Genomic DNA, 144,179 nt, shown 5'->3' on the forward strand with positions numbered 1-144,179 from the left:
TCTTCAGTTGCAAGCCATGGAAGAGGCCCTGGAAGAACTAAAGCACAACAACCATAATATTCAAACACAGAACGTTGAATTTAAGATGCTTCTACATGAAGAGAAAGTGGAGAACAAAGTTTGCTACAACAGCTGCAAGCTAAGAATGAGGCCTTGGAAAAGCTGCAGCGTGACCCATGTGAGGTAAAAAGTAGTTCTCCATCTTCATGTATGTTTCCTGATGATGATTTTGGTGTTTTTGAAAAGCATACCACAAGAATTGGCTCCAAACTATTGAAGAAAATGGGGTATGAAGGAAAAGGCTTGGGCATTAATGGCCAAGGCATTGTCAACCCCATCAAAGTGGAGGAATAACCCCATCAAACAAGACTTGGGTATGTCAGAAAGGAATTTGGGGAATGTGTTGAGACTGCTAGTGAACCACCAACGACAGATGATGAGAAGATCTCATCAGTTCTTTCCAAATTGAGAGAGGAGGTAAAAGATGTTGATTTCCTTTCGATTTCATCTTCACATAGTATGAATTCTGTTGGATATGTGGAGATACCAATTGCAGGGAAAAACATGAGGCTCCTTACCAGGACAAGGCACGAGGAGGACAAAGAACTTGGTGTTAATAACCAAGGCATAACTCAACCATTAGAGGTTAAGCAGAGACCTTGATTTGGAGGCTTGGAATACACCAAAGGAGAATGCACAAAGGTGTCAGATTCTTCCAAGACATCGTTGAAATTGTCGAGGAAAGAGAATGATGGTAACGCATCTCCATCATCCCATGGCAGTGCCCATTGCAGGGAGAGAGCAGAGGCAAGCTCTTATCACCATAATAACACCAGAGACAGAAAGGAAAGGTATAATAAATCTCAATATGAGAATGTTCATTTTGATTACAATCATGTTATTAATAATGGACATAAATCAAAGCATCAAAAAACATGTACCTTTTGTGGATTACATAACCATGTAGGTTTTAACCCCGTACAGAAATTACCTACATACGAATTCTAAAACACCGAAAATAAACAATGCGAGAGCGTAACACATAGAACATATATACATAGAGATTTTCCCGTGGATCCCAAAACCGGGACTACCAGCTTGATTTTTCATTATGTTCCTTTCAATGTTACAATACATATATATACATGCTGAAGCATCCAACACCATGGATTGAAAACCATTGCGTCCAAAATCATGGACCGAAAACCATCGTGTCCAAAACCATGTGCGAAAAGCATGCACAAAGCCATAGCTAGGTCCGCCCAACCTAACATAGGGTCCAAAACCAAAATTTTCTGGGGCGTTGCCCCGGACCCCATAAACTGGGGTTACCTACACTCCTCAAACCCCCTGTGACTCCCTTCGCTATGTAATCGGCGCAACAAAGGGGGGGCTCCGCCGCCCTTCTAATCTCCCGGTTAACTACATGGGCTAGTTGTGGAAAGAATATAACACAACCCAACATTCTCCCACGTGTTGTTTTCTTTCCATAGGGGTCCACAAGAGAGCTTAGTCATTTATCTAGCCCTGCAATGCCCATTGTTTCTCTACACCAAGAGAACTTCTCAGACCTCACAGATTTTGTTAATGCATCTGCAATATTCTTCAAAGTGTCCACCTTTACCAGCAACACCTTTTTGTCTTCTATCATATCCCTCAAAAAGTGATACTGAACATCAATGTGCTTTGTCTTTGAATGATATGCAGGGTTCTTTGCCAAGAAAATTGCACTTTGGCTGTCACAGTCTATCCTTATAGCTCCCTATACTAACCCTATACTTGAACACAATCTCTGCAACCAAATTGCTTCCTTGCTTGCATGAGTGGCTGCCATGTATTCTGCCTCTGTAGTTGATAGTGCCACTACAGATTGTTTCTTACTCATTCAACTTACTGTACCTCCAAATAGGTTAAACACATACCCATTTGTAGATATTCTCTGATCCATATCTCCAGCCCAGTCTACATCAACAAAGCCACGGATATCCAAAACTCTGTCCAATCCTAGTCTTCCTTGGTAGCACAAACCATAATCACTAGTGCCGCGCAAATACCTGAAAACCCGCTCACTGCTATCCAATGCTCCTTCCCTGGTTTTGACATAAACCTACTCAATACTCCCATTGCATGTGCAATGTCTAGTCTAGTATAGACCATCACATACATTAGGCTATCGACTGCACTTGCATATGGAACACGGGACATATCCTCTTCCTCTTCTTATGTCTTGGGATAGTGTTCAACAGATAAATTTACACCTACAGGGATAAGAACCTTCATCGATTTACTATCGTGCATATTAAACCTCTACAATATTGTCTCGACATACTTCCTCTGGTTTAACCAGAGCTTCTTACTTGCCTGATCTCTTTTAATATCCATGCCCAAAATATAGTTTGAGCACCAAGATCTTTCTTTGTCATTTCCAACCAGCAACAGATCATCCACATACAAGACCAGATAAATAACACGGTCACCAATTAATTTGAAATATACACAGTGATCTGCTTTGCTTTTGGTGAAGCCAAGTCCCCTTATAAATGTATCAAATTTCTGATACCACATCCTTGGTGACTGTTTTAATCCATACAGAGACTTCTTTAACTTGCATACCAGTTCTTTCTTACCCTTCACTGCAAAGCCTTCAGGTTGCTTCATGTAGATCTCCACTTCCAAATCCCTATGAAGAAATGTTATCTTCACATCCATCTGTTCTACCTCAAAATCAAAAGTAGCAGCAACAGATAAAAGTAATCTAATAGAAGCTACCTTGGAAACAGGAGAAAAAATATTACCAAAATCAATTCCTGACACCTGGGATATCCTTTTGCTACCAACCGAGATTTGTATTTCTCCACCTTTCCTTCTACATTTGTCTTCTTCTTGAACAACCATTTCCTCCCAATGGGTTTCCTTCCAGTCGGCAACTCCACCAGATCCCAAGGCTCATTTTTGTGCAAAGATGCCATTTCATCAACCATGGCCTCTTTCCATAGTTTTCCATCCTTTGAATCTACTACTTCCTTCACAATTCTGGGAGCATCATCAGTAATAAATAGAGTAAAATTTGAATAGAAAGCAAATGGACTATACCTTTCTAGCTTCCTTCTTTCTCGAACTGATCTTCTCACACCTAGAGTTTGTGGCTCTTCATCTTCTAATTCCTCCTTTGCTGGAGAGTCTGATTCTTCCTCCTTTAGCTCAAACTCCATCTTCTCATGTTTCTTTGGTTGGACTTCATGTTTAATAACATCTTTCACCTCTCTGAACACCACATCTCAGCTATACACAACCTTCCTTGTTACTGGGTTCCAAAGCTTATAACCCTTTAAACCATCCTTATACCCAATAAGATGCACTATTCAGATTTACTATCCAACTTGGTTCATTTCTCCTTTGGAACATGTACATATGCATCACATCCAAATACCCTCAGATGTGAAAGAGATGGTTTCTTACTAGTCCATACCTATTGTGGAGTCTTATCCTCCAACGCTGATGAACATGATATGTTGACCAGGTGACATGTTGTCTCCACCGCCTCTGCCCAGAATTCCTATCCTAACCTCGCACCACTGAGCATTCTTCTTGCCCTTTCCATCAACGTCTTGTTCATTCTTTTTGCAACTCCATTTTGCTGAGGTGTATATGGAGTAGTCTTCTGCCATGCTATACCACACTTCTTATGGAATTCTTCAAATTCCTTACTAAAAAACTCTCCACTGTTATCTGTTCTCAGCACCTTTATCTTCTTCTCTGTCTGGTTTTCCACCAGAGCCTTAAATTCTTTAAACCTATCAAAGACTTCATATTTCTTCTTAAGGAAATATATCCATGTATTCCTTGAGAAGTCATCTATAAATGATACATAATACAAAGACTTACCTAGTGATGGAACCTTCACGGGTCCAAACACATCACTGTGCACAAGCTCTAATATCTGTTTCACCCTCTTACCACCAAAGGAGAAACCCACTCGATTTTACTTCCCATATACACGATTTTCACAAAAATCAAAATCCAGAGAGCTATTACTCATAACTTCTACCATACCTTTACCATGAAGTATTCAAAGGCCCTTCTCTCCAATATGTCCAAGCCTTTGATGCCACAACATGGTCTTCTCTCTAGAGACCACTAGATTTTCTGCTCCACTTTCAGGAACCACAGAATTGTTGCACCCATCAACAACAGTGCTACCTTGCAACTTGTACAGAGTTCCAATCTAAACTCCCTGCATCAATACTAGTGCTCCCCAGACCATCTTGTAGGTATCCTTCTCGAACACTGTTTTTACACCTGCATCATCCAACTTGCTTACAGAAATCATATTTCTGGCCAATGCAGGAATATGAGAACACCCGGAAGTGTTCTAACCCTTCCACCTTGCAACTTCAACTTTACTTTTCCGCGACCAACAATTCTAGCCTTCCTATCATCCCCTAAGAAGACATCACCACCATCATGTTTCTCATACTCATAGAACCACTCTCTATGGGGAGTGGAGTGGAAGGATGCACCTGAGTCAATCAACCATGCCTCATGATCTACACTGTTATCTCAAAATCAAGCCCTGGAAGGCTGCAACCCAGGAAGACTTCAAGTAACTATTTCACACCAATCTTTTGACTAAGGCTTAGCCTCCTTAGCCTGAGAGGGCTCTCTCAAAGGATTATTGATTTTGACTATCAGTAAGATGGCTAACTCTTGTGAATAACATTGACAAATAATGAAGGCTGGACAAACATTACATAAGATTCCATTGGGCCTATGGAGTCAAACATACTACAGCAAACAATGATGATGCCTTACATAGAAGTCAGGGCACTTAGCATTTGGATGTTCAGAAAACCACTTATATAAAACCACAGTTTACAAAGGCATACAGGAAGTCAGAGCATGATCAATGAATTCTGAGTGATTATGCATTTGTACAACTGTAAAAGAACACTAAAGAAAATATACCATCACACATTCTGAACAAGTAAATCCCTTATGAATCCTGAGAAGTAAAACAGTCATTTATATTACTGAACTCTGTTTTTTACATAAGCCAAAACAGTCCTCTGTTTGTAAAATCTCCAACCCTTATTACATAGATGTTCCAGCTATATATAGAAAATCCTTATTCTAACTACTTAGAGCTTCCTCCTCCAACATGAGGGGAACTCGAATTTTGCCTATGATGACCCCTATCTGCTTTACAACAAACTATTAAATACATTTAGTGCTAACTGGAGTTCTAAAGAGTTCTAATTTGACTATGACTCTAACTCTATCTTCTTCGTAGAATGATTCCTTCTTGTTCTTTGACACTTGGTCTTCTTTAGATTTGGCTGAGCTGGATGTTAAATACGCCATATTGACCTTGAACGCTGAATCCTTTACTGCCCCGTAGTATTAGGAGATGTCCCCTGCTTCTCGGCTTCTGTTTTCATTAATTTGCTCAAATATATAACAGCATGTTTCTTAGTCTTTAATAATCCAAGGTATGGAACGCTGCCATGTTTCTGATGTGCTGCAGGCTGTATTGATGGACAGGTGTCTCTCTTTCAAAATTCCCGCTCATAATACCAAACTCCCTGTCTGCGTTAAAATCATCATCTACAGCAGTTTCATAGCGCGCTACGAAACTGCTGTGTAATTTCAAAAACGCAGTCTTCCTTACATGGCTAAATGATCGCCAATGTTCATGGCTTAAGCAACTTACTCCCTTGATTGTTTTGAAAAGATTTGCTTGCAACTTTTCAAGAAATATATATTTCTCCTGAGGAAAAGATGCAATGACATTAATAACACCATTGACTGTTCCCAATATAACTGTATGAAGCTGGCTGGTACCTCACTGGCTGATTAATGGATGCATTGCATGTTTCCCTTTTATCAGTTGCAATAGCATTTCCAGAATGACCAGCTGAATTAGGTGCTCCACAAAGAAATAGCCCATTCCTCCATGTAACACTTTCTTCAATGACATTCTGCCATCTATATCATTCTCTCTAGGTCTAATTACATCAAACTCAAATCCTAACTTCTTCCCTGCCTTTATAAAATTCACTTCACACAGCTGGTGCTTTGGCCAAAGGTATGAGACACTGGTCGAAGAGGAGAAGTTAGCAATAAGCCAGGATGGGCTCTTGATGCATGCTTCCAATAAAGCCTTTTAAGATTTGCCAAAGCAACTGCAATTATGTCTCTGTTTGATCCAAGCTCAATATCTGGAAGTGATCTGCTGTTCAAATCGAAAGTTTTTTAATCCAGGATGTTTAACACAACCACCATTTACTTTAGCAAACCAGCTTTCTCCTTCAGATAGTTGAAAAAGCTCTTCAGTAACAAAACCTTCCAGTGTATCAATATTTACGATTTCACTGGAGTTGGAAGCCTGACTGCACGAAAGTGAACCATCTTCAACACTGATAAATGAGCCTATATCTAGCTCCACATTCAGGGTATTGTCATTTTTGAACCCACCCGAGCCAACAGAATCATGAGTTATCAAAATAAGAGGAAGACTGTCCATACTTTCTTTATAGAAGGACTCAGCTGTATTAAGAGATTTGATTAGTCCCTCGACAACTGAAAAGTTCAGTTGGGACTCACTTGTCCTTACCAGTACTTCTTCAGTGCATTGATTTGCTTCTTCATAACTGCTAACATTTGTGGCATCAGTACAAGGAGGTTGTTCTATTGGAGTATCTGAAACAAATGTACTACTAGCTACAAAGTTTTATTACCACTAATTTAACCTCAGTACTTTTTGAATCGCTGCCACATTTGTCAACCTTGACATCTTCAAGGATGTTCCCATCCTCAAACTGTATTAAAGATTTTTCATTGCAAGACAGCTGGTCACCTTTAATTTCACCCATATCATCCAAATGAGGACTGAATCCTTTGTTTTCAATTCTAGTTTGAGATTGACTAGAGTTGAACTGACTTGATGAACCAGAGGTTTGGTTGGTGTTTTCGTCACAGGACTGATTAGGTAGATGTGAAAACATTGACGCAAGAAAAGCACTCTTTTCCATGCTATCAATAGTTTCCTGGTCAGTCAAAGAATTAACTGACAATAAAGAGCTCGCATGTTCTTCATTAATTTTAGTTTGCATTAGATGAGCAACAATGCGTTCACTATCTGATCTTCTATCGGTCAATATGATTTCATCAGACACCTCAGATGCATCATCATCAGATATAGAGGCGCAAACAGATAAATGAGACGAAATTGGTGCCAATTGCTCAGAACCTGAACGATAGTCATGTTCAGTAATTGGACCATCCACAATTCCACGCTCACTATCAAGTTCCGCATCAGCTATTTGGTCATTTTGGTTAGGAACCACCTCATTAAGTATAAATTCCATAGCTGAATCAACATCATTGCGGTGCTCCAGGGCAACTGCCTTGATAATACGTTCATCAAACTGTGGGACTTAGCAGAAAGCCCTTTTCAAGGAATTGCATGAGGGCTTCTAGTGTGTTTGCAGAACAATATACTTGCAATTATGTACAGCCAATGAATGCAGGAAAGCGTAACTCGTAGAGGACAGCAAATCTCCAAAGAAGAGCTTTGAGGAATGATAAACCTCGATCTTGGTAATAACCTGATCCACAGCACTCGGACTCCATATCTTCCATAACAATTTGGTTTCTCTATCTGCATTTATACATCACAGGACCCTTTATTTGTAAGAATATTTGAAGCCGCATCTGAATGGGTCACATTTGGTATTAGATGCTCTGCACGTGCCTCTCTGGCCTGCGCAACACATTTACAATCTCTGGATGCAATCTTAGAACAGGACAGATGTGCTGCTATGCCACCGACAATACAGCATTGAATTGAAGAATTCGAAATTGCCACGGGACCAAGGGACTGCGGTGGCAGAAATGACTTCAAACACACACAACAGGTGGAAGGTTCACAAACAACATGCAATCATCAAATATGCTATGAAACGAATGGGAGTTGTTACTCACGAACAAAACAACACGTGAAAGCTTTTCATATACCCACAGGATGAAGCTAGAGACCCACCAGACTCTCAAAAGAAAATGATGTGAAGATGGCGCAGACCTCTTTTCAAGACTTCTGCAACTTGGTTATGACGCCGGATATGGGTGCCTGTAACTGCATGTGTTTCAAACCCCAGGAAAGCAGCTGAAAAAGTAATCTGTATAGCTGAAGAAACCAACTTTTCAATGTCTTGTTAGAGTAGAACCAGATGCAACCATTGCAAGAAGGCCATAAACCATGCTTTTATCTCCAGATTGCTCAAAGCCAACCACGATAACCTTGTAGTTGTGATTGAATCCTTCAACAGACTCAAAAATTCATCTATTCTTGTTTTATAGTCAAATTTACACTGCTTCCTTGAAATCACTGTAGTCGCTCTCATCCTTTTCCCAATTCAAAGATATTGCAATAGAAGGAACCCCTGACATGAGAGCTTCCCTTGTTGATTCCACTGATTACCACTGAAGGCTTCTTCCAAGGAAAGAGTGCTCCAGATAAACTTATTAAAACACCATCTGCTGGGGTACTAAAAACCTTATAAGCTGACAACTGTTGATGCAAACCAAATGGATTTTGATAAACATGACAGCTGGGTAAGGTCTGCTATGGATTAGGATAAATCCCCAATTTCGTAGCGTAGCCAGTGCAAAATATGAATTATGCGCTACGAAATCACTTAAAACATGCTGCGCTGCGAAACTGATAGAAAGGATTTATGTGCCTTTGACAAACAATCGAACTGTTGTGAAAAATTTAAAATTTTTTCCTTGAGTGATAACAGTGGCTCCACTTGGGATAGTGTGCTCCTGTAGTACACTAAGAACTTGTAGCTCCAGTGCTTTATCCATTTATGACAAACAGAACTTTGCTTGACAAACATCCCTCTCCAGCGTTTTGGGCCTTCACCTCGGGCTTAAACTTGATGATCATTGTAGAAGAAAGAAATCTACCTCTATTGAAAAAATAAATGCTCAGTCAACCTTGAGCTTATTTGCATTTTCCTACCTACCTACCCTATCAATTCAAACTTCTTTCAGCGCAATCAATGTGAAATTTCCAATGCAGCCAATCATTTGTTTTATCTGATATTTGAGTTTTTTGACTGCATCGGAGTTCAAAGCCACTATGATATGGCGATGACCACAGCCACTGAAATTGCCTCTGACCTTCATAGAAGAACTGAAACACTGGAGAGTAAAACTCTTCCATGTAGTTAGCTATAGGATCCCAAAATACATGATTAGCTTGATGTTTCTTGTAACTTTCTGGTTGTGCAAACTGATCTTCAACAACAGTGTACAGTTCCTCAATTGTGAAAGAGAAAGGAAGCAACACTCTCTTCTTGTGTTCTGCCATAGAAAGCTTCTGAAAATAATGATCATGATTATGAAAACTATATGCCTGAATTTGACCTTGTAAACCTTCAATGTCTTTCTCAATGTCTTTGGCAAATTCATCCAAAAATTTCATCTTATCCTCTGCCTTGCAGTCAAATGATTTTAGATAAGAAGACAAGGACAAAGAAAAACTTTCATCTATTTCTTCATTAATATGATCATCATTCCATTGTTTGAAACCTTGAATTGAAGGAGAGTTTGCCACCACATCTGATCTATCTATCCATTCCTCCAAAAACATAAGCCAAAAGTCTTCAAATGACTTAATGGATTTGGTAGGGAAGCTTTCAACCCACTGTTTACATTTCCCTTGAAATGAATCATAGAACAACATAATGCAAACATCCTCATGTTTAACTCTAAGAAGCTCTGTAAAATCACAAAAATCTGATATATGCTTCAAAGTTAAACTCAAATCTTCTCCATTGAATTTTGGACCATTCCTTAGAAAATACGCATCCTTGGGAAAATGATTTGGGAAACCATGAATTCCTGAAAAATCTATGCATGCATACCTTGAACTAAGAATGGTAGCATCTGGGTCCTTCATAACTCCAGTGGAATCACCATGAATCAATGAATTTCGAATTCTTCAACAATGGAGTCGCCAAGGTAGATTTGCAGCCTCAAAAACCTTCTGAGCTCCTGCTACCTTCAGAAGTTCAGCTTCATGATTTCGGGAATGATTAATCTTCACACTCCCGGCAGACGCACCAAAATGTTATCTCAAAATCAAGCCCTGGAAGGCTGCAACCCAGGAAGACTTCAAGTAACTATTTCACACCAATCTTTTGACTAAGGCTTAGCCTCCTTAGCCGGAGAGGGCTCTCTCAAAGGATTATTGATTTTGACTATCAGTAAGATGGCTAACTCTTGTGAATAACATTAACAAATAATGAAGGCTGGACAAACATTACATAAGTTTCCATTGGGCCTATGGAGTCAAACATACTACAACAAACAATGATGATGCCTTACATAGAAGTCAGGGCACTTAGCATTTGGATGTTCAGAAAACCACTTATATAAAACCACAGTTTACAAAGGCATACAGGAAGTCAGAGCATGATCAATGAATTCTGAGTGATTATGCATTTGTACAACTGTAAAAGAACACTAAAGAAAATATACCATCACACATTCTGAACAAGTAAATCCCTTATGAATCCTGAGAAGTAAAACAGTCATTTATATTACTGAACTCTGTTTTTTACATAAGCCAAAACAGTCCTCTGTTTGTAAAATCTCCAACCCTTATTACATAGATGTTCCAGCTATATATAGAAAATCCTTATTCTAACTACTTCGAGCTTCCTCCTCCAACATGAGGGGAACTCGAATTCTGCCTATGATGACCCCTATCTTCTTTACAACAAACTATTAAATACAATTAGTGCTAACTGGAGTTCTAAAGAGTTCTAATTTGACTATGACTCTAACTCTATCTTCTTCGTAGAATGATTCCTTCTTGTTCTTTGACACTTGGTCTTCTTTAGATTTGGCTGAGCTGGATGTTAAATACGCCATATTGACCTTGAACGCTGAATCCTTTACTGCCCCGTAGTATTAGGAGATGTCCCCTGCTTCTCGGCTTCTGTTTTCATTAATTTGCTCAAATATATAACAGCATGTTTCTTAGTCTTTAATAATCCAAGGTATGGAACGCTGCCATGTTTCTGATGTGCTGCAGGCTGTATTGATGGACAGGTGTCTCTCTTTCAAAATTCCCGCTCATAATACCAAACTCCCTGTCTGCGTTAAAATCATCATCGCTACGAAACTGCTGTGTAATTTCAAAAACGCAGTCTTCCTTACATGGCTAAATGATCGCCAATGTTCATGGCTTAAGCAACTTACTCCCTTGATTGTTTTGAAAAGATTTGCTTGCAACTTTTCAAGAAATCTATATTTCTCCTGAGGAAAAGATGCAATGACATTAATAACACCATTCACTGTTCCCAATATAACTGAATGAAGATGGCTGGTACCTCACTGGCTGATTAATGGATGCATTGCCTGTTTCCCTTTTATCAGTTGCAATAGCATTTCCAGAATGACCAGCTGAATCAGGTGCTCCACAAAGAAATAGCCCATTCCTCCATGTAACACTTTCTTCAATGACATTCTGCCATCTATATCATTCTCTCCAGGTCTAATTACATCAAACTCAAATCCTAACTTCTTCCCTGCCTTTATAAAATTCACTTCACACAGCTGGTGCTTTGGCCAAAGGTATGAGACACTGGTCGAAGAGGAGAAGTTAGCAATAAGCCAGGATGGGCTCTTCATGCATGCTTCCAATAAAGCCTTTTAAGATTTGCCAAAGCAACTGCAATTATGTCTCTGTTTGATCCAAGCTCAATATCTGGAAGTGATCTGCTGTTCAAATCGAAAGTTTTTTAATCCAGGATGTTTAACACAACCACCATTTACTTTAGCAAACCAGCTTTCTCCTTCAGATAGTTGAAAAAGCTCTTCAGTAACAAAACCTTCCAGTGTATCAATATTTACGATTTCACTGGAGCTGGAAGCCTGATTGCACGAAAGTGAACCATCTTCAACACTGATAAATGAGCCTATATCTAGCTCCACATTCAGGGTATTGTCATTTTTGAACCCACCCGAGCCAACAGAATCATGAGTTATCAAAATAAGAGGAAGATTGTCCATACTTTCTTTATAGAAGGACTCAGCTGTATTAAGAGATTTGATTAGTCCCTCGACAACTGAAAAGTTCAGTTGGGACTCACTTGTCCTTACCAGCACTTCTTCAGTGCATTGATTTGCTTCTTCATAACTGCTAACATTTGTGGCATCAGTACAAGGAGGTTGTTCTATTGGAGTATCTGAAACAAATGTACTACTAGCTGCAGAGTTTTATTACCACTAAGTTGACCTCAGTACTTTTTGAATCGCTGCCACATTTGTCAACCTTGACATCTTCAAGGATGTTCCCATCCTCAAACTGTATTAAAGATTTTTCATTGCAAGACAGCTGGTCACCTTTAATTTCACCCATATCATCCAAATGAGGACTGAATCCTTTGTTTTCAATTCTAGTTTGAGATTGACTAGAGTTGAACTGACTTGATGAACCAGAGGTTTGGTTGGTGTTTTCGTCACAGGACTGATTAGGTAGATGTGAAAACATTGACGCAAGAAAAGCACTCTTTTCCATGCTATCAATAGTTTCCTGGTCAGTCAAAGAATTAACTGACAATAAAGAGCTCGCATGTTCTTCATTAATTTTAGTTTGCATTAGATGAGCAACAATGCGTTCACTATCTGATCTTCTATCGGTCAATATGATTTCATCAGACACCTCAGACGCATCATCATCAGATATAGAGCCGCAAACAGATAAATGAGACGAAATTGGTGCCAATTGCTCAGAACCTGAACGATAGTCATGTTCAGTAATTGGACCATCCACAATTCCACGCTCACTATCAAGTTCCGCATCAGCTATTTGGTCATTTTGGTTAGGAACCACCTCGTTAAGTATAAATTCCACAGCTGAATCAACATCATTGTGGTGCTCCAGGGCAACTGCCTTGATAATACGTTCATCAACCTGTGGGACTTAGCAGAAAGCCCTTTTCAAGGAATTGCATGAGGGCTTCTGGTGTGTTTGCAGAACAATATACTTGCAATTATGTACAGCCAATGAATGCAGGAAAGCGTAACTCGCAGAGGACAGCAAATCTCCAAAGAAGAGCTTTGAGGAATGATAAACCTCGATCTTGGTAATAACCTGATCCACAGCACTCGGACTCCATATCTTCCATAACAATTTGGTTTCTCTATCTGCATTTATACATCACAGGACCCTTTATTTGTAAGAATATTTGAAGCCGCATCTGAATGGGTCACATTTGGTATTAGATGCTCTGCACGTGCCTCTCTGGCCTGCACAACACATTTACAATCTCTGGATGCAATCTTAGAACAGGACAGATGTGCTGCTATGCCACCGACAATACAGCATTGAATTGAAGAATTCGAAATTGCCACGGGACCAAGGGACTGCGGTGACAGAAATGACTTCAAACACACACAACAGGTGGAAGGTTCACAAACAACATGCAATCATCAAATATGCTATGAAACGAATGGGAGTTGTTACTCACGAACAAAACAGCACGTGAAAGCTTTTCATATACCCACAGGATGAAGCTAGAGACCCACCAGACTCTCAAAAGAAAATGATGTGAAGATGGCGCAGACCTCTTTTCAAGACTTCTGCAACTTGGTTATGACGCCGGATATGGGTGCCTGTAACTGCATGTGTTTCAAACCCCAGGAAAGCAGCTGAAAAAGTAATCTGTATAGCTGAAGAAACCAACTTTTCAATGTCTTGTTAGAGTAGAACCAGATGCAACCATTGCAAGAAGGCCATAAACCATGCTTTTATCTCCAGATTGCTCAAAGCCAACCACGATAACCTTGTAGTTGTGATTGAATCCTTCAACAGACTCAAAAATTCATCTATTCTTGTTTTATAGTCAAATTTACACTGCTTCCTTGAAATCACTGTAGCCGCTCTCATCCTTTTCCCAATTCAAAGATATTGCAATAGAAGGAACCCCTGACATGAGAGCTTCCCTTGCACTTGCAACAGTGCCAGAATAAATGATGTAATATCCACAGTCTGATCCCTTGTTGATTCCACTGATTACCACTGAAGGCTTCTTCCAAGGAAAGAGTGCTCCAGATAAACTTATTAAAACACCATCTGCTGGGGTACTAAAAACCTTATAAGCTGACAACTGTTGATGCAAACCAAATGGATTTTGATAAACATGACAGCTGGGTAAGGTCTGCTATGGATTAGGATAAATCCCCGATTTCGTAGCGTAGCCAGTGCAAAATATGAATTATGCGCTACGAAATCACTTAAAACATGCTGTGCTACGAAACTGATAGAAAGGATTTATGTGCCTTTGACAAACAATCGAACTGTTGTGAAAAATTTAAAATTTTTTCCTTGAGTGATAACATACACTTGTACTTGAAGAAGCCAAGTACACATCCCCACCTTCATCTGAGGTGGTTTTCACCTCTATAGAAGGAGCATCATCACATCCTTTTCCTTTATCAAGAGGTTTAGATTTACAGTCCCTTTTGTAGTGCCCTTCCTTTCCATATTTCCAATAAACCACCTTTATAGGTTTTCTTGGAGATTTAGATCTACCTCTAGATTTAGATCTCCCACTCGATGACTTATTTTTGTTTCTGTTCTGAGACCATCCTCATACAAACAAGGCATCACCACTATGGCTCTCCATATTTTTCCATCTCATCTCCTCCATCAGCAAGGATTAGACTATTTCATCAAACTACAAGGAAGTTGCATTGCTACCTATTGCAATAACCAGACTATCCCACGAATCTGGTAGAGAACACAACAAACTGATGCACTTATCTTCATCTAAAATTTTTATATCAATAGACGATAACTGACTTACCATAGTATTAAATGCATTCAAATGCTCTGTCACCGAGTCTCCATCTTTCATCCTCAGGTTATACATCATTTTCTGCAGGAACAGTTTATTCACCAGAGACTTAGATTGGTACAAAGTCCCTAACTTGTCCCACAAAGCCTTTACTGTAGCTTCCCCTGATACATTCAACAATACTGAATCTGAGACACATAATCATATTGTGCTCTTTGCATTCCAATCCAACTTCTTCCATTCTTCATCAGACATTCCTGTTGGTTTAGTACTTGGATCTACCACGATCCACTGATCTTTATCCACCAACATATCCTCCATCTTGAGTTTCCACAACTCAAAACTCTGACCATTAAATTTCTCGATCCCTATCTTTCCACTGCTCACCATCTTCTTTCACCACTAGAATTGATCTCACAAATCTCCCACTAAACAAGGTCTACCACAGGCCCGAGCAAAACCCCTCCGCAACAAAGGCGTCCCCTTGAAGCCAAAACAGCTCTAATACCAAAAGTAGGTTTTAACCCCTCACATAAATTACCTACATACAAATTGTAAAACATAGAAAATAAACAATGCAAGAGCGTAACACATAAAACACATATACACAGAGATTTTCCCTTGGATCCCAAAGCCAGGACTACCAGCTTGATTTTTCATTATGTTCCGTTCAATGTTAAATACATATTTATACATGCCAAAGCATCCATTACCATGGACCGAAAACCATCGCGTCCAAAATCATGGACCGAAAACCATCGCATCCAAAACCATGTGCGAAAAACATGCACAAAACCATAGGTAGGTCCGCCCAACCTAACATAGGGTCCAAAACCAAAATTTTCCAGGGCACTGCCCCAGATCCCATAGACTGGGGTTACCTGCACTCCTCAAACCCCCTGTGACTCCCTCCACTACGCAATCAGTGCAATGGAGGGAGGGCTCCACCACCCTTCTAACCCCTCGGTTAACTACGTGGGATAGTCGTAGAAAGAATATAACAAAACCCAACAAACCATACATTTTCTAACTATTGGAAAAGAATAGAAGCACACAAAAGAAGAAGGCATGAAAGACCCTCTCAACAGTAGGTAAAGAAACATGTTAAGAAAATTTGGAGGAAGAAGATGTATTGCAATCATTGCAACAAAGGTGGCCATCAAAGAGCCACTTGTTGGAGGCTCCATCCAGAGCAGTGCCTTAAAGACAAAGTGTCGGTGCATGAACCAGGTGAAACAATTGTTCGACAAGAAAAACCACCATAGGGGGATGACCCATTCACAACGATAAGTGAAAAATGGTTTCTAGATATGTTAGCTTGTCATGGTTGTGCTTTTGTAAATCATTTGTTGCATTTTAAAATGTAAAAGTGATGATGTGTTTTCCATCACTTGTTAAGAAACAATGATGTGTGGTCTTATTTTGAGTTACATGATAAACTATGAAAGTGATGTCGTGTTGCCATCACTTGTCAAAGAAACAATGGTGTTTGGCCTTATCTTTGTAAATCATGTGTTGTAGTGATGATGTGTTTTCCATCACTTGTTGAAGCAACAATGATATGTTGGCCTTGTTTCATAGTTGGGGTATTGTTTCCATTTTGATATAAAATTGACCATCGAGTATGTGTTATAAACTCGTGGCAAGTATGGGATGCTTGGGTCATTAGTTGGTCATGTCAGTCAAGCATGTAATTTGCAAAACAATGTACCACAGGTTTGCAGAGGTTGCAGGTGTCGTCTCATCGCTTAAGGCTCCGAAGAACAAAGGTGAAGGAGATGGAAGTGAGACTTTTTCAGGACGCTTGTGATGCAGACAAGGTACATAGAAGTTGCAAATTATTTTTCATGCTTTTTGAGAACCAAAAGCTCCTTAGTGGGGAGGATTGATCCAGGTGGCTCCAGACACAGGTAGAAGTCCCAGAAGACTCAGAAAGGGGAAAAATTCAAAGTGGTCAGATTGTTCCCAAACCAACACCAGATCAAAGTGCTCGTCACCTTGATTCGAACAATGCAAACGACACTCAAATATAAGCTTGTATGAGGGAGAATGAGCCAGTCAAATTTTTGGTCAAAGTTGGGTTGTGGGCCAGGTTTAAGTGTCCTACAATTTGATCGACCCCGGGGCATAAAACCTAGTTCCCCAAAGTGGTTGAATTTGTTGGATTGTTAATTTGTCTAATATCCCCTATATTAGACAAATTCGAAAATATGTTTATTATTGTATAAAAATAAAAACTATATATATAAAAAAATGGTGGCGGGCCATGACCCCCGCCACCTCCATCGAGACCCAACATTATATTAAATCAAAATTTGTTAAAATTAAATATGGCTGACAGGCCATGACCCCCGTCGCCCCCAACCCCCAACTGCATCATATATAAAAAAACGAATTTGGGGTGGGTGGGCCACCTCTTGTGGACCTGGCCCACACCCCCTGCCCAACCAAAATACTCAACGCAAACAATGTGAAGCCGGTGGAAGTTGAAACCATGGTCAGTGGGAAGGCCGGCCTCGCCCACACGGTGTTCCCATATGACACAACATCAATGCGCCAACCAAACACCAACAAAAACTTTAATACATACAATAGTTCCAACTAACCTTTAATATGATGCGTTGTTATAACCATTGCAACGATGGTTATGATTATCAAAACAAACCTGCACCCATTTTTGTATAACTATTGTGTATTTCTGGAGAGGTTGGGATTTGATCCCCCGACCTCCATGCCTCAAACTGTCTGCCTTAACCAACAGGCGATCGGCCTTTTATTGACATATCCGCCTAAGAAAGTTTATAAAAGCCTTCATTTGCTCAGTGCAGGGTGAGAGGAAGCAACATGGAAATCAAGACATGAATTTTTAATTAATTTTTGTAGGTGGAACCATGAGCTTGGAAAAAGAGCAGGCGGAACCATGATTGAGCCAAATTTCTAGGAGGGCGAAATTTTGCCAGTGTCCAAATTGGACAAATTTTATGTCAATATTACACCTCTCACCGACACAAACTTAATGGCATAGTCAGAATTTTGACCTGGAGGAGAGAATCTTTGAGGAATCTAGGGGAATCTAAAAGATTCCTTAAGCCCTAGATTCTCACTTTGTCATAATTTAGAAATGTGACAGTCAATTTTACCATATTCGATGCCACAAATCTTATGGTGCATTCAAATTTTCCATTTGATAATTTAATTTTTCAGCCACTTTTTAAAGTGGAGTGCAAGTGTCAGCATTCAACGTGCAAACAATCATTCCATGAGATTCGATGCCGCGATATTGATGGTATGGCCAGCATCATCAGTTTGACATCCTTTCTTTCAGATGGCCCCAGGATGTGAGGTATATGCAGTGTGTTCATGTACTTCTTTTTGCTCTAAGATGCATGGTGCTTTATAGATCCATGTTTGATGTTTGGTGTGGGATCTTGTTTTCTACTTGTTTCATGATTCCTGCTTGACATGATGCAAAATCATCCGTGGGTTGTACTTGTTGTCATGATTCATCATGTTTTGTTTGAGATCACTTTGTCGTCATGTTGAAGGGATACTCATGTGTCGTCATGTATGTTTGCATTGAGATCCCTTTGATGCCATGTTGGCAGGATGCTCATTATCGTCATGCATGAGTTTAGGTCATACTAATAGGAGTCCTTTTTGAATGAGAGTTCCTGTAGCAGAACATATCTTGGAGCCACTCTTGCGTGAGGACATTTTCCTTGTATGATAGCGATGTCACCACCTATGTACATCATCACTCTTTCCAACACTTAATGCAGCAGCCTACACCATCTTGACATCGGGGCTCGGAGACGTAGTCCCTCCTAGATGAACTTCGTTATCAATGTTTTGTTATTTTATGTTGTTGATGATTGTAATGTTCCTTCTTCTTTATAGTATGCAAATCGGTTCCTTTATGCTACTTCAAATGCAATTATAATCACATCATGAAAGCAAAAGATCTTGGTTAAATCCAGGAGTTGAGTTAACTCGAATCAAGATATGACCAAGATAATAAGATGCATCATGGCATCATGGAATCATTAGAAACAAAAGTTCGTGACATCACCATGGGAATCATGAAGGAAAAAATCCATGGTAGTCAAACATGAAGGATATAGCTCTTGGGAACCTCATTGAATATTGAAGGAAAGCAAGAAGTCATCCAGGACAAGGTTCATCATACATCAAGTCAAAAAGGAAACATCTACCAAATGGGGATATATAAGATCCTCAATATTCTCTAATGAAATCCTCATCAGAGGGTTCACTAATCTAGAAAGGAAGCAAGTGTTTCATCAAAAAATCCAACTTGTGGAATTTATGGATGATGATGACATAAGAAAAGAAGTAGATCAAGGGATTGAAGAAAATTCAATCAAGGAAGCTGCTAAAAGAAGCCTAGATGGCCTAAAGGTAAAATAAGGTATGTATACTTTTTTTAAATACTATAATGTCATGTCATATGGTTACAGGTAACAAGGATCATTACTTCTATTCTAAGAAGAATGATAAAGAGAAACAAGATATCCTCCTCTGAAAGGATGTAGGAAGGCATAAGTCACACTAGATGAAATTAAATTAATATTTCCTCATATGAAATATGAGGTGGTTGACTACAATTATGAAACTTTGGTTGAAAACCCTTGAGAATGGAATGTGTGAGGAAGGAAGAGATCGTAACCCCGATAAAGGAAATCAACATCCAAAATGCCAAGAAGACTTAACTAGGAAATCTCTTGAGAAAAAGATGAAGACCCTTGACAATGGACATCTTTGGGAGATGTGTCAACATGTATGCAGGATGTTGATACCTACAAAAATATGTCATGATGAAGAACCACCTCATAAGGTATCATTTGATTTAATATTATGTTTTGATTTCTTGAATAATATATGGATAAGTTCATGAAGGGATACTTACAAGTACAACTAGAATTCATGTGGTGGATGGAAGAAGCATGATGAGAAAGAAGTGGTCATATGATGAAGGTTCTAGATATGAAGAAGGCCAATTTCCATGAAGAAAGGAATGACATAAAGAACTAAGGAGGAAAGTGTTCGATGGCTAGTTCCCTACAAGGAAGAAGCTCAACTGAATTTCATGACATCAAGGAGAGAAGTTCATCAAGCAGCTAAAGGACCCACAAATAAGAAGTTGTTGATGTGCAGAAGAGTCCCTAGCTAAGAGGGAGCTCTAACAAGTTCTTGATTAAAAGGGAGCTTGGGCAAGTTCCTAATCAGAGGGATCTTGGTTACATTCCTTCAAGGAATGGGTATCTCTTCCCTAGTTGAGAAGGAGATATAGACACAACAATCTTGTCTTCACTTTGGAAGAAAGAATGGAGGATTGGGTAATATGTAGAAATTTTGAATAATAAACACTTATTCATAGAGATTATCCCGATTATACACTATTGTGGAATACATGCATAATACATAACCTCCTCTACGTTGATCATCAATTTAGCAACATTAAAAACAATGAAACATCAATCGCATGCACACATTAACACATTATGTAACCCGGGGAAAGCATATAACTAAAAACCCCACACTATCTGTATATTATAATGATTGATAACATGTAACAATACATAGTACAATACTCCTCACAAGTACTCAGTACTATCTCCACCTGTTACACACAAAACTAGCTCAGATCCGAACAAGTCACAGGTTCAAATCTCCTCCGTTGCTTTGCCTGCCTCCACTGCACAATCCAAAGTGAAAATCACGTGAGCACAAGCTACAATTTCCTTGGTATTGGACCACATTGCACAATCCTCATTGGCATTACTCAATCCATGCATGTGCAAATCTCATGCACAATTGATAGTCAAAACTCAACCTTTCACTTACCTCTAACACCTGTCTCTGTTGAACTGTCCATGCACTGAGTTAACTGATGTATTCTTTAGTTTCTTTATGAGTTAATAATTAGTGAATTAATTAACAATCAATTCACACAACTCATCACTAGTGTATTCTTTAGTTAGACTAAATACAACTAGTTCAACTAAGTCAAACTGAACACAACTCCATCAACTCCACAAAACTCACATGCATGAGTTCTAACTGAAGTCCTCCATGCAATAGCTAAATTAACACATAAGAAACCACGTGATTCCTTCTGTCAGCTACATGTGCCACATCCATAGCTCGAACTGAAGTGCTCCAAGAGAATAAGATAATGTTTAGAGTCCAAATATTACTAAGGGCTAATAATATTTGACTATTTCTATTTTTAGCCTGGCAATCTAAAAATAGACTCTGATCACTCCGCTGTGAACCAAAAATAGAAGTCCATCTATTTTTCCCAACATGACCAATCATCCATAAACAACATCCTGCAACTCATATACGATGATCCATATGTCTAAAAATAGACTTTGCGCCAAAAATAGCCTGCGGGCCCACTTAGTGAAGGCGACTCCTTTCCACTAAGCTCCATCATCTTGTTGCATTTTCAACATAATCATCTGGCATTCCATGCTCTTTGAGGATGTGTAGGGAATTGAATTCAAGAGTTGGGAACCCAAGATAAGAATAGTCCTAGAAGGTTATACTTAGTGAACGCCTGGGTGCATATGTACCTTGAGAGACAATGATGAAGGTGTCTATAGTTATTGGTATCGCCAACATTGTGTTATGATATGATGAGAGATAGAGCTATCAGTCAAGGCCTTGGTGTGGAAAAAATGTTGGTTACTATGATGCTATATAGATGGGTTACCAATCAGATTCTTCTTATGAGAAATTCTTAAGATTGAGAATTACAAAGTACCATTACGAATACCTCTCTAGTTAAGAGGGAGTGTTGAAGAAAGTGTAATTAGGTTCAGTCTTCATAATGACATGTAATTATAACTGATCTAAACAATGTAATAAAGAGAAAAAAAATATTTATTGTATTCCTTGCATCACAGGTTTCATGAGAAAGAAGTGTTATTCATAGGTCAAATACTTCTTCTTGATGTCTTTAGGATTTTTCATAATGAATAAGAGTCATTGTAATATTTATAAAGTCATGTTATACTTGGAAGAAGCCCTCCAAATGACAAGCACAATCCTCTTCATCACGTCAGCCTGCAAATGAATTAAAACACATTCATGCTGACTTGCATAAATGACACATCTCTTCTCTTGTTCAAGTCAGCTTATTATGGAGACATAACTACTATAAATACCTAGCTAGGGTATCACAAAACAGAAGTGAAGAACTCAGGTTTGTCTGAGATTTTTGGTGGTTTGTCAAAGGGTGATTTTCATATGGGTACAAGTCTGCAATTTTCATTACAGGAGGACACATTTCATATGTCTCTAAAACTTCGTGGATAGTTACAGTGGTAGATCTCAGTGCAAGGAGAAAATGATCACAGTTTTGGTGAAGATCACAGTGCAGGAGAAGACACAGTCATAGTCTCATGTTAGAAGAAGGATCTCACTAACACTTTGTCTCAACCACTGTCTCACAATGTTGATGTATTCATGATGAAGAGAATCTTTGTGATCATACAGTCTCAGCATACCTTCTAGACACATCCATGATCCTAGTTGCAACCATGGTCTCGGTGGTGTTTTAATGAAGATATCGGTGCAACAATGATGTAACAATAATGATGGTGCAGTAGAGATGATCTCAGTGAGAATACAACAATGATCTAAGTGAAGATGGAACACTAATGAATAAATAGCGATGATGATCTCAGCAGCGATGAAGAAGAGGATTGGTGTCTTGGCCTTGGAATGGCATCATAGGTGAAGGGTCATGGTCTTGGTATTCGTCAATTGGAATCTCTATAAGAATAATTATGTGTGGGTTTTCCTCTCCAAGAGGGAGAGGTTTTGACCCTAGTAGAAAGCCAAACATCTTGTGTTCTTGTCTCTTTGTTTTTATAACTATTTGATGAATATAAGAAGACACACTCTAATAAGAACAAGTGAATATTGTGCTAAGAAGAAAAATTAAGATACCTTACAAGTAGTTATCATGCTAGAAGAATCTCATTAACTCTAATTGCCCTAGATTCTTCAACATACTAATGGTCAACCTTATGGAATTACATTATCATATATGAAGTTTTCATCGGGAGGTTATGTTATAATTGGCCAAAGGAAGTGTGCATCCTTCCAATTTCTAGATTAAGCACATAAATAGAAGCTACAAGTGTGTGAATGAGAACCAAACTTTCGAAAGTTCTTGTTTTAAATATAAAATAAAATCCATAATGTCATTACACTTGAATGTGCATATTCAAATGACTTGAAAGAAGAAGAAAAGAAAAAATGATTAGGTTTATTTCTCTTATATGTGTTAGGTTTGAAACTATTTAATTCCACTTCTCACACTCATAGCTTTTCATATCTAATGTATCATATGTTAGCATAGAAATTTCATGTTTGGTTAAACATATTTTCGTGTGTTAAAGATTAACTATTGTTAACTTAAAGTGACTATGATTAAGTAAGATGCTTGAATTTGGTTGAGTAGAGATCATAATGGTTGACCATCGTTAGTTGTAGGTTGTTTTTGGTTAAATTTGGTTACCAATGGTTAACTATAGTTGACAATGGTTGACTATTATTGAGAATAATTGACGTTGGTCCATTAAAATTCTTAGTGGTTAAGTATGGTTGATTATGGATTGAGTATGGCTATCTTTGGTTGAATTTGGTTGATTATAATTGATGTGGTTGATGGTGTTTGACTATGATTAAGCATTATGAATGTGTAAAAGGTTAATTGAACTAAAAAGTGGCTATGGTTGAGTATAATGGTCGAATTTGGTTGAGTAGAGATCATAATGATTAACTAAGGTTGATTATAGGTTGAATTTGGTTAACTTTGGTGAAGAATGGTTGACTATAGTAGACCATATTGATAGCACTGATTATTTTTTACTATGGTTGACTATTATTGATTTTATTTGACTATGCCTAGTTATTGTTGACAATCTTTGATTTTTGTTCATTATGGTTCTTGATGATTAACTATGCTTGAATGTATATTGAGTACAATTGTCTTTGGTGGATTGCGGTTGATTAAATTTGATCATAGTTGATAGTGTTTAACTATGGTTAAATGTGCAAAAGATTGATTATTGTTAAGTAAAAGCGACTATGTGCTCCCCTTAATACCTTGGGATGATGTGAACCAAAAATATCTTGTTAGGAGTGTAGCACAATCAGAAATGATATTGTACCTTTGTCTGATATGTTGTTTTAAAAGTATTTTTACTTCTTATATTACATTTAAATAAACTTTGGTGTGATGCAATAAAAGTGTTGTCATTTTGAAGAAGTGTGATGTATCACACAAAAGAAACTTTTATGTGATGCAATTTGTCACAATAAAAAATAGATTTGACTGTGACATGGTGTGTCATGACAATTTTTTTAGTATGATAAGAAATGTTGTGGGTAAATAAAACTTTAAATGTGATACATTTTTTCAAGAGCAAAGGCATTTTGAGTGTGAAATAACGCGAGAGAGAAACAATCCAATGATGCGATGAACAAAAGTTTTCCTTCGAAAAAGAAGAAAAGGGTTCAGATGTAAATTTCACTTTATTACAATATTGTAATTGTTAACTTGTACCTCAATGTGATTTTTTTTTCAATTTTAATAGATGATAATGTCAATTACAATTTTAGATGTAGTGATAATAAGCACAAATGTATATTTGCAAGTTATTTTTTCAAGTTGCATTGCAATGTTTTAAAAAGGTTAGTAAATACATTATTATATCATCATACTAATACATGTTGTCGAATTAATTTTCATTTTAAAAATTACTATGCAACTTGATTTATTAGTAGTTATAATAAACAATTGATATAAGGAAATCTTCATTGCAATCTCGGAAAATATTGAACATTATACTAACAAATCTATGCACTAGAGTGTTGTAACAAAAGAATGGTAGGATTATAATGTGATGTGGAGGATTAGAGATGAAATATGATATTTTTGTGATTTGTAAGTGGTAAAACACACCTATTATAATCAATTTATACATACAAAATCAAACTATAGATTATATATCAAATATCATAAATCTATTAAAATCATTTCAATTTATTATGCCAAAAGAGTTCTTTTAAAGACATTGCCTTACTTGATTTTTTTCGTTATATGTTAAGGTCCTACATAATGCCACAATTTTTCATTTTTCTTGTCCAATGATAAGGCTAAAAATATTTATTTTATAGCTTTCTAAAACTTTGCCCATATATCCTTTGATTTGTTAGATCATCACATCTTTTCCCTCTTCCCTCTTAATCTTTGTTATACAAACATAGGAATAATCAAATTCTTGCTTTTATTTTACATAAAATTCAAATGTGAACATCCCAAACCCATATAAATTTAAGTTAGTATGATATACATCACAAGCATAGTGTTCAAACCTAATTTAAAAACCTAATTTAAATGAATTAGAATACAATCTACATTTAATTCACCCATCACCCTACCATACAAACCTATAAAGAAATAAATCATATCCAAATGAATAAAATTGAATATTGATAAGTTTTAAAAAACTCTTTTTTAATTATAATAATAAATTAATACCCTATTCATTATTATTAATGTTATTTCTCTATTCACAGTTATTGCAGGGGGTTTAGTAACCTCAAACAAGGGCAAATAAAAGTTGTGATTTGCACATAGATCAACAATACCATAATTGTGAACCTCTTTTCCAAAATTCCATTAAAAAATAGTAATAAGATGAAATAACATACCATGCAAAAATCAAAACTTTAACATCATCATTTATCAGCTGCATCCTAAAAGACAAATACAACACATATAATAGAGAGGTTGGGGATCTAAAATATATGTGAAGAGTCATTAGAGATAGACTCCACTACTCAACTATAATAGAGAGGTTGGGGATTTAGAATATGTCAACATAGATTGGGATAGACTCCACTACTCTATCAAAATAGTCAAGCTGATCATTATGTGTTTCCCATATGAACTTGGTATATAAGTGCATTGTTATATACGATTTTGAGCAGTTCATTTCAATTATCACTTTCATTATCATTATTAAAAAATTGTAATACTAATGGAATTGGTTTACATCTAATTCATTCAAAGTTATCTTGGTTATACTTAGACAACGAGCAATCCACATTGTGACCCTTATATGTTGACACGTAGCATACATATATTGTTCAATCAGACATGTAATATCAGCAAACAACCACGTAGATGAAGTACTCAATTCCCTCGAGAGCGTGAGTGACTCGCACTAAAAAGCACCCTTGCTGTCATGTCTATACGATGACACTGACTCGCACTAAAAAGCACCCTGAGAAAACATTGCGTGAAGATCCATGAGTCCAGACAGCTGTTGCAGATTGGACACGTGGACGGTCAAACTTTACCCAATGGTCGTACAATGGATATCAAAGATCGTTGGTGGTTTAACTAGCTATCTTCATCTGTCATGAGGTGCACTAGGTTATCTGTCGTTGTCTGTCATAAGGTACACTTGGGAACCATCCAATTTTTTATCTATAGTATAGTTTATTCAGATAATAATTTGGTCTGGAAAATCAGAGACATTTCTACAAATTTTTTATAAAATAAAACTAATGGAAATTTTTGAAAATCTTAGTTAGAGTGGTCAAGCATCACCCAAGAAATTTTAATGGTGTTAGAATCTCTTTTTTCATCCAAACAAAATTATAATCTCAATAAACAAAACCTTTATCTATGAATTCAAACCGCCTAAACTACATATCATGTACCTTTATCCAAAACCAACAGTGAATATTTTTATAGATTTCAAACATTTACATCATTTTCAGCTTGATAGCCTCTCTGGCTGGGAAACTATTTTATCTCATCAAGACTGAAATTTAGCAAATATTTGTTGGAATTATAATTTAAATTGTATAGTCCACTCAAGTTCAAAAAGAAACTTTCAAGGTATTTTATCCATTTATAGATTTGTGTGGATGTTTAATATAACTACTATAGATTCATTTTAACCATGGATTTATCAACCAATTAAATTTGTTGAGATTAAAATCCTTTTTCAAGTTTTGCACTCTAAAAGAGATTTGCATATCCAAAAATTTGATCATCCGTGATTAAGATAGATTTATAATAGTATCTATTGTACTAGCTATTACTCTAAGCTCCTTACAAATATCACAGACTTCTGCCATGTTTGACATGGTTGAGATATTGGAATCTACAATAAAGATTAAGTTGTTGAGAAATTTTTGATCAAAAGTTATTTGTTAAAAATTAAAAGTCATACAAGAGATTGGACATATACTTCTATGGGTATTGATATTTTGATAAAATCTATTTGTGAAGGATTAAAGATCATATAAGAATTGAACATAACTTTTAGCAGGTCTTAGCCTATTGGGAGGAGCTTAATTGGTAATATCTTGTTATAAAATATTGTGTAAATTATGAAATTCAAAGTTAAAATCTTAAAATACCTTTTTGCAGGTATCGATAATATGTCTAGTTTTAATGTGACTATTACATATATGAAATCTACAATAAATATAAATAGATTCCTTAAAGATATTGACAAAAACATGTTGTTGCAGTTGTTAACGTTGGTCATCTTTACCAATTTTGTGGTTGATTTCCATGAACCAAATCTACAATCAAGTTAGATACTTCTAATTGTGATAATTTTAATCAAAATCTATTTATTGAGGTTTTAAAATCTTGTTAGAGATGAAATATTGAATTATGTGGATATTGATATTAATATTATGTTGGATAAAGTCCTATGAGAAATGTTGAGATGTATCATTAAATACTTATTAAACTTTCAAGTAAACAAAAAAATTCAAAATTGCAAAATGTAAAAGAAAAAAATCCCCTTTACAAAAGAGATCCCCTCTGATATTTAATAAAGATATTCATAGTAATATATTTATAATTAAAATAATTATGGTCTATCTAAATAAATGGATTAATGATTTGTAACTACAAATATTATATAGATTTTGTATTCTTAATTATGTATAAAGTCATGGAAGAAATTACATAAATTTGGTTACATTAATAAAAAAGAGTTTTTATTATTAGTTAACATAAATGTCATATTTTCAATTTGTGTGTATATATATATATATATATATATATATATATATATATATATATATATATATATATATAATTAGGAGAAAAATTTTATCTTAATTATTATGTTGATAGGTGTGTTTATTTTGGAATAAGATTTTTACAATATAAAGTGTAAACCAATTAGTTTGAGTGGGATGAAATTGAGAATGGAAGTCACTTTGCCAGAATTAAAACTCTCAAATGATGTCCATGATCTATGAAATCATATTGATATAAGTACAAATTTTTATTGATTGAATAAAATTTTATAATCTAGGGTATATTATTTTTTTTTTTTGTAAGCTTAGGTGAGACCTTCTCATTTTCGAGTTTTTACATGTCCGTTATTCACCCCATTTCCAGGGAGGGTAACACAAGAATCGAACCCAAGATCTCCGGTTCGGTGAGACTTCATTTCCACGGCCATTGCCACTTGAGCTACCCCATGCGGACATCTAGGGTATATTATTTATACTTGCATTGTGTTAACACATTAATAAAGCTATGTGCATTATTTATTTTTCATGTAAATCTCCAAACACTGATAACATCTAATAACACAACTTACATTTATTTTTAACATAAATAAAATAAACATAAATCTCCTTGTGATATGTGAACTCTATTTCCTAATAAAAAATCTTAAGCCAATATTAATTAGAATTTTTATTTATTAGAGAAAAAACTATAATTTCAACTATATTATTCATAGTTACATTGTGGTAACATATTAATAAAAACGTGTGTATTATTTAATTTTCATGTAAATCTCCAAGCATTGATAATACCTAATAACACTATTTATATTTACTTTTAATATAAATCTCATTGTGGCACGTGGAATCTATTTCTTAATAAAAAATCTCATAATTTTGGTCATTCTGATTTTTATTTAATTTGAATATATTATCCTTTTTAGAGGGCACTTTTTACAACTCAATATGAGGCTTCTATAAACAACATTGACACACATGGAATTTAAAAATTATATTTCAACATTAATAAAAAATAAATATGTCAATATTCACTTTAATTAAAATAATTTTCTATCAACTTTATATATAGAATACATTAATTTAAAGTAAAATATTTTCTATTTCTTTCATGGATGCATTCTACTTCAATATTTAATATAGACTTGGTTCATAGAATCGAAAAAAAATAATAACAAAAATTTATTTCAATGTTTGCAATAAATAAAATATTTTAATTATGATGATAATGATTAACATCCACTAAGAATAGAATCGGTTTATCAAAATCACAAGAAAGATAATATATTAGTTAGATTTCTTTAAAAAATTATTTCTATGCTTGAAAATTATTAAAAAATACAATAGAAGATCAACATAGTTTTGATCTCCTAGGAGGTTAGGACAGTTGATATCGTGGTAGATATTTTGAAACTATTGTCTAATTTGGATATACACATGACACTCTACTAGAAAATGTTTTTCAAATAGGATGGGAAACTATGGTAGGAATAGATTTTGGCACAAACATCAAAGATGGCTCGCATGCCAAAAATGGAAACAACTGTTGAATAAGGGTTATAGGCCAAGATATTTTCCTTAAATTTAACATCTCTTCCAATGATTATTTCATTGGAATGAGGTTTAAGAAGTCTCTAGCCTTTTAAATCTTCAAAGAATCCATAAAAAAATATACTTCTCACATTTAAGCTATAAGGATTTCCTTTTCTCATCGGGAATGTGAGTGCATCCTACATTATCAAATACACGAAAGTGGCTTACATTTGGCTTAATATTAGTCCACTTCTTTTGGTGTTATATATGTTAATGTCTTTGTGGGAGTGAAATTAACCGTGAAATTTTCACAATTGATTAATTCTTCACAATAATAAATATTTAATCCCTTAGAGTGAATCATATAATTAGTCATTTCCTTTAATGTACAATTCTTTCTTTTAGCAACCTTATCTTATTGTGTTGTATATGGAAGAGTATGTTGCATTTGAATGCCATGTGAAATGTAATAAGTTATGAATTGTTTGTTGACATATTAACCTCCATTATTCATTCTTAACCTTTGTAGTTGATTTCCATATTGTTTTTCTAGAAGGGCCTTGAAGTCCAAGATTAATTCAAAAACATAACTCTTAAGGTTTTAGAAGTAAACCAAAGTTAATTTGGAGAAGTAGTAAAAAAAAATTCAGTATTTTGAACCTAGAGAAAAATGGAGAAGAAAGTGGACCACACAAATAACTGTGAACAAGCTGCAAGGTGGCTAAGACATGGAGTGAGGAATGCTTGTCAAAATAGTTCCAGTGATGTTTGTAGAGAACAAAACAAACACCATCTATACAAAAAACAAGATGAAGTTCATTCACCATATTTTGATTACACAATTTCTATATTAAGTAGTTTAGATGACCAAATCTCTCATGCTAAAGTTTGCTAAAATCATTGCTCTAAGAAATAAAAATTAAGGGAAAAGGAGATGACCAAAAGTTGTCAAATATGTACAACCTAGTAATATCATCAACTATTCCAATGGAAAGGACATGCTAAGGATATTTTAAATCCTTAATTACAACTTCGTGAGGTGGAGACTCTACTATTTTACCTTCACTTGGATGTGTGATATCATATAATAATATAAGGTTGCAGGAAAGATGGAACACATAATAAATCATTGAAATGAAATTGTCTACTTGAATTGTTCTAGACCCTACAAATCTAAGAGACCTACCATTACCAACAAATATTTGTTTGGTGCTACAATCATTAAGAGCAGAAGAAATGATTTTATCATTAGACATATGATAAGATGTTATAGAATCAATAAGTCACTCACTATAATAATAAGTAGTGGTTGCATTAAAAAAGAAAACCATAAGTAAAAAGTGCATGCCTGTGAGAAGAATTGTTAGAAGAAGAATCAATATTGATTTTTTTCTTCTTCGTTGCTTCTTCTGATGCCTCCATATTTTCAAGACATTTAAACTCCAAATGACCATATTTCTCACAATAATTGCAATGTATGTCAACATTCTTACTCTTTGATTTCGGTCATTTGTTACCATTAGGAGTAGAATCAATCTAAGAGGGTTTGGGACCATTGTTTAACTTGTTTTATTGAGGATGATGTTTCTTTGGATGCTTGGTTTTATCTTATATTAGGCCACTAGGGCCTTGTTAAAATGTGTCTGCAATGCTGATCACTTCAATATGCAAAATCTTGTTTATAGTCACAAAATGATTCAAGAGAAGCATTTTGATATGCAATGTCTAAATCTTGTCTAGTGGCATAAAATATAGATACAAAAATAGAATATGCAGAATCAAGCTTGGAAAAAAGAATTTATATGCAACAGTTATTCTTTAGATTGATTTGATAGTATTTAAGTAAATGTATAAGTGTCTTGAACTTAGATAAATAATATTCAACGTGAAAGAAATCAGTGGGACTTAAGTTCATAATCTAATTTTTAGTAGGTTTTGAACTAATCACATTAGGTTCACCAAATTTGTCTTTTTCATCTTTTTCCAGGCTTCATTCGAGTCATCAATTATTTGAATATGAAATCACAAATAAGAAGAAATGGACATTTTGATTAATCCATGTGTTTCATCATTATTTTTATCCCATTTATCTTTCGTGTTAGCATTAATAGGGTTTTTTCCTTTCCAAATTTAATCAGTTCCTTCTCAGTACATCCTTTATGTGTAATTTCCATGTGAAGTAGTCAGTATTGGAAAGAAAAAATTTATTTGCATTCGCTATATTAAAATATGTAGATAATATGATTGAAAAGCTGAAATCGACTATCTAGATGGAAAGATCTTGAAAAAATAGGTTGTTTCAAAGAAATGAAGATGAAAATTAACTTGAAATGTGAAAGTTATGTTGTTTAAAATAAAGGTATTAATGGCAACAAAGGGACATGTGGTAGGTAAAAGCTAGCTCATGTGGCAATAAATGTTTATGAAAAAAAAAATTATTTTCCCTCGCTAGGCTTTCCATTAAGATCACTTTTACAAATAAATTACTCTATAAATTGACCCACTTTTATAAAACATGTGAGATTCACTTTTCCAACCAAGTTACTTCATAAATGAGAGTTTCATGCAAAAAAAACTAAAAAAAAATATTAAAATTATTTTATAGTGATTCACTTTATAATACAAATGAAATATACTTTACAATGAAATTATAAAATAACTTAATTTAGCATGCACTTTTTCAAAAAGTAACTTAACAAAAAAAATAAAAATAAAAATTGAAGAATCCCTACTAAATAAATAAATTTTAACCTAGTGAACAACTGAAAAACACATAACAATAGTAGGGAAGGAGAAATTGTTGTTGTTGGTGTAACTATTTCTCAAAGTGTGTGCTTACTAAAACAATGTCTTAACTAAAAACAAAAACCAACTTCAAAAAATTATATTCAAAACTCAACAAATGTAGAAATTCCCGTTGTAGATCAATTTGATAAAGCAATGTACTAAAGCAAAATACCTAATCTACTTCTACAATCAAACTTGTAGAAGCTTAATCGATTTTGAGCAAGATCAAATAGAACACACATAACAGAGAAGACGATTCAGTCACACATGAAACATAAAAGAATACTCTGGGGAAAGCCTCAACTAAAAAGCCCACTATCTCTGTATTATCATACAAGTGGAAATATCTCATGATTACACAAAGCTTTAGCTCACAAGCTATCCATCTCTTAGTACAATCCCTCAATGTTGCTCATAGACAGTCAAAGGCATCTCACAAACCTTCTCCCCTGCCCTCCAAGCCTCCTATTTCCTTGCGTAGTTTCTCCTCTGTCCTCAAGATGTTACCTGTGTGTAATAATCCCTCACACACAGCTCTGACCTCTAAAATAACTGCAAAAACCTGAAGGAGATAATTCCTTCTGCATGAATGAGTTTCCTTTATAGGAAAATTCCTCTAACTAATAGTACATTGTCCCTTCCTTTAATCTCAACTAGGTCTTTCTCTGAACTGACATGCATGAGTTATTTATGAGAGAGTATTCAGTTATCTAAAGTGCATCAGTTACATGCATGCATGCATTAACTAACTGAACTCACAATTAATTCAACAAACTGTTTGAACTAATCTAACTGGACTTGACTCAGTTAATTGAGCCAACTAATTACAACTCAATATTACAACTCATCCTTATCTCTTTAACTGATGGATAAATTCCCCAATTAATGGAGAAATTGTTGCATGTCCCCACATAGACTTCATGTTTGATTTTCTACAACTAATTAACTCAAGATGAATTAATTAATTATTTTACAAATAGTTGCTAAGATCAAATTCAAATTTTACTTCTCAATTTTAGTTCAGGGACTAACTAAAATTGGAATCCATCCCAAAATGCTATTTATAGCAAAGCTATTTTTAGCACTTCCATTTTTCATTCCTTGTTGCTATGTCCAACACTGGTACCCGAACTACTATTTATAGCAGTGCTATTTTTATCACTTCTATTTTTAGCATTTCTTATTGCCATTTTCAACAACAAAAATGGGATTAGATCTAAATTAGCATACCTATAAAATGTAAGTTTTTTTTCTTAACTTATAATTTGTTAAGATCACGCAGAGCACATGAAAAAGAGCATACACAACTAAGCAAACATTTTTTGCTCTATTTCTGATTTTCCAAAATCAAATAGAGTGCATGGAAAAGAGCATGTGTAGACTAGAAAGAATGGAAAATTTGAAACAAAAATAGAAGAATGAAATATTTTTTTAAAGGATGTATTCAGATTATATACCTTCAAATCTAATAAAAAATTATATCTTGAGCAAGTGTACACCTTTTTGGATTTAAGAAAAGGCATTGTTGCCTAAAAGTAGTGCTCCAAACATAATGGATCAATTTGTTCAGTCTAAAAATGTATGGAAATAATAGATCTTGGAAAAGAAACAACATGAGCTTAAGATCTTAATCAACATGTTCAATAATGATTCATGTGACTAGATCAAATATCTAGTATTTTTAGATGGTTAAAACCCTCCAAGAGGGACATTATCCATGCCCCCAACCAATGTGGCCACTTGAGGAAATTTTATTAATGCAAATGAAATTTTTTACATAAGATATTTCTCACAATCATCATTAGCGATGAAACTCCATGCTCTTTAAGTAGATATCATGGACTAATCAAGTGTTAAGTCATAGATAAATGGTTATTATTATTGAGGATAATATGTCAAGTTTCCATAGAACTTTATATCTAGAACGTATTGTGACTATAAGATTACAATGCAACTAATGGATACCAAAGAATCACACTTTTACCGAATAGAAGCATTAGACCAAGTTGAACTTAACTAACTCCTATGTTTCTAAATGTCTTAACACCACAAGGTAAGACACACGGGTGCATGAAACCTTCCTTCAACAACTCTTTTAGTTACTGTTTATAGTGATGGAAAATTTTCAACTAAGGGGGTCTCCCCGATGTGAAGTCTCAATTAGACCTCAAACCATTTGGAATAGGAGCCCCATCTGAGGTATCGACCCAGTTGCCATATATTCTTATATATTTTCCTTGGCTTTAACTATTAGCAAGACAGAGAAGCATGTATGTGCCTTTGCAAAAAGAAAGTTAGCATTCCTAGAGAATGTTCAGCTGCAGGTGTATTAAGGTTCTTCTACTACAGATGGAGGAAATGTGAGCCTCTAACAGAGAGGTAATAGTACCACCCTAATAGAGGCACACACAAGTGGAAAGAGATCGCCTAACATCAAGTAGAATAGTCCACATAGATGTGACAATTGTTACAACCCTTACAACATATTTTCAATTAGATAAGCACTAAAGTAACCGAAATAGTTAAGCTACTTTATTACAGGTGAAAGAAAGAATGAATCATAAACATCAAAAAACAATCATACAAATATTAATAATCCATACATGAAAACGTGTTGGCCATTAGGTTTCAAGTATTAAGTAAAATTCCCAAGGCATATGAATACAACGAACATCACTAGCTCCAAAAGTGGAGTGTTGGAGCCATGACTTGTGCCACAAAAGTACTAACTCTATCTCTCTAATGCCTTATGGGAGAATCCAAGGTGAAAATTCCTTTTCTTGTACAATGAGGGTGTATATATAACAAGTGGAGTGATCCTTCACCTCCCTTGTGACTCTTGGACTAGCTTAATGATTGTTCGACTTATTTATGACCTTTTGACTTCCTACATGACTGTTCAAATTACATGAATGACTCTTGGACTCCCACTTTACATTATATTTAACCATTATAGAATTTACGTAATCTACAAAATTATGTGGCACATGATGAATCATGACACACCATGACACGACGCTGATGATATGGACTACATGATGATGTGGTAGTGTCAAGTCACCCTTTGCTGATAGTTTCTTTATGTCTTCTTAGCATATAGAACATGGTATTTTATTTCTCCTCCTCATGACTTGAAGATAAACAGCCTTCAATGTGGTCTTGATCTTCTATCTTCTGTTGCAATATTGTGTTCCTTCATCCATTTACTGATTATCATCCAATTTATTTAGCTCCATAGGTGTCTCTTAGCATGGTCTCCTTCTCCATCTCCTTCATCATCATCCTGTCATAACTTGAAAGAATACCTACATTTGAAATCCACTCATGACAACAAAACATTAGTATGATAAACCCCTAATCTAACATAATTCATGAAATCACTACTTCAGGTTAGAATCGGTGATTGGTCAAGTGAATGAGTTAGGGATTACATAGTTGTAGAGGCTAAGGTCTGGGACTAAGGCTTGATACTATGCAATGCATATTTTTGGAGGCCTGGGAAGAAGGACTACATAGTTTAGGGACTCAAGAGCTCAAGCTGGAGGCTTGAGGCTTGATATTGCATAGTGTGCAGTTCTAAAGGCCTAGGCTGAGTGACTATGCAGTTGAGTGACTCAGGAGGTCAAGCTTGAGGCTTGAATTTTTCCAATGTGCATTTTAGATAGGAGAAGAGGTTGGGAGGTTGCGTAGTTGAGGAGTTCAAGGGATCAAGCTTGAGGCTTAAAGTTACCCGATGTGAAGTTCAAGAGGGACAAAGGCCAAGTGATTGAGAAGTTACAAAGTTCAAGAGATCAAGGTTGAGGCTTGATGCTTGATGCTTGACTTTGCATATTACACAGAGAAGGTTGGTTGGAGGCAAGGATTGTGCAGTTATAAAGCACAAGGGTTGGGACTGAGCACTAAGATTATTCATTTCTGGAAGGAATAAACTACGCATTGTGCAGTGCCAAGAGATAAGGTTGTTTCTTGAGGGACGAGACTGCTCAATGCGTAGTTCAAGTTGGTTGAAGGAGGTTGAGTGGTCCGGTCGGAGAGTTTTCACAATTTGACTGAGTGTTGGATCAGTGACAGGAATATATGAAAAAGCATTACTATGAACATTACCAAACACTTAGATCACTAGATGACACAACATGGAACACTCAAAAAATATGAAAAATGTAATTTCCTTAATGGAACAACTTTTCAATGACCTACACCAAGTGCAACATCAAATATACACTTTGTGATGATAGTAACGACACTTGTACAACAATGCTTGAAACTTTGGAATTGAGCATGATACATGTTTTCATGGTAAGACCGACTCATTTACACAAATTTTACCCCTTGATACCACCAAAACTAGATTTCGTGCATTGTTCGACACTCCACATGATAAAATACGACATTTATTATATGAAGAGAAAAGTGCAAATGACACTTACAATACACGAATGAAAGTGAAAGCAACACATGCCAGAGTGAAGATAACATGAAAATGACACTAATTAAAGTTAAATCAAGTGAAAGCGAGAGTCGAAAACATGAAAATGACACTCGAGAAAGTGAAGGCATGTAAAAGAAACAATTTGGAAAACTTACTGAAACAAAGGTACAATCACAACCAAAAGTGAGAGTCTATCAATGAAAGAACCCACTGACTGTCAACATGAATTGATCATTTCATAGGCAATATCTTGATGAATCATGCTATGCTTGTTCAAACTTGCATAAAAGAATGCACTCATGAACTTGTTGTGGACTGAGTGTGTGTGAGAAGGTGACTTCGACATGTACAATTCAAAAGGGAGCTCAAGAACTTAACAAAACATCAGTCAACCTAGAAGTGACTAGAGAATGATCGATCATAAGATCCACAGTAGGATCCAAAATTCAAGTGTAAACAAAATTTTAAAGAGTGTTTGTCACAGGACAATAACTACAATTGTAATTATTTTAATTTTGGTTTGCTCATTCTGTAAGGAGTCTTCGATACTAAGATACTTCCACAAACTAGGTCAATAGAGAAACTCATATCCCTCTTTGGTGTAAACCCTACTATTTCTTCAAATACATCCTCAAACTCTTACGACATTATAAAACATTCAAGACTTGGCCCTTTAATATTATATGGCTCTTCCACGTGAGTTGCATATAGTTGATCATCCTTTCTTAAAACATCTCTTCAACTGTAAATTTGAAATCTCCATTATAGAGGTGTTTTTTGGAATTCCTTGTGTGGTGCCTTCATTAGAAAATTGAAGGTCATCTTACATGAATCTTGAATAACATGATCCTTGTCCAATCAATGCATTCCGATTAAGATATCATAGGATCCTAATAGTATGATATTTACATTTACATTTTTGTGTACTCCTTTGAAATCTAGTAGATAACCTATGGCAATTCATCGACCCTTCTTTCATTTCCAATGTCTAATGGATTATCCATGATATTTCAAGTTTAATTTTAATCAAATGAACTTTGTCCATTAATCTAGGATTAACAATGGTTTTCTCCTAAATCAATCTAAATAATAAGAGATTAATTTGTAATCTTACATTCCACCTCAAACATATGGGATTTATGTTCTTCGTATCAATATTATAGGCTTTTATATATCCTTGGAATATTTCTACCCATGTCTACCATTGTGGTAGCCTCTTGAATGTTGTGCAAAGTCCTAATTTTGACATCTCTGTGAGAGTGGTCTTTGTACATGTGACCTCCTTGACATCCCCAACATTTAATAGGTGGTCTTCCCCTTTTTCCTAAGCATCTAGTCATTCTAGATTCATCTTGAGTAGGATAATTGTGTTGACATGTATTAGGACTAGTTCTATTGAAAGGAGGTTTGAATCCCCTATTTCTCTAATATAGTGTCTCCTTCTTCTTATCTTTCCATAACTTCTAATAAGTCTCTTTACCATTTCTTTGTTCATATAGGTACTTTTATTTTCTAATGGTCACTTTAGTGTCTTGGGTTGATGAAATTTAATTTGTCTTTATAAAAATATGCTAATCCACCTAAAAGCATATGAATTTCATCTTTTCCTCCTTCCTAAAATCCACATACCTCAACAAACCTAAAAAAATATTTTCATATTCCTCCATGGTCACGCTTCCAAACTTGAGTTCAAATAACTATGTTTTCTTATCATAGTACTTATATAAAAGGTATTCTTGCTAAAAATATTTCTTGAGCTACTTTCAAGAAATCATTTTCTCGTTTCACTTTCTTTGACTGGTCTAACAATATAGAGGCTTTTTCTTGTAGATGATATATGGAAATCATGGATATTGACTTAAATGATTAATTATGAAACTAAAAATATTTTCTAATCCTAAGAAATAATGTTTAAATATTCTCTCCCCTTCCTTTACTCTTGAGATGCATAAGAGCTGGTATCTATATATGTAGGTGAGTAGTTATTTCTTTGATCTCTATTAACACTTTTTGAGTTCTTGTATCCTTTTGTAGTTATCCCTCTTTGCATGGGGTCTCCCTTCTTCCTCATGTTTCCGATCCATTCTTGATTTGTATTTGTAGATGATTTAGAATTTGAAACAACTACGAAAATATTTTATTTTGTTCCTCTTGTGGTCTTATTTTTATTTCACTATTAACCCTATAACTTTTCACGTCTATCCTCAATCTCCTCATAGTATCTACCTGTTTTGATGGCTCCACCATGCTTTTATATCCATTATATTATGTCTTTTCATTACCTAAACTAATGTTTAGGCCTTTACATTCTCTTTCATGAGTAGGATATTTATGCATATTCCTTATTTCCAATATGTAATTCTTATTCTTGGTTTATTCTATTTATACCCCTAATTTTGAAAAATGTGTAATAAACTGTTATTGTTATAAATTATGATTATTGTAAAATTTTCATTAATTCGGCTACAATACATTCATCATCTCAATTCATCAAGAGTATATATGGACCAAACTCGATTATGATCATTTGAACACATTATCCTCTTATTCAGCTTTGCAATCAATATGCCCATACTTAAACTCTACTTTCTAAGCTAAAAGTTACAACTTTTAGGAGTTTGTTATTTCTAATGTGCATTTACTTTTAGAGACCAATTTCTTCCACTTACAAATGAAAATATATCAAGAAAATAGAAAATAAAATATATGAGACATAGATAGTATTATTTATTGTGAGTAAACACCAACTTTTAGGTTGCAAATATGATGCTCTAGTAAATTTTTATATCAATCTAGAATTTTCAATGTTGGGTGTGTGTTATATTATGTCCACGCCTAGTCCCACACACAAGGGGTCATAGGGGGGCGGCAGCCTCCTTTGTCAAGCGATATGCATGGGGACGGAAGCCCCCCTGCACGGGGTCCAGGGTAGCACCCCAGGAAAATTGGTTTTTGACCCTATATTAGGTGGGCGAACCTACCTATGGTTTTGTGCATGAGTTTCGCACATGGTTTTCGACATGATGGATTTCATCCCATGGTATTTTGTAGATCCAGTCAAGGGAACTACGGTTATGTTCTAATCCAAGGTTAATGGATTGTGGTTTATGAATGCTTCGATATATATATATATATATATATATATATATATATATATATATATAGGAATAATGAAAAATCAATATGATAGTCCTAGTTTTAGGATCCAAGGGAAAATATATGTGTATTTGTTTTGTGTTTCTTGCCATTGTATATTTTCTGTTTTTTAATAATTTGTTTGCAGATAATTTTTGTACAGGGTTAAAGCCTACATTTGGTATCAGAGTTGTTTCAGCTTCAAGGGGATGCCTTTGCTGCTAAGGGGTTTTTATCGAGCCTGTGGTAAAACTTGTTCAATGGGAGATCTATGGGACCGATTCTTGTGGTGAAAGAGGATGGTGAGTGGTGGAAAGCTAGAGATCGAGAAATTTAATGGTCAGAGTTTTGAGTTCTGGAAACTCAAGATGGAGGATCTATTGGTGGATAAAGATCAATGAATCATGGAAGATCCAGGTACTAATCCAATGACAATTCTAGCTAAATACTGAGTGAAGTTGCATTAGAAAGAAAAGAGAACAATACGATTATGTATCTCAAGTTCAGTATTTTTGAATGTATAAGGGGAAGTGTTGGCTTAAGGGGGCCTGAACCAGGTTCAAATTTGTTTGTGCCAACCAACAAAACTCTAAGTGTTGGCCCTTTTGGCAACAACCTGCATAGCGCAGGCTACAATCTCACCCAAAGTAGTATTGGGGGATGCTAGAACTAGGTTTCTACATCTAGGGACATGTGATAAATGGTTCTTAAGCTCTGACAATTCAGATCTACTTCGCATAGATCAGTATCCTTCTAGGGCTTGTCGCTATAACTAAGCTAAAATGGGTGCCAAACCTTTGTGAAGGTCCACTATTAGTATTTTCAAACCTTAAACAAACAGTTTATCTAGTTTCGCACATCAATAAACAACCCTAGATCTGAGTTCCTGCAGATTTATTGAATTCATCAGAAAACATAGCAGAAATAGCTTTTAACTTCGTGAAACAAGATAGCTACTTAAATCATGCATTAATAACACAAATTCAGTGGTTTCACGCAACATTCATATAGTATTTCATGGAACATATCATTAAGCGAAATAATATAACATAAACAAAAATACTCAATTTGCACAGTAATTCTCCAAAATTTAGACTTTATTGATCTTCAATACTCAGATTACAGAATCTTCTACCCTTTTCACTCAGCTGCAAGGGTCCTCCCACTCAGTTGCAGACTTACCAAGACCTCCTGCGCACTCAACTGCAGGAGCCTATTATGTGGAATTTTTTATCTAAGGATAAACACAACTTCGCTAAATGGATAGATACACTTAGAACAATAGAATTAAAGAGTATAACCTTTTCCTATATAAGATAAAGAAGAAAAGGGACCTACTTGTTATCTTTCACTTGCCTTTGTCTCCTTTGAATAACTCCCGTTGCTCCTTCTCAAACTGAATCCACTCAGTCAGTACCTGCAATCATAAACAGAGGACAAAAACCAATCAAAGCAAGAGATCTATCTACTATAAGCAAATGGAATCGAAAGAATTTACACATATAATCATCATACATAAAGACAAGATATGGGAAATGGTGTAAATAGCTTTATTAAGTATAAGGAAGAGTTACAACCAAAGAAGTCTAATCCCATGTGTTACACAACATTTTGTCACTATCCTGTACTCCCCGTTCCTTGATCCTGGAGGACCTCTATAGTGAACCTTGCATGCTTTGCCTTCATGGAGAAACTCCCATTATGTCCCTCTTCATGAGTAGATCATTTCCCTTTTGCACCATTTCCCTTGAAACTTTTGTTTTGCCCAATTTACAAGACCAGTGCTAATGGCCTTTGTCTTCCCCACACTGATGTGCGGAGATTAGCACTATTCCCCACGTCGATTGATGTGAATGAGTTGTGTCCTAGTCACCTCGGTCCTATTATGGAAAGTTTTTTAAATTAGAGTTGAAGCTTCCATCTCTAGAAGCTCCGTAATGGAAGTCTAGTAAATGGTTTGGTCGGATGGGGTCGAGGATGACAGTTTGGGCTCCTTTCCCTTATAGTGATGGAACTACCTCAAGGGATAAGTCTTTCTCCTGTGAGATGAGGATCCATCTCCCATCCATCTTTCCTATATAAACCTCCCTTCTTCCTAAGCACAAGATAGTGACTAGTGTGAAAGTCATAGTTAGAGTGTTGGTTGAGTGTGAGTATACTATTTTGATTAGACAAGCAAGTTATTACTAGTTGTAGCCATCTAGTTGTGGGAAGGAGAAGTGTGTTTGTTTTGGAGTGAAGCCTAAAGGGAAGAGTCTTTGAACTATTGTTGTTTGAAGCCATCATGAAGTGCTAGCAGAAGTGTGTGGGAACCTGGTCTTGTCAGAGGAAGATTGCGATGTCAAGACGAATGGTTGTAATCTCTCTTTGATATTAATATATGCAACTATCGATTGATTTCCTACATGTTTTGTAATATTACATATTTGTGTCTTAATGCTTCTTGACTTATTAAGTAGGTTGAATTGAAATTTGTCTATTATTATGCTTTTGTGTTGTTGTAGTTTACTTGTTTTAGGAGCTTGAAGAAAGAAGCGAGAGATTGATGGAGTGAGCATGCGAGGACATCATCAAGAAGGATAAGTGACCAAGAGGTATGCCCTCTTGATTGATTCTAACCTAAGGAAATCTTCCATAGAATGTATCTGTTGTGGCTAGACGCATTATCGGGCTAGAGGAATTTGTCGTGTTCGCACTTATACTTTTACTTCACCACAAATTGGTGACTCTACTAGGGAGATCCCATCCTTTTGTTTGTTTTGGATTTCATGATTTTGTGAGAACTTTGCTAGTTTTGCATTGTCCCTTTTTGTTTTGTTGTTTTTCTCCTACTTACTAGCCTAAGTCTAAAATCCATAATAGCAGATCTGGTCCCTATTTTGAATTTTTTTTTTTTTTTTTTCTTAGTCACCTCGACCAATGCACTTAATCCGCTGACAGTCATGCTGACCAATGTGAATTGCTGAGGAACAATCATGCTGACTAGCCTCTGGCACTTGCTGTCAGTTAGGCAATCACGTCGATGCCTATAAGTGAATATTAGGGCCTGACCCCAATCTTGGTCAGTGTGTTTTGCTCTTGTGATTTTGACCCCGTAGCCTTTTAGACCGTCTTCTCCCTGACTAGAAAGCTTCATTTAGCTTGCTTTTTGTGCTTGCTTGGTTTAGCCCACCCTCTGATGTGTTAATTTTGGCCCTATGTGAAGTTCTTTTTTATTTTTCTTTGAATCCCTCGATCAACGCTATTTTTGGCCAAACAGTCGCGCCAATTGGCGCTACTTTTGGCCCAAAAGTCGCTTTGGTCTCAGGGGTAAGAAAAAATTAGAATTTCTCCCATTCTAGTGCCAGTGTGTCTTGACCTTCAGACTCTTTTCTTCCTCCCAAAATTGACTAGGATGCTTTGCTTTCAATTGAATGAGTGAAACAGTCTCATTTGTTCTCTCATTTTAAGTGTCTCTTTTCTCTTTCCAAGCATAGATTACATTGCTTGGTTTGTCAATTGAAGCATTTATGTGTTTGGTTTGTTCGATTCAGGGAAGAAGTTTCTTTTAGTTTCATTTATAATGCTTTGGATTTGATTGATTCTTGTTTGTTTGGAATTGTGAAAACTTTCATTTAAAGTGCTTTATGTGAAAGATTCATTTTGAATTTTATGAAAAGGAGAACATCATTCTAATTTACTTAAGTGAAAATATTGCATTAGTAGCATTATTGGGAAGCTAGAATTGCATCATCATAAGCATTGGAAATGAAATGAAACTTTTTTTTTTGTTATAGGAAGATTAAGTGCATTTAGGAGATTTATTAGAGAAAGATTTCATTCTTTGATTGTTGCATTGATTTTGTGTTCCCTATCTTTGAATTAGTGTTAACTTTCATCGAAGACAAAGATCTCTTTTCTCATATAGCTACATATAAGAGTTTTCAGATGATAGCGGTAGGGCCTTGTAATTGAAACCTAATTCAAGATCAACCGTTAAAATTTATTGAATTAACATAAGGAATCATTGAAACTTAATGCTCACATTTAGTGGTTAGGCTAGAGACGTGTTCTGGCGTATTTAAACATAGTAGCTATCATTCGCCTCAGCACTAGACAGTGCTAATATGGACTTGTGCTCCTCGTACCATCGAGTATATAATGGGAGACCCCTCTAGGCTGCAATTCTTTATCCGTAGGAAGTCGAGTCACCCACCTTGCAAACGTGAAACACCAAACACAACATTCGGGGAGATTGCCTACCCGTACTTCTCGGTTCGTCGAGAGGTATTCTGTGGTTCACAGTTACCTGGTAATCATCTTTACCTAGATCATCCAGAGCAGTCATTTGATCTTTTTGACTCATTAAATTTAAAAGATTATTTGAGCACTTGTCCTTTCGAGCTCATTCAAACTGAAAGAGACTAGAGTCACCTTTTTCCCTTTTCTCGACTCTTAAAACATGAAAAGGAAAAGTTTTGTTCCAGTGTATGAAATATTCCTAGTTAAAGTTATCTTCCTTAGTGATTCTTTAGGGTCGATTCCAATGGAAACATTTACAGAGTCTACCAATCGAGGATTCCCCTCAAATGGGAATCCTAGTCCTTTTCCTTCTCTTGGAAATGCTGGTGCTCCTTATATGGTGATGTTGTCCCTTCCTAGGTTAACCATTGGTTTACCTGTCTCATTATTTTCAACCTCAGTGATCCCGAGTGTCCCAACTCCTACCCCACCATCTCCTTCATTTGAGTCACGTCGCAATGATTCTCAGGTTGACTCCTCACCTTCTTCCCTTATTCTTCACCCTCCTCTTCTACTTCACCTAGTGAAAGCTTGAAATCCGATAACCAAGAGGCTAAGAAGAAGAAGAAGAAGTCAAATAAGTGAGAGGCCAACTGTGCAGCTATTACTCCAAATGCACCCCTTATCGACAAACCTTTTGATCCTTCATGGAAGGTAAAATTCCCTTACAAGTTGTGTAAGGGTGACCATCTCCTTTGAGACTGTCTTGACATTCCCAAAGTCTTAGAGGTATGGTCTGAAGACCTGAATCGACCATCCTCGTCGACCTTTGGATATCATGTCGATGTTACACCTTCAGCTAATGATGGTAAGATGGAAGGGAAGATTAGATTCCCCTGTAGGTTATGTGAAGTAGAGCATCTTCTTCATCTTTGTCCTCTTATGGATAAAGCTTCCCAAGTTTTGGAAAACCTTGCAGCTCCTCAACCCCAACTTCCTGTTAGTTATCATAGGCTTTCTTCTAACCCTTTCCTAGTTGGTAAAGAGATTGAATTGGATTCATCTCTTGCCAATCCTTCTCTTCCTGAGTGAGACTCTCTTGTGTCAATCCCTGACCAACCATTGGTTGAAAAGAGTGTCGACTTGGCTCTGCCTTCAGTTGTTCACTCTGTTTTGGGAGAGAGTGGTGATCCTACTGCTCATGTTCTTCTTGTCTCCTCAGATTCTCATGAATCGAAGAGTGACCCTATTATCCCAGTTGTTTAGGAGAGTCCTTCTCCTATTCCTATACAGCATGGGGGAAATCATATGATACCCCCACCAAGTAGTTTTGTCGTCTCTTTTGATTGGAGTCCATTGACTGCTTTCCACCTCCCATCTTATGTGCCTTTACAGATCACAATAAAAGCCTATAATATGGTATTACCTGGCACTATATTAGATGGAGGCACATCTGTTAGCATCATGTCTTCTACTACTTGGCAAGATCACTATATTAGATGAAGCCACATCTATTAGCATCATGTCTTCTACTACTTGGCAAGATTTGGTTTCCCCATAGCTTATGTCTGTCACTTAGAATCTATTGGCTTTCAGCGAAGGAACCAGTCAACCTTTAGGGATCCTTCCAAAGTTCCCTATTACTTTGGGAGTAAAGACCGTCTATATAGATGTGATGGTAGTCCAAGGTCCATTAGATTTCAATATTCTCCTTGGACGTGACTATGTTTATGTCATGAGAGCTCTTGTTTCTTCAATTTTCTATGTGGTTTGTTTTCCGCAGGAATGGAGAGTTGTGACTATTGATCAACTATCGTTCATCGGCACCAGGGGCCTCCTTTGCAACCATCATCCCCTATCAGCTCTTATTTGGAAACATTACCTTCCTCACCAGAGGTCAATTATGTGGCTACCCATTCCATCTCCACATCTATTGATGATCACACAGATGGTATAGTACATTATGTACTAGGGGCATTGGAACCCGATCTATCTATGGTACCAAATGACATGTATTCTTCCCAAAGCGTGGTTCTTCCATCTAGTGAAGATCTCTTGGGAGCCATGTTCTTGTATGGTCCATGATCATTTTAGTGAGGATAGTTCCTAGTCTTGTGTCAACCTCGTTAAAAAATGAAACAAGGTATCGTGAGGATAGTTCCTGGTCTTGTGTCAACCTCGTTAAAAAATAAAACAAGGCATCATGAGCATATTTTTTTGTCTTGTGTCAAGATCGTTAAAAAATGAAACAAGGGTCTCGAGGATAGTTCTTTTATTGTGTCAACCTCATTAAAAAATGAAGCAAATCCCTTTTCCAAATCGAGTCTTTGATTAAGATCTCGTAAAATCCCAGTCGAGTCTTTCCTGGATCTCAAAAGTGAACCTTCATTTCATCCACCTAGTCGACTAAAATGAAGCTTGGGGGGCATGTACCTCGATTGAGTCATTATGCTGGGGGTATGCAAACTTATAGCAAGCATAGTTTTTCGTTTCAAGCTTGTGTAAACATGAAACCGTATCCAAGCAGAGTTCTCAATGATTCATGCTTGTGTAAAAATGATCCCATGCCCAATTTACATCTTGTGATTGTCGTTTTTATGAGATGATTTATGCTAGATGAGAATTTATTGTTTCATTCCATCGCCACCATCTCTTTGGCCGATCATATGTTTTCACTTGGTTGTGTTTCCTTTCCTGAGGGACCGCAACGATGAGTGGTTTTATTAGCCAACCTCTTGACCAATGCACGTTTTGAGCAGTTCCTCCATTACCGAAACTAGTTGCTACCATTTATACCACTCGTTCCTCTGGGACGAGTCACCATTAAGCTCTTTTTTGACTCGTACAAAATGAAAAGATCGCTGAGTATTTTTCCCTTTTTGGCTTTTAAAAGAGAATAAAATGGGGGTCCACTTTCAGCTCTTTTCTGACCCTTTAAAAACGAAAAGAAGTCCAAGCCCTTGTCATTTCAAGCTTGTTAATGGATGCGAAACATCGTGTGCCCAGTGTAAGTTTACCCCTTTTTAGGGCTGGGAGGCACTATTTATGAAAAAGGTACTTCTTGACTGAAATGGTCAAGCGGATCTCTCAAGTATTATTTTCTACCTTTTTGGGCTCGAGAGACACAAATGTATGAAAAGGAACCATGTGGAGTTTTCTTTTATGTGTCTTTTTCAAACTCTCTAAAAATGAAAAAGATACCAAGTTACACCTTTGTCAGACTTGTTAAACTATTAAACGGCATCAGATTCATCACCATGATGAACATGATCTTCTCCTTCCTAGGGCTCGCTAAACTTACTAGGTCAGATTCATCTGAAGGATGAACTTATAGTGCAAGCATATGCTATCCTCTTCAAGCTTGCAATTAAAAAATAATTGGGGTACTCGCCAGAAATGGTGGGGGGAAATTTTGGAAATCTATCGAGTCGTGTTGGTAGCTTACTCTTGAACATGACACTCTTTGCTTCGTGTCAGGTTGGGACATCCTCCTTTATATCATTGACCTTCCTGGGTTTGGGCCTTTCATTTTTCCTTCCATTTGATCTCTACTACATCATCATGACCACCGATCCTATGGATCCAAAAGCTGCCAAACTTCCAGTTGTGTTGTTGATATGTTCAAGAGTTGTCCTTATGCAGTTACACTTACCTCTATTTCTCTGTATCATCCAAAATCATTTTTCATCCTCTTGTCTCACGTCGATGATGTGGGATTCATTATGGCCCTCCTTCAACATGGTCTCTTTCCGTCAACATCGACTCATTATTCGAGAAGTCGATCGAGAGACTCTGTTACAGTACCTTAGAGCTTGCATGCCTTGATGGAAAGTTCTTCACATTTGACCACAATTTCACATCATTGGCTTTCGATCGAATGATTTCACGGGTGTTTGACTTCAGTTCCTGTATTCACATTCCATGAATTGTGCTAATAGTATCTTGAGGGCCATTGTCATTATTGGTGGTTTCTCTCACACTTGTTAAAAATTTACATCATTGACTAGTAATCAAGTAACTTTCTAGCATGTTCAACGTCAACACATTTATTCACATGTTAGAATCTGTACTTTGATCAGGTCGTGTTGGAGCGCAAGACCCTAGACTCAGATTACAACAAGTCCCAGCTGTGAAGTAATGTGACATAGTTATGATGATATGCATGTCTCTTTCAGATGGCTGGCTACAACTAGACCATGAGTTGTCATATGTGATCCTTGTCATTATTGGATGGTTGCAACCATACCTTGGTTTCATTATGATCCTCTGTGACGGATGGCTGCACCCATACCTGGATCCATTTACATGATAATTCTCTGGATGGCTGCGTCCATGCCACGATTCATGTATCATTTGATAGAGATCTTAGTTTATGTATATGTATCTATACTTGCTTGTAGGTTTTTCAATGACAGGCCAGTTCCCCACACTGATTTATAAAGCATTTCATCCCTCACTCCGGCTCGACCTTCATGCTTTAAGGGGCATCTGTTACACATCATTTTTTCATTGTCCCTGTACTCCCCATTCCTTGATCTTGGAGGACCTCTACAGTGAACTCCAAATGCTTTTCCTTCATGGAGAAACTCCCATTATGTCCCTCTTCATGAGCAGATCATTTCCCTTTTGCACCATTTCCCCTGAAACTTCTATTTTTTCCACTTTACAAGACCGATGCTAATGACCTTTGTCTTCCCCGCACCAATGTGCAGAGATTAGCACTATTTCCAATGTCAATCGGTGCGACTGAGCTATGTTCTAGTTGCCCTGGTCCTGTTATGGAAAGTTTTTTAAATTAGAGTCGAAGCTTCCATCTCTAGAAACTCCGTAATGGAATTCTGGTAAATGGTTTGGCCAGATGGGGTCGAGGATGACAGTTTGGGCTACTTTCCCCTACAATTATGGGACTACCTAAAGGTATAAGTCTTTCTCCCATGAGAAGAGGATCCATCTCCCATCCATCTTTCTTATATAAAGCTCCCTTCTTCCTAAGCACAAACTAGTGACTAGTGTGAGAGTCATACTTAGAGTGTTGGTTGAGTGTGAGTATACTATTTTGATTAGACAAGCAAGCTATTACTAGTTGTAGCCATCTAGTTGTGTGAAGGAGAATTGTGTTTGGTTTGGAGTGAAGCCTAAAGGGAAGAGTCTTTAAACTATTGTTGTTTGAAGCCATCATGAAGTGCTAGCAGAAGTGTGTGGGAACTTAGTCTTATCAGAGGAAGATTGTGATGTCAAGACGAATGGTTGTAATCTCTCTTTGATATTAATATATGCAACTATCAATTGATTTCCTACATGTTTTGTAATATTCCATATTCATGTCTTAATGCTTCTTGACTTATTAAGTAGGTTGAATTGCAATTTGTCTATTATTATGTTTGTGTGTTGTTGTTGTTTACTTGTTTCAGGAGCTTAAAGAAAGAAGCGAGAGATTGCTGGAGCGAGCAAGCGAGGACATCATCAAGATGGATAAGCAACCAAGAGGTAGGCCCTTTTGATTGATTCTAACATAAGGAAATCTTCCATATAATGTGTTTGTGGCTAGACCCATTATCAGGCTAGAGGAATTCATTCATGTCCGCACTTATAATTTTACTTCACCACACCATGTCACTAATCTAGCTTGAGTTCCATCCTTCATCACACCAAAAGCACAACACTCCAATAGCATAACAATACTTTCTTATGATCTCAAACCTCAAACCAACAGTATCTCCTTACAATTCTTGAAAGTCCAGTCCCTGATCACTATGATGAGTGCTCAATTTATGGGGAAATGGAGGTGGTTTTGTGATAAATTGGGTATTGAATGGATTTCCAATTTCGGAGTTAGTTTCCATGGAGGATGGGATGAGAAGATAAGAGGTTATTTTATTCATTCCCTTTCCAATTTCAAGCTCATAGGAGAGGATAAGAGGTGGGAATATTCTAGAATGGTCTAGAATGTAGGAATATTCCTAGAACCCTATGAAGATTTCACTCAATCTCACCCAACACAGGTTAAAGTGGGCCTAGGTGCTTTGCAGAGCAGTCTTGAATGGGCCTAAGTGCTCTGCAATGCACTTACCCCTGACCAAGGTTGCGCTGGTCCCTCAAGGAGTCATTTCAGGATGTCTTCAGGCCAGGAAACTCTCAGGAATGATGGCATTCAATGTGATGACTTGTCTAGGGCATGTAGCAACTGAATTAAGGTTTGATGAGCACTAATAGTACTGATCTGAATGTTGGGAGTGATGTGCCCAAATAGACGTGTAATAGTTTCCCTCTTACAAATCCATTTGGGCACATCACTTCCATCATTCAGATCAGTACCATTAGGGCTCATCAAACCCTAACTCAGTTGCTACATGCCCTAGAAAAGTAACCTCTTTGAATGCCTCCTTCCTTGAGAGTTATTTGGCCTGAAACCCTCCATAATTGCCTCCTTGAGGGACCAGCGCAGCCTTGGACAGGGGTAAGTGAACTTCAGTGTAAGTAGGCCCATGTTAGGGTGCTCTGCAGAGCACCTAGGCCCACTTTGACTTGCGCTAGGCGAGATTGAGCAAAATTCACATAATGTTCTGGGAATATTCTCATCTTTTGGAGTCATATAGAAGATTCCCACACTTATCATCTCCTATGAGCTCAAAAATGGATGAGGAATGAGTTAAGTTACCTCTTATCTTCTCATCTCTTCCTCCATGGAAACTAACTCTAAGTATGGAAGGCCATTCAATACCCTCATTTATGACAAAAATTCCTCCTTTAGCTTATAAATTGAGCACTCATCTAAGTTATCAGGGGCTGGACTTTGAGAATTTGTAAGGAGATACTATTGGTGTGAGAATTGAGATTGCAGGTGAGTAGTGTTATGTTGCCGAAATGTTATGCTATTGATGTGATGTTGGTTGGAACACAAGTTGGAAGAGTGACAATGGATCGGACTTCATGGTTGTAATTCTTCCTTCTACTTAATAAAGTTGTTTACACCTTTTTCCATATGCTTATCTTGATATATGATGTTTATAGGTGTGAATGTATCTGATTCCATTTACTTATATTTGATAGATCTCTTACTTTGATTAGTTCTTTGTCTTTTGTTTATGCTTGCAGGTACTTTTTGACCAAGTTAAGTTCGAAAAGGAGCGAAGGGAGTCATATAAAGTAGGCAAGAGGAAAGTGAAAGAACAAGTAGGTCCTTTTATTCCTTTGTCTTATTTATCGTCTATAAAAAAGGATAAGAACTTTAAATCTATTTTTCTAGGTATAGTTACCTACCTAGGGAATTAGTATTTACCTATATATGCAAAGTTCCTCATAACAAATTGGCGACTCCACTGGGGAATGATCATTGTTCCGGGTAGTTTACCTTCATCCTACTACCCTCTAGTAGACTCTACTTGTTACCATTGAATTTCCTTCAGCCTTTTGAATTATTTTTTGGTGAAATTTGTGCTTGTAAGCCCCTAGGATGGCCTCTCTGGCACTAGTGCGGGCTTGGTCTAGAGATAGAGAGCTGCAGAGCACCTTTGGCTTGAGGAAAATGCTCTAAAGCACACTATCTCCCATTCAAGGTTGTGTTGATCCCTCTTAGGATAAATATACCTCCTCTCTATTGATTTTTTGCCAAATTTCCTTCTGTTTCTGCTTGCTGAAAGATCAATGATGCTTGTCTCTCTAAAATCAATTTTGTTTCCTTTGCCAGCACTACCTTGTCTTTGATTGTTTAGTGTTACTTAAATTATTTCTTCATCAATATCAAGACATTGTCAAAGTTAGATTATAGTTGATTGATATTTGTTCAAAAGAAAGTGTTGTAAAAGTCTTCATTTCTTTCGAAACAGAACTGTTGTAAAGTCCTCGTTCTTGCAAAAATATTGATTGATTGTATGTGCATTAGTTTCCTTTTTTGTTCATCATAAAATTAAGGGAATCAAAAAGAAAAACTTGAATTGTGCATTAAAAAAGTTTATGTGTGCTCACAGGAATAGTTTGGGGAAATTGCATTAGATGTGTTCTTTGTTCTTTGATTACAAGAATTTGATTGCTCTATCCCTACTAGCTAAGGTTTTCATTGTCAAAATTGAATGAAAAGAAATTCTTATCATATTAGTTGCATTCTAGGAATTGAAAATACATCATGTGGTGAGCCTTCAAAGGAAAATTCTTAATCAAGATCAACTTAAAATTAACATCAATAACCTAATGGAGCATTGTCATCTAACGCAAAACATTTAGAGGTTCTAGGCTAGAGATGTGTTCCGGTGTCGTAAAACATAGTAGTTGTCCCTAACTTGTCCGTGATACATCCCGAGTGTGACACTTCATTCCATGTACATGAGTATATTGTAGCTCGTCCACGTACCTTCGGGTATATAGGGTAGTGTTACAGTATGCAAAGTATATGGGAATTTTCTCACTATGCGGTTTCGCATCAGACAATGCTAATACAGATTAGGCCTCCTCGTACTTTCGGGTATGTATGGGAGGAAAACACTAGGTTGCTATCCATCCTTAGGTAACCGATTTGGCTGCCTTGTACACTGTGATACACCAAACACAAAATTCAGGGAGATTACCTACCCGCACTTCTCGGTTCGCCGGGAGGTATTCTGCAGTTCGCAGTAGCTTGGTAATCCTTTTTCCTAGATCATCCCTCTTTTGTTATGTTATGTTATTTTGATTAAAATAAAAGTAATTGGTTGCGGATAACATCCTCCATGCTCACTCCTTAGTTGATCTTAGGTTGAGACATATGGCGACAAATCCGGAGTCCACCGGTCAAGAAATTCCTTTTGATGGGAATCCTAGTCCTTTTCCTCCTTTTGGAAATATTGGTGCTCCTTATATCGCTACATTATCCCTTCCGAGATTTACCATTGGCTTTCCAGTATGGTTGTTTTCAACCTCGTTGGTTCAAAATGTTGTGATTTATCTACAATCGAGTACTCCTCCAACTGGACAAAATCAACCTCTAGTTGATCCCAAAGTTGATCCTTTGCCTTCTTCATTGGTTGTTTCTTCCTCCCCTTCTTCCTCTTCGCCTGGTGAAAGTATTGATACTAGTAACCAAGTGGCTAAGAAGAAGAAGAAAGGGAAGAAAGAAGAAGAAGAAGCCAATTCAGCAGGGGGCCAACCAAGCAACCATTTCTTCGAATGCAACTTTTGATGAGAAACCATCCCATAAGCCTCACAAATTTCAATATCCATGCAAACTTTGTGCGGGAGACCATCTTCTTCAAAATTGTTATGATATTCCTCAGAAGGTCTTCTCATTCACATCATCATGTGTCATCAAATTCTTGAGATCATGTTTGTGACACACCATCAATTGGTGGTAGTAAAGGTCATGGAAGGAAGGGTAAAGTTAATTTTCCTTGTAGTTTATGTGAAGGGAATCACGCCATTCACCTTTGTCCCTATCTGGATGAAGCCAAAAAAGTGTTGAATAACCATCCTGCTTCTCCGTAATGACTTCCATCTAGTTATAGGAGACTCTCCCTTAATCCTTCACTAGTTGATAAAGTGATTGACTTAAATCAACCGTCAGTTGAAGCCACTCTCTCTAAATGTGAATCCCATGAATCTATATCTAACCCATCACAGGTCGAGGAAACAGTTGAACCAATTTTACCTTCAGTTAAGTGTACCTTTCTCGTAGAGACTGAGTATGATACCACTCAAGTTCTTTTTGTTTCTTCAGATTCCAATGAGCTTGGAGAAAACCCACCTGTTCCATCAAGACAGGAGGAAAATGCTCCCATTCTTGTAACTCAAGGGGGTAATTATCTCATTCTTACAATACCCTCTCCAAGTAGTCTGGTCACTTCCTTTGATTGGCATCAACTAACAAGATGTCATCTTCCTTCTTATGTGCCTTTCCAGATCATAGTACAAGTTTGTAGTATGGTCGTATCTGGCACTATTATAGATGAAGGTGAATTAGTGAGTACCATTTCCTCCACTTCTTGGCAAGCACTCGGTTCGCCGCCACTTGTGCCAATTACCCAAAATCTATTGGCTTTTAATAAAGGAACCAGTCAACCATTAGGGATCCTTCCTTAGTTGCATGTTACTTTGGGAGGAAATTTTTTTTATCTCAATGTGATGGTAGTCCCAGGCCCTTTAGATTACAATTTACTTCTAGGGTGCAACTATGTTTATGACATGGGAGCCATTATTTCGACACTATTTCGAGTGATGTGTTTCTCGCATGAAGGTAGAATTGTCAACGCTAACCAACTTTCATTTCCCAGTCCAAATATGTCTTCTAGTCAACCATCTTCCCTAAATGGTTCTTTTGTACCAATGGTATCTTCCCCACCATAGGTAAATTATGTGGCAACCCGTTCCATGTCTACATCAATGGATGATCAATTCTGTGATGTTGTACATTATGTACTGGGGACATTGGAACCAGATCTCTCCTTCTAGAGCACTGTTCTCCCATTTGATGAGAACCTCTTGGAAGTCATGACCGCTTATGGGTTGTGAAAAAGGGTATGAGCATAGTTCCTTGTCTTGTGTCAAGCTCGTTAAAGAATGAAACAAGGAGTATGAGCATAGTTCCTTGTCTTGTGTCAAGCTCGTTAAAAAATGAAATAAGGAATATGAGGATATTTCTTTCACTGTGTCAACCTCAATAAAAAATGAAATAGGTCTCGAGAGCATAGTTCCTTGTCTTGTGTCAAACTCATTAAAAAATGAAACGAGGAATATGAGGATAGTTCTTTTACTACGTCAACCTCATTAGAAAATGAAACAGGTCCCTAGAGCAAAGTTCCTTGTCTTGTGTAAAGCTCGTTAAAAAATGAAACAAGGAATCTGATCAGAGTTCCTTGTCTTGTGTAAAGCTCATTAAAAAATGAAATAAGTTCCCCTGGAGCAACATTCCAATTCGAGTTTTTGAGTAGATCTTGTAAAATCCTAGTCGAATCTTTCACTTGATCTCGTAAATGAACCTTCATTTCATCCACCTGATATCCACGAGTAGTCTACTTAGGTGAATGCAATGAAGCTTGGGGGGCATGCACCTAGAATCAAGTCATCATGCTGGGGGGCATGTAAACTGAATCCAAACATAGTTTTTCATTTCAAGCTTGTGTAAACATGAAACTGAATCCAAGCATAGTTTTTTGTTTCAAGCTTGTGTAAAAATGAAACTGAATTCATGCATAGTTTTTTCATTTCAAGCTTGTGTAAACATGAAACTGAATCCAAGCATAGTTCCCTATGGTTCAAGCTTGTGTAAAAATTAACCCATCTCCATTTTAACCCTCATGATTTCCATTCTATCAGCCTCTTCCATCAGATAAGCCTTGGTTTTTCTCCTTCCATCGTTACAATTTGCTTGGTTGATCATACACTTTCACTTGGTTGTTTTACCCTTTTTAAGGAACAATTACAATGAGTGGTCTTATTAGCTAGCCTCTTCACATAAATCAACATGTTTTGAGAAGTTCCAACATCACTGGAACCAATTGCTATCCTAGACACCACTCGTTCCTCAAAGTGGAGTCCTATTTAAGCTCTTTTCAAACTCTCAAAATATGAAAAGATTGCCAAGCTCTTGTCCTTTTCAGCTCATTAACGGATTGGAAATGACATCTACTTAGTATAAGTTTAACCCTTTTCCGGACTGAGATAGATTATTTACAAAAAAGGAACATGTTGATTGAACATGGTCAATAGGTTCTCTATTGTATTTTTTTACACTTTTTCGGGCTTGAGAGACAAATCTACGAAAAATAACTTATGGAGTTTTCTTTTTTCCCTTTTCAAATTCTCTAAACATGAAAAGGACTGAGTTATCATTTTCATTAGACTCGTTAAAACATCAAATAATGACAAACTTGTCAATCATGACAAGATTGAGTTTCACCTTCGCTAGAGTCATTAAAATATCACATAGCAATGGATTCACCTAAAGGGTGGAATTATACAACAAGCATATGTTATCCTCCTCAAGCTTGATAAAAATAAAAAAGTACTGGTCAAGAATGAATGGGGAAAATAGGAAAATGGTTAAACCACTTTATGATAGCAGGTCTCTCTTGAACATGACACTTTCACTTCATCATTGTGACTATATGGGTTGGGTTATCTGCTTGATGGTCATCATACCTTGGTCTATCATACCATCCATTACTTCATGTTTTGGGTCAATTCTGCCATTTCATTTAGTGTCGTTGACATGTTCAAGAGAAGTCACTCAGTTAAAATTCATCCTTTGCAATACTCATAAACCTTCATTTTCATGACCACCATTCCTGAACCTTGTGTCATCAGTCAAATTCTGTCTCCAAAATAATTACACTCATTTTGTTTCATTGATGTGGGATACATCATGGCCCTCTTGCGATGAGTCATTTCTTGTCAACATCAGCACACTATCCAAGAATTTGAATTAGAAACACCCTTTCAGTACTTTGAGGCTTGCATGCATCAATGGGAAGTTTCTCACTTCTGGTGATAGGTTGACATCACTGGCGTTCAACTGAAAGACTTTGTATGGTGTTTGACATCAAAACATCTATTCACACCATGCAGAATGTATTGCAGTACCTTGAGGATGATTATCATTATCAGTGATTTCTCTCGCGTCTGTTAACAACTTACATAATTGGCTGGTAATCAGACGATGTCTTCCCATTTTCGACTTCAGATCACATATTCACATGGTTAGAATCGTACTTGAGCAAATTATTGAATGAGGTAAAAGACCCTGGATCTAGTTTCATCCATCTAGGCTGCGAATTCAGGAAAGTAGTAAATCATCCGTACATTGGCTTTACATTGATGGTCATCCAATCATGGGTCTATATCTGTAGATGACCGTCACCTCTTTGAATGCCTCCTACCTTGAGAGTCCTTTGGCCTGAAACCCTCCAGAATTGCCTCCTTAAAGGACTGGTGCAGGCTTGGACAGGGGTAAGTGCGCTTCAGTTAGGTAGGCCCATGTTAGGGTGCTCTGTAGAGCACCTAGGCCCACTTTGACCTAAACTAGGTGAGATTGAGTGAAATTCACATAGGGTTCTAGGAATATTCTCATCTTTTGGAGCCATCTAGAAGATTCCCAAACTTATCATTTTCTATGAGCTCGAAAATGGATGAGGAATGAGTTACGTTACCTCTTATCCTCTCATCCCTTCCTCCATGGAAACTAACTCTAAGTATGGAAGGCCATTCAATACCCTCATTTATGACAAAACTTCCTCCTTTAGCCTATAAATTGAGCACTCATCTAAGTGATCAGGGGCTAGACTTTGAGAATTTGTAAGGAGATACTGTTGGTGTGAGAATTGAGATTGTAGGTGAGTAGTGTTATGCTTCCGGAGTGTTATGCTATTGATGTGATTTTGGTTGGAACCCAAGCTGGAAGAGTGACAATGGATCGAACTTCATGGTTGTAATTCTTCCTTCTACTTAATAAAGTTATTTACACCTTTTTCCATATGCTTATCTTGATATATAATGTTTATACGTGTGAATGTATCTGATTCCATTTACTTATATTCAATAGATCTCTTGCTTTGATTGGTTCTGTGTCTTATGTTTATGCTTGTAGGTACTTTTTGAGCAATTTAAGTTCGAGAAGGAGCGACGAGAGTCATACAAAGGAGACAAAAGGAAAGTGAAAGAACAAGTAGGTCCCTTGATTCCTTTATCTTATTTATCATCTATAGAATAAGGATAAGCACTTTAAATCTATTGTTCTAGGTATATCTACCTACCTAGGGAATTAGTATTTATCTGTAGATGCAAAATTCCTCATAACATGCCCCCTAAAGAATGAAGTCAAAAATGATAATCTCAAGTGATATGATTTACGATGTGAAGAGGAGGTTCTGAAGCGAATGGTGACCTGCATCAATTACAATACATAATATCATGATATTTTTGTTTTTTAATGAATTGCTGAAGGAAGGCATACCCATGCTCAACGTATAAAATTTTCATTACATGTACATAAATCAAATAGTCATCTACAGATATAGACCCATGATAGGAGGACCATCTGTGTAAAGCCATTGTACAAATGATTTAGTACTCTCCTGCAATCACAGCCTGGATGATGAAACTAGATCCAGGGTCTTTTATCTCGTTCAATCGTTCACTCGAGTACGAGTCTAACCTTGTGAATATGTGATCTAGAGTCAAACATGGGAAGGCATCGTCTGATTACTAGCCAATCATGTAAGCTACATGGGGGCTTCACCCAATGAACCTATGACATATCGCCTGTGTTCAAGGCATACTAAACAATACCCCTAATTTGACTACATATTGGAAAATACCTCTAAAAATCACATTATTTAACCCCCTATGAGTATGAACGCAATACACCTCCCAAATTAAAAAGACCCCTACCTTCACTAGATATTGTAGGTATCTATTTTTTCATTAACATATTTTATACCCCTTTATATTTTTTCATTAACTTTGAGCTCCATTTTTTATACCCGCCAATACAAAAACCCTTTACCCCCTATATATCCCCCAATATATTAAGTCATTTTCCCTCAATATATATTCCACAATATGAACGCACGTTGTATGGTATTTCTCCCTCAGTGAAGCCCCCATGGTAATCTGTTAACAGATGCGAGAGAAATCACTGATAATGATAATGATTCTTAAGGTACTACAGTACATTCTACATGGTGTGAATAGCTTCTTTGATGTCGAACACCATACAAAGTCTTTTGATCAAAGGCTAGTGATGTCAACCTATTGTCAGAAGTGAGAAACTTTCCATTGATGTATGCAAGCCCCAAGGTACGAGAAGGGTGTTTCTAAGTCAAATTCTTAGATAATGTGCTCATGTCGACAAGAAGTGACTCATTGTAGGAGGGCCTTGATGTATCCCACATCAATGACACGAATGGAGTGTAATGATTGTTCAAGACAAAATGTGACTGATGACACAAGTTTCAGGAATGGCAGTCAAAAATGAAGGTTTATGAGTATTGAAAAGGATGAGTTTTATTGAGTGACTTCTCTTGAACATGTCGGCGACAATGAATGAATTGGTAGCATTGACCTAAAACCAAAGTAATGGATGGTGTGATAGACCATAGATATGATAACAATCAATCAGATAACCTAACCCAAGTAGTCACAGAGATGAAGTGAAAGTGTCATGTTCAAGAGCGACCTTCTACCATAAAGTGGTTTACCCATTTTCAAATTTCCCCAATCATTTCTGACCAATACCTCTATTCTTTTCAAGCTTGTGGAGGATAACATATTATTGTTGTATAATTCCACCCTTTAGGTGAATCCATCGCTATGTGATTTTTTAATGACTCTAGCGAAGGTGAAACTCCGTCTTGCCATGATGGACAAGTTTGTCACTAGTTGATGTTTTAATGAGTTTAATGACAATGATAACTCAGTCCTTTTCATGTTTAGAGAGATTGAAAAGGGACAAAAAGAAAACTCCACAAGTTATTTTTCGTAGATTTGTCTCTCAAGTCCGAAAAAGCGTAAAATAATACGAGGGAGAACCTACTGACCATGTTCGATCAATGTATTCCTTTCTCATAAATAATCTATCTCAGTTCGGAAAAGGGCTAAACTTATACTAAGTAGATGATGTTTCCAATCCGTTAACAAGATGAAAAGGACAAGTGCTCAACAATATTTTCATATTTCGAGAGTCTGAAAAGAGCTTAAATAGGACTCCACTTAGAGGAACGAGTGGTGTCTAGGATAACAACTAGTTCTAGTGATGTTTGAACTTCTCAAAACATGTTGATTTATGTGAAGATGTTGGCTAATAAAACCACTCATCGCAACTATTCCTCAAAAAGGGTAAAACAACCAAGTGAAAGCATATGATCGGCTAAGCAGATAGTGACGATGGAAGGAGAAAAACCAAGGCTCATATGACGGAAGAGGTTGATAGAATGGCAATCATGAGGGTTAAAATGGAGATGGGTTCATATTTACACAAGCTTAAACCATAGGGAACTATCCTTGGATTTAGTTTCATGTTTACACAAGCTTGAAATGAAAAACTATGCTTGGATTTAGTTTCATGTTTACACAAGCTTGAAACGAAAAACTATGCTTGGATTTAGTTTCATTTTTACACAAGGGTTCATTTTTACACAAGCTTGAACCATGAAAAAACTATGCTTGAGATTGGTTTACATGCCCCCAACATGATGACTCGATTCTAGGTGCATGCCCCCCAAGCTTCATTACATTCACCTAAGTAGACTAATCGTGGCTATCAGGTGGATGGAATGAAGGTTCATTTACGAGATCAAGTGAAACACTCAACTGGGATTTTACGAGATCTAATCAAAGACTCGAATTGGAACTTTGCTCCAGCTAACCTTGTTTTATTTTTTAATGAGCTTGACACAAGGCAAACAACTCTGCTCAGATTCTTTGTTTCATTTCTTAACGAGGTTGACACAAGACAGGGAACTTTCCTCATATTCCTTGTTCACAACCCATAAGAGGTCATGACTTCCAAGAGGTTCTCATCAGATGGGAGAACAATGCCCTAGAAGGGATACGTAGCAATGAATCCATTAGAGAGATCTAGTTCCAATGCCCCCAGTACATAATGCAAAACATCACGAAATTGATCATCAGTTGATATATGCATGGAATGGGTTGCCACATAATTGACCCATGGTGGGGATGATACCATTTAGACAAAAGGACCATTTAGGGAAGATGGTTTACTAGAAGCCATATTTGGACACGGAAATGAAAGCTGGTCAACGGTGACAATTCTACCTTCATGCAGGAAACACATCACTCAGAACAATGTTGAAACAATAGCTCCCATGTCATAAAGATAGTCATGCCCAAGAAGTAAATTGTAATCTAAAGGACCTGGGACTACCATCACATTGAGATAAACAATTTTTCCTCCCAAAGTAATAGGTAATTGAGGAAGGATCCCTCATGGTTTACTAGTTCCTCTATTAAAAGCCAATAGATTATGGGTAACAGGCACAAGTGGTGGTGAACCGAGCACTTGCCAAGTAGTGGAGGAAAGGATACTAACAGATGCACCTTCATCTATAATAGTGCTAGGTACAATCATATTACAAACTTGTACTATGATCTGGAAAGGCACATAAGAAGGAAGAGGACATCTTGCTAGTCGATTCTAATCAAAGGATGTGACCAGACTACTTCGAGGGGGTACCATAAGAATGGGAGAATTACCCCCTTGAGTAACGAGAATAGGAGGATTTTCCTCCTGTCTTGATGGAAAAGGAGGGTTGCCTCCAAGCTCATTGGAATCTGAAGAAACAAAAAGAATCTGAGTGGTATCATACTCACTCTCTATGGGAAAGGTATGATTAACTGAAGGTGAAATCAGGTCAACTATTTCCTCGACCCATGACGGGTCGGGTATAAACTTATGGGATTCACATTCAGAGAGAGTGGGTTCGACTGACAGTTGATTTGGGTCAGTCACTTTATCAACTAGTGAAGGATTAAGGGAGAGTCTCCTGTAACCAAATGGAAGTCACTACAGAGAAGCAGGACGGTTATCCAACACTTTTTTGGGTTCATCCAAATAGGGACAAAGGTGAATGGGGTGATTCCATTCACATAACCTATAGGGAAACTTAACTTTTCCCTTCTTTCCATGAACTTTACTACCACTAATTGATGGTGTGTCACCATATGATCTCCAGAAGTTGATGACACAGGATGATGTCAACGATAAGACCATTCTTCTAAGATCTGATGGTTTCCCATGAGAAGTTGCATTCAAAGCAATGGTTTCTTGGTTGCCCCCCTGCTAAATTTTCTTCTTCTTCTTCTTCTTAGCCACTTGGTTACTAGTGTTAATACTTTCACCAGGTGAAGAGGAAGAAGGGGAGGAAGAAAAAACCAAGGAAGAAGGCAAAGGGTCAACTTTAGGATCAACAGGAGGTTGATTTTGTCCAGTTGGAGGAGTACTCAATTGCGGATAAATCATGACATTTTGAACCAAGGAGGTTGAAAAAATCCATATTGGAAAGCCAATGGTAAATCTCGAAAGGGACAATGTAGCCATATAAGGAGCACCAATATTTCTAAAAGGAGGAAAAGGACTAGGATTCCCATCAAAAGGAATTCCTTGATTGGTGGTCTCCGGAGTTGTTTCCATATGTCTCAACCTAAGATCAACTAAGGAGTGAGCGTGGAGGACGTTATCTATGGTCAATTCATTTTATTTTAATCAAAATAACATAGCAAAACAAAAGAGGGATAATCTAGGCAAAAGGATTACAAGCAATTGTGAACTGCAATATACTGCCTCAGTAAACCAAGGCCTTAACATATGTGTTGTCAATCTCCCTGAATGTTGTGTTCGGTGTATCACAGTGTACAAGGCAGCTGAATCGGTTACCTAAGGATGGATAGCAACCTAATGTAGTCCTCCCATATATACCCGAAAGTACGTGGAGGCTTAATCCATGTTATCATTGTCTAATGCGAAATCGCACAATGAGAGCATTCCTTTATCCTTTATGTACTGTAACACTGCCCTATATACCCAAAGGTACGTGGACTGTTGAAATGTGGCAACAAGAATATTCCAATTTTAATTTGTCCTTGAATTAAAATTGTGAATTAAAATCGAATTTAGTCTCTCCAGCTACTTGGAAATAATTAATTAATTCATTATGGATTAATTAGTTGGAGAAATTCAAGTTAGAAGTCTTTCTGAAGTCATGCAAGGGTTATCTCTTAAATTAAGGAGATAAGATTGAGTTATATTTGAGTTGTAATTAGTTAACACAATTTACTGAGTTAAGTCCAGTAAACTTAGTTCCAAACTATTTGAGGAACTAATTGTGAGTTATCAGTCAGTTGATGCATGCATGCACTCAACCAGTGTACTCCAGATAACTGAAGATTCCCTCATCAGTAATTCATGCATGTCTATTCTGAGAAAGATCCAGTTGAACTAAATGTCAAGGACAGTGTACTATCAGTTGCATGTTTTTTCCTATAAAGAAAACTCATGCATGCAGAAGGAAAGATTCCTTGAGGATTGTGCAGTTCTGACAGGGTGTGAGATCAATTTTCCACTTGGTTGGAGAAGATCATCCCAAAGGAACAGCGCAAGGAAATAGGAGCTTGGAGGGCAGAGAGGAAGGTTTGTGAGAAGCTAGGATAGCCTGTGAGCATCTGTGAGGATTGTACTGAGAGCTGGCTAGCTGTGATAGCTAAGGCTTTGTATAATTCCTATGTATTTCCACTTTGTATGATAATACAGATAGTGGGGTCTTTTAACTGAGGCTTTCCCCAAAGTATTTTCTTCTGTATTGTGCATTGATGCTTCTTCTTCTGGTTATATTGTTCAACTTGATCTTTAAGATTCTGCAAATTGATAGTAGAAGTAGGTTATAGTATTCTTCTTTGATTTATATTGCATTATCGGGTTAACCTACATATAGATTTTCTACATGGTATCAGAGCTATGAATAGTATACAGAAAAGAGAATTTGAAGTTTGAAGTTTGAGGTTGCAGGTGAAAATCAAATTCTTATCATACTTCAAGGTTAACCAATGGTGTTCAATGGCTTGAGACTCGAGTATGCCTTGGAAGGTAGCTCGAATTACATAGCATGGAAAGATCACATGGAGGTTGTCTTAGAAGACAATGGCTTGAAGGAATTCATTGATCAAGAAATCCAAAAGACAACTTAAACTAATGCACAAGAGTTGGCTGAGTGGAAGAAGTTTGTGGCGAAGGCGAGATGAATCATCCTTGAGGGAGTTCGAGACCATATTGTCTTGAGTCTCCATGGGAAGGATACTCCATTTTCAATGTGGAAGACATTGAAGGACCTCTACCAGAATAGTGGTGACCAGAGGAAATTGGCGCTCAAGGATAAGCTTCAAAGAGTCAAGATGGAGAAGGGCGATACTATTTCCACATATTTGAACAAGCTCACCACCTACAGAGATGAGCTTAGCAGTGTGGGAATAACTACTGCCGATGATGATATGGTGAGCCTCGCTCTCCTTGGTGTTCCAAAGAGCTAGCATAGCTACCAGGACTCTGTGAATGAAAGGGAGAAACTATCGGATTGGGAACAACTGTGGTCAGATCTGATGTAGGAGGAGATCAAGAGGAGCACAAGAGATGGAATTTCATCCAAGAATGATGATGAAGAAAATATGGCCTTAGTAAGTAAGGCAAGGAAATGGAAGGGGAAGGCTTCCCATTCCAAATTGAATTCTTCTCATGGAGGGAAGAAGGTTGACAAGTCTAAAGTGAGATGCTTTAATTTTCACGAGATGGGACATTATGTGACTAATTTCCCATCGAAGAAGTCCAAGAAGGAATCCTCAAAAGGATCAAAAGGTGAGGCATTAGCCTCTCAGTTAGAAATGGATTTTACCCTCATCACATGCATGGTGTCATCGATGATGGGTTGTGCCTAGTATCTTGACAGTGGAGCCTCATTCCACATGACCGGTGATAAAAATTTATTTAGTGCCTTGGAAGAGAAAGACCTAAAGATGCACATAGAGATGAGAGATGATGGAAGGTATAGAGTTTTAGAAGTGGACACAATTGCTTTTTAGAGGGAGCATGGAGCTCTCCTCACCATGATAGATGTGATGTATGTGCCTGGACTGAAGAAGAACTTGGTATCGGTCGTGATGTTGGAGGACAAAGGCTACAATGTTGTCTTCATTAAAGGAAAGGCATTCATAAGAAACATAGACACGAGCGAGACCAAGAGGAGAGGGATTCAGGTGAAGAATATCTATAAACTAGAGGTAGATGATTGTACAGCCTTGAGTATGAAAGCAGAATTGGTGCAAAGCCAAGACATTGGCGAGTTGTGGCACAGGCGGTTGGGCCATTTGCATCATGGGGCTTTGAAGATAATGCAGCAGATATCTACAAGACTCCCAAAGGTATACTTGAGCAAGTTGACACATGCAAAGGTTGTACCTTGGGAAAGTACACCAAGTCTTCCTTTCATGATCGAGTCAGTCGAGCAGAGGCTATCTTAGAACGAGTTCATACTAATTTGTGTGGACCATTCTCGATCGCATCCACAACGAAGCAAAGGTATATTTTCGTTGATGATTTTTCTCGTAAATGTTGGATTTATTTCATACAGAAGAAGGACCAAACCTTCACAGAGTTTTTTGAGTTCAAAGCTTTGATTGAGAAAGAGTTGTAGAATTCCCCACTATAGATCAACAGATTATGTAATATACTAAAGCAAAATACAAGATCTACTTCTACAACAAACTTGCAGAAGCTTAATCGAACATGAGCAAGATCAAATAGAACACATATAACAGATGAAGAGGAATCAATCACACATGAACACAGAAGAATACTCTGGGGAAAGCCTCAACTAAAACCCCTGATCTCTTTATTATCATACAAGTGGAAATATGTTAAAATTACACAAAGAATTAGCTCATAAGTTATCCTGATCTCTCTGCAATCGAACAAAACATCTCATAGGCTGAATAGACACAAGATCTGCCTTCCCTCAGCCATCCAAGCCTCCTATTTCCTTGCGCAGTTTTCCTTGGGGTCCAATGCTGCCACCTGTGTGAATTGGCCTCATCACACCCTCACCTAACCCAAAAGTAACTGCGTAATCTCCAAGGAATGAATTCCTTCTGCATGCAAGAGATATCCTCCATGGAATATTCCTACAATTGATAGTACACTATCCCATCATCTGATCTCAACTGGGTCTCTGTCTGAACTGACATGCATGAGTTATTTATGAGAGAATATTCAGTTATCTGAAGTGAAACAGTTACATGCATGCATGCATTAACTAACTGAACTCACAATTAGTTCAACAAACTATTTGAACTAATCTAACTGGACTTAACTCAGTTAACTAAGCTAACTAATTACAACTCAAATTATAACTCATCCTTATCTCTTTAACTAAGGGATAGCTTCCTCAATCAATGGGATAACTATTGCATGTCCTCACAAAGACTTCATGTTTGATTTTCTCCAACTAATTAACTCAATATGAATTAATTAATTATTAATAAAACAGTTGCTAAGAACAAATTTGAATTTTACTTCTCTATTTTAGTTCAGGGACTAACTAAAATAGGAAGGTATCCCAAAATGCTATTTATGGCAGTGCTATTTTTAGCACTTCTATATTTAGCATTTCTTCTTGCTATTTTCAACACTCCCTCTCAATAAGAAAGGGATTATCAGTAACCCCAATCCTGTCTCTCTGGAACTCAAAATTGCATTTTGACAATGCCTTCATCAAAATATCTGCATCCTATTCCTCGGTCGAAAGATATAGCAACAACATGATCCTCTTGACCACACAGTCTCGAAGATGGTGATATCAGATATCAATGTGCTTGGACCTGTCATGAAAAACTGGGTTCTCATAGAGTTTGATACAACTTTGATTATCGCAGTAGATCATGGTTGGATCCATTCTCTAACCAAACAATCCCACAAGAATCTTCCACATCCAAATGGCCTCACATGTAGCCTGACTAGTAGCCATTTATTCAGCCTCTGCTGAGCTAAGTGAAACTGACCTCTGTCTCCTGTTGTACCAGGAAACTGTAGCTGAATCAAGGTTGAAGATTCCTCTAGAAGTGCTCTTCTAGTATGATGGACTCCCTGCACAATCCACATCTGTGAAGCCCTGAAGCTTCACTCCCTCTGTCTGTATGTACCACAATCCATACTGAGATGTGCCTTTGAGGTATCTCAGCACATGCTTCGCTGCCTTCCAAAATAGCTTGGTAGGCTGAACCATAGCTTGAATCAGCTAGTTCACCGCAAAGCATAAGTCTGGTCATGTGTTCACTAGATACATAAGTGAACCCACAAGCTGCCGATAAACAATAGCAGCTACTACCTCACCTGAAGTAGCATCCTCTTTCCTCTAGTTCCCATCTAGAGGAGTCTGCATGGGCTTGCAGTTCTCCATGTGAAATCGCCTGAGTATCTCATTGACATACTTGCCTTGAGACACAAATATTTCCCCATCTTTCTACCACATCTCCATCCTATTGTGGCCAGCAACAACCCCCCTTCTTATTTAGTGTTATTCCTAATACTCAATAAGTGGGGACCCTTAGTAAAAAAATTTAAAAAATTAATTAGTGCTTGTATTATCTTTTTAATAAAACTTACCATCACAAACTTAGGAGAATACCCTTGAAAAATCTAAAAATCTAAGTTCTATGATAAGGTAAGACAAAATCTTTCCTTGGGAAAAATCACATCTCAAAAAGATCAAGGATACCTCCTTGCAAGCTAAATTCTAAGACTACGAGATCGTGATACGGGACTACAAACATATATCGCATCGCATGCATCAAAGACCTCTTACATTGAAAAAATTTAAATTGTCGATATGCGATGGCGCATATCGCAAATCGCATTTCGCAGAAAATAGATTAACGAAAATTGTCATACGCCACGCTCCTGCGATATTGCAATATTGCGATATTGCGATATTCTGGCAATGCGATAGAGCAGCAATGTGATAATGCGATAATGCGATATTGCGATTTTCCGATAGAACGACAAAACGATAATGTGATAATGCGATAATGCGATAATGCGATATAGCGAGCTAGCAACCTTGCAATGTTGTGATTCTGCGATGTTGTGATCTACGATATTCCGAAGCAAATCACAAAATCGCTTCATCGCAGATCTTTCGGGCTCGTTGTTCAAAAAGAATTATTTTCCATAAACCGACACCTGGTTATACGCTTTAATGCTAATTAATGAGTTAGTTGATATTTATTAATGGAATATGGTTTCGTGCTTATTGAAAAGTCATTTCACTTAAGGTGGTATATCTTATACGTCTGCAACATTTAAGACTTTCCCGTCACCTGTTCCATATCATTATTCTCACATCACTTGTAAATTGCAGGAACGGAGAGCAGAGAAATATACTAAGTAGTATCATGATATCATGGAAAATAAAGGCAAAGCCCAGAGTTCTAAAGAGAAAGAAATGGCGCCCTTGTATACAGACACCTCTTGTAACCGAGACGTTGGTATTTCTACTTGGGAAGGCATGTATAATCTACTTGAAGAAGAGAATCCCAGAGTAATGAAGGTTACAGCTATTGCTAGCTCACATGGTTCTTCTGAGGCATCCATTACAAAGCTAGCTTGTTCATTCTTACACTGAATAGCAGCGAGGCCCAAAATTCTTCCAGACACGGACATGGTTAAATGGATACTGGACAGCGCTGATATCAGAAACAGAGAGTTTAAGTCAGGGTCAAGGACTCATTGGCTCATTCGATGCACAAGATTTGAGGCTCATATATCATCTACCAGAGCCACAGGAGACTTATAACAAACAGTTCATGGAGAAAATTGCCAAAGAGAATGAAGACCTGGCAGAATCCATCAAAGATTGGTCAAGGAGAGACGAATCGCTGAAAAGAGATAAACATGGTATGTATAGCACTGGTTCTCTCACCTCCCCATATTTCTTTGCTGCTGCCATGCTCTATAGACTTTTTGGAATGCTAGACATTAACAAATTTTCATCTGAATGGCTACCATTATTGGATGCCGCCACGAATGCTACTATTGTGGTTTGGGCTAAAATATTGTCTGATAACTTAGTCACAGCCATTGTAAATTACCGGTCTAAAAGAACTATTTCTCAGATAATTTATCCCCCTTTCTACTTATCTGCATATGTGATTGATGCAATCTGTTATGTTTCAAAGTTTCCTTTGATGGGTTGGAAATGGACGACTCAAAACCCTTTACCCATTCATATATATCATAAATAATTGTGGGACTCTAAGTTCACTTCGCATTTCTACAAGATTTGTCATGGAATTATGTTGCCCCTGTACAAAATATTATATGATAAAGATGCTCCAAGATGTTCTCCTAAAGCAGAGGTAGACATACTCCCTGTCACGAGATGGTTCAGAGAAGAACTGTTTACATATGTCAGGGTATTCGGAAGTGCCGCTTCCCCTCACATCTTACCTTTGTATGTCCCTGATAAACTCATGGCACGAGAAATTGCTTATCAAACCTGCGGAGAAGGAGGTTTGACTAAAGATTTGAAGGACAAGAAGAAGGCTATTTGGCCACAATTTCCTGTAGCCTGTGGGGCCTTTTCACTATTTGATGCAGGCCATGCATTTAAGGAAGTAAACAACATAACGTGTTTACAATTATTCAAGTTTCCAGGAAGACCGTTCGACCCTCATGATATTGCTAAGAATTTCACTACGGCAGTCAAAATAAAGGTGTTTTATGGAGAAGATGATCTTTTCGATGACATATTCCAGCAGAAAAGCACACTTGAAGAAATTCTGCATTCAGCCCAAATGTGATTCTCCCTAGAAGAATTTCAACAGTTCAAGATATACAGGGAGAGGAGGTTAGCTAGTATTCCTTTGTAAAAACTACGCTTAGAACCCGTAAGGGAACCAAATCCAAGTATTAGTCTTAGTGGAAGTTCAGGTACAGACATATCTAAATCTAAGTCTGGGAAAGAAACATCTGAACATTCTAAAAGATCCGAAAGTGGCCATGATAAAAGCTAAGGGTCAGTAAAAGATACTGCCCAATAAAAAGAGCTCTCACAGCAACAGGCTTTTACCTCCCCACAAATAGATCCTCCCCCTCTCATCATTCAACCACCATCAGTCAGAACCGAGCTAGATAAAGAATGGGAGACGTTCAATGATTTGATCAATCTTGAAGGACAAAGCATGAAGACACCTATGAGCAATGTACAGACAACAATAGATATAGTCATAGGAACAATTAGCAATGACTCAGATATGGAACATATTCCCATCACCCCATCCTCTGAACTTATCCTCAAGATAGAAGAGATTCCTCCTCTTGATGTATTTTACAGTCCACAACACAAGGTAGTAGTGAGAAGTCAAAGGAAGAAAAGGAAATTGGAAAACATGCTCTCTCATGATGCAGAGCAATTAGATGTCCTATGGCAAGATCCTACTACTGATCCCACTGAGAATCTCACCAAATTATCTCAAATCGCAGGAGCATATGCCTCGGCGACTATTGATAAAGCATTTGAGCTACAACAACTGCTAAAAGAAAAGGAAGACCAGATACAAGCTTTGCAACAACAGTTGCAACAAGATGTGCCAACAACGAAGCACAGAAACAGCTTGAAAGATTACAGCAAGACTTCCAACAAATGCAAATAGGCTACCAGAATAGTTTGGCTGAGAAAGAAAAACAGTTACAGGATATGCAGAAGACGCACAAGGATGATCCTAAACTTACAGAATTCATCACATAATTCATCACAGAATCCATTTCCTTGAACGATCAATTACTACAGCAACAGGAAACATTGTGCCAAAGAATATCACAGTGGAACTCTTATTGTGAAATAAGCGATAAAATCACTAATCAAGTCATGGATTTATGAAGTGATTATGATCTAATTGATAAAAGAGTTACTGAATATTTAGCTTGGCAAGAAACAGAGGAGGGAAAAAGAGTAGGTGCACCAATAATCAACGACAATCACAAAGAAATGCTCTTTGACAAATGGGATACACAACTCAAGAAAGCAGAGCAAGGCAGAGCAAGTAGCAGAAGAAGCAGCCACAGCAGCAAATAACGTTATTGACTGTATAAATGAAAATTTGCACAGGGCAAATTTGATCTCAAAAACCACTCCAGGGTATCTACCAAAGTATAGCAATTACAAACAGACTGGAGATAGAAGGCTCAAGAAAAGGCAAAAGCAATCCAAAGGTTAACCAAGTTGAATTGGGACTATTACTGGGCATACTTGGCAAAGCCACATAGCCAATGGATGACTCTCAAGTGTATCATCAATTCTGCCGAGAAGATGGCGCCAACTCTTTCCGATTCTGTTTTCTCAGCACAGCTAAAATTGGAAGTTGGCTAGCCGACGCTTCTCAAACAGATGTTGAACGCTTGCGATTTGAAGGATTAGATACAAAAACAGTTAATTTTAATTTTAGATTCAGTTTTAGTTTTAATTTTGTTTTATTTTTGCCCAAAATGAGGATGGTCATTTAAACCGCATCCTACATTTTTGTAATAAGTTATTTTTAGATTTAGTTATTAGTATTTAAACCCTTCTCATGCATTTAGAGAAGGGTCCTGAAATTTGTCAAAAACGTATCCCCAGAACATGCACTTTTGTACCCTTTTAGGAGGTTTTGATGAATGAATGGAACAGGATTTATTGACATCTGTATTTAATATCTGCTACTGATGTTGCACTTCTGTACTCTTAGTGGATGTTAGATTACGAAGAGATAAATCATTATCGCTTGAAACTCATGAGTAGGACTAGTTATAAATGGTACTTCTATCTCTTAACTATTTCTGCCTTTGTGTTAAAAGTCATATTCTTGTTCAGTTGTTTATATATTGATGCGTCAATGCTTGAGTTATCATCTGGCACTTTTGTACGGTGATAGCTATTTAATTATGCTTAATGTATGAGTAACTTATTATGCAATATGTTTTTCACAAATTTTTCGTCTAACTTTTTATACGAAGTGGTTTATCTATATTGAATTCTTTTCTCATGACAGTTGAATGATATTTATTTCCAATTGTTATCTGAAATCATTGTAGATTGCATAACAGAAGGATTACACCCTGGGTTAGTGTAGACTTAGATATTTCTGCTTATTAGAATACCATTTACATGTTATTAGATTAGAAGGGAAATATCAATTCTTCACACACACACATAAATTAGGAAACTAGTCCCATATCCCCAGCGTCCCACTATACCAAATAGAAAAGGAGCTACTAACCAAGGTCCGGACCAGGTGGGTATCCCCCTTGTTATAGACCCGATTTTCGGGGCTTCAACATTTTTGGCACTAGAAGGAGGGCATGAAACTGTGAATGGCAAGTAAATCCAAATCTAAATACCATTATGAGAGTAAATCACCCTCACCATCTCCCCCGGCTTCTCCATCGCATTTAGAATCTTTAAATCCAGAGCCAGAAGTCGCTGGAGCAACAGCCGCTGCTACAAACCCTGACATTTCAGAACAATCTACTATTGAACCTCCTGAAGTTGAATCTTTGATTCACAAACTTTAGCGATTTTCTATATCTCCTCAAAAATCTGATAAATCTCAAGGCAGTGTGACTTCACAATATAACCCTGCTCATCCTCTTACCAGATTAAAGAGGGAAAAATTTGGCGTTCAGCCAATTGAGTTACCTCTACCTATAAGGAAGAGAGCAAGGAAGTCTCCTAAAGGGTCCGATAGTGAGACTCTTTCATCATCATCATCCATCTCAACCTCTTCACCGCGAAGTCAACCATCTACTCCTCCACTTCAGATCATTGTCCATCAGTCCACCGGTACTCCCACATCTCTTTCTCAATCATCTGGAGTCGTAATATCCTCATCCTCTCAACCGCAGGGATCATCTTCTGCACTTTCATCTGTTAGTAGTTTAGCAATGGCCCAATCTCCATGGAATAACCCAGGGGCAGTCTTAATGCCTACACCCTTGAGTCAATTACTGGCCCATCCTGAAAAATGGCTGCCTAAGTTTAATCCTGAGGCAGGCATGCTAGCAGAAGAACATATAAATAACTTTATGCTATCCATAAATCTCAATGGAGTTACCAATGAAGATGCTGTTTTTCGACTTTTTCCTTATACTCTGCAAGGAACAGCTGGATCATGGTATTTCTCATTACCATCTGGATCTATTACTAGTTGGGAGATTTTCCAAGAACAATTCCTGACTAAGTTTGGTGATGATAGGTCTACGGAAACATTGATCAATGACCTGTCTAACCTTAGGGCCGAGTCAAAAGAACCTATCAAAGATTTCAATTTACGATTCAATAAAACCTTAAACAAAATTCCTACTGCTTCCTAGCCTAGCGAATAAGTGTGAAGTGAATGGTACATCACTGCTTTACCATCAAACATAGCAATCTTTGTTGATAGGGCTAAGAAAACAACTTTAGTCGAAAATATGAAAGAAGCGATAGCAGTAGAGAAACGTATTATGGCCTTAGAAAAGAAAAACGTGATAGAAGAACTAAAATCCAAGAATCTTACTTTCAAGGAAGATCCCAAGAAAAAACAATCAAAAGATCCATTCAATTTAGAGGGATTGCAAAAAGTTTTGAAGACCATGTCTAACGAGATGGTCGACATTAAGAAACAAGTGTCAGAAACTTTTCTAAAAAGCCATACAGACCTTTTAAAAGAAACCCTTCAACTGATTCCAAACCTCCTAACACTATTACAAGTGCTGAATCCGAAGAAGAAGTAGAGGAAATCGCTACTGAAGAACATACCGATGAAGAAGAGGTTGTAGAGTTACAAGGTATGTGGGATTTCATCCTCCTAGATGAAGAGGATCAAGAGGCATCCGCGACTAGTACTCGCAGTAGAAATCAACTTGGTCCTCCTCAACCTACACCTAAGCCAAAGAGCGCAAGCTCGATGATGAAGGATAAAATCGCAGTTAAGAAAACGACATCTAAAGCGACTCAAACCAACCCAGTCCAAGTAGACTCATCAACTCCATCTAAAACGTTGATTGTTTCAGATGAAATGGAGTATAATATCATAGAAGACATGAAAAATACTAGGGCCAATATCACTTTTTATGAATTGAGCAAGTTAAAACACCAGCAAAAGGTACTTTTGAAAGAATTACATGCTGTACCAGTTGCACCTTTACCCGCCGCTGTAATCTCTCAAGCTTCCCATGACATGGGAAGACCTCCAACTAATGCAATCAATAAAGTTGATCCAAACGATATCGCCTTAATTGGAGGAAGATCAAGATCTCATACTCCCCCATTTCTTCTTACTTATGAAATTTTCAATAAAAATTTGCATAATTGCTTAGTGGATTCTGGAGCTTCATCGAATATCTTACCAAAGTCAATATGAGCAAAATTGAACATTCAACCACAAAAATCCGCTGTGCGCATAGTTCAATTAGATCGATCACAAGTCGAAGTGATCGGTGAATTAAATCGGGTTACCATAAGGCTTTCATCCAACCCAAAGGTATGTCAAGTTATTGACATTTTAGTTGCCGATATCAAATAAAAGTTGAGTGGGAAAGACATCAGAAATACATGGTAACAGAATTGGAGGGAGAAAATGAACCAGTAGCATACAACAATAACATCATTGGAAACTACTCAGTAGATTCTTTCCTAGGAAATTTTAATGCTCATACCTCACCTTACTTAGAACATTCTGTTTTATCTCAATTAGAGAATTTCTCTCAAACATATAGTTCTAAATGTATTAATTTTATAGATAGTCCTGTAAATAAAACTTTATTTTGGAAATTATTTTTTGACGGTTCTAAGTCTAATGAAGAAGCAGGAGCAGGATGCGTGTTAATAAGTCCAGAGGGAGATAAAACTATGCTAACTTGCAGACTCGAATTTGATTGCACCAACAATACCGCAGAATATGAGGCTTTAGTCCAAGGGTTATACAAAGCAAACGGATTAGATGTCAAATACCTTCAAGTTTTCAGAGATTTTGAAATTGTAATTAGACAGGTGCGTAATACTATAAACTGTTTATCATGTCATTTAGAACATTACCAATTTTTAGTTCAAGATCTGACTGAACACTTTATAGCATTTAATATTTCATCAATTCCCAGACTCCAGAATGCTAGTGCAAACCTCTTAGCTAACGTAGATTCCAAGCTCATTCCTTCAGAAGATTTTAGCCTTGATCGATTTTCAATTGAATTATTTTTAGACCATCTATTCCTGATAACATTACCAATTGGAGGATTTTCAATGACGATCCTGATATCGTGAGTTTCCTCACATATGAAGGATCCTACACCAATCACATAATTGACGAAGACCAACATGACCTACTATTGCAACAAGATAACACTAATAATGCTATACCAAATTCTGTAGTCAAGTTAGAAGATATTTATGATTTGAAAGATCGATTTAAAATATCTACCAATTCAAAACTCCAAAGTTCAACTTTGAACTATGAATTAGTAAATCTAGGAACTGATACCAAACCACAGAATATCAATCTAGGCCTTGGTCTAGCTCCTGAAGAAAAATTAGCGTATATTCGTCTCTTGAGACAATACAAAAGTGTCTTTGCTTGGAATTACGATGAAATCAAAATGTACTACACCTCCATCATCCAACATACTATTCCAATTATAGACGATGAAAAACCTGTCCAATAAAAGTTGAGAAAGATCCATCCCAACCTAGAAAACCAGATCAAGTCTGAACTCAATAAGTTATTGAAAGCCAAAATAATTTTTCCCGTTCGACATTCCAAATGGGTTTCCAGTATGGTCCTTGTTAGAAAGAAAAATGGAGACATTAGAATCTTCATTGACTTTCAAAATCTTAACAAAGCCTGCCAATTTTCCTTTGCCTCCCATGGAACAAATACTGCAAGCAACCACGGGCTCAAAATTGATGTCCTTCTTAGATGGATTCTCATGATACAATCAAGTGTTGGTACATCCTGATGATCAATTAAAAACCACATTCAAAACTAAATGGGGCACATACGCATATCAAAATATGCCATTTGGTCTAATTAGCGCTGGTGCCACATTTCAGAGAGCCATGGACATCGCATTCAAACGGTTAGTTAATAAATCAGTGGTAATCTATTTGGATGATATAACTGTATATTCCAAGAAATGAGACAATCATCTTAGAGATTTAAAAAAAATCTTCCAACGTTGTCAAATGTATGGAATTTCACTTAACCCAAAAAAATCCTTTTTCGCATTAAGTGAAGGAAAACTTCTTGGATTCATAGTGTCAAAATCTAGAATTCACATTGATCTTGATAGAATCAAGGAGATTTCCGCAGTTCCTCTACCTCACAACAAGAAAGCCATGAAATCTTTTCTTGGACAGATTAACTTTGTAAAAAGATTTGTTCCAGATTTTTCAAGAATTGTGTCCCCTTTAGAAGCAATGATTAAAAAGAACTCAAACTTTAAATGGGGCCAAGATGAACATGAAGCATTCAATCTTATCAAACAAGCAATTGTTAATGCTCCATCTTTAGCAACTCCAAATTTTTCTGATCCTTTTATTTTATATACATTTGCCTCTGATAGATCATATGCTAAGTACTCACTCAAGAAAATCAAGAAAAGGCAGAAGCCCCAATTGCTCTTTTCAGTTCCAATTTACAAGGGGCTGAGTTGAATTATTCAGATGTGGAAACAAGCTTATGTTGTTTTCAAAGCAATTAAGTATTTTAGAGCTTTTTTACTCAAAACACATACAAAAATCATAGTACTGTTCCCATCGGTAAGAAATCTTCTATTACAGAAGGATGTGGGTGAGAAAAGAGCCAATTGGGTTACTGCCTTACAGGAATATGACGTAGAAATCAAACCAGCAAGTATTGTAAAAGGTCAAGGCTTTTTCAAAATGCTGGCCGGAGCATCGCTTATATCCAAAATTCCATCTACAGAGATACAAATGTATGAGGTAAGCCTAAATGATGTTGAGTCATTATACGCTGATATCATTTATTATCTAAAGAATGGACACGCTCCTTCAAACCATGATCATACCAAGAAAAGAGCTCTAAGGTTGAAAGCCAAACAATATCAGCTCGTAAATGATGTTATTTTTAGAATAGATTACGATTCTGTTCTCCTTAGATGTCTTGAGAAATCTGAAGGTGAAAAAGTCTTCCAGGAACTCCATGATGGGCCAGCAGGCGGACACTATGTTGGAGACGCAACTGCTCATAAAATCTTACACGCAGGATATTAGTAGCCCACATTATTCAAAGACTCACATAATTACGTGAGGAAATGTCAAGTCTGTCAAACCGCTGCTGGGAGACAAAAGAAACCATCCTTGCCACTGCAACCAGTTAACATTGAGCAGCCTTTCGATCAATGGGGATTGGACATAATAGGTGAGATCATTCCTCACTCTTCTAAACAACATAGATATATTATTACAACAAAAGATTACTTTACTAAATGGGTAGAAGCAGTTCCACTCAAGACGGCTAATGCTGAAAATATCATCGAATTCATAGATCAGTTCATCATCACCAGGTTTGGGTTGCCCTCTGCTTTAATGTTTGATAATGCATCATATTTTTCTGGTAATGCAATGACTGAATTTTCACTCAAAAGGGGTTTCAAGCTTAAATACTCTGCCAATTATTAACCACAGGGGAATGGATTAGCTGAATCTACAAATAAGAATTTAATCAGAATTATTAAGCAAACCATTGGCCAAAATCATAAAAATTGGCACAAATCTTTAATATATGCTTTATGGGAAGATCGAATAACGCAGAAAGCCTCCATTGGCACTTCTCCCTTTAATTTAGTTTATGGGAAAGAAGTGGTTCTTCCAACTCATTTGGCAATTCCCTCTTTTGCCTTAGTTCAATACCTCGATGAAGCACCAGCTTCTTCCTTACAACTAAGGCAGCTGGAAATAATTAAGTTAGAAGAACAACGAGAACAGGCCAAAATAACTCACGCTCATCACCAAGAATTAGTGAAGGCTTCTTTTGATTCCAACATGATATCCAGAAAAGATTTTCAGATGGGAGATCTAGTTTTAAAATGGGACAAGGCTCATGAGAAAAAAGGAAAAGATACAAAATTTCAATGAATGTGGCTTGGCCCTTTCCAAATCATAGAGGTCATAGGTCCGTCTACTTTTATGCTACAAGATTTAACAGGAAAAATAGATTCTTTACCTGTTAACGGACAGATCCTCAAAAAATACTTTCCATAGGAGATCATTCTTCTATTTTGTAGAGTAGTTGTTTTAGTTTCTTAATAAAACCAGTTGTAAATGGTTACATTTGAGATTCATGAAAAAGACAGATTTTCTTTTAGATTTTGTTTTTTCACTTGTATAAATAGAATTATTTTAGAGAATTGATCATTATTATTGAAAGATATAGTCAAAGACTCTAAGCCTAGAAATGATACTAGTTTCAACTGTATAAATTTTGATGAAAAGCCACCTTTAGTGGGAAATTGTTTTGTATTAGTCCAATGAAAGGTATCAATAACAAAAATGAATATTCTCTGTAGAAAATCTCTTTCCAAAAACTCTACTATTGTCGTCCAGAGCTATCTTAAGGAAACAATGACTTCCTCCCCACCTAGGAAACTACAATGTTCAGAGAATGATCCAAAGATACACTTTAACTTAAAGAGTAAGAGGTCTCATCACGAGCTGACCTGTCATGATCATAGATATTATAGCTTGCTGACTTTGCCAATACTTCATACCACAACAGGGCAAAGACTCAAGGTTGTTGCAATCAAAAGACAAGGGGTCTCATCATGAGCCAGCTTGTTCAACAAAGCTATAAATCAGTGAATGACTGTGTCATAAATTGGCTACCAAACCAAGACATTGTTCTTTAAGGGTAAAAAGAAAATGAAAGTAATAAGTGTGGAAATGGATTTCTCTTTGAAAGTTGTAAATTTCTCTAGGTAGGATACAGGATCATTGCTGGGTAACAGGTAACCCTGTCGAGGTTATAAACGCTTGCTGGCAGCAGAGGCTCTACCTACAACAAATGATCATATTCAAAACTGATTTACAGAGAAGGCTTCGTTTTTATCTTTATAAACCAAGTAATGATTGATGTAGATACAAGGACTAGCTCGAGGGAGTAAATAATCAAAGTTGAAAATAGAAGAAACAAAACATCATTGATAGGTAAAAGCATAATGTACTTAGTCTTTCTATAATGAAGTTTAATTTTCTGGAAATTTTTTTGTTTTGGAAGTTTAGAAAATTCAAAAGAAAAGCATAGATAACTGGTTCTTCCAAGTGAATCGCCAATTGTTGTGGCCAACAACAACCCCCCTTCTTATTTAGTGTTATTCCTAATACTCAATAAGTGGGGACCCTTAGTCAAAAATTTTTAAAAATTAATTAGTGCTTGTATTCCCTTTTTAATAAAACTTACCATCACAAACTTAGGAGAATACCCTTGAAAAATATAAAAATCTAAGTTCTATGATAAGGTAAGACAAAATCTTTCCTTGGGAAAAATCGCATCGTAAAAAGATCAAGGATACCTCCTTGCAAGCCGAATTCTAAGACTGCGAGATTGCGATAAGGGACTACAAACATATATTGCATCGCATGCATCAAAGACCGCTTTTGTTGAAAAACTTTAAACTGCCGATATGCGATGGCGCATATCGCAAATCGCATTTCGCAGAAAATAGATTAATGAAAATTGTCATATGCCACACTCCTGCGATATTGCGATATTGTGGCAATGCGATAGAGCGACAAAGCGATAATGCGATATTGCGATTTTGCGATAGAATGGCAAAACGATAATGCGATAATGCGATATAGCGAGCTAGCAACCTTGCAATGTTGCGATTTTGCGATGTTGCGAAGCAAATCGCAAAATCGCTTCATCGCAGATCTTTCAAGCTCGTTGTTCAAAAAGAAGTATTTTCCATAAACCGACACCTGTTTATGCGCTTTAATGCTAATTAATGAGTTAGTTGCCAGTTATTAATGGAATATGGTTTCGTGCTTATCGAAAAGTCATTTCACGTAAGGTGGTATATTTTATACGTCTACAGCATTTAAGACTTTCCCATCACCTTTTCCATATCATTATTCTCACTTCACTTGTAAATTGCAGGAACGGAGAGTAGAGAAATATACTAAGCAGTACGCAGGATATCACGGGAAAGAAAGGAAAATCCCATAGTTCTGAAGAGAAAGAAATGGCGCCCTTGTATACAGACACCGCCTGTAACCGAGACGCTGATATTTCTACTTGGGAAGGCCTGTATAATCTACTTGAAGAAGAGAATTCCAGAGTAATGAAGGTTACAGCTATTGCTGGCTCACATGGTTCTTCTGAGGCATCCATTACAGAGCTAGCTTGTTCATTCTTACACTGAATAGTGGTAAGGCCCAAAATTCTTCCATACACAGACATGGTTAAATGGATACTAGACAACGCTGATATCAGAAATAGACAGTTTAAGAATCAGGGTCAATGACTCATTGGCTCATTCGCTGCACAAGATTTGAGGCTCATATATCATCTACCAGAGACATAGGAGACTTATAACAAATAGTTCATGGAGAAATTTTCCAAAGAGAATGAAGACCTGACAGAATCCATCAAAGATTGGTCAAGGAGAGACGAACCGCTGAAAAGAGATAAACGTGGTATGTATAGCACTGGTTCTATCACCTCCCCATATTGCTTTGTTGCTGCCATGCTCTGTAGACTTTTTGGAATGCCAGACATTAACAAATTTTCATCTAAATGGCTACCATTATTGGATGCCGCCATGAATGCTACTATTGTGGATTGGGCTAAAATATTGTCTGATAACTTAGTCACGACCATTGTAAATTACCGGTCTAAAAGAACTGTTTCTCAGAGAATTTATCCGCCTTTCTACTTATCTAAGTATGTGATCGATGCAATCTGTTATGTTTCCAAGTTTCCTTTGATGGGTTGGAAATGGACGACTCAAGAACCTTTACCCATTCATATATATCATAAAGAATTGTGGGACTCTAAGTTCACTTCACATTTCTACAAGATTTGTCATGGAATTATGTTTCCCCTATACAAAATGTTATATGATAAATATGCTCCAAGATGTTCTCCTGAAGCAGAGGCGGACATACTCCCTGTCGAGAGATGGTGCAGAGAAGAATTGTTTACATATGTCAAGGTATTCGGAAGTGCCACTTCCCCTCACATCTTACCTTTGTATGTCCCTGATAAACTCATGGCACGAGAAATTGCTTATCAAACCTGCGGAGAAGGAGGTTTGACTAAAGATTTGAAGGACAAGAAGAATGCTATTTGGCCACAATTTCCTGTAGCCTGTGGGGTCTTTTCACTATTTGATGTAGGACATGCATTTAAGGAAGTAAACAACATAACGTGTTTACAATTATTCAAGTTTCCAGGAAGACCATTCAACCCTCATGATATTGCTAAGAATTTCACTACGGTAGTCAAAATAAAGTTGTTTTCTAGAGAAGATGATCTTTTCGATGACATATTCCAGCAGAAAAGCACACTTGAAGAAATTTTGCATTCAGCCCAAATGCGATTCTCCCTAGAAGAATTTCAACAGTTCAAGATATACAGGGAAAGGAGGTTAGCTAGTATTCCTTTGGAAAAACTATGCTTAGAACCCATAAGGGAACCAACTCCAAGTATTAGTCTTAGTGGAAGTTCAGGCACAAACAGATCTAAATCTAAGTCTGGGAAAGAAACATCTGAACATTCTAAAAGATCCAAAACTGGCCATAATAAAAGTGAAGGGTCAGTAAAAGATACTGCCCAATCAAAAGAGCTCTCACAGCAACAGGCTTTTACCTCCCCACAAATAGATCCTCCCCCTCTCATTATTCAGCCACCATCAGTCAGAACCGAGATAGATAAAGAATGGGAGACCTTCAATTATTTGATCAATGTTGAAGGACAAAGCACAAAGACACCTGTGAGCAATGTACAGACAATAACAGATATAGTCATAGGAACAATCTGCAATGACTCAGATATGGAACATATTCCCATCACCCCATCCTCTAAACTTATCCTCAAGATAGAAGAGATTCCTCCTCTTGATGTATTTTACAGTCCACAACACAAGGCAATAGTGAGAAGACAAAGGAAGAAAAGGAAATTGGAAAACGTGCTCTCTCATGATGCAGAGCAATTAGACGTCCTATGGCAAGATCCTACTACTGATCCCACTAAGAATCTCACCAAATTATCTCAAATCGCAGGAGCATATGCCTCGACGACTATTGATAAAGCATATGAGGTATAGCAATTGCTAAAAGAAAAGGAAGATCAGATACAAGCCTTGAAACAATAGTTGCAACAAGCCAAAGCCAACAACGAAGCACAGAAACAGCTTGAAAGATTATAGCGGGACTTCCAACAAATGCAGATAGGCTACTAGAACAGTTTGGTTGAGAAAGAAAAATAGCTACAGGATATGCAAAAGATGCACAAGGACGATCCTAAACTTATAGAATTCATCATAGAATCCATGTCCTTGAATGATCAATTACTACAGCAACAGGAAGCATTGTGCCAAAGAATATCACAGTGGAACTCTTATTGTGAAATAAGTGATAAAATCACTAATCAAGTCGTGGATTTATGAAGTGATTATGATTTAATTGATAAAATAGTTACTGAATATTTAGCTTGGCAAGAAACAAAGGAGGGAAAAAGAGCAGGCACACCAATAATCAATGACAATCACAAAGAAATGCTCTTTAACAAATGGGGTACACAACTCAAGAAAGCAGAGCAAGCAGCAGAAGAAGCAGCCACAACAACAAATAGCATTATTGACTGTATAAATGAAAATTTGCACAGGGAAAATTTGATCTCAAAAACCACTCCATGGTATCTACCGAAAGTACATCAATTACAAATAGACTAGAGACAGAAGGCTCAAGAAAAGGCAAAAGCAATCCAAAGGTTAACCAAGTTGAATTGGGACTATTGTTGGGCATACTTGGTAATGCCACATAGCCAGTGGATGACTCTCAAGTGTATCATCAATTCTTCTGAGAAGATGGCGCTAGCTCTTTCCGATTCTGTTTTCTTAGCACAGCTAAAATCAAAAGTTGGTCGGCTGACTCTTATCAAACAGATGCTGAATGCATGCGATTTCAAGGATCAGATACAGAAATAGTTAGTTTTAATTTTGGACTCATTTTTAGTTTTAATTTTGTTTTATTTTTGCCCAAAATGAGGACGATCATGTAAACCGCATCCTACATTTTTGTAATAAGTTATTTTTAGATTTAGTTAGTAGTATTTAAACCTTTCTCATGCATTTAGAGAAGGGTCCTGAAATTTGTCAAAAACTTATCCCTAGAACATGCACTTTTGTACCCTCTGAGGAGGTTTTTATGAATGAATGGAACATGTTTATTGACATCTATATTTAATATCTGCTACTGATGTTGCACTTCTGTACTTTTAGTGGATGTTGGATTATGAAGATATAAATCATTATCGCTTGAAGCTCATGAGTAGGACTAGTTATAAATGGTACTTCTATCTCTTAACTATTTCTTCCTTTGTGTTAAAAGTGATATTCTTGTTCAGTTGTTTATATATTGATGTGTGAATGATTGAGTTATCATTTGGCACTTTTGTATGGTGATAGCTATTTATTTATGCTTAATGTATGAGTAACTTATTATGTGATATGTTTTTCACATCTGTTTCGTCTAAATTTTTATACGAAGTGGTTTATCTATATTGAATTCTTTTCTCATGACAGTTGAATGATTTTTATTACCAATTGTTATCTGAAATCATTGTAGATCGCATAACAGAAGGATTACACCCCGGGTTAGTGTAGACTTAGATATTTCTGCTTATTAGAATACCATTTAGATGTTATTATATTAGAGTTAGAATTAGAGCATCTCACTTGGGAACTTTTAGAAGGGAAATATCAATTCTTCACACACACATAAATTGGGAAACTAGTCCCATATCCCTAGTCGGACCCACTATACCAAACGGAAAAGGAGCTGCTAACCAAGGTCCGGATCGGGTGGGTATCCCCCTTGTTGTAGACCTGATTTTTGGGGCTTCAACACATCCCTAGAAAATAGTGCATAAGACCCATGTATTTCACCTCAAACTCTCTTGCAAGGTCCTCCTTGCAAGACTTGATTAGTTGATCATCACCTGTCAAAATCTGATCATCGACATAAAGAACAATGATCAACGACTTACCTTCTACCATGATGTGGTAAAGGTTCGAATCTTCTTCACTCTTGGTGAAGCCTGACCCAGTGAAATAGCTATTGATCCTAGTGTACCAAGCACGGGGTGCTTGCTTTAGCCCATACAGAGCCCTCTTGAGTCGACACACATGCGACTCACGATCAAAGGTCTCGAAACCTTTTGGCTTCTCAATGTACACCTCCTCCTCAATCTTCCCATTGAGGAATGTTGTCTTCGTGTCCATCTGATGGATCTTCCAACCCATATGAGCTGATAATGCCAACATCGATCCGATAGATGAATACCTTGCTACAAGAGCAAAGGTCTCATCGTAGTCGATCCCCTCGACCTGTGAGAAACCACGAGCAACAAACCTTGCCTTATGTTTCTCAACACTACCATCAGCTACCTGCTTTACCTTGTAAAGCCATTTGGAACTAACCAGTGACTTGTCCTAAGGTCTTGGGAAAACATCCCACACACTGTTCCTAATGATAGGTCATACTCCTCTACCATTGCATCAACCCAGACTGGTTGTTGCACTACCTCCTCGAATGAAGAAGGTTTAGTCTCTACACACTCCCCAACCAGGGCCATGTACCCAGTGTATCGCTCGGGTGACCTCCTCTGTCTGTGCTAAGAAGATGGCTGTCCCACATTCTCCTGTGCATCCAGCATCAACCTGTCAACATCCCTTGAGCATTTCCGCCCATCTCTGGAAGACTCAGCATGAGTGGATGTCTCCACTCCCAGATCCTCTGCATGCGGCTGCTCCGCATCAATATGAGGCTCCTCCTCCTTAGGAACTGAAAGTTCCTCCTCTGCATGCAACTTGAGCTCCCTCTCAAGTGATACTCGCATGGCTTTCTGCTCGTCGAACTTTAGATCTTTGCGTACCACTATCCTCTAATTGGTAGGCAGGTACACCCGATAGTTGTGGGGTGTATCAGTGTACCCCACAAGTATTCCCGACTCAGTTGTTGGATCTAGCTTCCTCCAGGCATCTTTGGTCACATAGCAGTAAACTAATGATGTAAAGATTCAAAAGTGACTCACATCTTGTCACTTCCCGGAAGAGGCCTCCATAGGTGTCTTCATTCCCAGTATATGGTGCAGACTTTTGTTCTGCAAGTATACTTCTGTATTGCATGCCTCAGGCCACAAATGCAGTGGTAGGCTTTGGTCATGCAACATCGCTCGAGCTACTCCCACAATCGATCTATTCTTCCTTTTGGCCACCCCATTCTGCTGTGCGTTATGGGGTGCCATCAACTCCCGTTTAATTCCTTCTGCAGCGTAGAAGTCCTTAAACTATTGGGAGACATACTTTCCACCATTGTCACTACACAAGGATTTTATTTTCTTTCCAGATTCTTTCTTTGCCAAGGCTTTAAACTCACAAAACCTCAAGAAGGTTTGATCATTCTTTTGTATAAATTAGATCTAGCATCTATGAGAAAAATCATCAATAAAAATAACATAGTACCTTTGCTTAGCAGTGGAGACTGTAGAGAAAGGTCCACAAACATCTGAGTGAACTCACTCCAAATGCAGTGGTAGGCTTTGGTCATGCAACATTGCTCGAGCTACTCTCACAATTGATATGTTCTTCCTTTTGGCCACCCCGTTCTGTTGTGGGTTATGGGGTACCGTCGACTCCCGTTTAATTCCTTCTGTAGCGCAGAAGTCCTTAAACTATTGGGAGACATACTCTCCACCATTATCGCTACACAAGGCTTTTATTTTCTTTCCAAATTCTTTCTCTGCCAAGGCTTTAAACTCAAAAAACCTCAAGAAGGTCTGATCCTTATTTTGCATAAAGTAGATCTAGCATCTATGAGAAAAATCATCAATAAAAATAACATAGTATCTTTGTTTAGTGGTGGAGACTGTAGAGAAAGGTCCACAAACATCTGAGTGAACTCACTCCAAGATTGCTCTAGCTCTACTATCTCGATTTGAAAAGGAAGATTTCAGATACTTACCCAAGGTACAACCTTTGCATGTATTCATCTACTCTAATTTTCCCTTGGGAAGTCCGATAGAAATCTGCTACATGATCTTCAGGGCTCCATGGTGCAAGTGGCCCAATATTCTATTCCATAGCTCGCCAACATCTTGGCTTTGCACCATATCAGCTTTGGAACTCAATGTAGAATAGTCATCTACCTCCAGCTTGTAGAGATTCTTTACTCGAATCTCAATCCTCTTGGTCTGTCCAGTGCCGATATGCCTCGGGAATACCTTTCCTTTACGAAAGACTACATCATAGCCTTTATCTTCTAGCATAGCAATAGACACAACATTCTTCTTCAGACCTGGTACATACTTTACATCAATCAGGGTGAGAGGAGCTCCATGCTCCCTCTGAAACACAACCGTACCTTCAACTGAAGCACGGTACTTTCCATCATCGCCCATCTCGATCCGCATCTAGAGATCCTTCTCCTCCAAGGTATTGAAAAGATTCTTGTCACCTAACATGTGGAATGAAGCTCCACTTTTCAGGTACCACACCCATCCCACCATGGATGAAACCATGCATGCGATAAGAGATAAATCCAACTCAAACTCTGAGGCCAGTGCCTCACCATCAGATCCCTTCAAGGATCCCTTCTTGGATTTCTTCTATGCACAATTCGTAGCATAATGGCCCACTTCATGACAATGAAAGCATCACACTTTCCATTTGTCAAACTTCTTCCCACCATGGGAAGAACTGGATTTGGAATGGGATGCCTTCCCTTTCCATTTCCTCTCCTTACTCGCTAAGGCTAGATTTTCTTCATCATCTTGTTTTGATGAAGATCCATCTTTGGTGCTTCTTCTTATCTCCTCTTGCATTAGATTGAACCAAAGTCGTTCCCAATATAGCAGTTTCTCTCTTCCATTAACCGAGTCTTGGTAGCTATTCCAACTCTTAGGCTGAATGAGGAGTGGAAGACTCACCATGTCATCATCAGCTATCGAGATCCCTACACTTCCAAGCTCATCCTTGCAGGTGGTGAGCTTGTTCAGATATGTAGAGATCATGTGCCCTTTTCACACTTGACTTTCAGAAGCTTGTCTTTCAGTGCTAACTTCCTCTGATCGCTGCTATTCTGTATATATCTTTCAATGTTTTCCACATCGAAATGGTGTCTCCTTCCCATGGAGGCTTGAGACAATGTGGTCTAGAACTCCCTCCAGGATGATTCTCCTTGCTCTAGCCACACATTTCTTCCATTCCACCAATTTTGTAGCATTAGTTGTTGCTGGCTTGGGCACTTCTTTATTAATGAATTCCTTTAGACCGTTGTCCTCTAATACTGTTTCCATGTGATCCTTCCAGGCTATATAATTCAAGTTGCCATCAAGAGCATACTCGAGTCTTAAACCACTGAACGCCATTGGTGAAATTGAGATGTGATAAGAACTCGATTTCTATAATTAGGAACTTTAAACTTTGAACTTTTCCCTTCTTTGTATATTTTTCTTCACTTTGATCACCTTTGCTCTGATACAATGTATAATTTCCCACTATAGATCAACAGATTATGCAATATACTAAAGCAAAATACAAGATCTACTTCCACAAAAAACTTGCGGAAGCTTAATCGAATATGAGTGAGATCAAATAGAACACATATAACAGATGAAGAGAAATCAATCACACATGAACACAGAATAATACTGTGGGGAAAGCCTCAGCTAAAAACCCCGATCTCTATATTATCATACAAGTGGAAATATGTTTAGATTACATAAAGAATCAACTCACAAGCTATTCTGCTCTCTCTGCAATCAAACAACGCAACTCATAGGCTAAATAGACACAAGATATGCCTTCCCTCAGCCCTCCAAGCCTCCTATTTCCTTGCACAGTTTTCCTTGGGGTCCAATGTTGCCACCTGTGTGAATTGGCCTCATCACACACTCACCAAACCCAAAAGTAACTGCGCAATCTCCAAGGAATGAATTCCTTCTGCATGCAAGAGATATCTTCCATGGAATATTCTTACAACTGATAGTACATTATCCCATCATCTGATCCCAACTGGGTCTCTATCTGAACTGACATGCATGAGTTTTTTATGAGAGAATATTCAGTTATCTGAAGTGCAGCAGTTACATGCATGCATGCATTAACTAACTGAAATCATAATTAGTTCAACAAACTATTTGAACTAATCTAACTGGACTTAACTCAGTTAAATGAGCTAACTAATTACAGCTCAAATTATAACTCATCCTTATCTCTTTAACTAAGGGATAAATTCCTCAATCAATGGGATAATTGTTGCATGTCCTCACATAGACTTCATGTTTTATTTTCTCCAAATAATTAACTCAAGATGAATTAATTAATTATTAATCAAACAACTGTTAAGAACAAATTCGAATTTTACTTCTCTATTTTAGTTCAGGGACTAACTAAAATAGGAAGGTATCCCAAAATGCTATTTATGGTAGTGTTATTGTTAGCACTTCTATATTTAGCATTTCTTATTGTTATTTTCAACAAGAGTCAAGGAAGAAGATCAAGGACTTGAGAAGTGACAATGATGGAGAATATGTCTCTCAAGAGTTTAAGGACTTCTGTGCAGTAGAAGGAATTAAACGAGAGTTGACGACACCTCATAACCCACAGCAGAATGGGGTGGCCGAGAGGAAGAACATAACTATTGTAGCGGTAGCATAGGCGATGTTGCATGACCAAGGCCTACCACTTCACTTCTGGGCTAAGGCATGCAACACAGTGGTCTATTTGAAGAATAGAAGCTCACATCGCATACTTGGGATGAAGACACCAGAGGAAGCTTTCTCTGGTAAGAGACCAGATGTGGGCCACTTCAAGATCTTTGGGTCATCGATATATTGCCATGTGACAAAGGATTCCCAGAAGAAGCTTGAGCTGATAGCAGGGTTGGGGATACTTTTGGGGTACATTGATACACCTCACAACTATCAGGTGTACTTGCCTACCAGTCGGAGGATAGTGGTTCGCAAAGATCTCAAGTTTGATGAGTAGAAGGCCATGCGAGTTTCCTTTGAGAGGGAGCTCCAACTACAGGCTATGGAGGAACTGTTGGTTCCTAAGGAGGAGGAGCCTCAGACTAATGCAAAGCAGTTGCATGCAGAGGTTCCAGGAGTGGAGACATCCACTCAAGAAAAGTCTTCCAGAGATGGACAGAAACAGACAAGAGAAGCTGACAGATTGTTGGAGGATGCGAGAGAGAATGTGGGAGCACCATCTTCTCAGCGCAGGAAAAGTTGGTCACCTAAGAGGTAAACTGTATACATGGCCTTTGTTAGGGAATGTGTTGAGACTGAGCCATCTTCCTTAGAGGAAGCAGTGCAGCAGCCGATTTGTGTTGATGCTATGGTGGAGGAGTATGACTCCATAGTTCATAACAATGTTTGGGATGTGGTTCCGAGACTGGAGAACAAGTCGGTTGTGAGTTCCTGTTGTCTTTACAAGGTAAAGCAAGCTGCTGATGGTAGTGTGGAGAAGCATAAGGCAATATTTGTTGCCCGTGGCTTTTCAAAGGTCAAGGGGATTGACTATGATGAGAATTTTTCTCCTGTCGTAAGGTACTCATCTATTAGATCAATGTTGGCACTATCAGCATAGATGGGTTGGAAGATCCATCAGATGGATGTGAAGACTACATTCCTTAATGGAAATATTTAGGAAGAGGTGTACATAGAGCAACCAGAAGGTGTTGAGACCTTCGATCGTGAGTCGCATGTGTGTCGACTGAAGAGAGCATTGTATGAGCTGAAGCAAGAACCTCATGCTTGGTACACTAGGATAGACAACTACTTCACTAGGTTGGGCTTTACAAAGAGTGAATTGGATTTAAACCTATACAGCATCATGGTGAAAGGTAAGCTGTTGATCATCGTACTTTATGTTGATGATCTCATATTGACTGGTGATGATCAGTTGATTGTGTCTTGCAAGGAGGACCTTGCAAGAGAATTCGAGATGAAAGGCATGGGTTTCATGCATTACTTCCTTAGCATGGAAGTGTGGCAGAAGGATGGGGAGTTGTTTGTGTTTGAGGGCAAGTATGCCAACGAGATACTGAGGAGATTCCACATGGATAAGTGCAAGCCCATGCAGAATCCTCTAGCTGGTAACTGGAGGAAGGAGGATGCTACCTCAGGAGAAGTAGTGGAGGCTACTGTGTACAGGCAGCTTGTGGGTTCACTGATGTACTTACTTAAGACACGACCAGATTTGTGCTATGCGGTGAACCAACTGAATCAAGCATGGTTCATCCTACCAAGATGTTTTGGAAGGTGGAAAAGCATGTATTGAGATACCTCAAAGGCACATCTTATTATGGATTATGGTAAAAACGAACAGAGGGAGTGCAGCTACAGGGCTTCACTGATGCAGATTGGGCAGGGAGTCCATTAGATCGGAAGAGCACATCAAGAGGGATTTTCAACCTTGGGTCAGCATAGTTTCTTAGTACAGCAAGAAACAGAGGTTAATTGCACTCATCTCGGCAGAGGATGAATACATCGTTGCAAGTCAGGCAGCATGTGAGGCCATCTGGATGTGGAAGATCCTAGTTGGTTTGTTTGATCAGAGGATGGATCCAACTATGATCTATTGTGATAACTAGAGTTGTATCAAAATCTCTGAGAATCTAGTATTTCATGATAGGTCCAAGCACATCGACATCTGGTATCATCATCTCAGAGACTGTGTAGTGAGAAGGATCATGTTGCTACAATATATTTTGACAGAGGAGCAAGATGCTGACATTTTGACAAAGGCATTGTCAAAGTGTAAATTTGAGTTCCATAGAGACAGGATTAGGGTGGTAGATATTCCCTTTCTTGTTGAGAGGGAGTGTTAAAATGTGGCAACAAGAATATTCCAATTTTAATTTGTCCTTGAATTAAAATTGTGAATTAAAATCGAATTTAGTCTCACCAGCTACTTGGAAATAATTAATTAATTCATTATGGATTAATTAGTTGGAGAAATTCAGGTTAGAAGTCTTTCTGAAGTCATGCAAGAGTTATCCCTTAAATTAAGGAGATAAGATTGAGTTATATTTGAGTTGTAATTATTTAACTCAGTTTATTGAGTTAAGTCCAGTTAAATTAGTTCCAAACTGTTTGAGGAACTAATTGTGAGTTATCAGTCAGTTGATGCATGCATGCACTCAACCTATGTACTCCAAATAACTGAAGATTCCCTCATCAGTAACTCATGCATGTCTATTATGAGAAATACCCAATTGAACTAAATGTCAAGGATAGTGTACTATCAGTTGCATGTGTTTTCCTATAAAGAAAACTCATGCATGTAGAAGGAAAGATTCCTTGAGGATTGCGTAGTTCTGACAGGGTGTGGGATCAGTGTTTGAGATCAGATTTCCACTTGGTTGGAGAAGATCATCCCCGAGGAACGGTGCAAGGAAATAGGAGCTTGGAGGGTAGAGAGGAAGGCTTGTGAGAAGCTAGGATAGCCTATGAGCATCTATGAGGATTGTACTGAGAGCTGGCTAGCTGTGAGAGCTTTGTTTAATTCCTATGTATTTCCACTTTGTATGATAATATAGATAGTGGGGTTTTTTAGCTGTGGCTTTCCCCAAAGTATTTTCTTGTGTATTGTGCATTGATTCTTCTTCTTCTGGTTATATTATTCAACTCTATCTTTAAGCTTCCACAAATTGATAGTAGAAGTAGGTTATAGTATTCTGCTTTGATTTATATTGCATTATCGGGTTAACCTACATACAGATTTTCTACATGGACAAGCTATGATATACTTACGTATGTGGAATGAGGTATCACACTTGGAAAGTATCACAAACAATTTAGTGATATCTACTATGTTTAACGACGCTGAAACATGTCTCTAGCCTAGAACTCTAAATGTTATACGTTAAGTTACAATGCTCCATTAGGTTAATTGAGATAACTTTTAAGTTGATATTCTTAAGAATTTTCCTTTCAAGGTTCACCACGTGATGTATGTTTGCAATTCCTAGAATGCAACTAACATGAGAAACATTCTTTCATTCAATTAACAATGAAAACCGTAGCTAGTAAGGGATAGAGAAATCAAATCTTTGACAAAGAGAAAAGAGCACACCTAATGCAATTTCCCTAGCTATTCCTATCAAGCATTCACAAACTACAATATGCAAAATGCAAGTTTTTCTTTTCAGTCCCTTTAGTGTTTAGATGAACAAAAAGGAACTAGATGCACAAACAATCAATCAATACTTTTCACAAGAAACGAAGACTTTACGATAGTTTCTTTTTCAAAGAAATGAAGACTTTACGACACTTCCTTTTCAAAAAATACTAATCAATATAAACTAACTTTGACAATGAATTGATAATGATAAAGAAAACTCTTAAGAAACACTAAACAATCAAGGTCAAAGTAGGGCTAGGAGAAGAGATACAAGTTGATTTCAGAACCATAGAAACATTGATCTTTAAACAAACAACTTCAGAAGAAAAATTGGAAAAATCCAAGCCAAAGATGGGTTTTTAAGCTTAATGAGGATTAGCACAGGTCAGAGTGGGAGTAACTGCATTGCAGAGCATTGTCTCTAAGCCAAGGGTGCTTTGCAAAGCACTATCCCTTGACCAAGCCTGCACTGGTGCCAGAGAGGCCAATCAAAAGACATCTAACGTCAATTTTTTCACCAAAAACACTTCAAAAAGACTGAAATAAGATCAATGAAGGCAATTAAAGTATACTAGGGTGTACTGTGATGAGGATAAAATACCCAGAATGATGGTCGATCCCCAGCAGAGTCGCCAATTTGTTATGTGGAATTTTGCATCTACAGATAAACACAACTTCCCTAAGTGGGTAGCTACACTTAGAACAACATAATTAAAGAGTTTAACCTCTTCCTATAGAAGATAAATAATACAAGGGACCTACTTGATATCTTTTGCTTCCCTTTGTCTCCTTTGAATAGCTCCCGACGCTCCTTCTCGAGCTGAATCCACTCGATCAGTACCTGCAATCATAAACATAGGACAAAAACCAACCAAAGCAAGAGATATATCTACTATAAGCAAATGGAATCAAAAACATTTACACATATAATCATCATACATAAAGAGAAGAATATGGGAAAATGTGTAAACAAATTTATTAAGTAGAAGGAAGAGTTACAACCAAAGAAGTCTGATCCCATGTCACTCATCCAACTTGAGTTCCATCCTTCATCACACCAAAAGCACAACACTCTGGTAAAATAACAATACTTTCTTATGATATCAAACCTCAAACCAATAATATCTCCTTACAATTCTTCAAAGTCCAGCCCCTGATCACTATGATGAGTGCTCAATTTATAGGGAAATGGAGGTGGTTTCGTCATAAATTAGGCATTGAATGGATTTCCAATTTGGGAGTTAGTTTCCATGGAGGAAGGGATGAGAGGATAGGAGGTTATTTGAGTCATTCCCTATCCAATTTCGAGCTCATAGTAGAGGATAAGAGGTGGGAATCTTCTAGAATGGTCTAGAATGTAGGAATATTCCCAGAACCCTGTGAAGATTTCGGTCAATCTCGCCAAGCACAGGTCAAAGTGGACCTAGTTGCTCTACAGAGTAGGCTTCAATGGGCCTAGGTGATCTGCAACACATTTACCCTTGACTAATGCTATGCTGGTCCGTCCAGGAGTCATCTCAGGATGTCTTCAGGCCAGGAAGCTCTCAGGAATGATGGCATTCAATGTGATGACTTATCTAGGGCATGTAGCAACTAAATTATGGTTTGATGAGCCCTAATAGTACTAATCTGAATGTTGGGAGTGATGTGCCCAAATAGACCTGTAACAAAGCCTTCCCCTTCTCGCCTAGGTATAGGAAGCAGAGTCTTCCTACCTTAGCGCTTGCCCAAAACAATGTTTATCTTTTCTTAGTTACTCCTCTCCATCTAAACTTTCTATGAATTTAATATATAGACTTTTCAATACAATACCATGGTTCACAGACCATGGGTGAGTCTTAAAACAAACTTAACTATTTATCCAAACAAGGGGATAAGACCCCTTGACACCTATCTATCTGTGCGTTCTGCATCCACATATCGCAAAGACTTTACATCTTTTTACAAAAATATATACAAAATTTGGGTTAACTAACCCCAAAAATGACCCTAGGGACCCTATCCCAACAAGCCCCCAACACAAATATTGTGACTTGCCCTCGATTCACTCAGTTGGCATCGCGATCTTATTGTGAAGACCATCTAGCTCAACTTGCATTATTGCAACTTCAGCAACACTCTGTGTCATTGCCTACTGTACCTCTTAAACCAATTTCTCTATGGTTGGCCCCTCCACTACTAGGTGCATAATCCTTTGCATCTACTATATCCCCTTGAACTTCACCTGAAGTGACATAGTAAGCTGACAAAATTCCTCAAGCCACAGCTGCAATCTAGCCTTCAACAAGGCTTCTTTCCTCTACAATTCCTACACTTGTGTTAGTAGCTACTTTCCCTCCTATAGCTCCATGAGGCATTGCCCTGGCACCAAAGTCTGCATAGTAGCTCAAACCTAATCATACTATCGTTGCGTCTCCTGGACATCATTATTTAGCTTTTGTAGTTTCGGGTCGTCCTACAGATTCATCCATAATTCCATCGCTGCATCAAACAGTGAAGAGCAGTCATTGACTGTGGTATCCAATGTGCTCATTCCATCCTTGATGGTTGCTCCTCATTGCTCCCAAACCTCTAGTGGAGTCGTAGGCTGCAACTTCAACTGCAGCTCTGATATCTTCATCTGGAACTTGAAGGTAACCCTACCAACTTCATCCTTCAATGCGCGTACTTCGAAAACCAGCTTTCTTACTTTTGTAGAGTCTTCAACATCCTCTGGGATCTATAATTTAGGCACTGACTTACAGGCCTACTTAATCGCCATCTCTAAGCTCTGAATTTTTAGCTACAACTCCTCCTTGGCCTTCAACACCTGAGTTTTCTCCATGAACCTCTGTTCATTTTTCACTTTGATTTCCCTAATAACTGTGAGGGTGTGTTTCTCTCGAATCCTCAATTTATCTTAAACCCCCTGATGCAATGCATGGAGGGTTAGCGCGGAAAATTTCAGGCCCATATCCTTCACTATGTGTATCACAACATGATCCTCATCTGATTCTACGTAGACAGACCCTTCTGGCAATGGAATGACTCTGAGGCCTAGAGTTTGTTCTAGCTCCACCATGGTGCCACTTCCCTGTGTTAAGCTGGCTTGTGTTCCGCTTGCTTGCCCGACACCTACCTAGATCTATAGCTCACACAAATCCTTTTGGACTCTTCCCAACATCTTCTTACACTGTTTCTCAAACTACTATAACACTTCAATGGTTGTGTCACGAAATGTATCCCCGATCTCATCGAGATCACCTTCTGTCAGTACCATTGGGTCGATGTGTGCTTGCTTGTCAGAATCGTTCTTTTTGCACTAACCAATAGTCTTCTCCTGACCGCGTCACTTCAAGGTGAACGGAGTGCTTTGCTCCTCACCCCCACCTCCCCCCTGCACAGATAACTCATTTTCATCTGTATTGTGTGATGCAGACTTTCCACCTTCCTTTGTATCTTGTCATTCATTTTCTTCCTTTTCTTTAACATCATTCTCTTTCTCCATTCGTTCCTTCTCCGCAACTTCTCTAGCAGCTTCCTTCTTCTTCTGTTCAGCCAAGGTGTGCGTGGCCTTCTGAGTTGTATCCTTTCACTTCTTCACAGTAAAACTCTCTGTGCCTTTGCTTGTTCCTACATCAAATCTTGTGGGCTTGCACCACTCTGTTGGCCAATACCCTACAACTTCTTGCACATCTGTCTCAGATACCAAATAAGGCAACTAGTGCCATGTTTTCTCTAGGTCCTTCCATGCTCTGATTGGCACACTATGGAAGTCAGCCTTGAACTCTTCATAGGCTGACAACTGTGAAAAAAAGGTTTGGGACAATCTTGGCCTCTGACTAATCACCATATTAAGGTCCATCTCTACCAAAATCTAGAAAAAATTGTATTCCTTAACTCGCACTAGATGCTTTGTAGATCACGGTGAGGCGAACTATGCTGCCTCATGTAAATCTTCCTTGTGCGAAGGAAACTGATTGTCCTTTGAAAACCTCCAAGTAACTAACACAATAGATAGTAAAAGCCAAGAATAATTAGATGGCTTGCTTTCTTCTTGGGCTTCTCAGCAGTTCGTGAGGAACTCCTGACATAGATACTTAGCCCAATTATATTGAACACCCTTTGTGCACTATGCTGCAAGTGACACTTCTGACACCAGAACTTCATCCGCATGGCACTTCCTCATAATTTTTCCCGCAAGAATATGGGCAGTGAACTATACTTCCTAGTCTTGAATTGAAACGATAGAGTATCCACGCAAATATTTAACAGCTCCATACTCTTTCTTCATTTTGTCAGCTAGTTCTTTCTCCTAGTTTTCCCTTCAAACTCCTTGTCATGGTTTGCTCCTTTGTAAGGCAAATTTGTTATCCTGTGGATCAACATGTTCATTATTGGGATGGGCTCCCCAAGCCATAGACACCCATCGTGCACCAACATGAGGAGCTGGCACACACACACTGTGTTGATAATTGAGTGATGATAGCATGGTGCTAAGAGCATGTTCAGCAGCCCCGCCTACTCAACATTGCAGACCAACTTCATGGGCTCGAACTGTGTAACTCTCATTTCTTCATAATATATCCTTGTCATATATTTATGGGTTGCCAAATGAGGGAACCTCTCATGGTCCGTGAGGTCCCAGTCCTCCATTTTCAATACTAGAATGTGAGCTTGGCAACTAGGACCTTCAAATTCAACCTTCTCAGGCAGCAGGGGTGACGAAACTATGACCTTCCCATAATCGAGATCCTTGGTTACTTTGGTTCTTCACTTCCCCAGAGGAATATATTCAGGAAGCCTTAAGATAGGTTCAACCTCTTTGGCATTGAATTCTTCCACACCTTGGTATTCTTCTTCTTCTAAATCCACCACTTTCTCTAGCTTTTTATATTTTTTCTCCTTCTGCCGCACCTCCGGATTCTTCCTTGGTGACATTCTCATCGACACTGGCTTCTTCTGCTTCTCCTTTATGGCTGGTTATTTCTCTCTTAGGGCTAGTTGCTTCTCTGTTGTGGCAGGTTGTTTCTCTTTTATGGTAGTTTTTTGTGGCCTTGGCGACCTCGACGCAGTAAGCATAGGAGTTGAAGCTTCCATACTCGAAATATCAAGGCTTGGCGCATCAAGCACAATAGCTTCAGAACTCATGGCTTCAGCAGGGTTGGTGGCAGTGATTTGCTAGAGAATGGCCTTTTGATTCCACAAATAAGGTATAAAATGCTTGGCTTGCCTCAAAATCCTCCCAAAATTGTCAACTCATAGACTTTAGACAACAAATAGCCCAAACCAGTCTGAGAGTGAAAAGTGTTCTTTGATGGTCCAACATGCAAGATTTATAGGGAGTTTTGAATTCAAATCTGACCATTCCCCCAAAATTCTAATAATAAATGCCTCTTTGGCAGCAGATCTTCAAAGATTTTGGCCATAAATAATGCCTACCCACTCCACTTAATGGATTTTTGGCCATCCAATCATGAATTGTAACCTTAATGATTACCTTGGGACCCACTTGCATAGCACCATCCTCCATGGCACAACTTATGCAGTGTAGCTTCACCTGTCACACCCCTGTCATCCATTGTGCAGCCTCCCTGCCACGTTTTTCCCTTAGTCGAGCAGTGTAGTTTAGGGTTCTGCAATCCCTTGCAACTACCTGGATTACTGAGATTGTCTTGCTAGCATATAGTCATCATGCAGGGGTAGGATCACTTGTGTACAACTTCAATCTACTTCCATTCACATTTCCAAGGAAAGGCTCCCCATTCAGCTCGCAAGCTAAACTATGCCACCATCCATGATCTCCTTAACAATATACAGCCCCAACCAGTGCATTTGAAATTTTCCTGGGAACTTCGTGAACTTGCTATCATATAACAACTCCAGATCATCTATCTTGAATGTGCACAACTTAAAATGCTGATCGTGCCATTATTTCTCGCATTCATTTTGCACGTGCTGATGAAATCGTACAAGGAAGAGGTCTTCCTCTTACTCCATGATCTGCGCAAGATGTTCCTCCAAGGTCTCATGGTCCGCCATTTTAGTCAAGGTTGCAATCCTTAAAATAGGCACAATATACTCCATTAGCATGACTGATTCGGCGTTTTTCCTATCAACTTCTTTTAGGTCGTCCTATAAGCCTATAACACAGCAAGTATGCGCATGTCCCATTCATTCCTATGCGTGTTGCATACCTTTTTCAATGCATGCACCAAAATCTTATTAAGAGATTCCACCATTCCATTTGCTTGTGGATGATAGGGCATGCTCTTCTAATGATATACCTGAAATTATTCCAACATCGTGTTGATCGTTTCATTCAAAAAATGCGTACCCAAATCTTGTTAAGACTTACTCGAAGAGAAACTTTGCAGTAGTGTCAACTGTACAATCCCTCACTGGCTGCACTTCCACCCATCTGTGCAGCCAGTGAGGGATTGTACAGTCCTCACTCGCTGCACTTCCACCCATCTGGTTAAATATTCTGTTGCAGTATTAATATAACACATTCCAGTATTCTTTCCTCGTGGTTGTATCGGACCTATAAAGTCAATGGCCCATTTATCAAATATCTGGAATGAGACTTGGGGATTTAAAGGCAATTCGTCCCTTTGTGAAGGCTTCCTTGTCCTCTGGAAAGCATCGAATGCCTTGCAGTATGCCTTAGAATCCTTGTGTAATGTAGGCCACCATAATCTAGCACGTAAAATCTTCTGCGTGGTCACTTTCCCTGCATAGTGGCCTCCTGCCACTCCTCCATGAGCTTCAACTAGGATACTAGCACGTTCAAATTCTACAACATACCTATGCAATATCTCATACATTCCCATTTTATATAAATGACCCATAATTACTTAAAAATATGTAGTGTGAACTACTAACTCCTTTTGTTGAGTGGAATATCCTTTAGGATTTTTTCCCATCATTAAGAACTAAATAATATTGGCAAGATGATCGTCTGCAACGCGCACTGCAAAGAGTTGCGCGTCTAACAATCCTTCCTCCAAACTACTTGGTTCTTTGCCTATTTCAATCCTTGAGAGATGGTCTGGGCCTGCATTCAGCCTTCTAGGCTTCACAATCACCTCAAAGTCATATTCTTGGAACAATAGCAACCATCAGCATATCTTCACCCCCAACAAGGTCTTATTGACCAGGTACTTAGGCACAGAGTGAACCATATAAATTTTGAAGTGTCTGCCCAACAAATAATGTATGTATTTTTGTAGCACGTAGACCATCTCCAACCCTTCATGCTCTGTGGTGGAGTAATTATTTTCAGCTTTGGATAAATTTCTTCCCCAAAAAGTTATTAGATGATCAAGATCTCCCTCTCTCGCTTGTGTTAATACTACTCCTAGCGCAATGCAAAAAGCATCAACATGCACATGAAACTCCTGTTTCCAGTCCAGAAACACCAAGATAGGTATTGTCACCATTTTCTCCTTTAAGAAATCCAAGATGCATTGACAATATTCATCCCAACAAAACATCGCATCATTCTTTAACAACTTTTCCATCGGTGTGGTTATTTGGGCATACGCTTTGATAAATTTCCTGTAGTACCCATTGTGTCAAAATGTTGCGCATAGTTGTTTCATGTTCCTAGGAGGTTCCAAATTCACAATTACTGCGATCTTCACAAGGTTCACCATCAATCCCTGCTTACATACAACATGCCCAAGAAAAATCCCAAAAGGTACACATAATATACATTTCTTTAAGTTTAGCGCGATTTGATACCTTCGACATGTATCCAGCATGAGGTGCAGACTCGCAACATGTCGCTTTACCAACCCAAACATGGCATAGTCATCGAAATATACTTCCAGGAACTCATGAATAAATTCCTTGAATGCCACGATCACTACCCAGAAAAATATTACAGGCACATTCTTCAATCTGAATGGAATAACTGTATATTGGAAGCACCCCCATTCAATCGTGAAGGTTGTTTTGCTTCTATCCTCTGGCACAATCGATATTTGATGATAACTTGAAAATCATCAGTGAACGAATATGCTTCCTATTCGCCAACATTCTATAATACTTCGTTAGTAAACAGTGTCAAAAATGGATCATGCACACAAGCGTCATTCACCTTCCTTAGATCTACACATATGTGGATTTCACCCTTCTGCTTCTTTTCTTGGACCACCATTGGGCTTACCCAATCAGATTCTTCTACAGGCTCAATAATGCTAGCTTCCAGCATCTTATCCAGTTCTAGGCACAAATTTTCCTTATACTTTGGATTCAACCGATAAGGTCACTGCTTAATAGGCTTCACATCCGGTTTTAATGTAATTTTCATAACACCTAAATCTCTGACAATCCCTTTCAAATCTGAAAACTTCATGGGAAATAAGTCTTGGTACTCACACAACAACTCAACTACCTTATCAACCATATCTTCATCCCAATAATATCCTATCTTCGCGAACTTGGGTTCTTCTTCAGACCCAATGTTTACCTGTCGAGTTTTCAAAGGCTCTAATATATCTGAGTTTTCTACCTTCGGTCCCTCAACTTCGCATTGTCATTCAGTCTTAGGGATGGTAATATTCTGCGGGTCATCCTCTTCTTCAACAATCACATTATATCATTCCAGTGCATGGCACAGCTGTGTACTCCAATCTGGCTGAGTCCATTCTACCAATTCCTTCGGCATTCTGAATATAGTTGCTTTTATTTCTTGCAGTGCTTCATCAATACTCTCAAAGCCATCCTCAAAGTTGAAAGTTAATAGGAAATATTCTCTTAAAATGTCCCATTCAGTAGTCCCATGATGAAGCTCTATTTCCAAATACTAGTTCATTGGGATAGTATCTCATGTATAACAAAATATATTCACCCATTCTGGTTGCGGCTCTATCCACTAGGCTTTAGTCCATCGCACTAAATGATCGAATGAATCATCCTTCCCACTATATTTTTCTATCATTCTATTATTAGCATATTCGAACCTTAACTTCATCATTCTTTGGTATTCTCTCCATCCAGAAAAGCTTTCCTTGTGCGTACCCCACCAACAGGCAAGCATAGCATGCAGATCCAATTCTAGTGCCTGGAATTGATTCTCTTCTGGTACTTCTTTTTCAAATTCATCTAAAAACAATTCCACATTAGTCAACCCATCATAATGTGGAATGTTTCTTACCTCAGTCAAAACACACCTTAGCAATTTAGTCATCATGTTGCAGTGGAGCATAGATACTTCATGTAGTTGATTCTGCCAATTGTCAAGCTCTTTATGTGAATATAACACACAAGAGATATCCCTGTCCCCATGCAATTTGTCCATCTGCCATAGGATTGATCCAATCCTCATCTTGCATTTTTATATTGTATATATGGTCGAGATCATCATCACTTTCTACATAGTTGCGCATAGGTTCAGTGTAACGCGCTCCTTCTACAGGGTCTAGGGGCATGACAACCCTAAGAGACTTGTTTTCAAAGGACATATTCAGCTTCTTTAAGTTGATTACCTCATTCATATCAATACCCGAGTCAATTCCTGGCAGCACGGGGTATGGGTTACTATCATCTACTATCTCAATGACCTCAAAGTCAACCAACACACTCGCACTCTCAATGTGAATTGTTACCCCGTATAGGTTCCGACTAAATACTCAAATGAATAGGATACCACTGCAGCGCAAGTCTCCCCATCCTTTACCATGTCTGCTTAGGAAAGATATTTGCGTCAAAACCCAAATCTAAGATTACCTGGTCCATTTCATATTCACCTATCTATGTCGTTAACATCATCTCGTGCCTTATTCATGCATTCTTCTCACCAATATTTCTTACTTTGCGCTACTCCACAGGAGTCTGTTCCTTATTGGTGCACTTGTCTATTAAGTCTTGTAATCCTTCAACTTCTTTCTGATCGTGCATAAGCTTCATACAAGTCTTTATAAAGGTAGCTAGTATTGAAGGATCTACTTCTTATGTCACATTAGTCTCTAGCAACTTCTCCTGACTTCTTGAGGTGGAGGCCTTAGCGAAGTTCTTCTTTGCTTCCAAGAAAGTTTCTTTAGTGTGGTTCAGATAAAATTTGACTTCCTTCTCAGCAGCCTTGCATACCCATCCATATTCCTTAGGCTACTTCCCTTTATCTGTGCCAGTCATTATACCTCTTCTCAACACAATGTTTATGTTTTTGTCCTCTTCACGGGGCTCATCCCTCATCATCTAAATGTTCTACATAGGCTGCTGGGGTTGTACCTTCTATCCTTACATATTTTCCATAAGGACCCGACATTCCTCTTACATGAGGGATGCGTGTGGTTTGTACAATCTCATGGGAAGTGCCTTGATTCACCACAGTTATAGAAGATCACCTGCCCATGCCCTCATCCTAGTCCAATGCCTCTTCCTCGTCCTCAACCTTAGAATACTCCATGCACTGCTCCTATGCCTTGATCCTGAGGTAGGTTCTCTGCCTGCATTCTGTAGGTATGGGTTCTATCCATCATCAACTCATAACTTCTCCAATGGCGCTCATTGTGCCCTACAGACTTACAGAAATTGCAAAATAATTATTGAGGGGTCTATACAAACTTCTGTAATAGATGATAGTTATCAGTAGCATGTTGTCCTATAACCTGACAAATATCGCACCATAGCTCAGCTCCCACACTCGTCCTAACATTATTCTTAGGCTTCAGGGGTATAGCCCCTCCCCCTATAATGTAATTCTTGAAGACCAAGAAATGATCCTTATCATGCCCATGGCTCTTACATTTCAGACCCCAGATCTCAGCGCGCACCCCCAGCTGAGCTTCCCTTCCTTTCTTCAAGCTCTGCAACTCCAAGTGTAGGCTTTCTAACTACGAATGAATATGTTGTACTCCAAGGTTTGTATCCTGAATAAGCGACGTGTGCAGCCTCATCATGATATCCAAGGCTTCTACATGTGTTTCTATCTTTTGTTGTGACAAAGATATTCTTAAATGTGGTAATAGTGATGCTATAAACTAGTCATGATGTCAAGAATCCAAGATTTTCATATTAGCCTGCCTGATCAGGCATTTCAACCTCTGATCAAAATCCCATGGTGTCTCATCGACCTTCTTCTAAATAATCTCCCACTTCGCGTAGCCCCAAAAGTCAAGGTAACTGCATAACCCTATTTTCACACAAAAACATTTTTATCCATCTTTAATGTTCAAATACTTACCTCAAGGTCCTTTAAAGATCCTTTGCTCTGCTTCTCCATAGCTAATATTCCTATAGATAACGAAATAAGTCACGAAACTACCCAAAGTGCGATCAACCCAGCGATCCATAGTCCACGCGAAATTTCTTTCTGATTCCTCCAGACATCGTACCAATTCAGGAATCCACACTATAGGACCTTCAAGCCTCCACGTCCCTTGACTATGAGCTAATTTAGATAACCACTCGTATAGTTCTTCAGGGAAGAAACAGAAGAACGTTTCCGTCTCGTCTGTGTATAAAAATCTTTGCAACTAGTGTTCCTTGGATAATTTAGGTATCCTTTTTCTTGAGCTGTGAATGCGTGCGATTTTTTATCACCCCACTTATCAAGGTATTTCTTCGTAGGAAACCATTTATCACACATCCCTCAGATCGATCTCGGTCTCAGCAATGGAACCAATTATTAGCTTAACGGGGCCTGACCTAGGTTCAGAGTTATTCTGGCCAACCAAAAAAACCCTAACTGTTGGCCCTTTTGGCAACAACTTGCATAGTGTAGGCTGCAGTCTCACCCAAAGCGGTATTGGGGGATGTTAGAACCATGTTTCTGCATCTAGAGACATGTGATAAATGATTCTTAGGCTATGACAGTTCATATCTTCCTTCACCTAGATCAATATCCCTCTAGGGCTCATTGCTATAAATAAGTTAAAATGGGTGCTAGAGCTTCGTGAAGGTCCACTATTAGTCTTTGTGGACCTTAAATAGACGATTTGTCTAGTTTCGTGCATCAATAAACAACCCTAGATCTAAGTTCGCATAGATCTATTCAATTCATCAGAAAACATAACATAAATAGATTTTAACTTCATGAAACAAGATAGCTACTTAAATCATGCATTAATAAGACAAATTTAATGGTTTCGCACAACATTCATACATTATTTCATGGAACATATCATTAAGCAACAGAATAGAACATAAACATAAATACTTAAATTGCATAGTAATTCTCCAAAATTTAGTCTTTATTGATCTTCAATGCTCGGATTACAAACTCTTCTACCATGCGCACTTAGCAACGAACTTACTAAGGCCTCATGCGCACTCAGCTACAAGAGCCTTCCCCTTGTTGCATAAGTAAAAGAAGCAGAGCCTTCTTGCCTTAGCACTCGCCCAAAACAGTCTCTATATCTTCTTAGTTACTCCTCTCCCTCTAAAATTGCTATGACTCCAATATATATACTTTTTAATACAATACTGTGGTCTGCAGACCATGGGTGAGTCTTAAAACTGACTTAACTATCTATCCAAACAAGGGGCTAGGACCCCTTTGACACCTATCTATCTGCGCGCTCTGCGTCCGCATATCGTAGATACTTTACATCTTTTTAAAAAAACATATACAAAATTTGGGTAAACTAACCCCAAAACTGACCCTATCCCAACAGGAAGATATAATAAAGGCTTTGTGGGACAAGTTAGGGACTTTGTACCAATCTTAGTCTCTGGTGAATAAACTTTTCCTACAAAAAAAGTTGTATAACCTGAGGATGAAGGATGGAGACTCAGTGACATAGCATCTAAACGCCTTTAATATTGTGGTAAGCCAGTTGTTATCTGTGTATATTAAAATTTCATATTAAGATAAGTGCATCAATTTGTTGTGTTCTCTACGAAATTTGTGGGATAGTCTGGTTGTTGCAATAGGTAGAAATACAACTACCATGAAGTTTGATGAAATGGTCTCATCCTTATTGTTGGAGGAAATGAGATAGAAAAATATGGAGGGCCAGAATGGATATGCCTTGTCTATATGAGGATGGTCCCATAACATAAAAAAAAATAAGCCCTTGAGTGGGAGATATAAATATCAAGGAAAACTTGTAAATGTGTGCTTGAAATGTGGAAAGGAAGGACACTTCAAAAAGGTATGTAGATACAAAGCTTCTGAGAAAGGAAAGGGATTTGATGATGCTCCTTTTGCAGAGGTGAAAAGCACCTCAGATGAAGGTGGGGATGTTTACTTGCCTTCTTATTCAAGTACACATGTAGATCATGAGGCATGGTTGATTGACTCAGGCGCATCCTTTCACTTCAATCCTCACAGGGAGTGGTTATACAAGAATGAGAAATATGATGGTGGTGATGTCTTCTTAGGGTATGACACAAAGACTAGAATCATTGAATGCAAGAAAGTCAAGCTGAAGTTTCCAGGTGGAAGGATTAGAACACTTTTGGATGTTATGCACATTCCTGCATTGGCCAAAAATTTGATTTTTGTAAGCAAGATGGATGATGTAGGTGTAAAAAGATTGTTTGAGAAAGATACTTGAAATATGGTTTGGGGATCATTGATATTGATGTGGGGAGTTTGGATTGGAACTCTATACAATATTCTTGGTAGTATTGTTATTGATGGGTGCAACAGCTCCGTGGTTCCTAAAAGTGGAGTAAAAAATCTAGTGGTCTCTAGAGAAAATACCATGCTATCGCATCAAAGGCTTGGAAATATTAGAGAGAAGGGCCTTCAAATACTTCATGGTAATGGTATGGTAGAAGGTATGTCTAATTTCTCTTCAGATTTCGATTTCTGTGAGTTCCAATTTGGTGCTAAGAGGGCGAAAGGGATATTAGATCTTGAGCACAATGATGTGTTTGGACCTGTGTCGGTTTCATTAATGGCTAAGTCTTTGTACTATGTATCATTTATAAGTGAATTCTCAAGGAATACATGGATATAATTCCTTAGGAAGAAATCTAAAGTCTTTGACAAGTTTAAAGAATTTAAGGCTCTGGTGGAAAACTAGACAGAGAAGAAGATAAAGGTTTTGAGGATAGATAATGATGGAGAGTTCTGCAAGAAGGAATTTGAAGAGTTATGTAAGAAGTGTGGTATAGCACGGTAGAATACTATTCCATACACACCTCAGTGAAATAGAGTTGTAGAAATAATGAACAGGACGTTGATGGAAAAGGCAAGAAGCATGCTCAGTGGTGTGGGGTTAGGACAAGAATTTTGGGCAGAGGCGATGGAGACTGCATGTTACCTAGTTAATAGATCACCTTCATCAGCGTTGATGGATAAGTCTCCACATGAGGTATGGAATGGTAAGAAACCATCTCTTTCACATCTGAGGGTATTTGGCATGGAAAATTTTAGGGGCTAATATCCATAGGTGGGCTAATTTTCCATGGTTTTTCCAAAAAAAAGATTTGCCAATTTCCGTTTTTTCTAAAAATAATTTGCCCAAGTTTTATAACATAAAACTAATTTACCTTAAATATAACCAAAATTGTATAGAGAGTATATATAAAAACATAATAAATTTGAATGTTTCTACAAATATATCACCAAATATTTTATAGCTTTCATATTAGAGACTAGCAACATTCACTAAGGTTTCTAAACTTTAAGATAAATTTCCATCCTTAAAAGCTTCCCTAGTATTTGGCTATGATGCATATGTACATGTTCCAAAGGAGAAAATAACCAAGTTGGATAGTAAATCTAAAAGGTGCATCTTTATTGGGTATAAGGATGGTTTAAAAGGTTATAAGCTTTGGAACCTAGAAACAAGGAAGGTTGTGTACAACCGAGATGTGGTGTTTAGAGAGGAAGGAACCTGAGAAGATAGAGTTTGGGCTAAAGGAGGATGAATCATACTGTATATCAGAAGAGGAATCTGAAGATGAAGAGCCACAAACTCCATTTGTGAGAAGATTAGTTCGAGAAAGAAGGCAACCAAAAAGGCATAGTCCATCTTCTTTCTGTTAAAATTTTTCTTTATCCATTACTAATGATGATCCCAAAACTGTTAGGTAAGTAGTAGATTCAGAGGATGGAAAACTATAGAAATAGGCCATGGTTGATGAAATGACATCTTTGTACAAAAATGAGACTTAGGAAGTGGTGAAGTTGCCGCCTAAAACGAAATGCATTGGAAGAAAATGGGTGTTAAAGAAGAAGATAAATGCATAAGTTAAGGTGGAGAAATACAAATTTTAGTTGGTAGAAAAAGGTTATTCCCAGGTGTTGGGAATCGATTTTGGTGATATTTTTTCTCTTGTTTCCAATGTAGCTTGTATTAGATACTTTTATCTATTGTTGCATCTTTTGATTTTGAGGTATTAGAAATCATGGCTTCAGCAGGGCTGGTGGCAGTGATTTGCTAGAGAATGGCCTTTTGATTCCACACAAATAAGGTATAAAATGCTCGGCTTGCCTCAAAATCCTCCCAAAATTGTCGACTCATAGACTTTAGACAACAAATCGCCCAAACCAGTCTGAGAGTGAAAAGTGTTCTTTGATGGTCCAACATGCAATATTTATAGGGAGTTTTGAATTCAAATCTGACCATTCCCCCCAAATTCTAATAATAAATGCCTCTTTGGCAGCAGATCTTGAAAGATTTTGGCCATAAATAATGCCTACCCACTCCTCTTAATGGATTTTTGGCCATCCAATGATGAATAGTAACCTCAATGATTACCTTGGGACCCACTTGCATAGCACCATCCTCCATGGCGCAGCTTATGCAGTGCAGCTTCACCTGTCACACCCCTGTCATCCATTGTGCCGCCTCCCTACCATGTTTTTCCCTTAGTCGGGTAGTGTAGTTTAGAGTTCTGCAATCCCTTGCAACTACCTGGATTACTGAGATTGTCTTGCTAGCATATAGTCATCATGCAGGGTAGGATCACTTGTGTACAACTTCAATCTACTTCCATTCACATTTCCAAGGAAAGTCTCCCCATTCAGCTCGCAAGCTAAACTATGCCACCATCCGTGATCTCCTTAACAATATACAGCCCCAACTAGTGCATTTGAAATTTTCCTAGGAACTTCGTGAACTTGCTATCATATAACAACACCAGATCATCTATCTTGAATGTGCACAACTTAATATGCTGATCATGTCATTATTTCTCACATTCATTTTGCACGTGCTGATGAAATCCTACAAGGAAGAGGTCTTCCTCTTACTCCATGATCTGCGCAAGATGTTCCTCCAAGGTCTCGTGGTCCACCATTTCAGTCAAGGTTGCAATCCTTAAACTAGGCACAATATACTCCATTGGCATGACTAATTTAGTGTTTTTCCTATCAACTTCTTTTAGGTCATCCTATAAGCCCATAACATAGCAAGTATGCGCATGTCCCATTCATTCCTATGCGCGTTGCATACCTTTTTCAATGCATGCACCAAAATCTTATTAAAAGATTCCACCATTCCATTTGCTTGTGGATGATAGGGCATGCTCTTCTAATGATATACCTGAAATTATTCCAACATCGCATTGATCGTTTCATTCAAAAAATGCGTACCCAAATCTCGTTAAGACTTACTCGAAGAGAAACTTCGCAGTAGTGTCAACTGTACAATCCCTCACTGGCTGCACTTCCACCCATCTAGTTAAACATTTTGTTGCAATAATAATATAACACGTGCCAGTATTCTTTCCTGGTGGTTGTATCGGACCTATAAAGTCAATGGCCCATTTATCAAATATCTGGAATGAGACTTGGGGATTTAAAGGCAATTCGTCCCTTTGTGAGGGCTTCCTTGTCCTCTAGAAAGCATCGAATGCCTTGCAGTTTGCCTTAGAATCCTTGTGTAATGTAGGCCACCATAATCTAGCGCGTAAAATCTTCTGCGTGGTCACTTTCCCTGCATAGTGGCCTCTTGCCACTCCTCCATGAGCTTCAACTAGGATACTAGCACGTTCAAATTCTACAACATACCTATGCAATATCTCATACGTTCCCATTTTATATAAATGACCCATAATTACTTAAAAATATGTAGCATGAACTACTAACTCCTTTTGTTGAGTGGAATATCCTTTAGGATTTGTTCCCATCATTAAGAACTAAATAATATTGGCAAGATGATTGTCTGCGACGTGCACTGCAAAGAGTTGCGTGTCTAACAATCCTTCCTCCAAACTACTTGGTTCTTTTCCTATTTCAATCCTTGAGAGATGGTCTGGGCCTGCATTCACCCTTCTAGGCTTCACAATCACCTCAAAGTCATATTCTTGGAACAATAGCAACCATCGGCATATCTTCACCCCCAACAAGGTCTTATTGACCAGGTACTTTAGCACAGAGTGATCCATATAAATTTTGAAGTGTCTGCCCAACAAATAATGTATGTATTTTTGTAGCGCGTAGACCATCGCCAACCCTTCATTCTCTGTGGTGGAGTAATTATTTTCAGCTTTGGATAAATTTCTTCCCCAAAAAGTTATTAGATGATCAAGATCTCCCTCTCTCGCTTGTGTTAATACTACTCCTAGCGCAATGCAAAAAGCATCAACATGCACATGAAACTCCTGTTTCCAGTCCAGAAACACCAAGATAGGCATTGTCACCTTTTTCTCCTTTAAGACATCCAAGCTGCATTGACAATATTCATCCAAACAAAACATTGCATCATTCTTTAACAACTTTTCCATCTGTGTGGTTATTTGGGCATACGCTTTGATAAATTTCCTGTAGTACCCAGTGTTGTCCAAATGTTGCGCACAGTTGTTTCATGTTCCTAGGAGGTTCCAAATTCACAATTACTGCAATCTTCACAAGGTCCACCATCAATCCCTGCTTACATACAACATGCCCAAGAAAAATCCCAAAAGGTACACATAATATACATTTCTTTAAGTTTAGCTCGATTTGATACCTTCGACATGTATCCAGCATGAGGTGCATACTCGCAACATGTCGCTTTACCAACCCAAGCATGGCATAGTCATCAAAATATAATTCCAGGAACTCATGAATAAATTCCTTGAATGCCACGATCACTACCCAGAAAAAGATTGCAGGCACATTCTTCAATCTGAATGGCATAACTGTATATTGGAAGCACCCCCATTCAATCGTGAAGGTTGTTTTGCTTCTATCCTCTGGGCGATCGCTATTTGATGATAACTTGAAAATCCATCAGTGAACGAATATGCTTCCTATTCGCCAACATTCTATAATACTTCGTTAGTAAACGGTGTCAAAAATGGATCATGCACACAAGCGTCATTCAGCTTCCTTAGATCTACACATATGCAAATTTCACCCTTCTGCTTCTTTTCTTGGACCACCATTGGGCTTACCCAATCAGATTCTTCTACAGGCTCAATAATGCTAGCTTCCAGCATCTTATCCAGTTCTAGGCACACATTTTCCTTATACTTTGGATTCAATCGATAAGGTCACTGCTTAATAGGCTTCACATCCGGTTTTAATGTAATTTTCATAACACCTAAATCTCTGACAATCCCTTTCAAATCTGAAAACTTCATGGGAAATAAGTCTTGGTACTCACGCAACAACTCAACTACCTTATCAACCATATCTTCATCCCAATAATATCCTATCTTCGCGAACTTGGGTTCTTCTTCAGACCCAATGTTTACCTGTCGAGTTTTCAAAGGCTCTAATATATCTGGGTTTTCTACCTTCGATCCCTCAACTTCGTATTGTCATTCAATCTTAGGGATGCTAATATTCTACGGGTCATCCTCTTCTTCAACAATCACATCATATCATTCCAGTGCATGGCATAGCTGTGTACTCCAATCTGGCTGAGTCCATTCCACCAATTCCTTCGGCATACTAAATATAGCTTCTTTTATTTCTTGCAGCGCTTCATCAATACTCTCAAAGCCATCCTCAAAGCTGAAAGTTAATAGGAAATATTCTCTTAAAATGTCCCATTCAGTAGTCCCATGATGAAGCTCTATTTCCAAATACCAGTTCATTGGGATAGTATCTCACGTATAACAAAATATATTCACCCATTCTGGTTGCGGCTCTATCCACTAGGCTTTAGTCCATCGTGCTAAATGACCGCATGAATCATCCTTCCCACTATATTTTTCTGTCATTCTATTATTACCATAGTAGAACCTTAACTTCATCATTCTTTGGTATTCTTTCCATCCAGAAAAGCTTTCCTTGTGCGCACCCCACCAACAGGCAGGCATAGCGTGCAGATCCAATTCTAGTGCCTGGAATCGATTCTCTTCCGGTACTTCTTTTTCAAATTCATCTAAAAACAATTCCACATTATTCAACCCATCATAATGTGGAATGTTTCTTACCTCAGTCAAAACACACCTTAGCAATTTAGTCATCATGTTGTAGTGGAGCATAGATACTTCATGTAGTTGATTCTGCCAATTGTCAAGCTCTTTATGTGAATCTAACACACAAGAGATATCCCTGTCCCCATGCAATTTTTCCATCTGCCATAGGATTGATCCAATCCTCATCTTGCATTGTTATATTGTATATCTGGTCGAGATCATCATCACTTTCTACATAGTTGCGCATAGGTTCAGTGTAACGCGCTCCTTCTACAGGGTCTAGGGGCATGACAACCCTAAGAGACTTATTTTCAAAGGACATATTCTGATTCTTTAAGTTGATTACCTCATTCATGTCAATAGCCGAGTCAATTCCTGGCATCACGGGGTATGGGTTACTATCATCTACTATCTCAATGACCTCAAAGTCAACCAACATGCTCTCACCCTCAATGTGAATTGTTACCCCGTATAGGTGCCCACTAAATACTCAAATGAATAGGATACCACTGCAGCGCAGGTCTCCCCATCCTTTACCATGTCTGCTTAGGCAAGATAGTTGCATCAGAACCCAAATCTAAGATTACCTGGTCCATTTCATATTCACCTATCTATGTGGTTAACATCATCTCGTGCCTTATTCGTGCCTTCTTCTTACCAATATTTCTTACTTTGCGCTACTCCATAGGAGTCTTTTCCTTATTGGTGCACTTGTCTATTAAGTCTTGTAATCCTTCAACTTCTTTCTGATCATGCATAAGCTTCATACAAGTCTTTGTAAAGGTAGCTAGTATTGAAGGATCTACTTCTTACGTCACATTAGTCTCTAGCAACTTCTCCTGACTTCTTGAGGTGGAGGCCTTAGCGAAGTTCTTCTTTGCTTCCAAGAAAGTTTCTTTAGTGTGGTTCAGATAAAATTCGACTTCCTTCTCAGCAGCCTTGCATACCCATCCATATTCCTTTGGCTACTTCCCTTTATCTGTGCCAATCATTATACCACTTCTCAACACAATGTTTATGTTTTGGTCCTCTTCACGGGGCTCATCCCTCATCATCTAAATGTTCTACATAGGCTGCTGGAATTGTGCCTTCTATCCTTGCATATTTTCCATAAGTACCGGACATTCCTCTACAACATGATCAAACTATTGACAATACTTACATGAGGGATGTGTGTGGTTTGCACAATCTCATGGGAAGTGCCTTGATTCACCACAGTTATAGAAGATCACCTGCACACGCCCTCGTCCTAGTCCAATGCCTCTTCCTCGTCCTCAACCTTAGAATACTCCACGCACTACTCCTATGCCTTGATCCTGAGGTAGGTTCTCTGCCTGCATTCTGTAGGTATGGGTTCTATCCATCATCAACTCATAACTTCTCCAATGGTTCTCATTGTTCCCTACAGACTTACATAAATTGCAAAATAATTATTGAGGGGTCTATACAAACTTCTGTAATAGATGATAGTTATCAGTAGCATGTTGTCATATAACCTGACAAATATCGCACCCTTAGAAACATGGTTCTAACATCCCCCATTAGATATCGCATGTTGTCAGTAGTGGTATTGGGGGATGTTGGAACCATGTTTCTGCATCTAGAGACATGTGATAAATGATTCTTAGGCTCTGACAGTTCAGATCTTCCTTCACCTAGATCAATATCCTTCTAGGGCTCGTCGCTATAAATAAGTTAAAATGGGTGCTAGAGCTTCGTGAAGGTCCACTATTAGTCTTTGCGTACCTTAAATAGACAATTTATCTAGTTTCGTGCATCAATAAACAACCCTAGATCTAAGTTCGCATAGATCTATTCAATTCATCAGAAAACATAACATAAATAGATTTTAACTTCACGAAACAAGATAGCTACTTAAATCATGCATTATTAAGACAGCTTTAATGCTTTCGCACAACATTCATACATTATTTCATGGAACATATCATTAAGCAACAGAATATAACATAAACATAAATACTCAAATTGCATAGTAATTCTCCAAAATTTAGTCTTTATTGATCTTCAATGCTCGGATTACAAACTCTTCTACCATGCGCACTCAGTTGCAGGTTCTGCGCACTCAACAACGAACTTACTAAGGCCTCATGCGCACTCAGCTACAAGAGCCTTCCCCTTCTTGCATAAGTAGAAGAAGCAGAGCCTTCCTGTGTTAGCACTCGCCCAAAACAATCTCTATATCTTCTTAGTTACTCCTCTCCCTCTAAAATTGCTATGACTCGCATATATATATTGTTCAATACAATACCATGGTCTGCAGACCATGGGTGAGTCTTAAAACCGACTTAACTATCTATCCAAACAAGGGGCTAGGACCCCTTTGACACCTATCTATTTGCACGCTCCGCGTCCACATATCATACATACTTTACATCTTTTTAAATTCTCCAAAATTTAGTCTTTATTGATCTTCAATGCTCGGATTACAAACTCTTCTACCATGCGCACACAGTTGCAGGTTCTGCGCACTCAACAACGAACTTACTAAGGCCTCATGCGCACTCAGCTACAGGAGCCTTCCCCTTCTTGCATAAGTACAAGAAGCAGAGCCTTCCTGTGTTAGCACTCGCCCAAAACAATCTCTATATCTTCTTAGTTACTCCTCTCCCTCTAAAATTGCTATGACTCGAATATATATATATTGTTCAATACAATAACATGGTCTGCAGACCATGGGTGAGTCTTAAAACCGACTTAACTATCTATCCAAACAAGGGGCTAGGACCCCTTTGACACCTATCTATTTGCACGCTTCGCGTCCACATATCGTACATACTTTACATCTTTTAAAAAAAACATATACAAAATTTGGGTTAACTAACCCTAGGGACCCTATCCCAACAGGAAGATACAATGAAGGCTTTATGGGACAAGTTAGGGACTTTGTACCAATCTAAGTTTCTAGTGAATAAATTGTTCCTACAAAAAAGTTGTATAACCTGAGGATGAAGGATGGAGACTCAGTGACATAGCATCTAAACGCCTTTAATATTGTGGTAAGCCAGTTGTTATCTGTGTATATTAAAATTTCATATTAAGATAAGTGCATCAATTTGTTGTGTTCTCTACGAAATTTGTGGGATAGTCTGGTTGTTGCAATAGGTAGAAATACAACTACCATGAAGTTTGATGAAATGGTCTCATCCTTATTGTTGGAGGAAATGAGATAGAAAAATATGGAGGGCCAGAATGGATATGCCTTGTCTATACGAGGATGGTCCCATAACATAAAAAAAAAATAAGCCCTTGTGTGGGAGATATAAATCTCAAGGAGAACTTGTAAATGTGTGCTTGAAATGCGGAAAGGAAGGACACTTCAAAAAGGTTTGTAGATATAAAGCTTCTGAGAAAGGAAAGGGATCTGATGATGCTCCTTTTGCAGAGGTGAAAAGCACCTCAGATGAAGGTGGGGATGTTTACTTGGCTTCTTATTCAAGTACACATGTAGATCATGAGGCATGGTTGATTGACTCAGGCGCGTCCTTTCACTTCAATCCTCACAGGGAGTGGTTCTACAAGAATGAGAAATATGATGGTGGTGATGTCTTCTTAGGGGATGACACAAAGACTAGAATCATCGAACGCAAGAAAGTCAAGCTGAAGTTTCCAGGTGGAAGGATTAGAACACTTTTGGATGTTATGCACATTCCTGCATTGGCCAGAAATTTGATTTTTGTAAGCAATATGGATGATGTAGGTGTAAAAAGATTGTTCGAGAAAGATACTTGAAATATGGTTTGGGGATCATTGATATTGATGTGGGGAGTTTGGATTGGAACTCTGTACAATATTCTTGGTAGTATTGTTATTGATGGGTGCAACAGCTCCGTGGTTCCTAAAAGTGGAGTAAAAAATCTAGTGGTCTCTAGAGAAAATACCATACTATCGCATCAAAGGCTTGGACATATTAGAGAGAAGGGCCTTCGAATAATTCATGGTAATGGTATGGTAGAAGGTATGTCTAATTTCTCTTTAGATTTCGATTTCTGTGAGTTCCCATTTGGTGCTAAGAGGGCGAAAGGGATATTAGATCTTGAGCACAATGATGTGTTTGGACCTCTGTCAGTTTCATCAATGGCTAAGTCTTTGTACCATGTACCATTTATAGGTGAATTCTCAAGGAATACATGGATATATTTCCTTAGGAAGAAATCTAAAGTCTTTGACAAGTTTAAAGAATTTAAGGCTCTGGTGGAAAACTAGACAGAGAAGAAGATAAAGGTTTTTAGGATAGATAATGATGGAGAGTTCTGCAAGAAGGAATTTGAAGAGTTATGTAAGAAGTGTGGTATAGCACGGTAGAATACTACTCCATACACACCTCAGTGAAATAGAGTTTTAGAAATAATGAACAGGACGTTGATGGAAAAGGCAAGAAGCATGCTCAGTGGTGCGGGGTTAGGACAAGAATTTTGGGCAGAGGCGATGGAGACTGCATGTTACCTAGTTAGTAGATCACCTTCATCAGCGTTGAGGGATAAGTCTCCACATGAGGTATGGAATGGTAAGAAACCATCTCTTTCATATCTGAGGGTATTTGGCATGGAAAATTTTAGGGGCTAATATTCATAGGTGGGCTAATTTTCCATGGTTTTTCCAAAAAAAATATTTGCCAATTTCCATTTTTTCTAAAAATAATTTGCCCAAGTTTTATAATATAAAATTAATTTACCTTAAATATAACCAAAATTGTATAGAGAGTATATATAAAAACATAATAAATTTGAATGTTTCTACAAAGATATCACCAAATATATTATAGCTTTCATATTAGAGACTAGCAACAGTCACTAAGGTTTCTAAACTTTAAGATAAATTTCCATCCTTAAAAGCTTCCCTAGTATTTGACTTTGATGCATATGTACATGCTCCAAAGGAGAAAATAACCAAGTTGGATAGTAAATCTGAAAGGTGCATCTTTATTGGGTATAAGGATGGTTTAAAAGGTTATAAGCTTTGGAACCTAGAAACAAGGAAGGTTGTGTACAATCGAGATGTGGTGTTTAGAGAGGAAGGAACCTGAGAAGATAGAGTTTGAGCTAAAGGAGGAAGAGTCATACTATATATCAGAAGAGGAATCAGAGGATGAAGAGCCACAAACTCCATTTGTGAGAAGATTAGTTCGAGAAAGAAGGCAACCAAAAAGGCATAGTCCATCTTCTTTCTGTTAAAATTTTTCTTTATCTATTACTAATGATGATCCCAAAACTGTTAGGGAAGCAGTGGATTCAGAGGATGGAAAACTATAGAAATAGTCCATGGTTGATGAAATGACATATTTGTACAAAAATGAGGCTTAGGAAGTGGTGAAGTTGCCGCCTAAAAGGAAATGAATTGGAAGAAAATGGGTGTTAAAGAAGAAGATAAATGCATAAGTTAAGGTGGAGAAATACAAATTTAGTTGGTAGAAAAAGGTTATTCCCAGGTGTTGGGAATTGATTTTGGTGATATTTTTTCTCCTGTTTCCAATGTAGCTTGTATTAGATACTTTTATCTATTGTTGCATCTTTTGATTTTGAGGTAGAAAAAATAGATGTGAAAACAACATTTCTTCACGTGGATCTAGAATAAGAGATCTACATGAAGCAACCTCAAGGCTTCATGGTGAAAGGAAAGAAAGAATTGGTATGCAGGTTAAAAAAGTCTCTGTATGAGTTAAAACAATCACCAAGGATGTGGTATCAAAATTTTGATACTTTTATACGGGGACTTGGCTTCACTAGAAGCAAAGCAGATCACTGTGTGTATTTTAAATTAATTGGTGACTCTGTTATTTATATGGTCATATATGTGGATGATATGTTGCTAATTGGAAATCACCAATAAATTATCTAGGATTTGAAGACACAATTTTCCTCCAAATTCAACATGAAGGATCTTTGTGTTGCAAACTATATTTTGGGCATGGAAATTAAACTAGATCGGAAAAAGAGGAAGCTCTTGTTAAACTAAAGGAAGTATGTCAAGAAAATACTACAGAGGTTTAATATGTAGGATAGTAAATCGATGAAGGTTCCTATTCGTGTAGGTGTAAAGTTATGTATTGAACAGTGTCCCAAGACATAAGAAGAGAAAGAGGACATGTCTCATGTCCCATATGCAAGTGAAGTTGATAGCCTAATGTATGCAATGGTCTATACAAGACCAAACATTGCACATGCAGTGAGAGTATTGAGCAGGTTTATGACAAAACCATGGAAAGAGCATTAGACAACAGTGAAGTGGGTTTTCAGGCACTTGTGTGGCACTAGTGATTATGGTCTGTGCTACCAAGGAAGACCATGATTGGATAGAGTTTTGGACATCCATGGCTTTGTTGATGCAGAATCAGTTGGAGAAATGGATCACAGAATATCTATAGGTGGGTATGTGTTTAACCTATTTGGAGGTGCATTAAGTTGGATGAGAAAAAGACAGTTTGTAGTGGAACTTCTGACTACATAAGTAGAATATATGACAGCCACTCATACAAGCAAGAAAGAAGTTTGGTTGCAGATATTGTGTTTATGTATGGGGTTAGTACGTCGAGCTATACGGATATACTGTGATAGACAAAGTGTAATTTTCTTGGCAAAGAACCCTGCTTATCATTCAAAGACAAAGCACATTGATATTTAGTATCACTTTGTGAGGGATATGGTTGAGAACAGAAAGGTGTTGCTGGTAAAGGTCGACACTTTGAAGATTGTTTCAGATGCATTGACGAAGACTGTGAGAACTGAGACGTTTTCTTGGTGTAGAGAAACAATGGCCATTGTAGTGATGGTCCAATGACTAAGCTCTCCTGTGACCCCCTATGTGGAAAATAAAACAAAAAGTGGGATAATGTTGGGTGTGTGTTATATTATTTCCATGAATATCCCCATGAGTAGGGCAGTCAAGGGGAGCTGGCAACCCCCTCTATGGGGGGGTTTGTAGGGGGACGGTAGCCCCCCTGCACGGGCCCAGGACAACACTCTAGGAAAAAAGAATTGGACCCTATATTAGGTGGTGGACCTACCCATGGTTTTGTTCATGGGTTTTGCACATGGTTTTGAGCATGATGGTTTTCTGCCCATTATATTTTGTAGATCCAACCAAGGGAAGTTTGGTTATGTTCTAATCCAAGGTTAATGGATTTGGATTTAGTCTCGGTTTTGGGATCCAAGGGAAAATATTTGTGTATTTGTTTTGTGTTTCTCACCATTGTATTTTCCGTTTTGTAAGAATTTGTTTCCAGATAATTTCTGTACAGGGTTAAAACCTACGATCAACTTAGTATTGAACTAGTTATTTCTCAAATAGAGCATTTTTAGAAACCCTTACTATGTATAGGTTTTTTAGATTAATGAGTAGGTAAAATATTGAGTGAATAAATTTTTCCATTTTTGTGATCTCGACTCACTTTTCCTCCTTCAAATCTCTAAAAAATCCTAAAATATATCCCAAAATAATAGATATGGCATGTTTTTATGTATCTATTTCATGCCCCTTGGAATTTGACTAAAATCGCAATTATATATCTCCATGTCTTCCTTTTGGAATCATCATATAAATTTCATCAAGAATAGACTTTTTGTCACATTGTATACCCCTTTTCTTAAAAAATCACTAATTTTCCATTTCTAGAAAATTTAAGCAAAATAGGCTAGTGGCTTTCACTAGTTCTTTTGTACTTGTTTATAATATAAAAGAAACTCCAAAACTTCATCTAATTTAGACTTAATCTACTCTAATTATGGTAAAAACAAGTTTTTGGTTCTGGGTTTTTCTTTTAAACACCATCATCTTGCTAAAATGGCCATTGAATGATGTGTCATGACACATGCATGTTGATATGGTACTAATGCCCACTTGTCAACCCTTGATTCAACCATGGCATCATCTCCCTTTGAAAACTAAAGAATCCTTCTATCAATGGTCACCTAGTTTCCCCAATTGAAAAGTGCTCAACTTCTTTCATCAAAGGTCCCCAAAACTCTTCTTTAAATGAAAACCTACATAATGTACCTCAAAATACCCAAAATGGTCTCATCAGTGAGTGCAAAAGCACTTATCTTTTGACAAACTAAAAAATTATTTTTTGTCTCTGACCTATAAAATGCACTTCAACAATCTACAAATTGGAATGGATTTTTGAAGAACTTGATAAAATATCTTTTGAAAAATTTAGTGAGACTCCTTCAGTGATTTTCAAAACAAATCTCCAAGAACCTTTTTGGCATATTCTCTTAAACTCTTTTTGGGGTTATTAGAAATTTTCTACAAAGATCTTTTGGTTAATTCTATGAAACTCATTTAGCAGTGATCCAGCTTGCCTATTCAACTTGGATCCCCACCATTTCTTCTTTCAATTTCCTCAATTGTAGCACAATTTAATACTTTTGGCAGTTTTTTGATGTCCTAAACTTATGGAGCCATTTTGAGGCCCTAAACGACATTTTTTTGGAAAAGGGGAAAACATGTGACCTACCAAAGGGGTTTGTAGTTACAAGTTGTATTACTAATATAGATATTTCTAACGAGATATCATATGTGTCAAAAGGAGATCGTATGCTAAAGTTACAACCCTAGGAAGTTGATGTACCAATTTACCCCAATGGGGCCCACCAACTTCTGGCGCTTCATCTCCTAGGTTTAGGCTTTTGGATGTTTAAGGTTTTCCTGATCTGGGTGGATATTGGTGGCCACTTGCCAATTCCACATGGACCCCCACCATTGTTCTTTCAGTTTTTCAGTTTCCTTAATTGTAGCACAATTTACTATTATTAGCAGTTTTTCAAGTCCTAAACTTCCAAAGCCATTTTGAGGCCCTAAACGCCATTTTTTTGGCAATCTATTGCCAACGACTTTGTAAATATTGTTTTTTATGGTGTATTCCTCAGAGAGATCTTTCCAACAGGGTATCATGCAGGTCAAATGGTGATAATATGACCAAGTCATGACCCTGGGAAGTTGGCTACCCAACGGGGCCCACAAATTCTTGGTGTTACATCTCCTCTAGTTAGGGTTTTGGTTGTTTAGGGTTTCATCTTATTGTTCAATAATAAAAATTCCCTTGAGCCTCATAATAATGCACTTTAGAGGCATGTAGCCACTACATCTCTTCTCATAGATAAGCTACCATTGTCGAGCTAGTATCATTTCCATATTGTTTGTAAGCATATTTAATTGTTTGATATCAATCAAAGGAAGTGTTATTTCTATTACATCTCTGTATTTATGGTTATATCTATAATTTTTTGCATTCCTGTTTAAATATGGATCATTGGTATCAGAGTGGTCTACTCTTTCTCTGTTTTTATTTTCATGTCCCCAACGAGGTTGGGATATAAGGAGTTGGGGCTTGAACTAGTCGAACCTTTGCAAGACCAGCCTTGTAAATCCTAACGACCTCCCATGGAGGAAGAAAAGAAAGATGAGGGAGCAAGAGATCCTATCAAAATATTGATCAAGGAGGCCCTTGAGAAGCAAAGTTATGTGATGATGGATAACTTTGCCCAGATCCTTCAACATTTGCCTACTAGTGGCGCATCCACATCCAACAACCACTCTGGAGGCTCCACACCTTTTAAGGTACAAGTAAACTTTGACATTCCCATATTTGAGGGCCAAATAGATGCAGACGTCGTAGATAAATGGTTGAAATTGTTAGAAGGATATTTTTTTGTTCATGATTTTTCTAGCCAAGAAAAGATTACTTTTTCTCTTCTCAAAGCCACCCCCCACATTAAGGACTAGTGGGAAACTTATTATGAGCAGAAGGATGAAAGTACGAACTCACTGTTTTCAGCCGATCCCACTTGGAATTCGTTCAGGGACGCCATAAAGGATAAGTAATACCTTGTTGGGACCTATGAGGAAAAATACGTAAAGTGGACCATGCTGTGCCAGGGAAGGGACAAAGATGTGCCAAAGTTTACCAATTTTTTTCATACCCTCCGCACGAAGTTGGGCATCAAGGATCCTAAGAAACATTTGGTACTCAAGTACCGTGACTACCTACATAGATACATCTAGGAAGATATGGAGTTCCTGGACATCTCCTCGCATGGCACAGCATACTGATACGCCATCAAGATCGAGTAAAAGTTTAAACAGAAGAAGCTAGACTTTGGATCTGTGAATTTGAAGCAAGGGAAAGGTGCCCCCAAACCGTAGAACAAAGGACAAAGTCAAGGCGGAACATCCTAGGACAACCCGCCAAGGCCACAAGAAAAGGACAACACTGTAAATCCAAAGAAGGACATGGGAAAGTGGTGTGAGTTCCATAAGAGCTCCACCCACAACACAAGCGAGTGTCGGGCCAAGCAATCACTGATGGTTGAGCTGAAGGCTTCAAAAATTAGATGCATGTTCCAACTCTGAGTCAGAAACCCAACAAGGGGAATGACAAAGGGAAGTAGATTATTGATGCAAAGCCCAACGCCACCGTTGCCACATCAAAGATCCAGAAGGAGGAACCTGAAGATCCAGAGGAGGAGGAGTGTCTCTTCCACTCCCAAATGTGGGTGAAGGGTTCCTCGCTACAGTTCATTGGCGATAGTGGGAGCTAAAAGAACCTCATTGTAGAAGAGGTCATGAAATGGTTGGGCTTATTAACCACAACAAACCCACAATCATACACCATCAGGTGGCTTCACAAAGGACGAGATCTACGTGTGAGCCAACAATATCGCCTTCCATACAACATCAAGCCCTTCATAGATGAGGTATTATGTGATGTTGCTCCCCTTGATTTTTGTGATCTATTATTAGGCCAACCATACTTGTGGAGGTTACATGCTATTTATGAGTCAAGGCCTCACACTCTTCTTGTTACATTAGGAAATAACATGTACAGGATACCGGAGGTAGCCCCGCCTACCACAATCTCTTTGGTTACAACAAAACAATTCATTAAGCTAATTTCAAAAACCAGGAAATTTGTTTTCTAGATGATATGCCCTCAAGGAAAGAACAAAAAATTGGCCATGACCTTGAGACAAGACCCCTCCACATGACAATAATAGATGGAAAAGGTCATGGAGGAGTACGAGGACATGTTCACCTACCCCACAGGGGTGCCTCTGCACTGTCAAGTCAAACACTCCATTGATCTGACCCCAGGTGCGTCGTTACCCAATGGACCAATATATCAACACTTCGTTCTGGAGAACGATGAAATCAAGAGGAAAATTCAAGAGATGCTACAGAAAGGTCACATTCGGACGAGTTCATCACCCTGTGGGAGCCCGATCGTGTTGGTACAAAAGAAGGATGGGACTTCGAGACTCTGTATTGATTATCAGGCACTGAATAAGATCACTGTCCGAAATAGGTACCCAATCCCATGGATTGATGACCTTCTAGACCAACTCAAGGGAGAAAAATATTTCAGCAAGATCAACTTGAAGTCCGGATATCACCAGGTACTAATCGAACCGTCCGATGTGCGGAAGGCTACCTTCAAATCCAAGGAGGGCCTTTTTGAATGGTTGGTTATGCCTTTCAGGTTGACAAATGCTCCTGCAACCTTCATGAGGCTCATGGATCACATCTTACAGCCATTCACCAACTCATTTGTAGTGGTGTACTTGGATGACATCTTAATCTTCAACCAGAGTTGGGAAGAGCACCTCCACCACATTTGATAGGTTCTCGAAACACTACGACAACACAAGCTGTGTGCCAATTTAGAGAAATATACTTTTGGCATGACCCAGGTTTAGTATCTGAGATATATTATTAATGAATAGGAAGTGCATGTGGATCCAACCAAGACCCAACTCATTAGGGATTAGCCAGCCCCAACCACTCTGAAAAAGCTCTACAGCTTTCTGGGTCTTACCAATTTCTACTGCAGGTTAACGTTGGGGTTCTCTCATATCACTTGGCCCTTGAGTCAAGTCACCAAAGGAAGAGTGAAAGAAAAATTATTTTGGTTTGAATCTCAATAGAAGACATTCGCAGAGTTGAAACATCGCCTCTAATCTACACCAGTGCTCACATTACCAGACTTGCAACAACCATTTGTAATTAAGACAGATTCCTTTGACTATGCTATTGGGGTAGTCCTTACTCAACAAGGGCATCCAGTGGCATATCACAGTGGGACACTTTTAAACATGGTCCAGAAGTATCCCACTTATGATAAAGAGATGTATTCCATTATGTAGGCCTACCGATAATGGAAGCATTACATTTTGGGGAAGGAAACGGTCATCCACAAAAACCACCGACTCCTGCAATTCATACAGACACAAGGGAAGCTGCAGAATGATCGCCATCAGAAGTGGTCCACATACTTGCAACAGTTCCATTTGAATATCAAGTATAATAAGGGAAACACAAATAATTTTGCAGACTACCTCAACTGAACACCGATCATGGTGCTAACTACGTGCTCAACTTTTGTGGGCACGAGACTTCTGATTGGCCACTCCTCTACAAAAGTGACCGAGAAATTAGCCACACATACCATATGCACTTCGAGGGTCAGTAAGTTCCAGGTTTTCACCTCTAGGATGCTCTGTTATGCCATATGGGACACCTTTGTGTTCCTTCAAGTGAGCGTGTGAAGATGATTTGGCAAGCGCACTACAGTGAGTTCGCTGGGCATTTCGGGGTCGAGAAAACTGTGGCAGTACTACAAAATTATTTCTATTGGCTGAATCTTCAACGAGATGTCAGGAAGTACATCAGATCCCGCACTGCCTGCACCAATATCGCCAAACCGAACATCAAGAAGAAAGGTCTCTATACTCCACTGCCTACCCCTAGTCGACCTTCGGAATCCATATCCATGGATTACATGTTAGGCCTTCCTTCTACTAAGCAAGGAAATGATTGTGTTTTTGTGGTCATCGACTGATTCTCAAAGATGGCCATTATGGTGGCCTACAAGAAATGTATCACAGCAGAAGCCACTACTAAACTCTTATTTGAATGAGTGTGGGTACACTTTGGGATCCCACAGCCTATCATCTCATATCGGGACAACAGGTTCCTCAGTACATTTTGGTCCAGTCTATGGTTGACGTTGGACACCAATCTCACTAAGTCCACACCTTTCCATCCCTAAACTAATGGCTAGATGGGGGTCGTCAACGGGATGATCGTACACATTCTACGCATGTACAACTCAAAGCATCCACGCACATGGGATGAGAGCCTCCCCTATGTCTAGCATAACTACAACTAGGCTCTCCACAGCTTGATTGGCCACAACACTTTTCATGCGGGCTTGGGATTCTAGCCACTATCTCCCATTAATGTGGTCATACCAGTTGGAACGACTCAGAGAGATTCCACTCATGTCCAATCTACAGCTAACAAGGCATAAAGCTTCATTGACCATATTCAACACATCCACCAATAGGTCGATGACATATTGGAAGAAACCAATGCCACATACAAGTAGTGGCATGATCAACATCGAGTACCACACAAGTTCCAGTTGTGCAACAAAATTTGGCTATATTTGCAAAAGGAGCACCTTGCTGGGCCCCACCGCAAGAATCGCCCGCTTCGATATGGGTCATACACCATCACCAAGGTTGTGGGAGATATTTCTTTTGAGCTCATCATTCCCCTATTCCTTGGACTGCACCCAGTGTTTAATGTGGATCACCTTTGACCATACTTTCCACCATTACTAGACACATCTGACATTACATAACAACTCACACCAACAAAGTTAAATCCAAATTGCATGGAACAAGCTGCAACTGATCGGATCATCGACATGCAGATCAAGAACACTCACCAACAGAATATCCAACTGTATCGAGTTGTCAAATCAGGCCAACTCCTTCACCAAGGTAAGTGGCTCACCAGGGACCAAGTTTAGCAAAAGTTTCCTCATCTCATGAAGGAACTCAACACAATGGGGACCATTGCTTCCTAAGGGGAGAGGAATGATCCAGGTGGATATTGGTGGCCACCCACCAATTCCATGTGGACCCCCACCATTGTTATTTCATTTTTTCAGTTTCCTTAATTGTAGCACAATTTACTATTTTTAATAGTTTTTCGGGTCCTAAACTTCCGAAGTCGTTTTGAGGCCCTAAATGACGTTTTTTTGGCAATCTATCGCTAGCAACTTTTGTTAAGTCATTTTTCCATTGTATTCCTTCGAGAGATATTTTCAATGTGGTATCATGCGTGTCAAACGGATATAATATGACCAAATCACAACCTTGGGAAGTTGGCTGCCCAACTAACCCTAATGGGGCCCATAAACTCTTAGTGTTACATCTACTCGAGTTAGGGTTTTCTCTTATTGTTAAATAATAAAAAGGCCCTTGAGCCTCATTGTAACGCAGTTCATAGGCATGTAGCCACCACGTCTCTTCTTAGAGATAAGCTACCATTGTCGAGCTAGTATCATTTCCATACTATTTGTAAGTATATTTCATTATTTGATATTAATCAAAGGAAGTGTTATTTCTACTACATCTCTGTATTTATGGTTATATCTCTAATTTGTTGCATTCCTATTTAAATATGGATCATTTCCATTCCATTGTTTCTAAATAATAAATAAACCTTTGAGCCTCATTGTAATAGAGTTTAGAAGGTATGTAGCTACCACATCTCTTCTAAGAATTAAGCTACCATCGCTTGAGCTAGTTTATTTCCATTATACATCTAAACGATTTTCATTATTTTAATATTAATGAATTGAAGTTTTGTTTTCATTGTATCTTCGTGATTTTGTTTATATTGTGTTTCATTTCATTCCTTTATAAATTTGGATTAGTGGTATCAGAGCGATTTTCTCTTTCTCTGCTTTTATGTGCGTGCCCCCAACGAGGTCGGGGTATAAGGAGTTGGGACTTGAACTGGTTGAGCCCTTGTAAGACATTCCCCATTGACACCGATGACCTCCCATGGTGGAATAAACTAAATATGAGGGAGAACAAAATCCTATCAAATTGTTGCTCGAATAAGCCCTCGTAGAGCAAAAGAATGAGATGATGGACAAATTTGTCTTGATCCTTCGGCAGATGCCCGCTGACAACACACCTTCATCCAGTAGTGACTTTGGAGGTTCCACCCCCTTCAAGGTATATGTGAACTTTGATATCTCTATATTCAAAGGTAAAATAGATGCAGAGGTTGTAGATAAATGGTTGAATCTATTATAACGTTATTTTTCAGTCCATAGTTTCTCCGATAGGGAGAAGATTACTTTTGCACTGCTTAAGGTTGCCCCCATGTCAAAGATTGGTGGGAAACTTACTGTGAGAAAATGGTCGAGGAACCCTCTTTGTTTATAGTTTCCCCATCTTGGAACTCTTTCTGAGATTATTTCAAGGAACACTATTACCTCGTGGGGAGCTATGAGGACAAGTAAATACAGTGGACCACACTATGGAAGCAAAGGGACCAAGATGTGAATGATCTCACAAATATTTTTCATACTTTATGCACAAAGTTGGGTGTCAAAGACTCTAAGTGACATCTAGTGTTCAAGTACCATGAGAATCTACACAAATGCATTCAGGAAGAAATTGAGTTCCTGGACATCTCCTCGTTTAGTGCAACATATTGATATGCTACCAACATTAAAAAAAAGAAGCATGCATTTGGATCTGTGAATCAGAACTAGGGAAAGAGTGCCCCCAAACCACAAAAAAAAAATGACAGATCCAAGATGGAGGGACCTAGCACAACCCATCAAATCCACAAGAAAATAATAGCACCATAAAGATGAAGAAGGACACATGAAAGTGTTGTGAGTTCTACAGGAACCCCACTCATGACACAAATGAGTGCGACACCAAGCAATCACTGGTGTCGAGTTGAAATATTTAGAGTTTGATGCATGTTTTGATTCTAACCCAAAACCCGATAATGGGAATGACAAGGGGAAGTCAAACGGAGTGCCACCGTTGCCACCACAAAGGTCCAAAATATTGAGCATGAAGATCCAGAGGAGGGGCAACATCTCTTCCACTCACAAATGTGGGTGAAGGGTTCTCTGCTACAATTCGTTGTCAATAGAGGGATCCAAAAGAAGCTCATTTCAGTAGAGCTTATGAAGTGGTTGGGCCTATTGACCACACTACACCCGTAATCATACACCATCTAGTGGCTTCACCAAGGACGAGATCTTTGTGTCATCCAAAAGTGTCGCCTTCCCTATAGCATCAAGCACTTCACGAATGAGGTATTGTGTGATGTTGCTCCTTTTAAAGTTTGTGATGTGTTATTAGGCCAACTGATGAGCCCCAAAAATGGGTAACTTTATGGGCTCATTTTGCCTATTATTCTCATTTAATCCACAATGCTCCATAGTTTTATGCATGCTTTTGAATATCTTTATGTTAATTGAGTGAATGGGAATAGTCACTTGACCACAAAGTCTAATACGTGCTTGTTGCAGATTTTTGGACATTTTTGGACCAAGATCAGTCATTTATGAGCAGATTGGCAGCCAAATACAAAGGAACAAGGATGAGGATTTATAGGAGGGGTGTCTCCTACACTAAATAGCCCCTTCCTCGAGTTCTCCACCATCAGCTCAGAGTTCAACAACCCACCAAAGATGATTTCAAGGGGCAGCTGAGCAGGTCTAGTGAAGTGGCTGATTTAACTACAGTTTTGGGTAGCTAAGCTCCTAAAGTTAAGGAGGACTGTTGAGAGTCCTCGTTTGCATAAGTAGGAAGGCTTCAAGACTTGGTAGTTTATCTATTGAACAGTTTATTTTCACACCTTAGTGCAGCTCTACATTCAGCTCATTTTCAAGCTCTTTCTGTAAATAGTTTTGTGACATGACTATTATTTTTTATCAATGAAGATAAATTCCTCTTTGCACTAGCTCTGAGCTTTCTTAGGAGGCTGTAGCTCTTGGGGTTGGGCCCAACCTAGTGCCAGTACCTCTTTTGTGTACTTTTATGTGTTTTTCTTGCAATCATAGAATAATTTATGTTATATAGGTTGAATCTTGCTTTGTTACTTAGGTTGTTTTTTATGATTAAGATAGTTGTTCATGCTTTAGGTTTATTTGATAGTTTGATAATAGAAAAGATCCACAAAAAGGCAACCAAGCAATCCTTGATCTCCTTTCTCCCTCCTTGGGACCATGAATTAAGACCAAGGCACACTTGCTGCCACAAAAACACTGTTTTTGCCTTCCAATGCAATTGCTAGTGTTAGGTTTTAAGTTGGAAAAGTTGATATCAGTTGTGTGTCATGCTTAGATCTGTTTTGGCTTAGTTTCCATAGCTTTCTTGCATGATTTCCTGTCTATAAACTTCTGTTCATCATGTTTCTGGTTTTTAGGTCAGATTAGGTCAGGATAGATAGATCTCTGTTTTTTAGTCTTTGCTTGAATCAGTTTCGGAAAGAAGTGTGTAGAACACCTGTAAGACACCCCAACCCACTCTTCCTCCATCATACAACCTACTCTAGTCTCTCTCCCAAGATTTCCTTCACCCATTCGCCATACTTTCCCAACTTGCCCTAATTTCTACATTTTTGTGCAACATTGTTCTCTTCATCTTTGAACACTTCCAACCATCTTCTTCACTCCTGAGCTTCATCTACCAGATCCTAGATCCCTTAATATCCTTATCCATCTTTCATTTCCACTTTCCCACCGTTTTTTCACCATCAACCCTCTAAAAACCATTTTTGGCATGTTCCTATAGAACTTTCTGTAGATCCCTTGCAAACTTCCTGTAGAAGTTCACGCGAGCAATTTTTCAAGATCTAATCACTGTGGAATTCTCCAGAAGGGTGCTAGGGACCCCTTAGGCCCTCTTCTCACCTTCCCAACCTCCTGCAAATGCCCACTCCAATTCCTTTCGCCAATAAACCTCTGCACAGTCAAAAATAGTTAAAACACATGCATAATAATTCAACATAAAATTAATCAAAAATACAAAAAGATGCTTTTTCCATACTTTCCTTTAGAAGTAGTTTAAATACATGCATCTTACCCTTTCAAGAATCAATAGCATCCATTTCAACAGCTTTCATCTCTTTTCTTGTGCAAGTAGGGTTAGTCGGTAAAACTAGGGTTTGCTAGGGTTTTCGTTTCCTTTCAGCTTTTATCTCATTTCTGCAAGTAGACTAGCCTCCTTTGAGTTAGCTTTCATCCATCACATTTAAAAGCTTCTTCTAAGAACTCATAGAAATTGGCTTAAGCTCCTAGCGAACTTGTGCCAGCTAATCAAGTGACAACCTGCAAGAAGAGCTAGTACTTGTGCACACAACACCGTTGCTTCCAAGTTTGTTACGAACTACTGGATTGATAAAAGTAAAGTAGGGAGTCCCAGGAGTTGTAGCATCATTGATGCAATATTGGAGCTCACCATATTTTTTGCACCGTTGCCGGGGATCGAACCCAGGTCACTCGCGTGATAGGCGGGAATACTTACCACTATAGTTTATTTCAACAAGAATAGAGTAGTTGTTTCATTTCAATTCTGCAATTTCAATTTAGCAAGCATAGATTAGTTATTTCCTGCTTTCGTTTCAATTCCGCAATTTCATTTCTGGAAAAGTAGATTAGACATTTCCTGTTTCCATTTCAATTCCACAATTTCATTTCAGCAAGCGTAGATTAGACCTTTCCTACTTTCATTTAAATTCTACAATTTCATTTCAGCAAGCGTAGATTAGACCTTTCTTGCTTTCATTTCAATTCTAAAATTTCATTTCAACAAAATAGATTAGTCCTTTCCTGCTTTCATTTCAATTCTGCATTTTCATTTCAATAAGATAGACTTTAGTTAGTTGCAATTTGTTGTTCATTCCATTTCAGTTTTTGTAGGTACAGGCAGAAAAAAACACAAAAATCAACCAAAAAGATTTCCTTTCATGCCTCGTAGGAGTAGAGATAATTCAGAAAAATGTTTGCACAACACACCCACTTCTTCACATAGCCAACCTTCTCTCTTCTTCAATGGCTGTGATTAAGAAGAACCCTTAGGTGGACAACAAGACATATTTGAAGAACCTATAGGGGAGAAGAAGAAAAAACCATTCCTCTGGAGCCAATGGCTGAAAACAGAAATGTTGGGTGCAATACCTTTTCTTCCAACTCATTCATTGAAGGTGAAATTGGAAACATGTGGGAAGATTTCAAGAGAAAGATAAGGCAGATGGTTTCCATGCATATCAAAAAAAGACAAGAGGAAGCAGAGAGGGATTTGGCCATCTTTTGTCCCAGGTGCACTAGAAAGCATCCTTGGAATGAATGTCCATTGCACTTTGTAGAAGTGTGTTTTGTCTGCGAAAATGACCATCCTACAAATTGGTGCCCTTCCTTGCCCGGAATCAGAGCTGCATATCAGAGGGCCAAAGGAGCCACTGAAACACTCTATTTTATGAACCAAAGGAGGCCACATGGACCAAGACCTTACCAGCAGGGAATGCAAGGGACATCCCAGATCTATTACAACCCCTATCAAGCCACTTTCATGCCTTCTTGGGGTCCCCCTGCTCATCCTTCCTAGTCCACACCCCCTCCTTGGTCATATCCTCCTCAATGTCTTGCTCAACCAGCTACTCATCCATTTCACCCCTATGCTCAGCCACAGCCTCAGTGGAATGCACCTCATCAGGGGTGGAGGCCCCAGTACAACTCTACTCTCACTCATTTTCCTCCACCACTTGCTCAATCACAACCAATACCTCCTGCTCCACCAAGGCAACCCCAAATACCTTCTCAACCAAACCCAAACCCAAATAATAGACATACTCAGCAAGTACATAATGCGGAATCACCATTTCCAAACCCACACATTGGAGTAGCTCAGCCCAATTACAAAGCTGAGGTACAACACTTCCAAACAACTCCTCTTGAGCTCAATGATATTCACCATAGCTCAGGAAGATTATTGCAAAAAAGAGATTATATTGATATCATTAAAGGACCACATCTAGCAGAAGAAGATGCAAAAGAAAAGATCAAAGAACCATGGGCTACACTTCATGAAGAGAAGACATTAGAATCAGAGATCAAGAGAGCTCCCTCATGGTTACCATCAAATTGTAGAAATTTTGAATCTTATGACACTTATTCACAGAGATTATCCCAATTATACACTATTGCGGAATACATGCACAATACATAATCTCCTCTACGTTGATCATCAATTTAGCAGCGTTAAAAATCATGAAACATCAATCACATGCACACATTAACACAGTATGTAACCCGGGAAAAGCATACAGCTGAAAACCCCACACTATCTATATATTATAATGATAGAGAACATGTAACAATACATAGTACAATACTCCTCACAAGTACTCAGTACTATCTCCACCTGTTACACACAAAACTAGCTCAGATCTAATCAATCACAGCTCAAATCTCCTCCACTGCTTTGCCTGCCTCCACTGCGCAATCTACAAGAGAAAAATCATCCACTCTATAAAAACGAATTCCCTTGGTATACTACGCAAGCCATCATTGGCAATATCCATCCATGCATGTGCAAATCTCATGCACAACTATAGTCACAACTAATAGCAATCTCAACCTCTAACACCTGTCTCCACTGAACTGTACATGCACTAAGTTAACTAATGTATTCTTCAGTTGCTTTATGAGTTAATAATTAGTGAATTAATTAATATTTAATTCACACAACTCATCACTAATGTATTCTTTAGTTAGACTAAAATACAACTAGTTCAACCAAGTCAAACTAAACACAACTCCATCAACTCCACAATCAACTCCACCAAACTCAACCACATGAGTTCTAACTGAAGTCCTGCATGCAATAGCTCAACTTGTTAAGTAAACTTGACTTGGGATAGAGTCAAAAGTTGACCAGGGTAAACAGTGATGGTTTTGGGGCACATGCTATTGTGCACCGATGGTATTATGCCCATGGTATTATATGTAATGGAGCCTATAAAAGGTTGGAAGGACTTCATTGTAATGAAAAAGACCTGGAGGTGAGCGGTGAAGGCTCACTTGGCCAGATTGGCCAGGGTTTTGGCCAATCCTAATAAGATCTTATTAGGCTGGGTTTTTCCTGGATTTGGGGTTTTCCCATATAAACATGTGTGTTTATGTGTTTATGGTTGTTGCTGGTTATTTTTATATTTATTCCTCTCAGTAATTATTTATGTTATGCATTAAATTTCTTAACATCACATATCTCCACAATGGTATGATATTGTCCACTTTGGGCCTAAGCCCTCATGGATTTGCTCTTGGGCTTTACCCCAAAAGGCCTTATACCAATGGAGATATTTGTCCATCCTTATATATCCATGATCCTCCCCACTTCTAGTCAATGTGGGACTTTGGTCGTATACCAACAATCCTCCCCTCGAACAAAGGACCATCAAGCCTCCCCCCAAACGATTATCCATCTGTCCACTCTCTACCAACCAAGATTCTCCACTCCAATGCGTTGGAAGCACATGCCTTACATGGAAGCACCACCTGCCTCAAGAGCTTGCTCTAACAGAGCTCATCCATGGATCCCATTGTGATATTACCGGAGCTCACCACCTTCGTTCAGCATTCCGAGGATTCATCCACTTGGATAACTTCGAACCTTAGCTCTGACCATCTGCAGGATTCTCCCCTCTCTACCAACCAGGATTCTCTGCTCCAATGCGTTGGAAGCACACGCCTTACATGGAAGCACCACCTGCCTCGAGAGCTTGCTCTAACCGAGCTCATCCACGGATCCCATTGTGATATTACCAGGGCCCACCACCTTCATTCGCCATTCCGTGGACTCATCCACTTGGCTAACTTTGAATCTGGCTCCGATACCACTTGTAAGGACTCTGGACACCACATATCTCCACAATGGTATGATATTGTCCACTTTGGGCCTAAGCCCTCATGGATTTGCTCTTGGGCTTTACCCCAAAAGGCCTCATACCAATGGAGATATTTGTCCATCCTTATATATCCATGATCCTCCCCACTTCTAGTCAATGTGGGACTTTGGTCGTATACCAACACAACTGACCCACACGGAAAGTGTATTTCCTTCTGACAGCTGCATGTGCCACATCTGTAGCTCAAACTAAAGTGCTCCAAGAAGATAAGATAATGTTTATAGTCCAAATATTATTATGGGACAATAATATTCGACTGTTCTATTTTTAGCCTGGCAGTCTAAAAATAGAAACCGCCCATATGTCTAAAAATAGAAGTCCATCTATTTTTACCGACATGACCAATAATCCAAAAATAACATCCTGCAACTCATAAACCATGATCCATATGTCTAAAAATAGACATAGTCTAAAGATAGACTTTGAGCCAAAAATAGCCTGCGGGCCCACTTAGTGAAGGTGACTCCTTTTCACTAAGCTCCATCATCTTGTTGCATTCTCAACACTCCCTATCAAAAAGATATGGATTATCAGCAACCCCTATCCTACTTCAGTGGTATTCGAATTTTCTCTTGGTGAGCGCCTTCATCGAGATATCAGCATCCTGATCCTCCAGTGGAATGTTTGAAAGTAACATGACTCTTCGCTGCACACAATCTCTGATATGATGGTACCTGATGTCAATGTGCTTAGATCTATCATGAAATACTGGATTAGCCGAGAGTTTAATGCAACTCTGGTTATCACAGTAAATCACAGTAGGCTCCAAGTAAGAACTGAACAAACCGACCAGGATCTTCCTCATCCATATAGCCTCGCATGTAGCCAAACTTGCTGCCATATACTCGACCTCTGCTGAACTGAGTGCCACGGATCTCTGCTTCCTGCTGTACCAAGAAACTGTTGTCGACCTGATACTGAATACCCCTCCTGATGTGCTCTTTCTGTCCATTGGGCTCCATGCCCAATCTGCATCCGTGAAGCCATATAGCTTCACCTCATCCTCCTGTCTATACCACAATCCATATCCTGATGTGCCTCTCAAATAACGCAATACATGCTTGCCTGCCTTCCAGAAGAGCTTGGTTGGCTTAACCATAGCTTGTGAAAGCTGGTTAACAGCATATCATATATCGGGTCATGTATTGACCATATACATAAGCGACCCCACCAATTGTTGATAAATAGTGGCATCCACTTCTTCTGCTGAAGTGGCATCCTCCTTCCTCCAATCTCCATGAAGAGGAGTACCAATAGGCTTGCAACCATGCATGTTGAACTTCTCCAGTATCTCCCGAGCATACTTACCCTGAGAAACAAATAGTCCATCATTGCACTGCCAAATTTCCAATCCCAGGAAATAATGAAGGAGGCCCAAGTCCTTCATTTCAAACTCCTTAGCAAGATCATCCTTGCATGAAAGTATCAACAACTCATCACCCATTAGAATCAAATCATCTACATAAAGTACAATGATAAGCAACTTACCCTCCACCACAATCTGGTATAGGTTAGGATCCGCCTCACTCTTGGAGAATCCAAGTCCGGTGAAATAACTGTCTATCCGTGTGTACCAAGCACGTGGTGCTTGTTTCAACCCATACAGTGCTCTCTTGAGCCTGCACACATGTGACTCGCTACTGAAGATCTCAAAACCTTCGGGCTATTCTATGTACACCTCCTCCTCAATGACTCCATTGAGGAACGCAGTCTTCACATCCATCTGATGAATGTGCCACCCCATCTGCGCTGAGAGAGCAAGAATCGTCCGTATGGAAGAATACCTTGTGACAGGTGCAAAGGTCTCCTCATAATCGATCCCCTCTATCTGTGAAAAGCCTCGGGCAACAAATCTTGCCTTGTACTTCTCCACACTCCCGTCAGCTGCCTGCTTAACTTTGTAGATCCATCTCGAACCCACCACTAATTTCCCTTCCGGTCTTGGGAAAATCTCCCATGCACTGTTTCTGACAATCGAATCATACTCTTCCACCATGGCATCTACCCATGCGGGATCCTCCACAGCTTCCTCGAAAGAGGATGGCTCAGTCACAACACATTTGCTCACAAAAGCCATGTATCTAGTGTACCGATTGGGTGACTGTCTCTGTCTACGTTGAGTTGTAGGTGGTCCTACAACCTTCTCTGCATCTTGAGCCAGTTGCTCAGCTTCTGTCAAGCGCTTTCGCCCTCTGATGGTTGGCGCTGAATGAGTGGTCTCTTCCACTCCATGAACTTTGTCCTGTGGCTGATCCACGTCCTAAAGCTCATCTTTAGGAACTAATAGCTCCTCATCTGCATGCAAGTGTGGCTCCCTCTTAAGTGAACACTTCATGGCTTTCTCCTCCTGAAATTTTATATCCCATTGCACAACAGTCTTGCCACTATCTGGAAAATGCATACGATAGTTGTGGGGCGTATTAGTGTACCCCACAAATATCCCAACCTCTGCGGTCGGCTCCAGCTTCTTCCTGGCATCCTTCATCACATGCATGTAAACGTTAAAACCAAAAATCCTCAAATGAGAAATATCAGGTCTCTTACCAGAATAAGCCTCCTCTGGTGTACTCATGCCAAGTATCCTGTGAGGACAACGGTTCCGCAGATATACTGCAGCATTGCATGCTTCCACCCACAAGTGAAGGGGTAGGCTCTTATCATGCAACATTGCTCGTGCAACACCCATGATCATTCTGCTCTTCCGCTCAACAACCCCGTTCTGTTGTGGGTTATGGGGAGCTATGAGCTCTCTTCAAATTCCTTCTGCACTGCAAAAGTCCTTGAACTCGCCAGAGATGTATTCACCACCATTATCGCTCCTAAGAGCCTTCACCTTCTTCCCCGACTCCTTCTCGACCAGTGATTTGAACTCACAAAACTTTGAGTATGTCTCGCTCTTCTTCTGCATGAAGAGATCCAGCACTTACGAGAGAAATCATCAACAAAGATCACATAATACCTGTGTTTTTCTGTCGAAGCTACTGAGAAAGGTCCACACATGTCTGTGTGAATTCTCTCAAGGATCATCGTGGTGTGACTATCCTTCTCGTGAAAGGTGGATTTCACAAACTTTCCTAAAGTACACCCCTTGCACTGATCTGACTGTGCAAGAGTGCCTTTAGGAAGCCCAGTAGTGATCTGCTACAGTATCTTCAAGGCTCCATGGTGAAGGTGACCCAATCTCCTGTGCCACAACTCACCATCATCCCAGCTCACCAATCCTTCTGCCTTGCATGCCATTGTTGCGCAGCCATCTACATACAACTGATAAAGGTTCCTGACTCACACCCCTATCTCCTGAGTTTCTCCAGTTGTCTTACTGCGCAGGAAAGCCTTTCCCTCGCTGAAAACAACATCATATTCCTTGTCTTCTAACATCACCACAGAGATAAGATTCTTCTTCAATCCTGGAACATGCATCACTTCCTCCAATACTAAGGGTTTACCAGACTCCCTCTCAAAGGAAATGGTACCGACACCAGTCACATTGTATCTACCATCATTGCCCATCTTGATGTGCACTCCAAGATCTTTCTCCTCCAGATCAAAAAAAAATCTCGATCTCTTGTCATGTGAAAAGACGCACCACTGTCCAAGAACCACACCGATCCCATCACACTTGAAACCAAGCATGCGATCGATGAAAAATCAAGCTCAAACTGTGAGGCTAGAGCCTCTCCTGCTGCAGATCTAGCAGCTTGCTTGTTCTTCTTCTTCTGCGGACAATTAGTGGCATAGTGTCCCTGTTAGTGACAGTGAAAGCACTTCACCTTGGACATGTCTTGCTTCTTTCCTTTCGCACCAGAATGAGAAGCTTTCTTGTTCTTCCCCTTCTTTGCTTTGGCAACCAAAGCGAAATTTTCTTCATCAAGTACCTTTGATGAAGATCCGTCCCTGGTATTCCACCTGATCCCCTCCTGCACAAGATTTGACCAAAGTCTCTCCCATCCTGGCAATTTCTCCCGACCATTGACAGAGTCCTGATAAGAATGCCAACTCTTCAGAAGACCAAGGAGAGCCAAGCTCACCAAGTCCTCATCATCTACAGTCACCCCCACACTTCCCAGCTCATCCCTGCACTAAGTGAACTTCGTGAAGTACTTGGGCATACTCTCTCCCTTCTCACATTTAATGTTTCTGAGTTTATCCTTGAGCGCCAGCTTCCTCTGATCCCTATTGCTTTGGAATAGATCTGTCAATGCTTTCCACATCAAGTATGGATAAGCCTTTCCATGCAGGCTGGACATAATGTGATCCTTCATGCCCTCCAACAGAATCCTTCGACACTTTGTTGTCTTCTTTTGCCAAATCTCAGCTTCGGTAGTATCAGTAGGCTTTGGGACCTCAGCCTCTATGAACTCCTTCAGCCCATTATCATCTAACATGCCTCCATCCTGACCTTCCATGAAATATTGTTCGAGCTGCCCTCAAGAGCATACTCCAATCGCAATCCGTTGAAAGACATTGCAACGTTGACACCAAGAAAACACTACTGCAAATTCGAATTCCACCAGCTCAACAACTCAACTGCTTCTGATCTAGAATTCGTGAAACAAAGTATTTCTCGTACAAAGATTGACTGTATGGGCTTTTACTGGATATCTCACGTTCCAAAGGAAGGATGAATCCAGAGGCTACCTGGCCCGATTACAGACTTTGCCTGAAGAAATAAGATGTAAACTCTTTCTGAATAATAGATCTGATGATCAACACCTCTGATACCATGTAGAAATTTTGAATCTTATGACACTTATTCACAGAGATTATCCTGATTATACACTATTGTGGAATACATGCACAATACATAATCTCATCTACATTGATCATCAATTTAGCAGCATTAAAAATCATGAAACATCAATCGCATGCACATATTAACACAGTATGTAACCCGGGGAAAGCATACAGGTGAAAACCCCACACTATATGTATATTATAATGATAGAGAACATGTAACAATACATAGTACAATACTCCTCACAAGTACTCAGTACTATCTCCACCTGTTACACACAAAACTAGCTCAGATCTGATCAATCATAGCTCAAATCTCCTCCACTACTTTGCCTACCTCCACTGCGCAATCTGCAAGAGAAAAATCATCCACTCTGTAAAAAAAAATTCCCTTGGTATACTACACAAGCCATCATTGGCAATCTCCATCCACACATGTGCAAATCTCATGCACAACTATAGTCACAACTGATAGCAATATCAACCTCTAACACATGTCTCCACTGAACTGTACATGCACTGAGTTAACTGATGTATTCTTCAGTTTCTTTATGAGTTAATAATTAGTGAATTAATTAATATTTAATTCACACAACTCATCACAATGTATTCTTTAGTTAGACTAAAATACAACTAGTTCAACCAAGTCAAACTGAACATAACTCCATCAACTCCACAATCAACTCCACCAAACTCAACCACATGAGTTCTAACTGAAGTCCTGCATGCAATAGCTCAAATGACCCACAAGGAAAGCATATTTCCTTCTGACAGCTACCTGTGCCACATCTGTAGCTCAAACCTAAGTGCTCCAAGAAGATAAGATAATGTTTATAGTCCAAATATTATTATGAGACAATAATGTTTGACTGTTCTATTTTTAGCCTGGCAGTCTAAAAATAGAAACCGCCCATATGTCTAAAAATAGTAGTCCATCTATTTTTACCAACATGACAAATCATCCACAAATAGCATCTTGAAACTCATAGACCATGATCCATATGTCTAAAAATAGACTTTGCGCCAAAAATAATCTGCGGGCCCACTTAGTGAAGGTGACTCCTTTTCACTAAGCTCCATCATCTTGTTGCATTCTCAACACAAATTCTCCATGTATTCAAGAGAAAAATCAGTAAAAAGAGGAAGATGTGAAGTTCATGGTAGAAGGTGACATGAAGAATGATCCAGATCAGCAAAAGGACCAAGGACATCACAGCTATATTGAGATATGGTTCCATACGGTCACTAAATTGCAGCAGTACTCTCTTCCTCAACTATGCTTGATCCCTTCAAAGTCAAATCATTTAGTCTCTGAAATCTAGATACCTATCAAAGCATGCATTTCAAGCCTCCATATCATTTTGTCTATCATCTAGATGTGCACATGGCTCCATTGGAAGTATTCTTATACTTGAAAATGATTTTGTTTTTCAAGTAGGGTAGGGTAGAAAAAAAAAAGGAAAAAAGATAAAAATGAAAAAAATGAAAAATAAGAGAAAAATAAAAATCTAAGGTGAAAACCTCCTCGGAGGTGCCCTAGATTGGCTCATTGATTGAAACCTCCATGAGGCAGTCAATGGGTTAGAAAGAAGAGAAAAGAAAAAGGGAATAAGATCCTTGGGTGAAAACCTCCCTTGGAGGCGCCCAGGGCAGGTAATTAGGGTGAAAACCTCCTTGAGGTTCCCTAGTTGTTTTAAAAAAAAAAAAGAAAAAAGAAAAATGAATTTCCAATTGTATTGTAGGTTTGTAGGACTTCAGGAAGTAGCAGTAAGGGACAAGAAAGCTTTGAAACCAATAACAACACCTATCCTACCTTCCCTTACCTTCTCCATCATTCTTGACATCCTTTCCACCTCAATGTGCTTCTTTTCTGAAAACTGTGTTTTCTACAAGAGAATCCTGTAGAAATTACAGAGAGTTAGAAATGGACTTCAAAAGCAGTTTGAGGAAAAGGGAAGCTTCATAAAGGGTTTATAGATCCCCTTGCAATCTTCAAACCTCTCTTCCATCATTGCCAAGTTTGCATTAGAGCCCAAGCTCATTTTTTCTTACTGTCCAAAAAACTGCAAAATGCTCTGATACAGAAATACATAGAGCAGAAATTTGTTTCTTCCCTAACTTGAAAACCGTGCATCCATTTAAAAAATGATTTCATGGGGAGTTGTATAGGGATGATGGAAACATGCCCAAGCAATTTCAACCAATTCCAGTGCTCGGTTTCAAAGAAATCAGCCTCCATCACCTTCAGCCACTTTTGCATTTTCTCCATATCCGTGCATCCATTTAAAAACTTGTTTTATGGGGAGATGCATATGGGTGATAGTAACATGCCCAAACAATTCAGTCAATTCTAGTGCATGGTTTCCAAGAAATCAGCCTCCATCACCTTCAGCCATTTTCCATTTTTCTTGAAATTCGTGCATCCATTAACCACAATTTTTCTATGGGAGGTGCATAATGATAATGGAAAATGCTCAGAAAATTTCAGGTCACTCCAGTCTACCATTTGGGAGCTATGGACAAAAAAGTCACTGTCCTGCAAAAATCCAGCATCAGCAGCATGAGGGTGCAAATATGAAGGTTGAAGCAGACTCCTGAAGATCAAATCCAGCCAGAGGATACCTGCACAAGAAAAATAGCCACATATCAGCAACCAAACAAGCATGCATCCACAGAAGCAAAGGCATGCAATAGAAGGAAAGGCCACAACACCTCACAGCAAACGCATTCGACTTCCAAGTAAGTGACTAAACCCGTTCCTCTATTGCATGAATGTAATTTAAAAACTGCATGGACAGTGAGATGGTTGTGATTAAACAAGATCGGTGGCCAGCTAACTGGCCACCCTCATCCAGTTCAGACAGCACCTCATCCAGTTCTACAGTGCTCAGCCGGAAATCATACAGCACACGTGTCTAGTCAACTCACGGGAAATCTAAAAAAATAGGTAGTGGCAGATGTTTTGAACTCCAGTGAAGATAATGGGAAGTGATTACAGGCAGAAAGCGTAAAGTATCATGATGGCACTGCAGTAGGGACCAACAGTCCAAATAATGCCAACGCACATTTTTGCCAGTTCACCATCAGCAGAAATATTTCACAAAAAACATAAGTACTCTGCATCGAACTCATTCACCACCTTTGTTTCCATTTTATCATCATCCCTGTAGCTGCAACAATCTCTATACCACCTCCATAGCCTTGAAACCATCAGTCTCTGTCATTTTCTGCTACCATCATTCTACAGGAAGTTGTAACAGTTCTACAGAAAGGCTAGTGAGCAGCTTCACAGAGGAAAATTCGAGATTTTTGTCAAAATTCGAACTTGAAAAGAGGTAGGCTCGTGAAATCGCTCTGCATATGATACATTTATATAAGGTGGTGGATTAAAAATACAGTATTGGGTTGAAAAAAGAAAGGAAAGTGAAGCTTAAAAGTCTGCCTGTATTTTTCTGAGTTCTACACAGTCTCTCAGTTTTCTTCTCTGCATTCAAAATCTGTCTTTTTCTTCCTCACATTCTTCTGTAAAAAAAGGGGGGGGAGGGGGGGGGATGCAGCCATAGAAACCAGCCTGTGAAAAAAAAAATGAATTTGCAAGTCTGTCTATTCTCTGAAGAAAAAAACATTGTGTTATATATTCTCTGTTCTGTCACAGTATTGATTTTTTTTCCAAAAACCGAGAAGCAAATTCAGGATAAAAACAGTTTGAAGAAAGGGAAAAATTGCAAATTGATGTTGTGAAGAGAAAGCACACGGGAAAATTCCCTCTCTGGTTTCAGAAAAAAAAAAAAAACAAACCTCAACTGTCCTTCTGTTTCTGGTTTTGGAAATTTTTGCCTGTCAGCTACCAGATCATGAAATATGTCACTTGTGGAGGCAGATTCAGTATAGCTTATGGTTATCACCTCAGGTTATTGCATGAATTGAGATATGGGATGGACCTACTTGCAGCTAGAAAACTCAGTCTCCCATATTTCCTCCTCCAATCTTTGATAGAATGTGGCACCAAGTTAAATGCAGGGGTCCCAAACTAGCTGGCCCACCATGGGCTCATCAAACTGTTGGTAGAAGATGCCCTACACACATACACCATCCCTATAGCATGGGAAGTCTTCAGAAACATGATAGCAGAAGGTGACATAAAAGCCCTCACCTATGATATCAGTCCTTCTGACAGTGAGGAAGAAGAGCAGAAAGGGGGAGAAGATGAAGCAACTGATGACTCAGCAGGACAAGAAAAGGAGAAGGAAGAAACTAAAATAGAAGAGGAAAAGGATGAAGAGACAGAACAGAAAGAAACAGAGCAAACAGAGAAAGAAAAGGTGACAGAAGGAGGAGAAAAAAGGAAGCAGAGGAAAAACCAAAGAACGGGTCCCTTGAGGCTCTAGAAAGAGAAGCAGCAGCTGGTCTCACTGCCTTGAGCACACCAATTAAGCCAAAAGGAAAGAGAAAAAAGTAGGCCTCCATGTATTTCAAGGCCAGGAAAAGCACAAGAATTCAAATAAGCAGAATAGAAGGAGCAATGGAAGGACATGGACAAAAAGGAAAAATTTTATGGCACACATCAGAGGCTTGGGGTGATAGGGAGGCCACCAGGGCCATCAAAGATGAAGAGATAGATTAGTTTCTTAGAGGATGAGCAATACCTTCAGTAGGGGGGTGATGATGAGCCTCAGAAATGGGTAATTATATGGGCTCATTTTACCTCTTAATTTGACTTAATCCATCATTCTCAGTAGTTTATTGCATGTTTTTTATTATATTTATGCTAATAGAGTGAATTGGGTTAGTCATTATGCCAAAAAGTCTAATGTGTGCTTTATGCAGATTTTTGGTCAATTTTGAGACAAAATCAAAGGTTTAATGAGCATTTGGCAGCCAAATTCATGGAAGAACAAGGGAGAGGATTTGTAGGAGGGTGTCCCCTTCATTTATGAACCCTTACCTTGAATTCTCCATCAGAAATTCCAAGGGGCAGCCGAGCAAGTCAAGTAGGACTATTGTTATCTTCAGTTCTAGGAAGCCAAGTTCCTTAATTTTAGGAGGACTATTGGGAGTCCCCAGTTGTATAAATAGGAGGGCTTAGGTGCTTAGTAGTTTAGTCATATTTTAGTTAGTTTTGAGCTATTGAACAGTTTATTTTCGCACTTTAGTGTAGCTCTGCATTCAGCTCATCTTCGAGCTCTTTCTGTAAACAATTTTGTGACATGACTATTATTTTTTGATCAATGAAGATGAATTCAGCCTTGAACCAGAACTGATCTTTTTAAGGGGGCTGTAGCTCTTGGGGTTGGGCCCAACCCAAGTGTCCATTACCTCCTTCTTGTATTTTTATGTGTTTTTTTTTGCATTCATGGAATAATTTCTGTTATCTAGATTAAATCTTGCTTTATTGCTTAGGTTGTTTTTTATTATTAGAACTGTTGTTCTTGCTTCAGGTTGATTAGTTAGTTTGCTGCAATAATAGAAAAGATCCACAAGAAGGCTACCAAGTAGGATTTTAGCTCTTTTCTCCCTCCTTGGGACCATGAATTGAGACCAAAGCACTCTTGCTGCCACCAAAACACTGTTTTTGCTTTCCAATGCAATTATTAGTGTTAGATTTCGAGTTGGAAAAGTTGATATCAGTTGTGTTTTCATTATTAGATATGTTCTTGCTCAATTTCCATAGCTTTCTTCCATAACTTCCTGTCCATCAAGTTCTGTTAAGAACTTTTCCTGTTTCTAGGTCAAAATTAGGTTAAAAATAAGTAAAACTCTGTTTTCATAGTTTTTGCTTGGGTCAGTTTTGAAAAGAAGTGTGTAGAGCACCTGTAAGACACTCCAGCCTATCCTTCCTCCATCATACAACCTGCTCCATCCTCTTTCTCAAAACTTCCTTCACTCATTTTCCACACTTTCCCAAACAACCCTAATTTCTACATTTTTGTGCAAAATCGCTTTCTTATCCTTTGAACCAATCCATCCATCACCTTCATGTTTGATCTTCATTGACAGAGTCCTAGACCCTCTAACACCCTCATCCAACCTTAATTTTCCTTTTCCCACCATTTTTCCTCCTCCAAACCTGCAAAAATCACTTTCGGCCTACTCCTGTAGAACTTCCTGTAGATCCCCTGCAGACTTCCTGTAGAAGTTCATGCGAGCAATTTTTCAAGATTTGATCACCATGGAATTCTCCAGAAGGGTGCTAGGGACTCCTTAGCTCCTCTCCACACCTTCCTCATCATCTGCAATAGCCAAATCCATCTCCTTTCGCCACCAAACCTCTTTCTTATCCTTTGAACCAATCTAGACATCACCTTCATGTTTGATCTTCATTGACAGAGTCCTAGACCCTCTAACACCCTCATCCAACCTTCATTTTCCTTTTCCCACCATTTTTCCTCCTCCA

The 144,179-nt window shown here is 38.4% G+C and overlaps 1 protein-coding gene and 1 pseudogene across 1 annotated transcript; both read right to left on the minus strand.

The window, feature by feature from the left end:
* Positions 1 to 6,211: 6,211 nt before the first annotated feature.
* Positions 6,212 to 11,706, minus strand: LOC149165620 (uncharacterized). Its single transcript, XM_089429880.1, has 5 exons — positions 11,434 to 11,706; positions 7,780 to 7,897; positions 7,515 to 7,660; positions 6,776 to 7,427; positions 6,212 to 6,720 (listed from the first exon to the last, which is right to left on the minus strand). The coding sequence occupies exons 1-5, from the start codon at positions 11,704 to 11,706 to the stop codon at positions 6,212 to 6,214; spliced, it is 1,698 nt and encodes a 565-aa protein (XP_089286006.1).
* Positions 11,707 to 11,775: 69 nt separating this feature from the next.
* Positions 11,776 to 98,247, minus strand: LOC149165621 (uncharacterized; annotated as a pseudogene).
* Between the last annotated feature and the right edge of the window lie 45,932 nt (positions 98,248 to 144,179).

Source organism: Pinus tabuliformis, chromosome 5_1 (genome assembly GCF_031772625.1).
Source record: "Pinus tabuliformis cultivar Carrire ecotype Pingquan chromosome 5_1, CPIR1, whole genome shotgun sequence".
Taxonomy (NCBI): Eukaryota; Viridiplantae; Streptophyta; class Pinopsida; order Pinales; family Pinaceae; genus Pinus; species Pinus tabuliformis.

Bases quoted from the DNA above. Each gene is read 5' to 3' on its own strand.
- LOC149165620 (XM_089429880.1), bottom strand. From the start codon at position 11,706: ATGAAGAGCCCATCCTGGCTTATTGCTAACTTCTCCTCTTCGACCAGT. The intron at 7,898-11,433 runs GCAATGCATCCA...GTGTGTTTGAAG, and splicing joins AACTGATAAAAGGGAAACAG to TCATTTCTGCCACCGCAGTC. The intron at 7,428-7,514 runs GTACATAATTGC...TAAGTCCCACAG, and splicing joins CTTTCCTGCATTCATTGGCT to TTTGATGAACGTATTATCAA.